Raw genomic sequence first — 119,664 nt, 5'->3', positions numbered from 1 at the left:
CTGGGGGAACAGGGTCGGGGCCCACCTGCCCTGCCCCTCTGGCCCGCACGCCTGCCGGGGACGGGGTGGGAGTGCAGGGAGTCCATTTGTCCAAGTGGCTGGGACCCCTGGGCACATTAGCCCAGTGCAGAGAGGGCCCCGGCCATGCCGGGAGCTGGGTCCGCACGTCTGGCCGGGGAGCTGGGCCTTGTTCCTAGCGGGTGCCACCCAGCATGGGCAGGGGGAACACCCCACTGCAGAGCCTGCCCCCAGCCCGGCTCAGCTTCTGGCCAGCAGGGCCCCATCATGCCCGGCAACCCCCAAGCTCTGCCTGCAGACCTGTCGGCACCCTCTGCTAAGCAGGGTTGGGCTAAGTCTGCACTTGGATGGGAGAGGTCTACAGAAACCCCGGGTGCGGAGGGGGGGGGCATGGAGGGCTCCTCCTCTCCCAGGAAGTGCTGACCCCAGTGCAACACCAGGGGGTGCTGTGATGCGGGGGGGGGTCTTTCCCATCAAACCCAGGTCCCTGTGCCCTTGTGGCCCCCCCAAGCTGCGCTAACCGGACGCTGGGGTCCTGGCTGCCCGGGATCCTTCACCAGGCTGGGCCAGCATCCAGAACAGGGACGCCCCCCCCCCCCCGTCAGCTCCAGCCTGATTTGCCTCCTCATGCTGATTGAACCCCCCCCCCCCCGGCTTTCCCCAGCCCTGCCTGCCCGGCACAGCCCAGCGCCAGCCGCACGCAGCTCGCCCGGGGGATGGGCCCTTCTCAGAACTCCTGCTGCATCGACCCACTTGAGAGACAAAGAGCCTCCCGGGCGGGGGCGGGGGCGGGGGGGCAGCTTTCCACTTAGCTCTTGCGAAGCAGCCTCATAAATAAGAGAGCAGGGAGCCCGCGGGCCTGGCCGGCGCTGCGGCTAATGGATGCGCCGCGATGCCAGCATGCAGCCCCGGGGACAGGAGGTGTCTTCGGTTTCCAGAAGAGGAGAGAGGGAGAGACTCCGGGCAGACGGGGGTAGGGGGGGGGGGCAAACCTCATTCTGGCAGCAGAACGAGTGGGTGGCTGGACAGCCCATGGGAAGTGCATGCCCCCCCCGACAGACACCCCCAGAAAGAGACTCTTCCCACCTGCTCTTCTCAGGGAGCAGGGTCTAGTGGTTAGAGCAAGGCAGGGCTGGAAGCCAGGAGTCCCGGGTTCGATCCCTGCTGGAGGTGGGAAATAGAGTCTAGTAGTTAGAGCGCATGGGGGTCGCAGAGTGACCTGGGCCTTTTAAAATGCAGCAATTCCAGCCCACCTGGGCCCTCATTAGCAGCCTGAGCTGGTCTCTAGAAAGAGCCAGAGGCGGGCTGGTGGCTGAGGCTGTGAAGGGCAGGGGGTGGACCAGCCAGGACCACAGAGCTGTGGGAGTGTAGAGCCCTGGTCTGAGCAGGACTGGACCCAGCTAGGGCAGGAGCGATGGCTGCAGATGACCAGGCTGAGATGAGGCAAGAGCCCCGGGATGTCCATGACCTACTGGAGTTGTGTGGGACCCACCTACATCTCTTACTAAGCCCGGCCTCCATGGAGGGCTCTGGCTGAGAGCCCATAATGGTGTTACTGATTTGAGGAGCTCTGAGGGGAAACTGAGGCAGGCTGCCTGCAGAGAGGCCTCTGGGCTGTGGGAGGCTGCTCCGGAGGGGCTGGTAGTCAAGCTCCTGTCCCAGGCTGTGTGATCTTGGGCAGGACATCTGGCCTCCATTATTCCCCCCCCCCCCCCGCCCCACAGATACACTGGGGATGAGGCTCCTGACCTTGGCAGCCTGACTGGAAAGGCACTTGAGTGCTGCTCCCTCCTGCTTGCAAAGGGTCCATCGTGGCAGGCTGGCCCCAGCTGGGCCTGCAGGGGAGAGGCAGAGACCTGCCTGAGGGGCTCCAGCTAGGGGGGTGGGAGCTGAAGCGCTGCTACCTAGTGTGGGTGGGACGCGAGAGCTGAGCTGTTCTCCCCTACGGGCCGCCCTGCTAGCCTGTACCAAGCCGGGCTGGGGTCAGACTCTGGGTCCTCTCGAGCCAGCTGGGCCCCTGTTTTTCTGCCATGATGTCCTAGCCCCCCCCGTCCTACCAGCCTCTCCACACTCCTGTGGGTCCTTTGCTGTTGGGGGGGGCTGGTGGCTGCAGGGTGGGGTATGGTCACCCCCACGCCCCCTGGTGGAGGAGGCCAGCTTGGCTGCGTGGCTCCATCATGCCCATGCCCTCGACGGGCTGGTCCCGGGAGCATCCCAGCAGGTTGCACCGCCTGCCCCCAGCCCCCTGCATGGGTCTGGCCCGCCTGGGGCTGGCCCCTGACCCGAGTCCGGGCTGCCAGGCGAGCTGGAATTTCAGAGCATTCAGCATTTCCGCCGGCCGTCCCCTGACACAGCACGGCCTATATATAGCCAGGGCTGGGGAGCGCTTCTTGCTGATCCTCCCAGCGGCCGGGGGGGGCCTCCTCAGAGCGCCCGGGTTCCAGTGCAAAAGCCTTGCCTGGCATGAGGCTCCTGGCATTGCTGCAGCTCCCGGTTCCAGCCCCGCCTGCTCGTGGCTTTGGTGATGCAGGAAGGGGTGTTTGTCCCCGATTGGAGTAGGGCCCTGGGACTCCTAGGTTCTTTCCCTGGCTCTGAGAGGAGAGTAGGGTCTAGTGGTTAGAGCGGAGGGTCGTCAGAGGTGAGGGCTGGAAGCCAGGACTCCTGGGTTCTCCCCTGGCTGCTCCTTTCGAGGCTGGGCTGGAGCGCGATGCTTCCGTGAGCAAGACCGAGCGCGGTTGGCCCCACAAGTACCGGCCCTGGGTGTGAGTCAGGGGCCAGGGGGGAGGGAGAATGGGAGGAAAATGCTGCCTGTGCCCCTGTTCGAAGTTGGTCTCCCCACACCGGGCTCGGCATCGGCGAAGGGCCTATGGGGGGTCTCGGCTCCCTGCTGCGTCGGGCTGGGATTCCAGATTTACACCCACGCGGCTGAGAGTGGGATCTGGCCCTGCGTCTGTCTGTGATGCGTGCCCCCTGCCGCGCAGGCAGTCCCCGCCCCACCCCAATGCAGCAGGAGCCCAGCACAGAGACCATAGGATGTGCCGGTTCCACCCTCAAAATATTTCAGAGCCCCCTGAGTTTGCAGCATGGGAGCCTGGGGGGGGGGGCTTGGTGGGGAGGGCAGGGTCCCCCTTCTCACCCCTCTGCCTAGGGACAGGTTGGGGCGTCTCCTGCAGCCGAACGGGCCTTGGAATTAGGGCATCTTGTGAGCGCGCCAGCAGTCTATGAATTATTGAGGAGCTGCCAAGCAGATTTGCAGAAACGCTTTCCCCTGGGCGCCTACAAACCCACCCCCACCCAGGCCAGCGTGGAAGCCACCAGCCTGGCGCGGGGGCGGGGCTGCAGGGAAGGGCAGCCGGGGACAGCAGTGACCGCAGCAGAGGAGAGGGGACCAACCCCCCAGCTAACCACTTCCCGCTGCCGTGCTGGCTGGGATGTGGCCAGCAGCCAGGGCTGTCCCTTCTAGCCGCGGGCGGCGAGGGATGGATACATCTGTGGCACTCCTGTGGATATCCGTGTCCCACAGCCCCAGGGTGTGGCTGTGGGGTCCTGGGGGTGCGAGATGGAGGCAGGAGTCCTGGGGCAGAGAGGGATCTGTGGAGGTGCCAGGTGGGGTGGGGATGTGTCTCACAGGAGCCAGGACCCTGGGGGTACCCAGGGCTGGTAACGGTGGCTGCTCTCACCACACTGTAGCCTCTGGATGGCTCCTGCTGGGTGGCCGAGAGAAGCCAGCATGGAAAAGGCCCCTCCCTGCCTGGCAAGTGTGGGAGTGCAGGCCCTGCCCGACATGCTGTGAACAGCCCAGCACACGGCTGCTGTGCGCCCCAGAGGCAGGTGCAGACACAAACGTGCACCTGGGGGCCTTGCACACTCGTGTATTCAGGATGCCTCCGTCTGCCTGGCTTTGCGCCTCACCTGTAGCACAAGCTCCGTGGCCAGGCCCTCGTTTCGAGCCAGCGGCCCACCAGAACCCAGGGGGCGCTCTCGGGACGGAGCAGCCTCGTGGGGCTCTGCCTGAGGGGTTAGACCGTCTGCCCCAGGACCTGGGCGTGACGCTTGAGCTCCGTCTCCGCCGACTCCATCTGAGCTCAGAATTCTCCATGCAGGAACCCTCCATACAGCCAAGAATGACCTTGAGCGGGTCCCTGCAGATCATGTAGCGCTGGGAAGAAGGATCAAGGAGTTTGAGGCACAAGTTGTGTTGCGGTTGAAGGAAAAGGCCCAGGGAGGACCTTAATTTGTACGGAGACTGTGGGGCACTCAGCTAGTTCTCTAAGGTCTCTGTACACCAGTGATCACCAACCGGTAGATCGGGATCTACTGGGAGATCTTGGAGCCTCTGACACGTGATCCTGACCGGTTTGGCCAAGAGGCTGTCAAATGTCAGCACTTCAACTGCCCCTCCACAAAAAGCTGCACATCTCCTGCCCTTTGCCTTGGAGCTACCTCCCCCATCCTTAGCAGCCTCCTGCTTGCTGTGCAGGGCAGGGAAGGGAGAGGAGGGTGCTGATGTCAAGGTGCCCCCTCTCCCACCCTGTATCCTATCTCCTGAGTGGGGGGCACAAGAGGAGTTGGAATCGAGTTTGCTGGCTGCTTTAGGGAGTGGTGCGGGACCAGGGAAGGGGTGAACCTGCCTTAGCCCCACTGCACTACTACCCAGGAGCCACCTGAGGTAAGTGGTGCCCAGTCGGACCCCACTACCCCAGTCATGAACCCCCCCTACACCCCAAGCCTCTGCCCTAGCCCCGAGCACCCCGCATCCAAACACCCACCCAGAGCCTGCACCTAGAACCCTCTCAGATATTCCAACTCCCTGCCCCAAGCTCAGCTCAGAGCCCCTCTCAAACTCCAAATCCCTTAATCCAAGACCAAAGCCTGCACCCTAACCTGCTGCCCCAGCCTGGTGAAAGTGAGGAAGGATGGAGTGAGCAGGGGCGGGGCCTTGGAGAAGGGGCACGAAGGAGGCGGGGCCAAGGTGTTTGGGTCTGAGATAGATCCTGGATTCCACTTCAATTCAAAAAGGGATCTCATGCTTAGAAAGGCTGGAGACTCTGCTGTACACAAATGCAAGAAGCCGGGGAAACAAGCAGGAAGAATTAGAAGCCCTGGCCCAACCAAAGAACTATGATGTGGCTGGACTAATGGAGACTTGGTGGGACGACTCCCATGGCTGGAGCACTGTCAGGGATGCGTGTAACTGTTCAGGAAGGACAGGCAGGCGAGAAAAGGAGGAGTTAGTTGCACTGTGTGTAGGAGAGCAGTGGGATTGCTCAGAGCTCCTGTATAAAGCAGGAGAAAAACCTCTTGAGAGTCTTTGGGTTAAGTTTAGAGGCAGGAGCAACAGGGGTGATGTGGTTGGTGTCTGCTCTAGACCAGATCAGCTGCATAAGGCAGGATCCCCTGGGATGCTAACATGAAGGGGAAAGGAATCCAGGAGGTCTGGCAGTATTTTAAACAAGCCTTATTGAAGGCACAGGAACAAACCATCCCGATGCGCAGCAAGAAGAGCAAATATGGTAGGCGACCAGCTTGGCTTACTGGGGAAATCCTTGGTGAGCTTAAACACATAAAGGGAGCTTACAAGAAGTGGAAACTTGGCCAGGTGGCCAGGGAGGAGTATAAATATGTTGCTCGAGCATGCAGGGGAGCGATCAGGAAGGCCAAAGTGCAATTGGAATTGCAGCTAGCAAAGGATGTGAAGGGGAACAAGAAAGGTTTCTACAGGCATGTTAGCAATAAGAGGGTGATCAGAGAGGGTGTGGGGCCCTTACTGGAGGAGGGAGGTAACCTAGTGACAGATGATGTGGGAAAAGCTGAAGTACTCGAGGCTTTCTTTGCCTCTGTCTTCCCAGACAAAGGTCAGCCCCCAGACTGCCTAGGGGAGGAGGTGGGCAGCTCTCAGTGGAGAAAGAACAGGTTAAGAACTATTTAGAAAAGCTGAACATACACAGAGCCTGGTGGCCAGATCTAAGGCACTCAAGGGTGCTTCGGGAGTTGGCGGATGTCATTGCAGAGCCATTGGCCATTATCTTTGAAAATTCATGGCAATCGGGAGGTCCTAGATGATTGGAAAAAGACAAATGCGGTGCCCATCTTTAAAAAAGGGAAGAAGGACAATCCGGGGAACTACAGACCAGTCAGCCTCAGTCTCTGGAAAAATCATGGAGGGGATCCCCAAGGAATCCATTTTGAAGCACTTGGAAGAGGGGGAAGTGATCAGAATTAGTCAACATGGATCCACCAAGGGCAAGTCATGCCTGACCAATCTGATTGCCTTCTGTGATGAGGTAACTGGCTCTGCGGACATGGGGAAGTCAGTGGATGTGCTATACCTTGACTCTAGCAAAGCTTTTGATATGGTCTCCTACACTGCCGGCTCGAGCCATTCTTGCGCCCTGGGCAGCGGGTGCGCAGCGCATGCACAGCTCCTCCCAGGCACACAGTGCATGTGCAGCCCCCGCCCCTCCCTGAGCGTGCGGTTCCCCTTACAGCTGTAAGCATGTGCCCCCCATAGGCTGGTGCCCCAGGCAGCTGCCCGACTAGCCGCCCCCTTAATCTGGCCCTGGTCTCTCTCAGCATTCCTGCCAGCAAGTTAAGGAAGTATGGCTTGGAGAAAGGGACTGTAAGGTAGAGAGAAAGCTGGCTAGATTGTCAAGCGCAACGGGGAATGATCAACGGCTCAATGTCTGGCTGCCAGTCAGTTTCAAGTGGAGTAACCTAAGGATCAGATCCTTTATTAATGACCTGAAGGAGGGGATGGACTGCGCCTTCAGCAAGTTCACAGATGACACTAAGCTAGGGGGAGAGGGCAGGGACAGGGTCCAGAGTGACCTAGACAGATTGGAGGTTTGGGCCAAAAGAAATCGGATGAGGTTCAACAAGGACAAGTTCAGAGTCCTGCACTTGGGACGGAAGAATCCAAAGCGTTGGTACAGGCTGGGGACTGACTCACTAAGCATCAATTGGGCAGAAAAGAACCTGGGGGTTCTAGTGGATGAGAAGCTGGATATGAGTGAACTGTGTGCCCTTGTAGCCAAGAAGGCTAATGGCATATTAGGGTGCATTAGCATGGCCAGCTGATCTAGAGAAGTGATTATTCCCCTTTATTTGGCACTGAGGAGGCCACATCTGGAGTATTGTGTCCAGTTCTGAGCCCCTCACTACAGAAAGGATGTGGGCACTTTGGAGAGAGTCCAGCGGAGGGCAACAAAAATTGTTAGGGGGCTGGAGCACATGACCTATGAGGCTGAGGGATTTGGGCTTGTTTAGACTGCAGAAGAGAAGAGTGTGGGGGGGGGGGGGTGTGATATCAGCCTTCAACTTCCAGAAGGGGGGGTCCAAAGAGGCTGGAGAGAGGCTGTTCTCAGGGGTGACAGATGACAGAACAAGGAGCAATGGTCTAAGTTACAGGGGGGAAATCTAGGTTGGATATTAGGAAAAACTATTTCACTAGGAGGGGGGAAGCACTGGGCTGGGTTCCCTAGGGAGGGGCTGGAATCTCCATCCCTAGAGGTTTTGAAGTCCCGGCTTCAAAATGGCTGGGATGATCGAGTTGGGGTTTTTCCTGCTTTGGGCAGGGGGTTGGACTCGATGACTCCTGAGGTCTCTTCCAACCCTGGGATTCCATGATTCTGTGAAAGCCACCAGGAGGGACTGAGGAAGGAAAGGAGGGGTGTGTATGTGTGTGTGCACAGCCATGCTGCCTGGCCGTGTGTCACCCACACAGGAATACACCCATGTGAGTGTGCCGGGCAGTGTTTCTTTGCTTGTCTAGAAACACGTGCAGGTAGGTGTGTGGTGGGAAGCATGTTCGTGCGGGTGTATGCATGTTTAAGTGTGAGGCTAGTAGAGTGGGCTGTAAGTGCCTGATACTTAGCTTCTGATGGCATTTGGGGGCTGACCCATCCAAGATGTGTCTTTGTTCAATCCCTGGGCGAATATGTCAGACTAGCTGGAGTTACCCAGCGTTGCTCGGGAAAGTTGATATAACTGAGGTGAGGAGCCTGAGGGGAGGAAAGGGGAAGGGAGCCACACACCTGTGTCCGGTGCCTGAGCCTGCCCTCCACTTCCTTGTCCCTCCACCGACCTTAGTGAGTGACTGTCCCCACCGCTTCCCCCGGGAAGCCACTTCTCCCCGCACTGCCAAGCTCCGTGCAGCCCTGGGGAGAGGCATCGGTCTCTCATCTCGTCCCTCCCACAGGACCTTTTCGACGCTGGTAAACCTCATTTTACGAGGCATAACGCCTTCTGTCGACAGAAGGTGTTATTGCATCTAGAGTTGTGTCTAGACTACAGGGTTTTGTCGACAAAGCAGCTTGCTTTGTCGACAGAACTGAATGTAGTCTAGATGCTCTTTGTCGACAGAAGTTTTGTCGACAGTATCTGTCGACAAAACTTCTGTCGACAAAAGCCTGTAGTTTAGACGTACCCATAGTGTCCATGTTATTAGCGCACAAACATTCTCCTTTATATATTATAGATTTGCACATGAAGGCCAGTTCCGCACCCTTTCTCTAGCTGGTTCCTGAAATTACTTTGTAAGAAGATGGCCAGTTTTCCATCCATCAGTGAGTGCCTGGGCAAGTTGAAATGTTTCTGTGTGTTACCATTTCGAATATCTGATTTGTGTCCATTAATCCTTTGTTGCAGAGACTGTCCGGTCTGGCCAATGTTACATGGCAGAGGGAGATTGCTGGCACAGATCACACTAGTGGTTAGGTCCTGTGATGATGTCGCTTGTGTCGATGTGTGGACAGAGTTGGCATGGGCAGGAGTGGCCCAAGGCCGGCTGCGGCAGCTGGCGCCCCAGGCGGAAGGCACGATCAGCGGCCCCACCTGCATGGCCGTCAATGGCCATGATGTCATCATCGGGTGCCTGGGCGCCCCGTGATGTCATCACCGGGCGCCCCAGGCCGGTGGCGCCCTAGACGACCGCCTAGTCTGCCTAGGATCACGGGCCGCCCCGGGCACGGGGGTTGATTGCAAGGGAGGGTTCCTGGGGGATTAGGATGTAGCTGTGCTGCGTGGTTGCTGGAAAGAATTTGTTTCAGGTTGGGGTTGTCTGTAGGTGAGGACTGGCCTGTCCCCCAAGGCCTGTGAGAGTGAGGGGTCATTTTCCAGGCTAGGCTGTAGATTAAGGATGCGCTGGAGGGGTTTAAGTTGGGGGCTCTGTGAGCTACGTCTACACTGGCGTGATTTTCCGGAAATGCTTTTAACGGAAAAGTTTTCCGTTAAAAGCATTTTCGGAAAAGCGCGTCTAGATTGGCAGGATGCTTTTCCGGAAAAGCATTTTTTCCGGAAAAGCGTCCGTGGCCAATCTAGACGCACTTTTCCGCAAAAAAGCCCCAATCGTCATTTTCGCGATTGGGGCTTTTTTGCGGAAAATACTACTGTGCTGTCTACACTGGCCCTTTTCTGGAACAGTTTTCCGGAAAAAGACTTTTGCCCGAACGGGAGCAGCATAGTTTTTCCGGAAAAGCGCTGATGATTTTACATTAGATCGTCAGTGCTTTTCCGGAAATTCAAGCGGGCATTGTAGACAGCTGGCAAGTTTTTCCGGAAAAGCGGCTGATTTTCCGGAATAACTTGCCAGTGTAGACACAGCCGTGGTGTTTTGTTATTTTGGTTTTTTGGGCCTATCTAGAAGAAGCAGATGCCTGGGTACCCGTCTGGCTCTGTCAATCTGTTTTTTCACTTCCACAGGTGGGTATTTAAGTTTTAGGAATGCCTGACAGAGATCCTGTAGGTGTTTGTCTCTGTTGGTGGGACTGGAGCAAATCCGGTTGTATCTTAGGGCCTGGCTGTAAACAATTGTTCAGGTGAGGATGGAAGCGAGAGGCTGTAGGTAAGTGTAACAGTCGGTAGGTTTCCGGTTTGAGGGGGTGGAAATGTGGCCGTCATTTAATTGCACTGCAGTGACAAGGAAGTGGATCTCTGGACTAGCCCAGGCTCAGGTTGATGGCGGGGTGGAAGTTGTTGAGATCCCTGTGGAATTCTCCCAGGATCATCTCTTGTTGAAGTAGCTGTCCAGGGAGTGCTATCTGGGGGCGCAGTGCACGCTGCTGGCTATCCAGTTTGGGGGGCTCCTTCCGATCCTCCTGGAGCTTGTACCCTCAGAGGGGCACCCGTAGGGCCAACCGGCCTGGCCTCAGACCCCACTGGGGCTGGCAGGCTGGCAGCATCTGGGACATGCCACCAGAGGGCGCAGGAAGCCTTGAAATCAGCTGTCAGGCCCTGCTGCTGCTGGGCCAATACAGTCCTCTCTCTGCCAGGCATGTTTCTCCTCCAGCCCCCGAGCTGTCAAGGCCCCTGGTGTAGCCTGGGCATGGATTGGCTCTGCCCAGCACTGCAACTTGGGGCCACTCCTTAGAGCCACCTTTCCCATGGGAACGGAGCCCTGCACTGCTGCTCCCAGCTGCCGGCCCAGGGGGTGGGGCCCGGCGCTGGGGAAGTCTGGGGCAGGCCGCTAATCCAGACTTGGAAACATGCCAGTCACGCGTGCACACACAGTCACGCCTATGCGTGTACGCACGCAGAGTCATGCATGCGTGCACACACATTTACACATACGCACGGCCACAATTTTCTGAGCCTGAGGCTGCAGCCTGGAGGCAGAGAGGGACGGTGCGACACGCTTCGTGCTGGGTCATGCAGTACAGGGGTGGCTTTTGGACCTATAGGGGCAGCTTCTGTGTCACCGGCTGCTTGAACCCAAAGCCCATGTGCGGTGGAGTGAGTTGTGTGATCCCCACGTCACAGTTGGGGAAACTGAGGTGCACAGCGAGTGGTAAGTGACTTGGCTAAGGCTGAACAGTGCAGCAGGGAATAGAACCCGGGGATCTGGGCTCCGGATTGCCTGCTTTGATCACTAGACCCCACGTCCCTCCCACCCATCACATCCTGGAACGTTGTTGGGTTGTTGTTTAGCCTGCGAACTTTCACCCCCCCTTCACTGGCTGCCATGGCAACTTGGTTTACAGCATAATTTGGATCAATCAAATCCCAGGCAGAGCTGGTGACAGGTCTGTTGCTAGGCGATGGGAAGCCCCATGGAGGCTAGGTACTGATAACCTAAGTGTGTGCTATTCTGGGTGCTCAGGGGCCTGGGCATGGGGGAATGTCGGGGAGGGGGTATCTGGGAGGCTCAGACTGAGGCTGACAGACTCAGTAACACCCAGCTCTGGAAGGTCTGATGCTATAGCCAGCTGAAAGGCCCAGCTACTCCCACTATAGCCTCTCCCAACAGGGGGCGCTGTGTGTGTGGGTGTGGGGGGGGCAGGGCAGGATTGCTGGCTGGGGGACACTCCCAGCTACTCGAGACCTGACCTCTCCCAGCAGGGGGCACTCTGTGCCTTAGTTTCCCTGTCTGCAATGTTGCAGCTGCCGATTTTCAGCTAGGCCTGTGTGATTCTGATCCAGACCTGGACTCTGCAGCGCGTGGGTCATTTTGGATCTGGGATTTTAGTTTGGCTCCATCTCTAGTTTTGGTGGCCGCAATGAGCGAGGTGGATTTCTGGGCACAGTGCAGCTTTGCATTTAGACCTTTCCCAACCGATTATAAAGCAAACTAGAAAGAGGGCCAAATTCAAGAAAACTGGAGTCAGCCACTGTGTGGACCCCCGTCAGGGCTGGATTTTGAGCTTAGCTGCCCCGGACTAAATGTGGAGTCACCATTCTACGACAACATGCCTTGGAGGGTTGGATGCTGGAAGGGAAGTCGGGAAGGGGGAGGGGGGGCGCTTTGCCACTGATCCTGGCTAATGCTCTTCTGTTTTGTTTTGTTGGTGACTTTTTTGCGCCTCCTCTCAGCTGCTGGACCCAGTGGCTCCATATCGCTCCCGTTTCCTTCCTGGTTCTCCAGGCTGCTGGCATCCGGCAACTGAAACCGCAGGGAAATAGTTAACAGCTGAACTACCGGATTCCTGGGTTCTCTCCCCAGCTCTGTTGCTGATTCACCGCATGACCTTGGACAAGTCACACACAGTCCCCTGCCTCAGTTTACCCCAACAGTGGGGATGGTTATCACCGCCTCTTGGTGGGGGGAGGGGAGCATAGTTAATGAGTGTTGAGAGCTTGGAGATGTGTTAGTTTATTGCTGCTCTGGAACCTGGCAATGGAAATACCGTTGTAATAATTAATCCCGGAGAGCTTTACAAAGGTAAGGAGCTGATAGCTGAGCTATGTGGAGGAATTGCCTGACCTGCCGCTGAAATGCAGCCTCCTCTGGCTGGGACACAGCAGCTGGAAGTGGTGAGGAATTCCAGGTGTGACGGGCAGAAAGGGGGCTCTGCTGGCCCGGAGCAACTGGCTGAACATGTCCAGCTTGTTCATGACTGTGGCGTACACTCAGACTTCCTAGGGCTGGGAAAGGGAACTGGTGGGTCAGGACATGGGTTCGGTTCCCTGCTGGGTCAGGCACCCCAGGGAAGCCGATTTGTTTTTCATTTTCTCGTTGGGGGTGCTGAAAGAGTTAATGGCACCCACGTGATCCCTCTGCCCTGATCCCATGCACCAGAATCTGATGCAATGGAAGTTTAGGAAGGAAGGAAGGAAGGGAAAGAAATGCACAAATAAATAAATAAATACCAAACGCTGCCCTCTCTGAGCCCAAATGGGCCAGCCCCAGGTAATCACTCCCTCTGAGTGGTGTGCATAAGAAGATTTTCAAGACATGGTCTGTGGAAAAGCCAATCTGTAAGGAGCAGGGAGTGTGGGGTGGGGGATGGCTAGCCACCAAGATGGGCTGTGCCCTAGAAAGAAGTGCCAACCCCCCAGAGCGGCACGGCACAGCACGCCGGAGTCCTCCTGGCACCCAGGAGCTGCTGGAATTCGTCAGTAATTAATCATTAAGCCTGTCTCCCCGGAGGAGCTGGGCTCTAGAGCCAGGATGCCTTGTGCAGGCCTCATTAATGTTGGGGCAGATCCGGAGTGGTGCAGGGAAGCAGAACCAGGCCAGCTTCCCTCTGGCTGGCATGCTCAGGACCAAGACCATCAATAACAGATCCAAACACGCCGGTATCAGGACAGAGAGGAGGACTCTGCCCCTGAACTAGGGAACCTGCACCCAGGCATTCCCCAAAGGCGGCCCCCAGGATCTGGGAGCAAGCTGAGCCCTTGCTCCATGGCCATTACAGGGGTGGGTTCGCTGGGGAGGGGGATTTTAAGGCTCCTCTGTTTGGGGCAGGGAGCCCATCAGTGGGTTGGATGCTGGCAATGAAAATGGGTGTTACAAGTCTTCTGCAAGGGCTGTCTCCCTCCCACTCGTGTGTGTTCCACACCCCTGGGTTGGGGTGCATGGGGGCTATTGGGTGTCTCCCACTAGTGTGTGCTTCTGGCCTGCTGGGTTGGGGTGCTTGGGGGGTTATGTATTTAATGCAGCTCCAGGAGGGCACAGGATGGAGGTCCTGTCTCCAGCAGACACCCAGCGCCTGGCTCCAGTGCAGACGGGGAGAGCTGGTTTTTCCATTGGCATCTCAGCTCCTTTGTGTGTGTGTTTGTGGGTTGCTGGCTGAGTATACAAGTTATTGTGAGTATTCATACACCTAGGTCTTGCTATGTACCTGTACAGTGTGTCTTGCCAGCTGTGGGTGTTGCTGTGTGTCCATGTGTGTGTTGCTCTGCGGACGAGTGTCCATGTGTATGTGTTGCTGTGTGGGAACATGTGTGTGTTGCAGGCTGTACGTGTGGACACGTGTGTGGGTTGTGCGCACGTGTGTGTGGAGGGAGCTGTGTGCGAGTACACACGAGTGCGTGTTGCCGGCGGGGTGTGCGCGCGCGCGCCTCCCCCCGAGAAATATTCCGCGGCCCCCGCATCCCATGGCGGCGGGGAGGGGGGGACTAAAAGGGCCCCTGCGCCTTTAAGGCGGCTTGGCTGGCGAGCCCCGCGCGGAGCGCACCGAGCGCCGGGCGAGCTTGTGGATCCGGGCTAGAGGGCGTTTACCCCGCACAGCGACCGGAGGGCCCGGCGCGGCCCGGCAGCGCCATGGAGCGAGGCTCGGGCCGCGACTAGCCGGGAGCAGCCTGCGGGGCCGGGAGGTGAGCGCCGGGCTTGGTGCCCTGCAGAATCCCCGTGCTGGGGGGGCCCTGGCGCGGCGCAGGAGCGGGTCGGGTCGGGCGGTGCAGCCCGGCGGGGGGCACCTGCAGAGCGGGGCGGGCCGGAGCGCGCCTCTCCCGGGGGCCAAAGGAATCCGCGTCCCCGGGGAAGCTCCAGGAGCCCTGCCCCGGGCCGGGGGGGGGGGGGGGAGCTGGGTATCTCCCCGGGTCTGGGGAGCTGCTTGTAGGTCGGGGTTCATGGGGGGCTCGCAGAGTCCCCGCAAAGTAGAGACCTCGCCCCCCAGCCCCCGTCTCCAGCAGGGCGGGTTTGGATTCTGCCCTTTGTCGCGGGGTGGGGAGGTGCCAACAGCTGCCCTGAGCGAAGCGGGTTCCCTACGTGGCTGGGAGCCCCCCGCTGCCTGGGGAGCCCAGGGGAGCTGCAGGTGCCCCGCGGGAGACGCAGACCCCCCTGCTGCAGGGCTGCGTGCTGCGGAAGGTGGTGGCTGTGGGCTGAGGCGTGTACCCGACATGCTGCGCTGAGTGGATGCGGAGGGTCCTGTGCCCAGGGAGTCGGGGGTCTAAGCCCCCATGGCCTGGCCAGATTCCAGCTGGAAGCTCTTTTGCTTTGCTTCCCCCCCCCTCTTCTGTGGGTTGTAGCCACTTCCTGTCCTGAGGTGTGTGGCTGCTAATCAGCTGCCACTTCTCAACCTTGGTGCTGGGGGAAGGAGCTCTGCAAGATGCTCGGAGATCCTGGGCTGGAAGGGGGTGTTGGGGGCTGCTCCCCGGGTAGGATCGTGCCTGCGTCCCCGCAGTAACGGGGCGTGCTGTCATGGCGCTGACACTGGCTCCCGGGATGTAGATAAGGGCCGTGGAGGAGGAGGAGGAGACGGAATAACTCTCCAAAGAGGCTGGAGCTAAACGGAGCACGGGCTTGGCCGCCATTCAAGACAAATAGAGTTTGAAAGCAGAAGATTATTTGAGTTTTGCTGCATATTGAATCACTCGGGCTGGGCTGGAGGAGGGGCTCTGGGGCCACATTAAAAGGCCCTGGTGGCTCTTTCAAACACAGGGTAAGTCCCTAACTGTCCTGGGACTTGTGAGCAGAAGTCCAGGGCTGGGATTGCTGGGACTCTGGGTCAAAGTTGAGAGGCGCAGGCGAGGCTCCGGGGTACCTTGCCCAGGGCTCCATGCCTGAGCTTGCTCAAGTTTTTTATTTTTTGAAAAGCAAAACCAGGGCAGCCCTGACATGGTGAGACAACCAAGCAGGATCCTCTGGGGGACTGGAGCCAGCCTTGCGGCCACTTCTCACCAGGTCCGCTCAAGCCTCCTTCCAGCCTGTTCTCAACATGCTGTGCTGGAGTGGGAGGTAGCGCTTGCTCCGTTCATTGGACGTCGTCCTTGTTCACCCTAAAGATTCCAGAGGGTTACCCGCAGGGCCCCCTCGTCTGGTGCAGAGATGCAGTTGCTTCTGGGGTGGGGCACAGGGGCTGTTTAACAGCCACACAGGACTTCAGAGTGGAAACTGAACAGATACCCTGTGTGTGAATGCTGCTGCTGCACCACATGTGTTTCATCCCCTCCACCACTTGAGGACTCCCACCACCGCCCCCCACCCAGCGCTGAGCCATGGGGATCATGGTGCTATGTTCCAGCCTGGGATGGGTGTCTGGCCAGGAGTGGGACAGTCGGGGCCAGGTGGCCTGGACAATGGTGGGGCTGTGGCTTTGCTGAGGAGAGTCTGTCAGTTTGGCTCTGCTGATGCCACTGGGGAGTTAGCTGTTTGTTGGGAAGGGGCTTGGGTGGCATGGGAAGGGGCTGCGGGTGGCCCCCTTTGTGGGTGGCTGGCGTCCTGAGCTTACCTGATGGCCTCTCCTGCATCCTCTCCTTTTAGGTGCCTGGCCCAGCCTGCCCCTGTGCCTGCCCCATGCCCAGCTGGACGTGAGGTGGGACTAGGGCACTGCCCTCCTGCTGCCTTGTTGGGTTAAATGCCGGCTCCTCTCGTCCCAGCTCAGTGCTCCTGGCACAGAGCAGCCACCCAGGTGTGTGTTCTGGCAGGTTAACGTCAGGGGATTCCCACCGGGCTGAGTTGGAATTGGGGGTGGGAGGAAGTAGGGTATGTGCAGACCCTGTCTGTGGCAGCCAAGGCTCTGCCTGGAAGGGGTCTTACTGCACCCCCGTACGCAGCTTGTCTTCTAGCAACACCCCTCCCCAGCCGGGCTGAAGCTGGGTGCCCACCCTTGCCGTATGCTTGGTATTAACATCTCCCACAGCCCTGACGCTCCCCACCCTTGCTGCCCCTTGGCACTGATACCCCTGAGCGTTCCCCATGTGCCCGGGCCTCTGGGTGCTAACGCCCCCTCTCCTTGGTGCCCACAGCATGTCGTGGTTTAGTGGCATTCTGGTGCCCAAGGTGGACGAGCGGAAGACAGCATGGGGGGAGCGGAACGGCAAGAAGGGCCAGCGCCCGCGCTCCTCGCTCTGCGGCCCGCGCTACATGAGCTGCCTGCAGGACCCCGACCTGGAGCGCGGCGCCCACCCACGGGCCGGCCTGGGGCTGCACTGCTCCTGGCAGGAGGACCACTACGGCAAGAAGGGCCCCGTGGGGGTCGCCGGCGACCTGGGACTGAAGTCGGTGGACTTGGGCTTTGAGGATGGTGAGGCCAAGGGGCTGAAGGCGGCGGTGGAGGAGGGGGCGGCCGGGCCGGGGGAGCGACTGTCGGCAGGCGAGTGCTGGCAGCGCCTCCTGCAGGTTTTCCGCTCCAAGCGCTTCCAGTCGGCCAAGCTGGAGCGGCTGTACCAGCGCTACTTTTTCCAGATGAACCAGAGCAGCCTGACCGTCCTGATGGGGGTGCTGGTGCTGGTGTGCGGCGTGATGCTGCTCTTCCACTGTGTGCCCGGCACCCCCCGCGTGCCCTACGCTGCCGCGCTGGCTGTGGCCACCGCCCTCTTCCTGGCACTCATGGTGCTGTGCAGCCGCAGCGCCTTCCCCCAGGACTCCATGTGGGTGGTGAGCTACCTGGTGCTGGCCGCGCTGGGCGGGGTGCAGGCCCTCGGCGCCCTCATGGCCTCGCCGCGCAGCGCCTCCGAGGGCATCTGGTGGAGCGTCTTCTTCATCTACATCACCTACACCCTGTTGCCTGTCCGCATGCGGGCTGCTGTGGGGGCCGGCGCCTTGCTGTCCGCGCTGCACCTCTTCATCTCCTGGCACCTCAATGCCAGCGACCCCTTCCTCTGGAAGCAGGTAGGGGGGCGGGGGCCTGCTTTGGGGCTGGGAGGTGGGGGGGGCAGGGGCCTGCTTTGGGGCTGGGAGGTAGGGGGGGCGGGGGCCTGCTTTGGGTGACTGCCCACTGTTGTCCTGCTGTAGCGATGTGGGTTTAAGGAGGGAATATGTGGGGTTGGGGGGGGCAGCTGCCCTCACGACTGGTCTGAAGGTGTCCCCAGCAGCGATGGCTCCCCACAGCAGGTTTCTGGGGGCGGGGAGTGTCTCTGGCCTGCCTGGCACCGAGCCGCCTGGCCGTACACCGGGGGCACCTGGATACAGGACAGTGGGCAGCCTGGTGTGGGGTTCAGGGGAGGGGTTAACCCAGCAAGGTCCTGCTTCCTGCCTGCCTCTTTGGGTTGCCAGCTCTGACTGAAGCTATGCCCGGATATTCCCCCCCCCCCACATGACGTAATGTCATTTTTCTTAAAGTCTCCTATGAAAATCTTAGGGATTGCTTGCAGCAGTCACCTGGAGGTTGGTGCCAGTTCTGGGAGAGTCCAGGCCAGTCCTGGAGGTTGGGGGGGGGGGGGGGAGAGGGCGCTGGCAGGACCCAGTGCTGGTTTCTCTCCTCAGTGGCCTTCCTGCTGTTTAACTGGGGGCCTGGGGCCCATCTCCCCAAGCGCCTTCAGAGATAGATGCCCAAGAGCCAATGGGTTACAGGGGCTTCCCCCCCCATAGAGCAGGGCTGAGGCATGGGTGTGAGGACAGATTTCCTTGCTGCCAGGCCCCCATGCATGGCCCTTCCCGGGGAGCCAGGGTTGTCAGGGACTGGTGCAAGCAGCTGTGTGTGTGTGTGTGGGGGGGGGGGGGGGGAGGCGTGAGGCTGGCTGTGCCAACCCCACCCCAGGGACTGCCAGGGAGGGTGATGGGGGCTGGGGGTGGGTACTGCAGTTCTCCCCCCACCCTGAGGGCTGGGCTCCTGCTCTCTGGGGGGGATGCAGCTCCCACGCTCCCATTCAGCAGGTGGTTTCCATGGCAATACACCAAGGGGCAGCTTCTGATTAGAACCGTGGGTTTCTAGAGAGTGATGCAGCTCCCCCGTTGGGGGGGGGGGAGAAGGAGGAGACTGGGGCCCCAGAGCTGAGGATAAGCAGATAGGAGCTATGCCCCCCCCCAGCCCCTGTTCCATTGCCCCATTAGCACCCCCTTGGGAGGGGTGGGGTGCTTGGTGTGGCTGGCATGACCCCTCCCCCCCCATCCAGTCCTATGCTCCACATCCCCACCTCAGTGGGCAGCAAGCTCAGGTGTGTGGGGGGCTGTCTCCCCATGCAGCATGTCCTGTGTGCAGGGGAGCTGGGAGTGTGGGGACGGGTGGACTGGGGGGGCTGTCCTCGTCTCATGGCCACCTTGCCCCTGCAAACTACCCGGTGTCTGTCTGGGGGCTCACGGTGGCTCCAGGGCATGTAATTCTGACTTCTTGGCCTCGCTGGGCTGCTCCCATCATGTGGTGGGGAGTTCTTCAGGCCTTAGCACTTCTGGAAAAAGTGGCACATGCACTTTAATTCTATGTTAATCCCTCCAGCCCTGCCTCCCGCCTCCAGTGCTTCCTCCTTGCCCCCCGGAGCCCGCCTCTTGCTGCCCCCTTCCTCTGGGCGGGGGTGAATAGGACCAACCCTTGTGTCTCCTCTCCAGGGTGGGGGAGGTACACAAAGCCTTCTATTGTGGGCTGGGGGTTTTCTCGGGGCGGGGGGTGCAAGCTGGACAAAGGCCTCCATTGTGGGGGCTGGGAGGGAGGATGGGAGTGGGGCATGGGGCCCTCTAGGGTAGAGGGGACAGGATGTTGGGGTGTGTGAGTGAGTTTCTGTCCTGGGGGAGGGGGTGACTCTAGCCCCACCCAGAGCCAACAGCCTCCCTCTGCCGGGAGGGACCACAGAGCCCAGGACCTGGCTAAAGGGGACAATGAATGCTAAAACGGGGCAGGGTGCCCAGGCGAAAGAGGCTGCAAAGCTTATGGACGCTGCTCAAGTGTCCCCCTCCGTCCTGGTGGGAGCCCCCGGAGGGGTGGGGCAGGGCATGCACCTGTGGATGTCTGAAGGCGTCTGGGGGCTCTTGGCCCCATTACAGGCTCTGGAGGGCTGGGCCAGAGGGTCACTGGACCCACTCATGGTACATGAAGGAGGCTGGGGACCCCTGTCCTGTACTTTTGGGGGGCTGGGTCTCTAAACCCCTTGAGTCCAGGCATTGGAGTGGGTGTTGCTTTTGCCAGGTGCCAGGGTCCCATCGCGCCCTCTGCCCAGACAGGGTGGCTTAAACGGGGGTTCCCTGGAGCCACCCCCCATCCCCGAAACTGACTGCTCCCCCAGCTACCCCTCAGGGCAGCTGCCATGTGCAGAGACGCTCCCCCTGCTGGAGCCCTGCCGAATAGCATGGCAGGACTTGGGTGGAGGGAGACGCGCCTCTTACGCTCGGGATCCTCCCCCACCTGAGTTGGGCAGGGATCCCAGTATTGCTCCCCCGGGCTGTGGGGGTGACAGTGAACCTGGCCCCGAGCCAAGCCCTCAGCGATGGCTGGGCAGATCAGAGCAGTGCAGGAGCAGCCCTCAAACGGGCCATTGGTGGGCCTGGCCCACGGCGTGGCTCGTGCCCCAGACCGGTGCACGTACGTGTGCAAAGAGGCGCTGGCTGGAGCCCCTTCTACAGTGCAGCCGCTGCACCATAAGCACCCCGGGAGAGGGGACGTGCATCTTCCTGCCCTCCTGGTGCTGCCCTGTTCCCAGTCCAGTGACTCCCTTCGCTGGGCCTTGGAGCTGCTGCTGTGGGCACAGGATCGGGGTGGAGCAGCAAACACTCTTGACGGTCCCTTCATCTCCCTGCTGTGCCTCAGGCGAGTGGGCCCCTCCAGTCCCAGAGCCTGGTCGGGTGGCGGTGCGGCGGGGGGTGGTGTCTGCGCTGTGAGGTTACACCTAGCAGGGGAGATGTTCCTGCTTGTCTGGAAGCCGGGCTCAGGGACCCTCCCCTTGAGGGCCTGGGCTCTGCCCGAGCCCCCACACCTGCTGCTCTGTAGCAGGAGCCTGACCCGGCTTAGGCTTGTGGCCTTAGGTTTTCTTGTCTTTGCAGTGTAGGCTGGGGGCTTTCAACCGCCCCCCCCCCCTTCATGTGTGGACTCCTAAAAGATTTTGATTGGAGGGACAGGCGCCTTTGGAAAACTTAGATGGAGCCTGTGGCCTCCGCAGGGCAGCCATCCCCCGGCTCTCCTGCCTCCGCTGGAGCGGGAGCAGCTCTCGACTGTTCCTGCAGAGCTCTGAGCGCAGGGCTGCAGGGGGTCCGTCCGCATCTTGGGGTGGGCTGGAGCTGTGCCTGCCTGTGCCCAACCCTCTCCTGCCTTGGCTGTACCCATAGGATGGTTCGGGATGGCCACCCCAGGCCCTGTGCTTTTGGGGGCCCTGCAGCAGCCACCCCAGCCATCCTATGGATGGGACCCCCTGGATTATGTAGGGCTGGGGACTTGGCATGGGGTGAGAGCAGGGATCTCCCTGGCAGTAGGCGCTGAAGCGGCCTAGCAGGCTTCTCTGCTCCACTCTCTACCGTCTCCTGACGGCTGCTCTCGGCTGCAGGGGTCACTGGCCGGCTCTTGAGTGGCCCCATGGGGGACAGATTTTGAACTGCTCTGGAGCGAGCTGTGTTCCCAGGCCCTGCTGACCGGCTGCCTGGGGACCCTGGGGGCTGTTCTCCCCCCTCCCCTTCGCTCTGTGAACCTGGCAGGACTTTCCAAACTGCAAAGTGAAACTGGGTGACGCACTCTGTCCCGGGGCCCTGTGCAGCCATGGGGGGAGCAGCTTTAAGCCAGACTGAGGGTTCTGTTGATTGTGGGGGTGGTGGGGAGAATACGAATTCCAGTGCACTGGGCAATGCCTCAATCCTTCTACCCAGTAAAACTCCCATTTGGGGCTGAGTCAGACTTCCCTGCCCCCCCCCCCCCCCCCCCCCCCGGATTGTGGCCCAAACCTCCAAGTCGAGAACTGCTGTGTGTGTGAGAGAGAGAAACGTGTGTTCCCTGCCTCCAGTGCCCTGTGTCTAGGCAAGGGGGGGCAGCTGGTGTCCTGTCACTCGGAGCTGGGGTGTGCTGGGGCCCCAGGCTGAGGGCGCCTACCCCCCCCCCCCCCCCGATTGTGTGGCTGGGCTGGGGCTGGCGCATGTGGCTGCACTCATCTGCACGGGATGCGATAGTGCTGACCCTGCACCGCCCAGCTATAAATAGACCTGGCTGGGGGCCCCAGCGGGGAGGGGTCTGCATGGCAAACGTGCAGCTCCTGCTAAATCCATCTCCGCTCCCCCCCCCCCCCCCCCCCCGCAGCTTCCTCCCACTTCCGAAGCGGCCTGGCAGGCTCTTGCTGCGAGTCCCTGCTCCCGTCCCTGCGGGAACAGTGGGTGGCTCCCGCCAGGTCTGGGGTCTCTGTGGGGCAGAGAAGGGTGGGGGATGGGGGTCCTGTACATCCCACTGGTGCCAGCTCCATGTGTGCTGGGGCGGTGCCAGCTCTGACAGGCCCAGGGCTCCTGCCCAGCAGCCCAATGGGGATTGTGGGGTACAGCCAGTTAACACCCCCCCCCCCAGAAAGAGTAGAGCTGCTGGATTGGGCCGTGCCCTGCCTGGGGGGTGGGCCGCAGGACCTATCTCAATGGTGAATTGCAGGGGTGAGCGCCTGTTTTGGGGAGGTGGGAAAAGGCAGCGGAGACCCTGCCTCAAGCCCAGGGCACTGCTGCAGGGAAGTTTGCAGCAAGGGGAAGAGGGGAGGCACTGGCTCTAATGCTCAGAATAGGGGATTGTAAGGGAGCCCTCTCCCTCATCTTGCCTCCCCGTGTGGGGCTGAACCCCAGTGCTCCAGCCCCAGATCTCTGGGGATCACCCTGAACCTGCCCCCTTTCCTTGCCAGCCTGCCCTCCACAGCTGATGGCTGGGTTCGGTGATGTCTTATGTTTGCAGGAGGTGATGGGGCCAGAGGGGGGTGGTTTGGGGGTGACAGGAATGGTTTAGGGGGCATGGGGATAGTTTGGGGATGCTGGTGGTTTGGGGGTGCTGGTGATGGGGGAGTAATTTGGGGGGCCACAGAGGAGGGTGGGAATGGAACGGGTGTTTGTCTGGGCTGGGGTGTCGGGCCTGACTCCTCCCTCAATCCCAGCTCAGCGCCAACATCCTGATCTTCCTCTGCACCAACATCGTCGGGATCTGCACCCACTACCCGGCCGAAGTATCCCAGCGCCAAGCCTTCCAGGAGACCCGCGGCTACATCCAAGCCCGGCTGCACCTACAGCGGGAAAACCGGCAGCAGGTGGGGGGCGGGGGGCTGGATCAGCGCTGTGCTGGGGGTGGGTTTGAGTAATGGGGTCGGGAAGAAGGTGGGAATGGATCGCGGGGTGTTCGTGGGGGTGAGGTTTTGCTCTGCTCAGCGCTGGGTCTGGTTCTTAGACCGCGCTGTGTGGGGTGGGGAGTCCATGTGGGGAGAGGCCAGATGGGGGCAACAGGAACGAGCCAAGGACTGGCCTGGCCCAGGAGAACTGGGGGTGGGGTGCAAACTGTCCCCCAACTCTTAGGGCCGACGGGGATCGATTGTTCTCCACTGCGCCGGAGGGGTCTGTGGTGTGGGGTGGTAGGTGTCAGTGATGGGGAGGGATTTGGGAGGCTGGGGGTGTCAGTATTGGGGAAGGTGGTGGGGGGGGCATGGAAGAGTTTGGTTTGGGAGTGTCCGGGACAGGACTGGTTTGCAGGTGGGCTGGGGACAGAGGAGGGTGGTTTGGGGGTGACTGGGATGGTTTGGGGGGCCACAGAGGAGGGTGGCTTGGGGGTGCTGGTGATGGGGGAGTGGTTTGGGGGTGCTGGTAACGGCGATGGTTTGGATACAGGAGCGCCTCCTGCTTTCGGTGCTGCCCCAGCATGTTGCCATGGAGATGAAGGAGGACATCAGCACCAAGAAGGAGGACATGATGTTCCACAAGATCTACATCCAGAAGCATGACAACGTCAGGTATGGGGGTGGGGAGCTGAGAGGAGGGGCCCCCTGGGGCTCTGGTGCAGGGCTGTGCTTGTGGGGGGGGCCTGGGGCTCTGGTGCGGGACTGTGCTGAGGGGGGCATTCCTGGGGAACTGGTAGGGAGGCTGTGCTGGGCGGGGCCCCTGGGGAACTGGTGGGGAGGCTGTGCTGGGGGGGGGGGGAAGCCTGGGGAACTGGTGGGGAGGCTGTGCTGGGGGGGGAAGCCTGGGGAACTGGTGGGGAGGCTGTGCTGGGGGGGGAAGCCTGGGGAACTGGTGGGGAGGCTGTGCTGGGGGGTGGGGAAGCCTGGGGAACTGGTGGGGAGGCTGTGCTCATGTTACAAGGGTCCTGTGCACCCATGAGAATCTCCCTGTGTAATGTCCCTTGTGGCCCAAGCCAGGGCCCGAAGGCAGGGTTGAGGGTTGGGGAGAGCGTGGGACAGCAGAGCTCTGCCTTGTGGGGGGGGAGCCCCTGGGCACAGCTGGGCAGGCAGGGAGGGACCTGCCCTGGCAGATGCTTGCCTGAGGCATTGGATGTTTGGGGGAATCCTGGAGCTGAGGAGTTGGGGGGCCCGGCTGTCTGGGGCACAGGGCAGGGGCTTGAGACGCAGGGACTCTGGGACCTGCCCGGGGCCTGGCTGGAGCGTGGGGGAGGTGCTGGGTGCAGGGTCCGACTGGCTCACTCCCCCCTCCCCTGCAGCATCCTGTTCGCAGACATCGAGGGCTTCACCAGCCTGGCGTCCCAGTGCACGGCCCAGGAACTGGTGATGACGCTCAACGAGCTGTTTGCACGCTTTGACAAGCTGGCCTCGGTGAGCACGGCTTGTCCGCCCCCACGCTGGGGGTGGTCCGTGGTCTGGGGGTGGCAGGCCTGGGAGGGGGTGGGGACTGGCTGGGCAGAGGCGGCAGGAGCTGGTGGGACATGGGTAGGCAGAGGGCTGGGAGGGTGACGTGCAGGGCGGGGGGCTGGGTGTGGATGGTGGCAGGCAGGGAGCAGGGGAGACTAACGGGGTGGAGGGGGGAGCAGGAACAGGGCTGACAGGGTGGTGGGGGGGGGGTTCTACTCGTGGGCTAGCATGCTTGGGCAGACTCCGTGTGGTCCTCTCCCTTGAGCCACCCTCCCCCTTTCCCAGGAAAACCACTGTCTGCGGATCAAGATCCTGGGAGACTGCTACTACTGTGTGTCCGGGCTGCCGGAGGCGCGTGGCGACCACGCTCACTGCTGTGTGGAGATGGGAGTCGACATGATAGAAGCCATCTCGTGAGTTATCGGGAGGGGTGGCGGGGAGGGAGACCTGGGCCCATCCAGAACGGCCGAGCGGCTTCACGTTGTCACGCCCACGTGCTTGTGCACTGCACGCAACTCCCAGCCTTGCCCGTGACACGCAGATTGTGCACACGCACGTGCGGTGTACGTTGCATGCTTGCCATAGGAGCAGTACACGCTTGCCATACTCTACAACATGCATCTTGCACCAGCTGCATTCGCTGCGGTGCACGTGCTCTGCTCAGCCCCGTGCTGCGGGTGCTGGCTATCCACTCCCATGAGCACCCCGCCACGGTGCGGCAGACCCAGGACCACGCTCACGACTAGCACACTCGGGCACCCCTCTGCCGCGCCACCGTGCGGCTCACAAGGGGCCTGCAGCACGTTTGCTGCCAGGCTCCAGTACCTGATGGCTTGCACTACCTGCCCCCGACACTTCTGTGCCTTGCCAGCCTGGCATGGGCACGACTTCCCATTGTTGTCTCCATCACCAGCAGGACCCCCCCCCATTGCTGCAGGGGCTGGGCTGACGCTCTCTGTGCTCCCCAGGCTGGTGCGCGAGGTGACGGGGGTGAACGTCAACATGCGGGTCGGCATCCACAGCGGGCGCGTGCACTGCGGGGTGCTGGGTCTGCGCAAGTGGCAGTTCGACGTCTGGTCCAACGACGTCACCTTGGCCAATCACATGGAAGCCGGAGGCAAAGCCGGGTGAGTGGGCGCTGCGGGGCGGGGGGCGCGGCTACAAAGGGTCAGGCCAGGGCATCACCTGCAGGGGGCTCTCTCCTGGGGGCGCTGTACTGGTGGGGGCTCAGCGGGGTGCCTCCCAGGCAGTCAGGGCTGGCCCCGGTGGGGCACTAGGGGGCGCTCACCTCACAGTTCCCGCCTGTATCTGTGGGCTAAGCAGCTGCCACACCCTGCCCCATCGGGTGGGGTCCCTGCCCCCGGGACTCTCACTCGGGGGGTGCAGCGGGGCGGGGGCGGGGCAGGATGCTCAGGCTCAGTGAGCTGCTCCCCCCTCCCCCCCCAGGCGCATCCACATCACGTGGGCGACGCTGCAGTATCTGAACGGGGACTACGAGGTGGAGCCGGGACATGGGGGCGAGCGCAACGCCTACCTCAAGGAGCACAACATCCAGACCTTCCTCATCGTGGGCTGCAGCCAGAAGCGGGTGAGTCTAGAGCCGGGGCTCCGAGGCGCCGGCGCTGCCCTGGCTACTGGGGCAGTTGGGACAGGGCTGACCCTCGCGGGCGCTGGGTGGAGGGACGCTCCAGCGGCTGCCCCCCCCCCCACCCTGCGCCCTCTTGTCTCTCTGCAGAAGGAGGAGAAGGCAATCCTGGCCAAGCTGCAGCGGGCCCGGGCCAACTCCACGGAGGGGCTGGTGCCGCGCTGGGTGCCTGACCGCACCTTCTCCCGCACCAAAGACTCCAAAGCCTTCCGGCAGATGGTGAGTGCGGGGTGTCTGCGCTGCTGGGGGGCTAGGGGACGGAAGGAAGAGGGTCTCAGCCCATCTGTGCCCGGCCTGCAGGTTAGGGGGAGCCTTTGAAGAGCCATGTGCTGGCTGGGGGGGGGGGGTCTCCTAGCTCTGCATCCCCAAACCAAAGTGGGGAGCACGTGGGAGTGGAATGGTGGTAGGGACAGGGTGTGTCTCTTCTCTCCCCCCCCCCCCCCATTGAACCCTCCCATACTGGTGCTCCATGCGAGCTCACCCAATCCGGCCCGTCAGCCAGTGTTTTGCACCCTCGCCCTCACTCCGGCGGGTTGTTGGGTTTTCCCAGCTCCCTGCCCACGGCCCGTCCTTGCTGTGGTTGGCTGCAATGGGATGGCTTGTTCGCATGGTTGCCATCGTGCAGTTGCTTGTCACGACAGCGGGCGCTAAGGCGTGGTTGGGCTGTGGCGTGGCCTCACGTGCCACGGCACAGCCCGCCCTGCTGGTTGCTGTGGGATGGTGTGTTGGCGTGGTGCCGGTTGCTATGGCGCAGTTCATCATCTGTCTCCATGGAATGGCTCATTGTCGCCGGGAGCGGGTTGCCATGGAGCTGGTTGCCATGGCACAGTCTCTCAGCTGTGCAGTGCCAGTTGCCATGGCCTGGCTGGACGTTGTTGCACGGCGGGTTGCTATGGTGTGGTTGCCATGCGGTGCCCCCCCTCCCAGCTCCCTTCCCGTGGTTAGAGGCCCTGAGGCTGCAGTGCCCCAGCCCAGCAGGAGATCATCAGGGTGGTTGATGGCCCAGGGCCATGGCTCTTGTGTGCCCTGCTAGGGGAAAGCACAGGGCAGGAGCTGGGAAGACAGGCTGGGTGTGGCGCGGCTGCCCCCCGGGAGAGGATGCAGCACTGCAGACCGAGGGATGGGCTGGTAGATGGAGACCCAGACCCGTGGCTCCTGACACTGGTGCTGTGCCCCTGCCTGGCTGAGTGATGTTGAGCAAGTCCCTGTGCCTCAGTTTCCCTTCCCATCCCCTGCTTGTACACAGCGCGATGCTCAGGGAGTGTTACGCTCTGCTGAGGGGCAGTGTGAACTTGGGCACAAAGGGGGGGATGGGTGAGCGGGCTCGGGGGGCGCTAGTGCCTTGGGGGGGAGGGGGCGGGCGCTGGGGAATTTCCCAGTCCTGCCAGTCTGGGAACAGGTGTTGCTCGCTCCCTGCGAGTGCCGAATGGAGCTGGGGGGTTCCCTGAGGCTGGTGATGCCCTGACTGTCCTAACGCCCTCTCTCTGTCTGCAGGGCATTGAGGATGCCAGCAAGGACAAGTAAGCGTGCCCGGCCCCGGGGGGGGGGGGCTATGTTGGGGCTGGGGCTGGGGCAGGGTGACTCCAGGCTGGGGCATGGCCCTTACTCTGTGCTGGAGGAGGTGTCCGGAGGGAGGGGGGGTCACAGCCCTGCAAACTGCGGCAAAGGGGGTGGGGCGGCAGGTCCAGGGCTCGGAGGGCAGAGGGGAGTACACGGGGGAGGGGGCGCTGTGCTCACCCCCGTCCCCCGTGGCCCCGCAGCCGCAGCGCCCAGGAGGCCATGAGCCCCGAGGACGAGGTGGACGAGTTCCTGGGCCGCGCCATCGACGCCCGCAGCATCGATCGGCTGCGCAAGGATCACGTCAAGAAATTCCTGCTGACCTTCCAGACGCCGGAGCTGGAAAAGAAGGTACCGGGGCCCTTGCCCCCCTCCTGCCCCACGGTGGGGCCTCTGCCTCCCTCTTGCCTCCAGACCCCACCTCGCCCCCTCCCGCTCATCCCCCTCCGCCTTCCCTCATAGGGCCTAGACAGATGTGCCCCCTCCCCCACAGCACAGCTGGGTCCCCCCCAGGCAGTAACCCAGCCCCCTCTCCCCACAGTACTCCAAGAAGGTGGACGATCGCTTTGGGGGTTACGTGGCCTGCACCCTGCTCGTCTTCTGTTTCATCTGCTTTATCCAGATTGTGATGTTCCCACGGTAAGCCCAACCCCCTCCCCCACCGGCCCTGTGCCCTCCCGTGGGGCTGGCAGCCCTCCCCCGCCCACCCACGGGCCCTGTGCCCTCCCTCTGCGAGCCCCATGCTCAGGCATGTGGTCCCAGTGTAGGCCTGGCTGCAGCCTCTCCACACTGCAGCCCAGGGAGCCTGCACCATGTGGGGCTCAATGGGCCGCTTTCTCCACAGCTCCCCACTGATGCTCGGCGTCTATGTCAGCATCTTCGTCATCCTGGTGAACATCCTCTTTGTCTGCGCTGTCTATTCCTGCATCAGCGTGAGTATCTGCTCGTGCGCACGCACGTGTGCGTGCCCTGCCTGAGTGTGAGTGTGAGTGAGTGTGAGTGTGAGTGTGAGTGTGAGTGTGAGTGTGAGTGTGAGTGTGCACGTGCATGAGGGGGCATCTCCATTCCGACGTCAGCGGGCAGGCTGCTCCTTGTACCCCACGAGGAGTTCCCTGGGGGTGCTGAGCCCTTGGGCAAGGCTGTCCGTTAGCATTGGTGGAGGAGGGGAGGCGCACTGCCCCTACCCTGCTAGGGCAGGGAGGGCACATGGGAAGGTGACCCCTCCCATGCCAGGCTGGGGCTGTCGTGCGAGGCCGGCACCCCTTTCTCAGCCCCTCTTTCTCCCCCACCCCAGCTCTTCCCTGTAGCCCTGCAGCGGGTCTCCCAGAAGATCGTCCAGTCCCGCACCCACAACACCTTTATTGCCGTCTTCACCATCCTCCTCGTCTTCATCTCCGCGTTCGTCAACATGGTACCGCCTGGCGGGGGAGTGGAGGGGCCCCTGGGGGGGTGCAGTATGGAGTGAGAGCTGGGGGAGGAGTGGGGGATGCAGTGCAAGCTGGGGGGGGCAGTCCAGAGTGCGGGAGGGGACTTCGCTTGGGGGACGCAGTATAAGTTTGGGGGGGGGCTGTGCAGAGGGGGAGCTGGGGGAGACCCCATGGGTGGGACATAAACAGCTTCCTGTCTGTGTTCCCAAAGCAGGGAGCAGGTAAATGGCCAAGCTGGGCCCCCCCGGCACCTTCTGAGAAGACCACCCAAGCAGCCTGTGTCTGAGCCTGGGGTGCTGCCCCCCCGAGGGGAGGAGGGCTCCTGGGGTCACAAGGTCCCTGTCACCACGTCTGGTCTTTCCACAGTTCGCCTGCAGCCACATGCCCCTGCGGGACTGTGCCGCCCGCACCCTCAATGTCACGCCCGAGGCCGTGGGGCCCTGCCAGGTCCGCGCCCTCAACTACTCACTGGGCTCTGAAGTGCCCCCTTGTGATGGGGATGCCCCGGCCTGCAACTTCCCTGAGGTGAGAGCCCACCTGAGGGTGAGGCGGCGGCGGGGAGGGAGCTGTCGGGGAGAGCTGAGCGGGGGGGCACTTTGGGGTGGGGTGCAGAGGCTGGAGAGGGTCCTAGTGGAGGGGGTGAGGGGGGAGGTTTCCCAGGGTGTGTTGACACTGCAGTGTGAGCCCAGAGTTCATGCCCAGACTCAAGCCTGACCACCCCCCCGCCCCGTTCCATCCACGCACACACGTGGTACTGACCAGGCCTTGGCCCCAGGGCCCCCTGAGGGGCAGAGCAGCTGAGCCAGGAGCTGGGTTCCAGCCCTGTGGCTTTGCAGCATAGACATGGGGCCCCTGGCTTCGTGCTCTGGGCTTTGGCCAAAAAGAATCCAATTTCCTGTCCCCTCTGAAAAGTCCCATTTTCCCCTGTGCTGGGGCAAGAGGTCACGTTTTGGGAGGGTGCTGGGGTTTCTGGAACGTGGCTGGCTGGATCACATGGGGAGGACCCTCCGCCCCCCGAAGGTTAGGGTGCCCCTCTCCTGGGCTCCTACTGCAGCCTGGTCGGAGCCCGGGCGCCCTGACGCCTCTCTGCCTCCCCCAGTATTTCAGCTACAGCATCGTGCTGAGCCTGCTGGCCTGCTCGGTCTTCCTGCACATCAGCAGCATCGGGAAGCTGGGGCTCATGCTGGCCATGGAGGGGCTGTACCTGGTGCTGGCCGAGGGGCCCGAGGCGCCGCTGTTCGACAACTATGACCTGCTGGTGGTGGCCAATGCCCTGTGAGTGCCTGAGCCGGCCCCCCAATCCTGGCTCCCCCGTGGTATTTCTCAGGGTGCCCAGAGCTGGGTGGCACCTGCCTGTGTTGAGCGGGAGACTTGCTTGTGCATCTCTGATGCCAGCATCCCCCTCCCCCCCGCCACCCAGCCAGTCCTGTGCTGTGCCCAGCAGGCTACCAGCGGCTTCTCCCAGGCAGGAACACCAGGGCAGCTGCCCCAGAGAGCAGCAGGCACCCGTCCGAATGATTCTGCGCAGGGGCGGCCCCTCGCCCCGCCCTGCAGCCTGGGATCTAACGACGGGGCCTTGTTAGGCCCCGCGGGATGCTGAGGTCGTGAGTGAGAAGGGAGGAGACCAGAGTGCAGCTCTACCGAATCTGAGCCCGGTTCCTGGCCACCGCCTGCCCGGCGGAGGTCCCGGATGGTGCTGCCAGGGGTGTGTCCCTCACCCGCTCCCCTTGCCCCCAGGGTAGGATGAGCCCGCTGTGCTGCTCCCCCGGAGAGTGGCCTCCATCGACTTGGGGGGGATCAGTGGCTCTCTGAGGCGGGAGCTAATGTGCTTGCTTCGCACGCAGAGCCAGGTGAGCAAACCGCTCTCCTCCAGCAGGAAACCCGTTTGTCCGCTCTGCCTGGACCAGGCTTCTGCCCGCCGTGGGCGCACGTGCGTGGTGCCCGGCACGGCCGTCTCACGTGGGCAGTGAGGACCGGGGTGACCCGGCTCTCGTTTCACACCTCCCGTGCTAAGGCTTTGGTGACTCAGACTGCACATCCCAGGTCAGGATAGCCTGTAGCCCGGCCATAGGTGGGGCTTATGGGTCTCATACCCCCAGCCCCAGAGGACACCCCTCAAGGATGTAGCTCTGCTGAGGATCCAGCCAGAATCCTGGGGAACTTTATTCCTGTCCCTTACTGGGCCACTGCTGTCATGCCTCCTGGGGGTGCTAGATTGTGTCGTCCCCCCTCCCCCCAAAGACATGGGGCTGTGGTGCTCATGTCCCGATCGCTTCCCCCTCCCCCTCTCCCAATTGTCTAAGCATTGACTCTTCTCTCTGCTAGGCCAGCCTTGAATGAGACCCAGTGGACTTCAGGGTGGTGAGTGGGGAAGTGGGCTTGGGGGGAGCTGGCACAAGGGGCCTTGAGGATGGGAGTGGGGTGAAGCAGCCTGGGGCAAATGAAGGGTATTATGGGGGTGGGTTTGGGGGCATTACAGTGGTGCTTGGGGCAGGTGAGGGGCCTGGAGGGGGTGAGGGTCTGGGGTCCCCCAGCCCATGGTTGCAGAGCCCTGTGTGGGTACAGCTAGGGGGCCGATCTCTGGGGGCAGCGAGTGCTCATGGATCCCCCAGGACTTGTGAGCCTCGTGCACTCTCCGCCCCCAGCTTGGAGGGTGTTTTGGGGTCCTTGGTGCCTTTCTGCAGCCTGACACCTCCTCCACACCCGTGTCCCCAGCCTGGCGGAGGAGAAGGTGGCCCTGAAGTACATGACCCCTGTGATCCTGGCCGTCTTTGCCTTGGCGCTCTATCTGCACGCCCAGCAGGTGGAGTCCACGGCCCGACTTGACTTCCTCTGGAAGCTGCAGGTAGGGAGGGGCAAGGGTGCTGGGTGGGGGGGGGCGCGTGTCTGCTCTTCCCCCATGGAAGAAGGACGTGGGGTGGGGTGCCCCTCTCGTGTGGAGGGGGAGGGGCACATGTTGTGAAAGGTGGCACAATCCTTATCGCACACTTGCAGCATCCTGCTCTTCCCACGAGGCTGCCAGGCCCTGCCCCCTGCTGCCACCCTCGCACGGGCTGGTTGGAGAACGAGAGCTGGCTGCTCCCAAATCTCCCTTGGGGCAGAGCTGGAGAGCCCTGACGAGGAGGGTTTGGGGGGCCAGTTTTGGAGGGTGGAGCCTCGCTCCTCCCCTTCCCCCCCCCCCCCAACGGGGCAGGGCTTCGTCAGCCACCCAGTAGTCTGGGGCAGCAGAGCCCAGTGTGGCTTCCTCCACTCCCCATGGGGCCAGTGTGGGGGTGGCCCTGACACCAGCGCCCCCCGCAGGCCACGGGGGAGAAGGAGGAGATGGAGGAGCTCCAGGCCTACAACCGGCGCCTGCTGCACAACATCCTGCCGAAGGACGTGGCCGCGCACTTCCTGGCGCAGGAGCGGTGCAACGACGAGCTCTACTACCAGTCGTGCGAGTGCGTGGCCGTCATGTTCGCCTCCATCAGCAACTTCTCCGAGTTCTACGTGGAGCTGGAGGCCAACAACGAGGGGGTGGAGTGTCTGCGGCTGCTCAACGAGATCATCGCCGACTTCGACGAGGTGTCGGGCCAGGGCAGCCCTCGGGCTGGGCTGGGGGCAGTGGTGGAGGGTGTGGCCGGGCAGGGGGCAGCAACTGGGGGTGGGGGTGATGGATAAGCTGGGGGCAGCAGCGATATGGGCTTTGTCACTGCACCCTGCACCACCAATGGGGCTTCCACGGGCCCAGCTCTGGGTGGGGACAGTGTTCCCTGTAAGCTGAGCACTAGGGTGGCCACCCAGGAGAAATTCAAATGCTGCCCAGCTGATTAGCAGAACACCCACAGCTGGCAGTAGGTGTTTCTACTGGTGGTGCACGTCCACACATGTCTTGGTGCACAGAACAAAATTCATTCTGCACATGAGCGAGGAAAACCTGGGGTGGGGCCCCGGAACTAGCCAAGCCCAGGAGCAGCTCATGGCGTCGGGGTGTGACAGCGTGTCAGGGCCCCCCCGATCCTGCAGCCCCTTAGCAGCAAGAACAGACTCCGCCAGCCAGTAGACGAGAGGGGCTTTATTGCTCCTCCAGGATACAGCTCAGACGTGATGTGGTTACAGGAGTCAGGGCCCGGATGCCTCAGACCCCTGGAGTTAGGGGTCCATCGCCCTCCTCAACTCTCCGCACCCAGCTTAGTCTGTTCCCTTCATGCTTTCTAGCCAGAAACCGCCTGCCCCCAGCCAGGCGTTCGCCTCCGCCTCCCTTCCTTTGTCTCCCCTTGGGAAGAGCACCGTTATCTGCTCATGCTGGGGCTAGGTGTCTGGGCCAATCCTCGTGGGTGGGTCAGTGGGAATCGCATCACAGCGCAGGGAACCCTGGTTACAGAGAAGACAGCCCCCCACTACATGTCACAGGGTCATTGCAGTAGCAGGGCCCATCCCGAGGGGTGGCCAGGGAAGGTCGTGTCTCCTGGGGCAAGGGAGCTCAGTGCAGGGCCCCTGGGGAGGGTCATGCATGGAGGGGGAGGGACACGCAGTGCTCCCTGCCAGCTCTGCTGCAGCAGCTGCCCCTTGCCCCCATCAGATCATTAGCGAGACGCAGTACCGGCAGCTGGAAAAGATCAAGACCATTGGCAGCACCTACATGGCTGCGTCAGGGCTGAACGACAGTACGTACGACCGCGAGGGCCGGACGCACATCACCGCGCTGGCCGACTACGCCATGCGCCTCATGGAGCAGATGAAGTACATCAACGAGCACTCCTTCAACAACTTCCAGATGAAGATCGGTGAGGGGGGGCTCCGACTCTCCCGGGGTGGGGAGTGGGGTTGCCGTGAGCCTCCCACCTCAAGCTGGACCACTCCTGTGGCCATGCACGAACGTAGGCGTGTCTGTGTGCGTGAGGACACGCTAGCACGCACGTGCAAAGTCATGCAGATGCACTTGCACGGCCCTGAGCGCCCAGCCCGATCTGGGATGTGGGGTCTGCTCTTCCGTGGGGAGACAGATGGGCTGGTAGAGCTCTGACCCTCCACCTCTCTCTCCCCGCAGGGCTGAATATCGGGCCGGTGGTAGCGGGTGTCATCGGGGCCCGGAAGCCTCAGTACGACATCTGGGGGAACACGGTGAACGTCTCCAGCCGCATGGACAGCACGGGGGTCCCTGACCGCATCCAGGCGAGTGCTGAGCCGCTCCTAAGCCCAGCCTGGCACCCGGCTCTCAGCCCGTGCCAGGCCATTCCGGCCAGTGGCTGCCTGGCCTCCCGGCGCTGCGAGTGCAACTGAGCTGGCAGAAAAGCGGCTTCTGGGAATGTTTCCAGGGAAGGGGGAGTTCTCCACCCTGCCTGGGGTGGGACGTTACCGGGTGGAGCCTCTGTAGGAGTAGCCAGCCAGCATGGGATGGTGCTGAACCACCCCCCACCCTCCCGCCGCCCTAGTGCTGGTGGGGGAAGGGGCAGACTGAGAGGCTGGTGCATTCTGGGTATCCCTGGTGCTGTATGAGTCACTGAGGAATTCAGCCTCCCTGGAAGGGGGCTGGGACTCTTGCCTCCATTGGCCGGGGGGGTGAGGGGTTGTCAGGACAGAACTCGGGCATTCTAGTTCCCAGTTGTGCACTGGTCTTGTTGGTCGAGGAGGGGGCAGCTGGTGAAGGAACATGAGGACTCCCTTACCCGGGGCCCTGGGGTGCTGTGAGCCCAAACCGTAGGGTCCCTACTGCCCGGGGCGTTCCCTCCCTGGCCTGCTTCAGCTGCCACGGCCCACATGGAGCTGGAGGCCTAGGTCCCACTCAGTCTGCTGGCTGCCTTGCGGGAGCTGGAGGCTAAGCTCCGAGGTGAGCTCGCCTGCTGGGAGTGTGCTCCCGCTTGGGGGAGCAGAGGGGTCTGGCTACCCCACAGGGCTAGGAGCCAAAGGGCCCGGGGTTATTGGCAAAGCAAACTCCCAGCACAGACCTTGGGGGAGCTGAAGTGCTGGGGCGTGTCTGCCTGTGCCCGGGATGGGACCCCGCTCTCACCATCTGCTTTCTCTTCCCCGTCCCCAGGTGACGACAGACCTGTATCAGGTGCTGGCGGCCAAGGGCTACCAGCTGGAGTGCCGTGGGGTCGTCAAGGTCAAGGGCAAAGGGGAGATGACCACCTACTTTCTGAACGCCGGCCCGCCCCGCAGTTAGCGCCAGCCGCAACCTTCGGCGTGAAGGACCCAGCCTGCCAGAGGGCCAGGCTGAGCGGAGCCTTTGGGAACCACCCAGGCCTGGACGTCAGCCCGGCCGCGGGCCCACTGAATTAGCGGGATCTCGTTAAGCGGCTCCAAATGGCGACACCAAGCTGAAGAGGGGAAGCGCTGCTGCCCCGGCCAACGGAGGGCTCTTTGCCACCAGGCCTGCGTTGGGAGGAGGGGCGACTGCATGCCCCGTGGGCGATGAAGAAATATTTTTACAGCGAACTTTCTATTTATTTATTGACTGCGGGAGCCAGCATGCTGGGGGGTGCCCAGGCTGCCCCATTGTGGGGCTGGCAGAGCACGGGCCCTCCCTTTCCCTGTCGAGTGACTATGAACTTGGGCAACACCCACCCGCCCCGTCCACAATCGACCAAAGAGGACGGTAGCAGGAGGCGCCTGTACGCTGGCCGGGGGGTCCCACTGCTGTGTAATGCTTGTCTGCAGGGCCAGGAGCTCCCTTGGGGGTGATTCTCCTTGGTGCTGGGTGCAGACTGGTTGGGGGGGAGGGGATTTGAAAAGGACTGGTATTGAAGGGTATGGGCCCCCCCTCCTTGCAGTGAGCCCCTGCTGGTTGGAAAGGCCGAGGCAGGGGCCAGGTCTCATGCAACCCACTGTGTCTCCATGGTAACCTCCCCCCAGGTCACACTGTGATGTGGGGGAGGGCCTGGATGGTTCTCATTTGCCAAAACTGCCCCCTGTTGCTGGGGGGGGCAACTGTCCCCTGGGGAAAGGGGGGGGGGGATGTCGGTGTATTGCCGGGGAGGGGCAGGGAGTCACTTCTGGGATGCTGGTGCATGAGTCCAAAGAGGATGGGGGAGGTGAATATGGGCCAGTGGGGTTGTGGCAGGGCTCGCTGGCAGCTGAGCTCCCCTGCCTTGGGCAGCCCCACCCTGCTATGCCCAGCAAGGCCCAGGGAGGGGCACGTGTCGGTGGGGCCTTCTCCCTGCCTTCTGTCAGCCTGTGCGGTGTGGGGGAGGTGACTCAGCCAGCTTGGGGACTGGGTGTCCCTTCTCCTGTGGGCCCCCCCCCCCCCACATTACTGCCTCCTCCAGGGGCCAAGCTACCCATGTGCCAAATTCCCAAGTGCCACGCAGCCTTGGCTGGCTCCGGTTCAGTTCCCCAGCTGCCAGGGCTTGGCCCCAGGCCCCCTAAGCTCCAGTATTGTTCCTCTGCCCCATCCGTTCCCTGCCCGTAGAGCCCAGTATTGAAAGGGGGCGCAGCGCCCACCCCCCAAGCATGGGGGGAGGGGTTGTCACAGCTGCGGCTGGGAAAACCTTGACTTAGCCTGACCTGCCTTTATCCAAACAACCCTGCCCCAGGGTGCTGGTCTCTTGCATGCTTGGTACGTGCCCCTGTGGAGGGGCAGTTGACCCCCACTCCCTTATGTAAGGAACCTCCCCCCACCTCTGGGACTCCAGACCCAGGTGGGGGAGGGGTGGGTGTGTCTTCCCCAGCTAAGACTTGAAAATAGAATGCGTGGCTGAGAAATGAACTGGCCCTGGTACTGCTGGGTCCCCACTTGCCCCATGAGGCTGCCTGCTGCCCCAGCTGGGTGTGGGGAGACTTCCTGCCCAGTGACTGCAGGACGAGCCCTGTCACGGGATGTTCCCTTCCCCCACCCCAGAGCCTGATCAGCTCCGGACCCGCAGTGGGGTGCCTGGGACATGGAGGGGGGGGTGTCAGGTCCTAGGCTGGGGCGGGTTAAGTCTACGCAGCCCCCCCCTTTCGCCCCCATGCTCATCCGTCTGTGGAAACCTCTGGAGCAAACCCCTGGCTGGGCCCAAGGCTGTAGCCCTTGGCATGGGAGTGAGCCCAGGATTATGAATCAGCAAGGAAGATTAGGAACTACAGCCCTCCCCCCCCCCCAGATTAGCCTGCTCCCAGGGGCACAAGAACAGCTACTCTGAGCTGCTGCAGCCCCCTCAGGGACAGCTGATCAGTCCTGGTCATATCCCCCCCCCCAGAAAGGGGTGTTTCACTGCACCCTTTGCAGCAAGGCAGACCCCTGGCCCCTTTCCACTGGCTCTGGAGCGGGTCCACTTGGGCCCCCAGAGGCTTTGAGCCCAGCTTGTTATGCCATCGGTCTGGCTCCCCCTGGCTTGAAGGCCACGTTCTCTGCTGTTGGGCTGGGAGTGGCAGGATTCCTCCAACCCAGGGCAGGAACCACCTGCCTCCCTCGGGGCCGGGGCTGTTTTAAATGCAAAAAACGTGATTTCTGGGTTTGGTTTTTTTAGCAGTTTTGGGGTGTTTTTTATTTCCGTGATTGTGTCTGGGGAGTTTTAATCCGACGGCGGAGCCAGATGAGCTGCTCCAGGCCCAAAGCCAAGGGGTCTCCGCTCCTCCCTGAGCTGCCCTTGCTGGGGGGGGGGGGGGGGCAGCAGCTCTGGACCGAAGCCCCCACTCCCTGAGGAGGGAGGCGCCGTTGCAGTGTTGGGGGCAGCCGGGGGGGGGGGGGGCGTGGCACTTCTTTGGAAATGCAAATTAAAGGTACTTTTTTTCTTGTGTGTACATATAAATTATATATAAAACTCACTTTCTATAATAACGGCTGAGTCCTGTCTGTGTCCTGTCCCCAGGGCTGCTGCCGCGCTGCTTGTGGGTTCCCCAGGCCTGGCCGGGCGGGTAGCTGCCACAGAGCCTCTGAATTCCCTCCCTGTGCATTGAGGGCCTGGTTGGTGGGTGGGGAACTGGGCTGATTGCACAGGTCCAGCATGGCTGGGCTCCCTGAGCCAGGGCCGCCCCTGTTGCAGGGCTGGGGTGCAGGGCACGGGGGTGTCTCTGAGCCGGGGTTTCCAGGTGTGTTGGGCACTGACTGCTCAGGAACCAAGGCCCAGGGCAGCCAGAAAGAGGCAACGGCTGTTGGTGTTTGAGTGCTCTTGCCCCAGGACTCGGGTATGTGAGTGCGCATGTAGAGGGGGCTGGGCCAGGCCTGTGGGTAGGGATAGCGGCTCTGTCTGCTGTGTTCCCCTGCCAGAACCTTGCTGGATGGGGTCCCCTTCTTCCCCACCGGCACCTCTTAGCACCTGCTGCGCCGAGCAGGCCTGGGAGGGGCATATGTCTGGGGTCCCCAAGAGGCAGGTTTGTTTGTGGTGGAACAGGGTTGCTGAGGACAAGGAGCGCGGGACAGCAAGGCGGGGGGCAGAACTGCTCCTGCTTTGGGGCCCAGTGTTAATTGCTGCAGAAGATGCTGGGACTCAGCCCCTGGCCTGGAGCCGAGCAGCAGGTGTGAAGGGGAAGCACCCGCTCCCACCTCTTCAGCGACAGAGCGCCCCGGGGTGACGCTCAGTGGGGCTGAACTGGTCGCCTCTGACCCGTTCCCCCGGGGGAGCGTGGGCGCCCAGAGGGCTGCTGGTGCCAGCCTGACTGGCAGTGGCAGAACCCGGAAGAGGTGTGGGGATCAGCTGAAAAGCTCGGGGCACTGCTCCCCCCCGGTGGCCATGCCCAGTGTGCCTGGCCGTCCCCCACACTTGGACATTCCTGCATCCCATCCCTGCCCGAGCCGCCTGCACACTCCCCTGCCCTCCCTGCACGTGCACATGCTAGGGGAGGGGAAGTCGCTCTGTGCAAGGGAGCCTGGTGAGGCCTTGGGGACGGGGTGGGGAGAGAGCCCCAGAGCGCCTCTGCCTATCCTAGCCCGTACAGCTTCGCAGCCTGGTCCCCAGGCTCCTGCTACCCAGGCCCCATCTGCTGAGCCCCTCCCTGGTCCTGTGGGGCCTGCTCTCTTCCATCCTCCCCGGGGGGGGGGGTGTCTGTGGGCCAGGCAGGGGCTTGTTCTGGGTGGTTTGGTTTGTGTCCATACTGCTGTGTGCAGTAAAGAACAGGCCAGGCACAGGGAGGGGTGGGACGGTCCCTAGTTCTTGGGAAGTTTATCCCTGTCTGGGACCAGCCAAGGGTGCGTGCTGGCTCCCACCCAGCCGGGGCTGGCCATGTGGTGGGCAGCTCCCTCGTGCCCGGGAAGCAGGGCGCTCTCCCACAGCTGGCACACGGGGCTGAGACGCCTGGGGGACCCAGTGCAGACGTTCTCCAAACTGGGGTCAGCACGAGGAATAGAACTCAGGCACTTTGCCCTTCTTGGCCAAGGTGGGGGCAAACTCCACAAGCGCTGGAAGAAAACGGTTTGGCCCTGGGGCCTGGGTTCCTTGGCAGGGCTTGTTCTTGGTGCCTTCCTAAGGTTCAACCCACCAGCCCCACTGCCTCCCCCAGCATGGTCCTTCTACCCCTCGCCCAGGCAGAAGGAGCAGACCCAGCACCTGGCTCCCCCCTCCCTGAAATCACCAGCCTGGGCTCAGTTGCTCGATTGTTTTATTGCCCTGGAGCCCACCAGGCCCCAGCGCTGGGGCTTCTCCGTGGCTGGGAAAGGCCGGACGTGCCCAGCAGCGGGGCCCACCAGGATGCTCAGAACAGGCTGAAATGGGGGTTGCTCAGGCCCATGCTGTCCACAAACCTAGGGCATGGAAAGGTGCCGTCAGATGCCTACCCCTGGCCCAGCTAGAGCCCAGGCCTGAGGAGGCAGCTCGGGCTGTGCGGGATGGATGTGCCCCAGTGCTGTGGGCAGCGTGGAAGGCCTCAGGGCAGGGACGGGGGTCCCCTCTGTGGGCGTGCCCAGCGCCTTGCTCCAGTGCCTGCTTCGAGGTCCTTATGGTCAGGCAGGGGCCGCAGCATCAGGGCCTTTGGTGAGCGCGGCTGGGCTCCAAGGGTCATTGTGGCCAGAAGCTACCCCAGCCAGGGCAGTCCCTCTGCCCTGGGGAGAAACCTGCCCCCATCCAAACTCTGGTCCTGCGAAGTGGGGGGAAGGGCTGCCCAGCCCCACCTCTCAGCTGGCAACTGCTGATGCAGGGCCCCCCGCCCTGACGGGCTGAGCCTGGGCTCCATTTCCAGAGCCCCTGGAGCTCTGCAGCACCAGCCCCCCCAGGGAGCCACTGCTGGGACTGTGGCTGGAAAAGGCTCTGAGAGAGCCAGCTCCCACCCCAATCAGCCCTCAAAGCCACTCTGCCGCTTTAAGGGCTGGGGGGGGGGGGTCATGTGATCCCTGCCCCTGCGGAGAACCTGCAGCCTTGGCCATGCTCTGCCAGTGGAGCTGGGACCCAGCATGGCCTCCCCGGGGCGGATGGAGCGACGCCGCCAGCCTGCAGCAGGCCAGTCAATTTGGGTCCCTCTGTGTGGCACACAAGAGCAGGGAGGGAGCCCCCGGCTAAGAGGACCTGAGTGGGGTAGTGCCCGGAGCCGCCCCGTGTCCTCCAGCCCATGCGCCCCATGCCAGCCTCAAACCTGGCGGGCTCTGAGCCTGTTCCCTGTGCTGGCAGATCAAGCCTGCAGTGGAGCTGCTGGTGCCCTGCTGCCCCCCAGTGGCCATGGGCTGGGCCAGGTGATGCCTGGCATGATAAAGTGGGCAGGGGGCTGCGCCAAGACCGGCTGCTGCCTGTGGGTACCGCCTGAGAGTGTTGCCTAGCAGCTGGGGCTCCACCACCTTGCCTAGGCGTTGGCACCAAGGGGGTGCGAGGTGCCGCCGTCATGTTCTACGCCTGCTTTGCACGGGGGCGAGGGGCAGTGCCAGGGAGACTCAAACCCACCTGCTGCTCCGCTGCTCTGGGGGAGTCTGCAAAGTGGGCGAGCATCTGAGCTGGCAGGTGACCTCTGGGGGTGGGTGCTGTGTTGCTAACCTAGTGGGAACAGGGTCAGACACTCTGGGAAGTCGGGGCCCCCTCCCCTTCCCCGAGTGTTGACACTGTGATGGGGCACCCTCCCCTTTGCCGCTGACAGCACAATCTCACCTGGTCATGGGGCTCCTTATCAAGGGAACCCTCTGCACTGTCATCCAGGGGGTGGCCTCCTCTGCTCGAACTGCAGGATCCCTGGGCAACCACCAGCCGCTATCTTGTGCACAGGTCATAGGGACCCTGAACACTTGGTTGGGAGCTGGAAGCAGACGGGGGGGAGGGAACTGTTAGAGAGGGCATCCAACTTGATGGGGTTGCTGTTGCTTGCTGGCAAAGGCAGCTGGTGCACCCGCCCGCAGGCGCTGGGGACCAAAACCTCTTTGCCAGGCATCTTTCACAGTGCTTTGCAAAGGCAAATGAACCATGTCTCTCGCTGGTGTGGTAGCCTGGGAGTAGTATCATGCTCCCCATGCTACCAGCGTGGCAGGGCCTTGCCCAAGGTCACACCGGGAGGCTGGGGCAGAGACTGGCCTAGAACCCAGGCGTGTTGACTCCGTGTTCCCCCTCTTGTGAGAATTACACTGTTCACTCACTTCTCTGGAGCCAACGGTGCGTCACAGCCTCTCGATAGCGGTCGTGGCTGCCCTGGTGCACCGTGCCATCCAAGCGCCCAGGGCCGATGGGGGGGAGCGATGGGTGAAATAATCCCCCTCTGAGTGGCTTCGGCCCTGAGGAGAAGGACAAGAAGGAAACTTAAAATGAACCCAGGAGACGGCCCCAGCAGGGCGGCTGGGGGCCTGGCATGGTAAGAACATAAGAACAGCCGGACTGGGTCAGACCAAAGGTCCGTCTAGCCCAGTATCCTGTCTGCCGACAGTGGCCAGCACCAGGTGCCCCAGAGAGGGTGGGCCGAAGACAATGATCAAGTGATTTGTCTCCTGCCATCTCTCTCCAGCCTCTGACAAACAGAGGCCAAGGACACCATTTTATCCCCTGGCTAATAGCCTTTTATGGACCTAACCTCCATGAAATTATCTAGCTTCTCTTTAAACTCTATTATAGTCCTAGCCTTCACAGCCTCCTCTGGCAAGGAGTTCCACAGGTTGACTACACGCTGTGTGAAGAAGAACTTTCTTTTATTAGTTTTAAACCTGCTACCCATTAATTTCATTTGGTGTCCTCTAGTTCTTCTATTTAGGGAACTAATAAATAACTTTTCTTTATTGGCCCTCTCCACACCACTCATGATTTTATATACCTTTATCATATCCCCCCTCAGTCTCCTCTTTTCTAAACTGAAAAATCCCAGTCTCTTTAAACTCTCCTCATATGGGACCCGTTCCAAACACCTAATCATTTTAGTTGCCCTTTTCTGAACCATTTCCAAGGCCATGGTGAGTTTTGAGGTAGAAACCCGGTCCTCCGAGAACTTGTTTCACACCTGGGCTGCTGACCGGTGCTCGTCAGTGGCTGAAATTCAGTCTCTGCTGCCCAGGGGGGTTTGAATCTGACCCTTCTGCAGGCTCAAGTAGCCAGCTACAAACAGTGACTCCTGCAGAGACACCTGTCCAATCCTCATCTGGCAGGATGGTGCTTGGAACATGAGGCCAGAGGTAACTTAAGGAGGCTGGAAGAGACCCTCTGACCTCCACCCATGAGCCTCGGATGCAGAGAGACTGGGAGGTAGCGGGACTGCTGGAATGCTACAGTGATTTGGGTTAGTGGGGCTCCGCTCCAGGTTTAAACCACTACCACCCTGGGGCGACTGGCAAAGGGCTTTTATTAACTAACACATGCCTGTCCCCTTCCACTCCACTGGGCTGTCCCACCAGGAGACTGGGGGAGGGTCAGAGTTTTTTAACATCACCCAAGGAAAAGCCTTGTAATTGTTGCCCTACGAAGAGCCCCAGTCTGCTCTCCAGGGTGCTTGGCCCACCAACCAGCGACAAGTCGGGTCTGTTTCTAATGCACCCATCACCATAGCATCTGGGCTCTCTTCTTACCTGCTGCATCAGGTGTTTTTAATGCCAGCTTTTTCTCCCGAAAGGGCTCCTGGTACCCCAGGTAGGTTAATCCAAAGAAAGCCATTTCCTACGCTGCCTGCGTCCGCCCGGGTCAGTCGAGGAAGGCGCTTTCTGGCTCCCTCCAGCCCCTGGTGCTTTGCCGTGAAGCAACTGTTGATTCCGTTGCCATAGAGATGCCCCAGCAGCCTGGTTGGTGACTCTCCTCCCACCCAGTTGGAATGTGGGTTTGTGAGGCTGTAATGGGAGGTGGTCACGACGACAGCTTGTCTTCTGGCTTGGGTTTGTGTTGTATTAAATCTGGGGTACCTGAGACCAAACTTCAGCAAAAGGAGGAGGGTTGGACCCTCAAAAACCCTCTCCACTCCAGCTCAGGGAGCTCTGCTCACCTGCTGTTCGTATAACGGGAAAATCCTGGCACCTCGATCATATCAGCACTCCAGGCACCTACCCACACATTGCTTTTAATCCAGTGCAGATAGGTAGGGACTAGGAGTCATTCCAATCGGTCTGCTCTCTGGGGGCTCCAAGTAAAATAAGGAAAAGTTATTTACTTGTTCCTATAACACAAGAACCAAATGAAATTACTAGTAGCAGGTTTAAAATAGAAGGAAGTATTTCTTCACACAATGCACAGCCCACCTGTGGAACTCCTTGCCGGAGGATGTTGTGAAGACCAGGACTTTAACAGGGTTCAAAAGAGAACTAGATACATTGATGGAGGACAAGCCCATCAATGTTATTAGCCAGTATGGGCAGGGATGGCGTCCCTAGACTCTGTTTGTCAGAAACTGGGAATGAGTGACAGAGGATGGTCGCTTCATGATTCCCTGTTCTGTTCATTCCCTGTGGGGCACTTGGCATTGGTCACTGTTGGAAGACAGGATACTGGGCTGGATGGACCTTTGTTCTGACCCAGTCTGGCTGATCTCACGTTCAAGTAAATAAACTGGTGTCCGTTCAGTTCTTTGAAAATGCTGTCTCATGAGATTCTCAAGGACCTTGTAGCAGACGGAGTTCTCTAGGCTGTGTGGATGTCAGCAGGGTCACTTTGTCCTTCATCCTGCACAGGACAGATTATCTCTACGGGGTGGGTCAGTCAGCAACACTGAAGATCTTTAGCAATAAGAGTCTGGAGTCCTTGGTCACAAATTAATTCCCTCTCTGGAGCTGCCAGCCTGCTCCAGGGGAGTCTATTTTGATGTTGTGGGGGTGCTGGGTGGGTGTAGGCCAAAGTGTCTGGCATCCTGCTATCTGAGGAATTGCTCAGGCACTTGCAGATGTTTGGTGTCTAGAAAGGACTCCAGCAGACAGATTACCTCATTTCTATATGCATACAGTACACAGTACAGTGGGGGCCCTGCCCCCCTCCTCGAGTTTTGGGGGCACAACCAGCATGCAAACATTTAGTAGGAAGAATTCAACTTTCCCAGCGGTCTTCCTTGTCCTCTGTTATTTTGTGTTGGCCATCTGTTGTAAACCAACCCAGATAACATAGGAATGCCCTGGCTGAGCAGGGAAACATCCTCTTTCCAACAGGGGCCAGTTCTGGAGGCAGAAGGGCAAGAAACTCTGAAGTGAGCAGTTGTAGAAAAACCTTCCCCTAAGAAGAAAGTGCTCTACTTCCCCATCACCGAGTGGAGGTTTCATCCCCATCATTGGGGCATTTCTGTCCCTTGTAAAATGCAAATTTTACTCTTGTGGCTCTCATTGGCCCTATAAATGGGTGCTCCTTTTAGCTCAATCTCCTAAGCCAGGCATGTCCAAAGTCCGGCCCGCGGGCCAGTTGCGGCCCGTGTTCCGGTTTAATACGGCCCCACAGGTAATTTGGCAATATCTATCTTTTATGGCCCCCAACGAATCCATATGTATTGAGATGAATACATTGTAAAATCTCAGTTAATGTCAGTTGGTCTAAATCAGTTATAAATATATTTGGACACAACATGTATTCTTGGCGTTATGTTCCTGTTCATATTTTTTTAACTTAAAAGTTGACAGACAACCTTTATTACCAATAATATGTAATGTACTTTACAATGTTCCTGACATATATTTCAGCTTCCTGGATTTTTGTATCTGGCCTTCAGATATGAAAGGCAGAGTGATTTAACACCTGTTTAGATTTGTCATCCACGTGACAAAATGAAAAGTATGCCGTTTGCAATAAACTTTGCATAAAATAGTTAATTTGCGTTTAATTTTAATGGTTCAAAGAATGTCAGGCAAAATGGTCAGCCCTCACGCATGTTCACTTCATCAAATCTGGCCCTCTTTGAAAAAAGTTTGGACACCCCTGTCCTAAGCTTTTGCCCCCAGTTATATACTGTAGCAGTGAGCTACGCTATTTGTGCTTTGTAGAATGCAATGTCTCATCAGACTTAAATGCCCTTGGTTGTCACCTTTCCCCTGCAATAAGAGCCGGCGCCATGCCCAAGTTCCTTCTCCAATGTTTACTTTAAAAATCTCAGTCACATATGTCTCTTCTTTTTTCACTTTCTTTCACTTCACTTTCTTCACTAAGTCCCAGTCCTTTTAATCTGTGAATCATCCTCATTGCATCTCTCTGAATCTCTGACTCACGTCCCAGCCGAGGGACCCCAGGAGTAGGGTGCTACATTCTTTTCAGCCCCGTTCCTTAGGACCCCTCTTTTCCTGTTTGCTTCTCTGAGCACTGCCATGCGCTGAGGAGGGGCAGCTCTGCCCTGAGGGCAGAACCAGCCAATTATACATGAGCAGGGGGTGGAGACTGGGCTCAGGGCTGGTGGGAGGCTGGGCTAAAAATGGTTGTGTTGGCATGGGGTGGTCTGGAGTCACAGGTGCAGGGGGCTGAGGGCTCAGGTACAGTCGGGGGGGGGTACCAGGTGGGGTCATGGGGGTGGGGGTCACAGGGTTGGGGTGTCAGCTGGGGTCATGGGGGGTGGGATGCCAGGTGGAGTAATGGGGGTGGGGGTTACGGGGTTGGGGTGTCAGCTGAGGTCATGGGGGGGTGGGATGCCAGGTGGGGTCATGGGGGTCACAGGGTTGTGTTGGCATGGGGTGGTCTGGAGTCACAGGTGCTGGGGTCATGGGGGGTGGGATGCCAGGTGGGGTCGTGGGGGTGGGGTCACAGGGTTGGGGTGTCAGCTGGGGTCATGGGGGGGTGGGATGCCAGGTGGGGTCATGGGAGTGGGGGTCACGGGGTTGGGGTGTCAGCTGGGGTCATGGGGGGTGGGATGCCAGGTGGGGTCATGGGGGTGGGGGTCACAGGGTTGTGTTGGCATGGGGTGGTCTGGAGTCACAGGTGCTGGGGTCATGGGGGGGTGGGATGCCAGGTGGGGTCGTGGGGGTGGGGTCACAGGGTTGGGGTGTCAGCTGGGGTCATGGGGGGGTGGGATGCCAGGTGGGGTCATGGGAGTGGGGGTCACGGGGTTGGGGTGTCAGCTGGGGTCATGGGGGGTGGGATGCCAGGTGGAGTCATGGGGGGGTTGGGGTGTCAGCTGAGGTCATGGGGGTGGGATGCCAGGTGGAGTCATGGGGGTGGGGGTCACGGGGTTGGGGTGTCAGCTGAGGTCATGGGGGGGTGGGATGCCAGGTGGGGTCATGGGGGTGGGGGTCACAGGGTTGGAGTGTCAGCTGGGGTCATGGGGGGGTGGGATGACAGGTGGGGTTATGGGGGTGGGGTCACAGGGTTGGGGTGTCAGCTGGGGTCATGGGGGGTGGGATGCCAGGTGGGGTCACGGGGGTTGGGGTGTCAGCTGAGGTCATGGGGGGGGGTGGGATGCCAGGTGGGGTCATGGGGGTGGGGGTCACAGGGTTGGAGTGTCAGCTGGGGTCATGGGGGGGTGGGATGCCAGGTGGGGTTATGGGGGTGGGGTCACAGGGTTGGGGTGTCAGCTGGGGTCTTGGGGGGGTGGGATGCCAGGTGGGGTTATGGGGGTGGGGTCACAGGGTTGGAGTGTCAGCTGGGGTCTTGGGGGGGTGGGATGCCAGGTGGGGTTATGGGGGTGGGGTCACAGGGTTGGAGTGTCAGCTGGGGTCATGGGGGGGTGGGATGCCAGGTGGGGTCATGGGAGTGGGGGTCACGGGGTTGGGGTGTCAGCTGGGGTCATGGGGGGGTGGGATGCCAGGTGGGGTCATGGGAGTGGGGGTCACGGGGTTGGGGTGTCAGCTGGGGTCATGGGGGGTGGGATGCCAGGTGGGGTCATGGGGGGTGGGGTCACTGAGGGCTGGGGGGGCCATGGGAGTGGGATGAAGGGCAGGGTCACTGGGGGGGCTGGGTCAGGTTGGCTAGAAGACAACACCACTCCCCACCCAGCGACCCGCCTCCCCAGGGTCCTGCTTCCGCGCATGCCCACTTCTGTTCCCTAGGCGCCCCCCCCAGGTCTCACGCATGCGCAGTGCAGTCCCACTCAGCGGCCTAGCCGCAACCTGCGCACAAGCTGGACTCGGCTCGTACTCCTGAACGTGGGACGCGCCGGCCGCATGCGCAATGCGGCCCCTGCTTGCCCCGCCGCCCGCTCGCGCCGCGGGGCGCATGCGCGCGCGAGACGTCGTGCGTGCGTGCGTGCGCGCGCGCGCGCGCCCGGTGGGGGGGGCGTGCGCGCGCCCCGCGGATCGCCATGGAGGCCTCAGTGAGCGGAGGGGCCGGCGGCGGCGGCGGCGCGGGGAAGCGCTGGTACTTCAGCCGCGAGCAGCTGGAGCGCAGCCCCTCCCGGCGCGCCGGGCTCGACCCGGACAAGGAGCTCTCGTACCGGCAGCAGGCGGCCAACCTGCTGCAGGACATGGGCCAGCGCCTCAACGTGTATCCGCGCCGGGTAGGCCGCGCAGCCTGGGGCTCGAGTAGCGGGCCCGGGGCAGCGGAAACGCGCCCCCTCCCGCCGCCTGCCGGGCGGCCCCTCCCCCAGCCGGGCCGCCCGCGGCTCAGTGACCCCTCCCCTCCCCACCGCGCCTCCCGCGGGACGCCTGGCATCGGCGGGGGGGCCGGCGAGTGCGCTGCGCGCGCGGGCCGCTCTCCCGGGGGGGGGGGGGTGCTGCCGCCGCCGCCAGCTGCACTTGCGTTCCCGGGGCGGTGGAACCGTAGCAGGGACCGCCCGGCTCTGCCCCTCGCTGCACGTGCCCCTGGCTTCACCTGCGCGTCCCTTCAGTAGCCCCCGTAGAGAACAAAAACCTCCGCGGATGGAAACCAGCCCCCACCTCTGCGGGGGGGGGGGGCATCTGTAAAGAAAGCGTCTCCGGGGCCACACGCAGATCCCCGTTGCGCTGCACGTTGCCCACCGCTGCCTGCCACCAGCGCCTTGCCCGCCAAAGTGCTCCGCTCCCCAGAAAGAGGGGGACGGACGTGCAGAATTTCAAGACTGATTTTTCTTAACTCCACGCCGTCAGCTCTCAGCTGACCATCAATACAGCTATCGTGTATGTGCACCGGTTCTACATGGTTCAGTCCTTCACCCAGTTTCACCGCAACGTAAGTATTGGTTGGGCAGTTGCCTTTTGTCTGAAAACCGGGGACAGCCTCCTGTGACAGCTGTTCGTTATCAACATTTCCCTGCCCCTAAATTGGGCAAGCTGTGGCTCAGGCACAACGGGGGGAGTGAAGAGATCTGGGTTCTCTTTGCTGTGTGACCTTAAGAGCATCTTTTCTTTGTACTTCCATTTACGTATCTCTAAAATAGAAGTAATACTGGACTACCTCCTGGGAGGGGAGATTGTGAGCTTGGACTGATTAGGTACTTTGATATCTTTGGGCAAAAGATGTAATGTAATTGCCAGTAATTATGACTTTGTCACAGCTGGCATTCTTTGGATCCTTAAAAGATTTTTCTTGTTCTATGAATGTTTCTTTAGTTAGTTTTAGAAGTTGACTTCCTGCACTTTTACTGACTTTAAAACAAAACACAGTGTTTTCCTACTACAGGCATTTAAAAGGGAATACTTTTCTTGTAGCTCCTAAAATCCATATTTACACCATAGATTTGACGCCTGGAGGAAATCAGTAAATACAACTGTTTCATAGCTCTAAGGTTGCTCAGAGAGGTTCATAGCAGCAGAGCCTGTCTGGACACTGACACTACAGGCGTGTGAATATTTGAAGCAGGAGACAATTTTTATGTTTTTTTCCCTCCCCTCCCCCTCCCCCCAATGAAGTCTGTGGCACCAGCAGCTCTGTTCTTGGCAGCCAAGGTGGAGGAACAGCCTCGTAAGCTGGAGCATGTAATCAAGGTAGCACACGCATGCCTGCATCCTCTGGACACCCCTCCAGACACTAGGAGCGAGGTAAGTGGTCAGACTCCAGCAGAATGATTTCCATGCTTGAGAGAGAGGAATGAGAACATACTCACAGAGTACTGCATCCTGACATGTAGAATCCTGGTAATAGAAATAACTTGTGGGAAAGCGTCTCATCAGGCTTCTAAAGAGTAGATGACTTGTCTCATCTGCTCTATGGTCTCTCATGTTTCCCTCTATTACATGGATGTCAACAAAAGAATCCGATGTGCCATGTAGTCGTGTCTGCATTAGAGGCTTCTGGGCAGGGAGTGAACATGTCTGTCAGGGTTAAATAGCACTTGTAACAAAGCAGAAAATAGTGTGTATGGTTCATTCCTGTCTAATGATGAGATTGTTAAAAATATTTCCATTTCCCCATCTCTCATGACAGCCCTTCATAACTGGAACTGAGTGTCCAACCCTGCTGAAAGGGAGAAGCTTTATCCAGGAGCCAAAGCTTGTAGAAAATGATGAAAAGGTTAAATTTTAACCTACGCTTCTCACATTGACATGTCCCTTCATGTGTAAAACTCTTATGGAGAGACAAAGACTAAAGCACGTAGTTCCAGCCACAGCAACCCATGTGAAATGAACACTAGCAAAGGAGTGTACCCATCCAGCACTTGGCTTTCTCTCTTTTGGGGGGGGAATCTGTGCCAGTTCCCTCTAGTACTGAGTGGGATAAAGATTCCCCCTTGATTTTTTTTTATTAATTTATTTTTGTGGCCTCCCTGAGAGAGAGTTAGAAATGTGCAGGCTTTATACAGAGTGGCTCATCGTGAGTAACCTGCCTGTCCTCTCAACCCCAGGCTTACCTGCAGCAAGCCCAAGACCTGGTCATTCTAGAGAGCATTATACTGCAGACCCTGGGTAAGTTTCTCAAAGCGGACGGGCTTCCACTCGAATCCCAGACCCAGGAGCGCTCTGCAGAGCGGAAAGTCTAACTCCACAGTCTTCTTCACAGCTGGAGGGCAGATGCACAGCTGGCCAATGGGAGAGCAAGAGTTCAGGCAACAAACTATTTTTTCACACCACTAGTTCATGCTTTGGTTCGAATACATGTGTTTTCAGGTTTCACTTTAATTTGAGTTGTTAGCTTAAAAATATGCAGTTTGGCTTGTTTCTATCCCCAACAGGTTTTGTTCTGCTTGGATGTCAGTAACTCTGGTTACAAGTGTTATAGACTGTAACATCGTGGTACTCTAATCACCTGGTTGGAATGGGTGACGCTCTGCTCTGGTGTAGTGAAAGGAGTCTAGAATCAATGTCCATGTTTTGATCAGGTTGCCTGCTGCTTTGATGGGCTATTTTAGCATTTGTTTTTGGGGTATTTTTTAATTTGTATCGCTGTATCTAAAAATTTGGCCTTTCCTATGGCTCTACTAGACACCTGAGTGGTAGAGGCTTCTGTTTACAGTAGTCATGATTAAGAAAAAGCCAAGAAAATCTTCTGTTAGTTTAAAAAAAATCAGTCCTTCCTGATTAATTCAAACGCTTCTCTCTAGACTTTAGCCTGGATGGTAGTGAATAACACTTCACATCTTTAAAATATGACACAGCTTCACTACTAACTGACCTGTGAAGTGGGTGAACATCCCTATCTTGGAGTGAGGGCCAGAGATGTTGAGTGGCTTGCCCACAACTACACAGCAAGGTAGCTCTGGAGTCAGCATCTGAACTGTAGAATTTCTGGCTCCTTGTCTTGTGCTCAGTCCTCCCAGTTGCGTCTTCTAGAATCCTAGTTCTGCCATGGATGTATGCTGGTGAGAGAAATAAACAGACACAAGGGCATGCTCAGCACACAGGCTGTCCTATTAAAAATTTACAAAACTAAATGGTAAACTGAAGCAAGAATTAATTTCATCTCGCATTCATACTGCAGGCTCCCTCGAATGGAAGACACCTGCTTCCTTATGAACTTTGGGAGACACATTCCTTTGATCAGATGCCAGTTTTCTTCCTTACAGCTGCTTCAAGAGACTTTGTGCTATTTAAGACCCCTAATAGGTGTTTTGTTTCCAGTGAAGTTTCTTCAGCAATAAGTTATTTCTCTGCTTGGAAACCAGTGACCTTCCAGTTTTGTGACTGGACAGCTTGATCCTTCTGCTTTATTCCGGATTGCCCCTGACTAGAAAGGGCAAGCTTTTAGTGCAGTCGGGAAGCTGACTTGCTTCCCCAGGAGCAGGAGGCATGTGCGATATGTAAAACCATGAGGAAGGTGATTCTGTTGCCTAATGGCCTTGTGTCTCTGCCATTCTTTCAGGGTTTGAGATCACTATTGATCACCCCCATACACATGTGGTGAAGTGCACACAGCTTGTGCGAGGTAAGAGACCTAAAGTATGCTGTTGTGTGCTTGCCCCCTTACATCACAAAGGTGGCTGTATTTCAGTGCTAGATGAGGTGGTTCCTCTAGAGAGTTCAGAGTTTAAATAACTTGGGCTGTTTTGGTTGAAATAAGCATTAAGTGGTAGCATTAATTTATAGCTGTCGCTGAATTACTTGAACTTTCCACAGTGTGTGTTTCATGGTGGGATATCTAGCTTCAAAGTAAAGAGGCTACAGTGGCAAATGGCTGAAATGAGTGAGGGAACAGATGTGATTTTGAATTGCTGTAAAGCACAAACAGTGTTTGTGTTAATTTACAGAAGTTGCTGCATTTTTCAGTAGCTGTGGGGCAGAACTGAAACAAATCAAACTAGGAATGTAAAATTTTAATTAATTGGCTAATCAAATAGTCAATGCAATTTGCATCCACTATTCGATTAGTCGACAGGGCACCTCTGCCTTTGAAGTGTAGCAACAGCTCCAGGGCTGTTGCTACATTTCAAAGGCAAAAGCGCTGTGGGAAGCACGGGGCCAGTGGGGGGGACAAGTAGCCCAGGGCCAGCTGGGAGTGGGCTGCATGTGGTACTGCTGCTTTGAAGCACCCCCTCCTCCTCTCGCCCTCCCCCTTGCTGCCTCTTTCTGATAGAGGGGTGGAGGAGTGACTAGTCAACTAACCTGTCAACCATCCCATAAGCATTTGCTTATCGGATAGTCAATTAGTCGTTCACATCCCTAAATGAAACCAAATGGATCTTTCATGTCCAGTTCTATTCTTGCTGTGGCCACTCCCTGGGGAAGCCTGCACTTTTAGCATGTACTTCTACCCTGAGAGTCCCTGCTGAATGGTTCAAGCTAACTCTTGGGTTTTTTTCCTTTCCCTTTACAGCCAGCAAGGATTTGGCACAAACTTCCTACTTCATGGCGACCAACAGGTTGTTATTTTGAATTGATTCCTATGTTTCTAGCAATGGGTTTTATCTGGGGGAGATGCCATGTGAACTCTTTGGAGGATTATTATCTAGTGACTTCGGGGTGTTGCTCAGTGCTGTACCACAAGGGAAATGGTCCCTGTCCCGTGGAGCACTCTACAGTGGATGAGTGGACAGCTCCTTGCCAGTGCAGACTTCTGTTTGGAGAGTTAGAAATGGATTTTAAAGAGTATTTGAAGGAAATGGCTATATAGGTGCTTGTTTGCATTACTGTAGTGCCTGGAACCCCTCATGCTAGGTGCAGTCCAAACAGAACATAATGATGCCTCCTACCCCAGAGAGCCATATGCTGGCTAAGGCAAGACAGCAGGTGGATACAGATGGGGAACTGCAAGGCAGCAATGAAAAAGGTGGCAGCGTGTCAGACAGTGGTCTAATACTAGATATTATTTCTAAAGATACGGACTTAGAAAAGAACCAAGACAGTTTGGCTTCTTTCTCAAGATTGGAGGTGACTTGAGATTTTCAGATAAGGGTGGAAGAATGACTGTTCACACCAGTACCAATAAGAGGCCCAGATTGGAAGCTCTTTTATAAAAAGAGTAGAATATGGAAAGTCTTGCAATGTTACTCCATGCAAACACATGGAATCAGAGGTTCTGTGAAAAGCTGTGTAACTTCAGCTGTGTGTACATGAGACACCTGGGTTTCCTTCTGGAGGAGATGTTGGTGAAAAGCAAGGTAATGTGGTGAAAAATGTAAAAGGCAAATACATGCCCTTTTGGTATGTGGCTTTCTGCATCAGAAAGGATTGGTTCAGCAGGTGGTCTCGGGATTAAGTTTGGTATGTTTGGAAGTCTTGCCAGCATAACTGTGTTGATTGGGAGGCTATGTCACCTCTAAGTGACATAGCTTTGCTGGTGTAGCTTATTTGGGGAATTATATAAGCTGCATCTCTATTAGAGAGACTTGTTGGCATGGCTATGCCAGTAGACAGTTTCTAGTATAGATAAGGCCTCAGTTGGAAGCTGCTTCCATTTCCTACTCTGCCACTGATTGTGTGTTATTTTTAATCCTTGTGTTACAGACACATGCGCTCAACCTGCACTCTATCTTAACGTAGCTTTTTGTCTGGGAACTTTTTAAAATTGCATGTTTCATACACGATCTTAGTGAACAAGAAACACAAAGGAAGTGCTACATTGTGGAAGTGCTAATGATTTGAGGATATGTACTATCAACCCTAAATTCTTTAACATATTAATTCTTCAGGGGAGGTTCACTGGTACACCAGTGGCTAAAGTAAACGGATTACAGTGGCTTTACATCACCAGAGCAGCACATAGCAACCGTACTGTATTGGCAAATCTGCCTCTTAATTTGCAATTGACTTAATGGTTTAGATCGGGGTGGCCAACCTAAACCTGAGAAGGAGCCAGAATTTACCAATGCACATTGCCAAAGAGCAACAGTTATATGTCACCAGCCCTGATCATCTCCCCACCACCACTCTCAGCACATCCCACCCACTGGCAGCCCCACTGCTCAGTGCCGCCTCCTCCTTTTCCTCCTGCCCACTATGATCAGCTCTTCCTCAGTGGGAGACACTGGAGGGGGGGAAGCAAGGGTGCGACAGGCTCAGTGGAGAGAGTAGGAAGAGGCAGGATCCTAGGGGGCAAAGGTGTAGGGGGACAGCTCCTAGGACAGAGCTGGGGGTTGAACAGGGAGCACCCTCCGGCCCAGTGGAAAATTGGCGCCTGTAGCTCCAGCCCTGGATTTGGTACCTATGCAAGGAGCCGCATAATAACTTCTGAAGCCACAGGTTGGCCACCCCTGGTTTAGATGCTTGTCTTTAGTGAAACCAGTTTCTGTGAAAGGAGATGGGTGTGAATTGCAGATCCCTGTCCATGACTCCCAATGTCTGTGCTTTACTAGTTCCCTAATCACTGTTTCCTTGATGCACAAAGCAACAATGAAAGTTGAGCCAAATAAAGTTGAGACCTATGGAGACTCTTGACATGAAACCAGGCTCCCTTATAGACCACAGGGGCATCAACCAGTAGATTTATTGCATGGCAACTGGCTGTAGCGATTGGCCAAGTTACCTGTCACAATCACCTCATTTAAGTTCCTGAACCTTTTTGGGGACTATACAATAACCCTACAGCAATTGTGAATGGTTTAGCTTACTGTACATGATACTTGTACAAAGTAGGCTATGCTCCAGATCTGTGGTGTCCCAACATGCTAGCCACATGTGGCTGTTTCGCCAGCTGAGTGTGGCTAGTTCGCTATGGTTGGGCTGGTTGGACACTGTGGGACTCATTTACTTGCAAGTAAAACAGGCTTGGAAAGTCCATTCTGGAAAGATCATTCAGAACAAAGGCCAGCAAATACTAAGCTGCCTAAAGGACTCAGTTTTTAATATACTTGAACGCCTAGATTAATGTAATTGCACATTCTCAGGAGCCTAATCTTGTGTTGTAAGAGTAGATGCTGTAAATTTGGGGCAAATATTTCATATAAAGCTGAGGCCAAATCCCTGTGAAATGGAGGGCAGCCGTAACTGTGAAGTCATCACTGGTACCTCCATAATAGAATATCCTGCAAAGTGGATTTGAGGTTTTTCTTAACCAGTCCTCCCTTAAGTAGCCTGTTTGCGCCACTTAGAAGGGGCTGCTGGGTGTCTCTTTGAGTTGGCAGTAGGGACATTAAGTAGCGAGTAGTTAGTTAATTGAGTAGTTTATGAAATTTCCATTGACTACTCCATTAGTTGATGGGGGGGGAGGGGAGTGTGCTCGCTACCCCTGCTGTGGGTCTGCAGTTTAAATGTAGTAGGATCTGCGTGAGAAGCAGCCTGGCTCCTACTACATTTAAACTGCAGAGCTGCAGCAGGGTTAGCTCCCAGGGGTGGTGCAAGCAGGGACTGAGTAGTACTGGCCTGCACTGGCTCTAGGACCACTGCGCCTCTGCCTTCTTAAATGTAGAGTAAGCCGCCTGGCTCTTACTGCATTCAAAAGTCAGAGTCGCAGCAGGGGGACCCAGAGCGAGCTGGGACTGCTTCAGTCCTGGCTCGCGCCGGCTCTGGGACCACTGCACCTCTGCTTTTTAAATGTAGCAAGAGCTAGGCGGCTCTTGCTACATTTCAAAGGCAGAGATACCTTGATCCCAGGCCAGTGTGAGCCAGGACTGAAGCAATCCCAGCTTGCTCTGGGTCTCCCACTGTGCCTCTACCTCCCCCTGGTGGATATGGTGCTAGGGGGAACCAAAGCCAGCTCCTCCCAACACCGGCTCCTGCTCCCTTCCCCCCCTTGTTGCCTCTGATACAGAGGCAGCAAGGTGGGGGGGAGCCAATAGTCGAGTAGTGACTCAACTACCCTATAAGCCTAGGCTAATTGGGTAGTCGACTAGTTGCTGACATTCCTAGTTGGCAGCTTTTAATCCCCCAGCTCCATTGACATTTGGAAGCTGTGTGGTTTGAAGAAGCCAAGGTTTGAGAGGGGGAGGCAGGAGTGGAGATTTCTAGGCTTTATTGTTGGAACTATTGGTTTTGGGGGGGTCTCACGATGGTGCGTATGTCATTACTTTGCGTACGTTACATTGACTTCACAGGAGTTTGGCTCAGCTTGGGAACCGGCATTTTTCCGCCATGTAAAGAATTTGCTTTTGCAGAAGGAGTGGAGCTATCTCAGTCTCTCCTCAGGTTGAACAGAGCCCGCTTCTTAAGAACCCAGCTGCCCACTGCTTCTTTTGGGTTCTGCTGTTGGACCTCCGGGGCTTCCGCAGAAGCTCTGCATGCTTGAACTTCTTTTCCCCGGCAGTGGGCTCCAGAGCCCAAAGCTGGCAGGTGCTTGTGGAGAAGCTGGCAGTGGATTGGTTTGAGCAGCACAGGGAAGTAACAAGTGACTTGGCAGTGCATAGAGATGCCTTGACAACAAGTGATGTGTTGGGGGAAGAATTGCCCTTTTCGCTTCAGGAGTGTTCCCACCACACCCACCTCTTCCGCAGTGTCTGTTCAGCGGGGGATTGTGTGTGCTGAGGTTCAGGCTTGGGAGTTCATGGCTTTCTGTTTCTTTCTCCCTGCTGGTGACGTCAGCCTGCACCTGACCACCTTCAGCCTGCAGTACACCCCTCCCGTTGTGGCCTGCGTCTGTATCCACCTGGCTTGTAAGTGGTCCAACTGGGAGATCCCAGTCTCCACGGACGGGAAGCACTGGTGGGAATACGTTGATGGCACTGTAACTCTGGAGCTCTTAGACGGTAAGTTTTGGAGCAAGGTCCCCCCCAAAAAGGCACTCTTATTATCTTGGCATCTGTTCGTGAGTCTGCCATTCCGACACTGCCACTGACCAGTTCATGGACGTCAAGGGCTTCTGATCTTGCTAAGGTTTTCAGTGTGGCAGCTTGTGGTGCAGTAGACAGTAGAAGTCCTGAAGTGGGATGAGTTTAAATAGTCAGTGCTGCTAGCTCACCAGACTTCCCTTCCTGAAATAGCTCCATCTCATCATGAATAGCTCCACCCGTCAACAAGCAATGGGCCGCTGTCTTGTGGTTGCTCTACAGCCTCCTTCTGACCTGCTTGTCTGTGTTCTGTGTCCCCTTTGCAGAGCTGACTCATGAATTCCTGCAGATTCTTGAGAAGACTCCCAACCGGCTCAAACGCATCCGCAACTGGCGGGTAAGATGGTCCTGTTGGGCGGTTGTCCACTGCTTGTCTGTGGGAGTGTTGTCTCAGGGGAGGGGCATGTCAGTAGTAAGGTTTAACAACCATGTATTTCTATTTGCATTAGTCTTAATAAACCCCTGGATGAGCTTTTCTCTTTAGCCTATCTTGACATACTCCTCCATAGGGAATGGGTTTAATATCCTGCCCATTGCTTAGCGAATGAGGTGGACTAGGAGGCCCCTTTCTGGGGCCTTTTAAGTTATACTTGAAACCTGTATGTGCTAGACACAGCCACATGGGAGATGTCCTGCCCAACACTAGAGGAGTGAACTCTCACAAGTCCTAACACACAGCCAAGTGCTAGTTGACCCTTGCCCCTCATCCTGTGTCAGCCTGTGGTTTGCTGCTGTCTGCATTTGTAAATGTGTGGTCTCCCTCCTGGGGCAGCAATGTGTTCCGTAAACTATTTTCTTCCCCGGTTGGGGATGATGAAGCAGGAGAGGCGTACAGCTGGTTGCAGGACCATCTAGAGCCATAGCCCCACTCAGAGGGAAGCTGTGTGACCACAAACACCCCAGTTTTGCTGCTAAATCTGCACCGCAGCAGTTGCTCTCTTTCTCCCTGATTGGATAACTGAGGTACAATGTCCTTTCTTGTGGCTTTATTTCAGGCCTCCCAAGCAGCCAAGAAATCCAAAGCGGACGATCAAGGAGATGAGGAGTGCCTCTCAGAGCAAACTATTCTCAGCATGATCTCCAGGAACAATTCTGACATGAACATCGCAGGCTTAATGAGTATGTCAACTTCCTCTACTGCAGGAGCCGGGCCTCCCCTCTCATCTGCGGAGGACTCTCCTAGTGATCTGAGCAGTACTGATATGTTGCCGTCAGAGCACTGGTTGTCCCACCATCCTCCACACAAGCTGGAGGCTGGCCAGGTTCATAGGACTAACGAAAGCTCAGCAGCCACTGATCATCCTCTGCAGCAGGATGGCGCGACTTACCAGAAGCAGAGCAAGAGCGCACCCTCTGCAAAGGTGTCGTTGAAGGAATACCGCGCCAAGCACGCTGAAGAGCTGGCCGCGCAGAAGAGGCAGCTGGAGAACATGGAGGCCAATGTGCGGTCTCAGTATGCCTATGCCGCACAGAATCTCCTGGTCCAGCAGCAGAGGGAGAGGGAAGTCCAGCAGGAAAACAACCCTTCCCCAGTCATCCTGAAGATCCCCACCGGCAGCTCTGAAAGCACAGAGCGGCCTCCTTCGGAAAAGGGCGACAAGGCCTCTGCTCTGAAGCTGAGGATCCCTGCGGCAGGCGGGGGAGGGGACAGACCACTCTCCTCCAAACCAGAGGAGATCAAAATGCGTATCAAGGTGCCGACTGCCTCGGATCGACACAGCTCCTCAGACGAGAGCAGCGGGAAGAGCCGGGAGCACAAGGAGAAACACAAGGCTCACTTGTCCAACCACCACCATCACAATCATCACTCACACAAACACTTGCATGTGCAGCCTGCAGCTGGGGCCAGTGGTGCTGGGGGCAAGCGACTAGGAGACTCTAAACACAGCAGCCAGCAGAGCACTTTGGCCCATAAAAGCTTCAGCTTGTCTGGGGCCTCTCGGAAGAGGCCTCTCCTGGAAGAGGCGTCAGCTGCTACACATGAGCACCAGCCAAAAATCAGTAAAAGCTCCAAAGTGGCTGGCATGCAGTTCTCCTTCGCCCACCTCCCCGGGTCAGCCCAGCTTCCTGGGCACAGCTTGGATGCAGGCGGCCTCCCATTCCCCCAGGCCAGCAAAGCCAGGGGGACCCATGGGAAATCGGACAAAGGCCCCACAGGGGCCAATGGGCACAACACAAACCAGGCCATTGACTACCAGGATACAGTCAACATGCTTCACTCGCTGCTGAGTGCCCAGGGCATGCAACCCACCCAGCCCCCAGCTTTCGACTTCGCCCACTCGTATGGCGAGTACTTGAATCCAAGGGCCCCTGGGAGCTCCAGAGCGGCCAACACGGACAAGCCCCGACCGCCTCCACTGCCCTCAGAACCCCCTCCCCCACTCCCTCCCTTGCCCAAGTAAAGTCCTTTTTACTACTGAGTTTGTATAGACATGCCTGGAATCTGGGCCGCCCCTGCAAGGGAGGGGCAGGGTGGTCTGACCCCACTGCCTCAAAACTATTTTATTATTATAATTTTATTATTTTTATTATTGGTCTTAGAGTGCGGAGTCCTCCAAGCTGTGAAAGGGTCAGAAATGTCCTTCCGCTTCCTTGGTCCCCGCCATCAGAATGCCATTGGGCTGCAGGGGCCTGTCCCCTGTTGGAATGGAGCCCGGGCGGGGCGGGGCTGCCTAAAACGTGTCACAGGATCTCTTAAAGACGTTTTTAAAATAATTTAAACAGTAAGTTATATCTGTTCATAGTATTTTGTTCACTTTAATTTTGGGAAGCTGGCAGGTGGTGTAAAGTGCCCTAGGGCTGCTGCAGGGCCTGGGGGAGGGGGCTCGTGTGAAGTGCTTGCACGGCTTGGCCTCAGCTCATCTGAGCTCAGAGCGTGGCTGATGGTGTAGAGAAGGTGGACAGGAGCTGGCCTGTACACAGAGGGCAGTGAATGGAGGCAGCATGGGCTGGTGGTGGTGGAGCAAGGGACTCCCAGCTTGGGCATTACCTGGGCTGAGTCGCTTCAGTTTCCTCCTTTGTGAAATGAAGTTAGTGTTGACCTCCCTCTTCCCCCTTGCAAAGGGCTTTGTCTGCTCACTGGTACTGCCCCTCTGTCACGCAGGAGGCAAGGGCAGTTCCCTACCAGTTTGTGCTGGTTCCATTGTAAAGTCCCCACTGCTTGTGACAGACTGGGTTTGCCACATGCCAGTAACGAAGGGATTACAGAGTCAGAGTGACTGGAGTCTGGCTGGCTCCTGGCTGCTACAGGAAGGGGCTGCCGAAATGCAGATGGCATTGCCATCAGGAACTCTGCTCCAGTCTCCTGGTGGGGGAGAAGCCTGTCAGCGGAGGTGAGGTTGGGGAGGGGGAAAGGTGCTGTGCCCAGGAGGGCGGTGAAACAATTGTGACAGGGTGTGCTTCAAAGTGTATTTAAATCACATTATGGAATGAGATTCTTCATATTTGTTATTACAAAGAAAAAAAAACTACAAAAAAGTGAGTTTTGAAATAGTCCTTTCTAGGGGGCTGGGTTCGAATGTCAAAGGACCAGTCAGGCCAGTGTGTGACTTGAAGTTTCACTGCAGAAGGGATTGGGACTCCCAGTTGGACTGACATTGCCATGGCTGTTGGGAATCTCTGGGGCCAGAGTCACTGTCTGCATTTCTGGCAGGAGTACATCTGCTCGGTTGCCTACAGAGACAAGCAGTCAAGTACTTGGAGCTGGCTTGACTTCTGGGGGCTGTGTTTGGAACAGGAGCTTCCTTCTCCCCCAGAGGTGGCAGTGGCCAGAAAGGTGTCTAGTCCTTTCTGCCTAATGCAGAATCCTCTTTGCATTTGCTCAGGCTCTTTGAATCTGACCATTTAACATCCCCTCCCACCCCACACCTGCTAGCTAACACTAGTTCTGATGCAGCGTATGCAGGCCAAAGATGCAGCGCAGGCATCCCTTGGAATCTGAGGGGGGCAACTGGAGACGGTTTGCAGTCGGGGGTTTTAATGGCATCCACTCAAAATGCACAAGTGGCCTGCAAAGCTTGGTCTGGATTTGTTCTTACTCGGGTGTAAATCTGGGGGGACTTGCAGAAGTCAGTCCAGGCTGAGCCGTTCTACCCAGAGGAGAGTCAGACTCAGTGCAGGTGGCTGTTGCAGATCAGTCGAGAGAGGGTCTTTAGGATCAGCCCGCCTGTGGCTCCATTCTCCATGCGGCGAGGAGTTGTTTGAGGGTACTCCTGAAGAGAAGCTTGCCAGTTGTTCTCTCCCTGAACTTGGACCCATAGCTGCTGTGGAAGCAGCGGAGCCCTAGCTAGTTTTGGGCTTTTTTTATTGTATTTACTAATCTTTCAGAGAATCTGGAGTCTCTGTTGTGGCTCAGGTTATAATTTCCCAAACTCCCAGTAAACTATCTCTACTGGTGTTCGGGAAACCCTCTCTTCTGCACTGAACTCTGCCTGTCTTTTTAATGTTCTCTTTTAACCGGGAGCTGCACTGTCCCTGGCCAGGGAGTCTCCGTCTGTGTGGAGTTCTCAGCCAGTACCAGCCTCATCTGGCTTTGGGTGCAAAACTTTTATTCCCTCTTTACCTATGTAACACTGAGACTCTCAGCAGGGGTTTGGCCGTTGCTTGACCTGCACCTTTTGTGGCACATTCACTATCTTTAATCAAGCCATTAATGAGGTTGCTTCTTTTACATCACAGACACTTTGTAGCTCTGCCCTTTTTGCTATTAATGATTTTTTTTAGCAGGTGAGCAGTTTACTGCTTCAAATGTAGCCGCCTCAGGGGTTGGATGGAGAAGACCCTTCATAGGGTTCAACATGCAGGGGTTTCTCTGGGAGTGGGGGGCGGGGTGTGTCTTGCTGTTGTCTGGAATAAAATCTATTTTAATGGCTACATTTCTAGCACTTCCAACTGCCACTTTCCCGCTGGGATTGATGCTCTGCTGTCTTAGCCCTCGGCCATAAACAAGTGAATTTCATGGCCAAGCTGCAGGAATTGTATTCCCATCTAGACTCTACATGAAAAGGCCAGTCTTTCAAAAGTGCCCAGCACCGGACTTGAGATCGCTCATGAAGCTAGAATTTGGAGGGTTGTGTAAAACATCCAGCTGTATTAAATGAAGGGGAAAACCCAACAGTACTTAAATGTATCACCTTCACCACATGAGCTTGCAAATCCTGCATAGTTCATGGTCTGAGAGGCCTGGCTTTGCAGGTGTTTGTGCTGTATGGTGGATCCTGTTTAAAGAAAGGGGCCTGGGTTAGGATGTGGAGCACAGAAATTCTGGAGAAACATCTGTTCTCTAGGTTTCCTTTGCTTTTGATTTAAAAAAAAAAAGTTCATAAGACAGTACAAAAAGGTAAATGACTAAAAGGGGTTTCCTTTTTAAGATACAGTAAGAGTTCAGCTTAAATCACGGAGAAACTTTCTTCTGGCATTCCTGCCCAAAATGGATCTTGCATCCCAGATGGAAAAAGAGCACAATGCACGGAGAAATCATTAGTGTTTCAGGCACTCTTAAATGCATGAATTCAGTGTCTGTTGTACCATCTAAAATTGCCTCTAGGTTTTATCCAGGTGTCTTAATGTGTTCATGTAAGAGAGCAGAGAATCTGACTTCTGATGTACTATGGGCTCAACTTACCCATTCTTCCTATCGCAGGCATCAGTGGATCAGGAAATGGAAACTGGAGGCCCTGACTTAAACCCCTTTGACATTCTGTGGTGACTCCGGTATAAGCTGACTTTCCTTCTGGCAGTGGAAAGAATGGCATGGGTGTAAGTCACTGGCTGTTGGAGGTGGGGTGGGGGCTGCTCTACTTGCAAGTTGCTTTTCCTGCAGTACCCTTTTCTGTGTAAGTTACCTGGCTTCCTCACCACTGAATGCTATATCTGCAAAGGAGGATACTCCATCATACTCACTCGGTGTGAACTGTAAAATGCTGCTGAAGTTGGCAGACGGGTGTTCCGATCTTATCTTCCAAATCCGACTGGAAAGTGGGGGTAAAAGACAGGGTGTGTGAAACCTCTGCAGTGAGGGAAGGCAGCAGTCCTGCCTGAATTTTCCACCCCACAGATAATCTCTGGCAGTGGTGAAGCTGCTCACTCTCTGGTCAGACACACCAAAAACATTTTGAGTGTGAAGATAGCAACCCTGCCCCTAGTAGCACTCCATGCGTTTTCCTCTCTGAGCACCTGTGGTCTAAAATTCTTTCATCCTTTGGGGAAGAAAGGGTGACTGGCAGGGGTGAGGGAGGAAGGGTAATTTAATACTATTCTGAACTGTTTATAAATATTTAAACTGTGGACACTTTTAAAAAAGAGAAGTTTGCTACAATTCCATGGTAAACTCATTTCCTTCAAGATACGGCTGTCTGGGAAGGGCACAACTGGCCTGAGTCTTCAGAGCCAACCACCTTTGGTCTGTGAAAGGGATGCTTGACAGCATTCAAAGCTACTGGTGCTTCACAACACCTTTGTACTAGAGGTTCTTGGGGTGGGTGGGTGATACAACTGTGCTGTTGCTAAGCTTTCTTTCTACAATTACCTAAAACGCAGATTGGAGTCCAATGTCACTTTCTTTTTTTAAACCCACATCAAGCCAAAGAGCAAAGTCAATGTGTGTTCTGATCTCACACTCAGGGTCTGCCTTATGGTTGCAAACTGACCGATTTTTTTTTTCTCCCCCTGCCCCCCTTTCCACCGCCGCTGTTGCCCTTGTCCTGATACCTACTGCATTCTCTGCCCTCTTTCCATCCCACCCCAATACAAAATGTGATGACTTTCAGCAAGAGCGTCTTGTGCACAAACAAGCAGGAAACTGGTTAACCAATTTGGCATCAGGTGTTTGGGATCTTGCTGTCAAGTATGTTCTCTGTATTTATCCACATCAATAAAAGTTAAAGGCAAAGGAGTCAAAGAATTCATCTGCTTCTTGGTTTTGTTTTTTTAAACTGGTAATTGCTATAATTCTGAAGGAAAAGTAGGCTGGCCATGAGGTTAAGGCATGGATTTAAAAAGAGAGACATAGTTTCTTTTCCTGAGTCTGCCCTATACTTTGTGGCCATTTCTTAGTTTCCCATAGAGAAAGGGGATTGGAGTGTCAGCCTCTTGTTAAAACACCTGGAGAAAAAAATGGTGTGTAACTACAAGAGGAGTACCCCCTAGCTGATTTCATCTGTTTGTGTGTGTAGAAAAATAGGAAGGGCTCTTACATGCCATTGAAAAGTAATTGCAAAAGTGTGTTCTTACTCTCTTGTGTATAATTCACTATTCAGCCTTCATTGCAATGAAGGCTGGATACCCAGTCATGAAAAGGAATTCCAGTGTGATGAGGTTCACATTGAATTTATAGTTGAGGACCATGATGGCCAATGTATTAGCCACTAGCCGTGTGTGGCTGTTTGGCCGGCTGAGTGTGGCTTGTTTGCTGAAGTGGCTACTGCTTCAGAACTGGTTGAACACAATGTGTCTAGGAGGAATAGCTCAAACCCTAGTTTGTACATTAAACAGCTGGAATTTTCTTCCCTTCCAATGTCTCTGATGATGGTTCCAGACAGGGCTATTTTGTCCAACTAGGCATGGCTCCCATAGCCAGGGTTGCCTAGTTTGGCTAAGGCTGTGAAGTCACTGTTCTCTTGATAGCCTTTTAGCACCTCTGAAAGGATGGGCTGGTCTTAATCCCCAAAGTTAACCTGTCCGGGTTTGACTCACTCCCCCCACCGTAGTTCTGAGAACTAGCTGCGGCCATGGTACTGGTTCTTGGGGGTCCAAGTTCTTCAGAGTCAAGTAGAGGCTGGCAACTTTTTTAAAGTGGGTGGTGGTGAGAAGAAGGAAGAGAAGCCCAGCAATAGGCTGCTGGGGCCCTGTCCATAGGGGCTGCTGCTGTGACACAGGAGCGGTTGACTCTAGTAGAGGAAAGGAGAACCACCACTTATTTGTGCACTTGGACCTGCTGTCTGAAGCCACACTGCATAGAATCACAGGCTGGCCTCCTGCTTGGGCCTGATGAACTCAATCAGCAAGCAGGCACGGGGAACGTCTGTCTAATGAGAAGGGGTGGCTGAGCCTCAACCCCACTGCCCTGAGTAAGGGAAGGGACTGTTTAGCTAGACGTTACTCCCTTTGCCTGGAAGGGTCCCTTTGGGTCAGGAGCAAACCGAAGTGCAGAAGGGATAGGGAAGCCATAGAGCTGTGGTGTCCAACAGGAAAGCCACTAGCCACATGTGGCTATTTGGCCGGTGGAGTGTGGCTAGTTTGCTATAGCAGTAGCCATTATGGAACTGGTTGGACATCATGGCCATCGGCCAGAGCTGGGGGAAGGGGAGCGTTACTGCAAGAGCAACTGGGAAGCAGCATAGCAGCTAAACTTGCTCTATGATGGTCCATCTAGCCAGCATCCTGTCTTCTGACTGGACAGTGTTCATTCCAGAGGGAATAAACTGGTCACCCATTCCTAGCTTCTGACAAACAGAAACTAGGGACACCACCCCTGCTCGTCTTGGCTAATAGCCATGGACCTAACCTCCACTTTTTTTTTGGGGGGGGGGGGGCCTTCACAGCATCCTCAGGCAAGGAGTTTCACAGGCTGACTGTGTTGTGTGAAGTGCTTCCTTTGGCTTGTGTTAAACCTGCTACCGGTTTGTCCTTCCAGCCCTGAGTTTAGGCTAGGCAGATCACTGTGGGCAGCAGCAGAACTGAGGCCTAGAGACAGACAGACATGCACCCAGAGCCAGGAACTGGATCTGACTTGGCCAAGTCCAGCCTCATTTTCTCTTCCTCTTCAAGAATTACTGTGGCTGTGTCTAGACTGGCCAGTTTTTCTGGAAAATCAGCCGCTTTTCCGGAAAACCTTGCTAGCTGTCTACACTGGCTGCTTGAATTTCCGCAAAAGCACTGACTTCCTACTGTAAGAAATCAGTGCTTCTTGTGGAAATACTATTCTGCTCCCGTTCAGGCAAAAGTCCCTTTTGCTCAAAGCTTTTGCACAAAAAGCTCACACAGCTCAGATTTGTAGACAGTGTAGACAGCTCAGATTTGTTTTCCGCAAAAAAGCCCCGATCGTGAAAATGGTGATCGGGGCTTTTTTGCGGAAAAGCGTGTCTAGATGGCACGGACGCTTTTCCGCAAAAAGGGCTTTTGCGGAAAAGCGTCCGTGCCAATCTAGATGCTCTGTTCCGAAAATGCTTTAACGGAAAAGTTTTCCGTTAAAAGCATTTCCGGAAAATCATGCCGCTCTAGACGCAGCCTGTGTGTTTAGTGAATGAAAGAGCTCTGGATGCCCAGCTTGGGGACACCACATGCCCCAGGCAGGGGGGGCTGGGCTGTTTCATCACCAGTGTGCCTATGGGTGCTTTTGGGGAGGGGCAATGCCGCAGGATTCCTCTGCTTCAAAATGCACCCCAACCTATAGCCCCATCCCTTCCCCCGCCAGCCCAGCCTCTCCACCTCCATAGCCATCCCCTCCCCACTCCTGACCTGCCCAGCTCTGCCTCCCTCTTCCTTCCCCTCCATAGCCATCCCCTCCTGGTCAGCCCAGCCCCATCTTCTGCCCTTTGCTTCCTGCCCTACTTCCCCACCACCATCCCCTCCCCTTCCTGCCCCCCCAGCCCAGCCTCTCCTGCCCCGCCCTCCCAACAGTAGTCCTACCCCATGGTCCATACCCCCTCCTCTCTCTCCCCCTGCATTACCCACACCCTCCAGCCCTTCCCCCACTCCTCCCCCTCCCCTCCAGCCCTTCCCCCACTCCTCAGAAGCCTGCTCTCCCCGCCCCCCCTCCCGTCCCTGCAGGGGGCTGGCCTCGGCTCCCGGACTGATGGGTCTCTCCTCCAATGGCCGCGACGGGGCGGCCTCCTTCCCGTTCCTGGATTGGTGGCGAGTCTGGCCAATGGTGCGGCGGGGGCGGGCGCCAGCCGGTCTAGGCGCGGGCGAGGTAAGATGGCGGCGGTGTTTCCTTGCTAGGCCGATGGCGCGGCCCCCCCCCCAGGCAAAATGGCGGCGCTGAGGGGGGGGGAACCTGCGGGGAGTTAGGGGGACCAGCCCGTAGGAGGCAGGGGGCAGAGCCTGGGGGCGGCCTGTGTTCGGGACCGCCTGTGGGGGTGGGGGGAGTCAGAAGCAGCTGGGGGTCTGTGGGGGGGGGGGGGAGGGGAGCCTGTGGGGGGGGAGGGGAGAGCGGCTTGGGGGTCAGCCTGTGGGGGGGGAGGGGAGAGCGGCTTGGGGGTCAGCCTGTGGGGGGGGGAGGGGGGGGGAGGGGAGGGGAGAGCGGCTTGGGGGTCAGCCTGTGGGGGGGGGGGAGGGGAGGGGAGAGCGGCTTGGGGGTCAGCCTGTGGGGGGGGGGGGGAGGGGAGGGGAGAGCGGCTTGGGGGTCAGCCTGTGGGGGGGGGAGGGGGGGGGAGGGGAGGGGAGGGGAGAGCGGCTTGGGGGTCAGCCTGTGGGGGGGGGAGGGGAGGGGAGAGCGGCTTGGGGGTCAGCCTGTGGGGGGGGGGGGGAGGGGGGGGGAGGGGAGGGGAGAGCGGCTTGGGGGTCAGCCTGTGGGGGGGGGAGGGGAGGGGAGAGCGGCTTGGGGGTCAGCCTGTGGGGGGGGGAGGGGAGGGGAGAGCGGCTTGGGGGTCAGCCTGTGGGGGAAGCCCATGAGGGGGGCTGGGGAAAGTTGGGGGGGGAACCATCCTGTGAGGTCTGCGGTCCAGGGAAGCAGCTGGGGGGGGTCTGCCTCCCCCAGGGCATGTTTCAGATTCACATTCCCAAGTGGGGTTGGAAGCTCTTCAGGGCAGGGACACAGCACAGAGCCCGTGACTCTGGCTGGGGCCTCCCCTTCCTTTCCCGACACCTGTCAGGGCCTTAGGGTGTGGGTGGGATTGTGGCCCCTGAGCCCACGGCAGAATGTGGTGGGTGAGTCTTGGCAAAGGGGTGTCCTAGTTCTCTGTGGCAGGGGTGGGATGCAGGTGACTCTCACCCTGGAAGGGGCTATCTGGAGAACAGACCCTCCCCTTCCATGTTTTTCCTCCTTGCTGAGGAGACAGTCATGGCACAAAAAATGTGCCTGGGTCTGAATGGCAAAGAGTCTGAGTTGGGCCTCTCCCCATCCTCTTCTGTTTTGGGACCTCCACTGCCAGACAGCACAATGTGAATGCAGGGGACGGAAGTGGCAAAGTGACCAGAGATGCCATGAAGCTCCCACCTCCCAATGAAGAGCAGAATAAACCAAGACTGTAGGAAGGATTCCCTCGTCCTATTCTGTCTTGTAGTACTGAGGTGTCTTATTTTGTGCCAGGACACTGTCTGTATAGCACAGGGATTTATACCAACACTTTGACAAATTATTTGGTCCCTTTGATGATGATAACAGAGGCTGATCAGTTGTACTAGCTTGTGGGGTTTGCTCTAGATATAACAATTATCTGTACGTGTCTGTTGCATGTGTAGGCATGAACAGAATCCGGATCCACGTCTTGCCATCAAGTCGGGGGCGTGTTACCCCTGTGCCAAGGCCCCAGGAACCCTTGCCTTGTGCCTTCACACACCGTCAGTGTTCCCAGCCTCGGCTGGAAGGGCAAGAATTCTGCATTAAGCACATCCTAGAAGACCGGAATGCTCCCTTCAAACAGTGCAGCTATGTCTCAACTAAGAATGGGAAGAGGTGTCCAAATGCTGCTCCCAAAACTGAGAAGAAGGACGGGTAGGTGCTGGTAGAATTAAAGTGGCTTGGCAGGAATATCTTGTCATGCGAAGTATCAATCCCATGGCTAAGGCACAATACAAGGAGCCAGGAGTTTTAGTTTTAGTCCTAGTTAGGCTGCTTTCTCATTGTGGGACCTTGAACAAGTCAGTCTGTCTTTAGCCATCTGCAAAGTGGGAGTAATTATCTGATAGAGGAATTAAAAGTTCATTAATGCTTATAAAGTGCTTTGAGATCCTTGGGTGAAAGGGGCTGGAGAATTGTGTAATGTTTGTTTCCTGGTGCTGGCATCACTGCAGATTTTTATCTTCAACAGTCATAGTGTCAGTTTGGAAATAAGTACGCCCTCTGAGATCACAAATATTTGAATCCCCGGAATTTTGAGTGGAGTCCTTGTGAGGTAAAGATGTTCAGCCCTATGCACGTGGGTCATTAAAAATCCTAGTATCAGTTTTTTGTAAGAGGGAGGGCTTGACCTCGTCCCCTCATCTTACTGCTAGGCCATGTGGCTGCCACCTTCATGGCAGAGGTAACTGCATTTCAGTGGTTGTGCGTGTGGTTTGTCAATCATATATTCTTTAATATATTAGGAACTATACAAATGACTGTCAGAGTTGCTTGAATTTATCATTGTGTTGAAGGAAAGAAGTGGAGATGACTCCTTTTCTAAGCCAAGTGCCAGTGAATACTTTTCACTATATTGCTGTGTTTGCCTTGCTGATTGGAAGCTATGAATTCTGCGAGCCATACAACGTTTTGTTTTGTCCCCGCAGGGTATCATTCTGTGCTGAACATACCCGCAGAAATGTGCTGGCACATCAAGCCCAGCTGAAGAAATCCAGCCCTGGACCTATGGGCGAGACTCTTCTTTGCCAACTTAGCACTTATGCAAAGACGGAGCCGGGCTCCCAGACAGCAGAAAGCAGCCGCAGTGAAGCTAGTCGAATCCTAGGTAAGAGTTTCGAATGAAACAGATGAGAATAAATGAATTTGGGGGAAGCTGCGCTCTCTGGGGCTAAAATACAAGAGGAACCAATAACACAGTCACCCAATTAAGAGGAAAAGGAACAATCCCAAGGGATCTGTGGTAAAAAACCATTGTGTCTTAAGATAGACTGTGCTTACTGGTCTCATCACTGGACCCTAAGTCAGGATCTCCTGGTGTTACCCTAGTTAAGCTACGCCTTTCTGGGCTTAGGTTTTCCCCTCCTGTAAAACATGGGACAATGCATCCAAATGAATTTGTGAAATTTAATTAGTAAACATCTGTTCAAGTGCTCCTCTTACTATCCTATCTGAAGAATACCCTTACTACTTCAGCTTGCAGGTTCTGTGCCCTATACAGTGGCTCTCAACCGTTCCAGAGTACCATATCCCTTGCAGGAGTCCGATTTGTTTTGTGTACCCCCAGGCTTCACCTCATTTAAACTTACTTGCTTACAAAATCAGACACTATTACTGAAATAACGCTATTACTGAAAAATTGCTTGCTTTTTCATTTTTACCCTGTAATTATAAAATAAATTGGAATATAAATATTGTACTTACATTTCAGAGTATGGTATAAAGAGTAGTATAAGCAAGTCATTATCAATATGAAATTTTAGTTTGTACTGACTAGTGTTGTAATAGTGTATCATAGAATACTAGGACTGGAAGGGACCTCGTGAGGTCGAGTCCAGTCCCCTGCCCTAATGGCAGGACCAAATACTGTCTAGACCATCCCTGATAGACATTTATCTAACCTACTCTTAAATATCTCCAGAGATGGGGATTCCATAACCTCCCTGGGCAATTTATTCCAGTGTTTGACCACCCTGACAGATAGGAACTTTTTTCTAATGTCCAACCTAAACCTCCCTTGCTGCAGTTTAAGCCCATTGCTTCTTGTTCTATCCTTAGAGGCCAAGATGAACAAGTTTTCTCCCTCCTCCTTATGACACCCTTTTAGATATCTGAAAACTGCTATCATGTCCCCCCTCAATCTTCTCTTTTCTAAACTAAACAAACCCAATTCCTTCAGCCTTCCCTCTTAGGTCATGTTCTCTAGATCTTTAATCGTTCTCGTTGCTCTTCTCTGGACCCTCTCCAATTTTTCCACATCTTTCTTGAAATGCGGTGCCCAGAACTGGACACAATACTCCAATTGAGGCCTAACCCCAGCGCAGAGTAGAATGGAAGAATGACTTCTCGTGTCTTGCTCACAACACACCTGTTAATACATCCCAGAAACATGTTTGCTTTCTTTGCAACAGCATCACACTGCTGACTCATATTTAACTTGTGGTCCACTATAACCCCTAGATCCCTTTCTGCCGTACTCCTTCCCAGACCGTCGCTTCCTATTCTGTATGTGTGAAACTGATTGTTCCTTCCTAAGTGGAGCACTTTGCACTTGTCTTTATTAAACTTCATCCTATTTATCTCAGACCATTTCTCCAATTTGTCCAGGTCATTTTGAATTATGACCCTATCCTCCAGATTAATCGCAATCCCTCCCAGTTTGGTATCATCTGCAAACTTAATAAGCGTACTTTCTATACCAATATCTAAATTGTTGATGAAGATATTGAACAGAGCCGGTCCCAAAACAGACCCCTGCGGAACCCCACTTGTTATGCCTTTCCAGCAGGATTGTGAACCATTAATAACTACTCTCTGAGTATGGTTATCCAGCCAGTTATGCACCCACCTTATAGTAGCCCCATCTAAGTTGTATTTACCTAGTTTATTGATAAGAGTATCATGCAAGACCGTATCAAACGCCTTACTAAAGTCTAGGTATATCACATCCACAGCTTCTCCCTTATCCACAAGACTCGTTATCATATCAAAGAAAGCTATCAGATTGGTTTGACATGATTTGTTCTTTACAAATCCATGCTGGCTGTTCCCTATCACCTTGCCACCTTCCAAGTGTTTACAGATGATTTCCTTAATTACTTGCTCCGTTATCTTCCCTGGCACAGAAGTTAAACTAACTGGTCTCTAGTTTCCTGGGTTCTTATTTCCCTTTTTATAGATGGGCACTATATTTGCCCTTTTCCAGTCCTCTGGAATCTCTCCTGTCTCCCATGATTTTCCAAAGATGATAACTAGAGGCTCAGATACCTCTTCTATCAGATCCTTGAGTATTCTAGGATGCATTTCATCAGGCCCTGGTGACTTGCAGGCATCTAACTTTTCTAGGTGATTTTTAACTTGTTCTTTTTTTATTTTACCTTCTAAAATTACCCCCTTTTGACTAGCATTCACTATGTTAGGCATTCCTGCAGACTTCTCGGTAAAGACCGAAACAAAGAAGTCATTGAGCATCTCTGCCATTTCCAAGTTTCCTGTTGCTGTTTCTTCCTCTTCACTGACCAGTGGGCCTACCCTCTCCTTGGTCTACCTATTGCTTCTAATGTATTTATAAAACGTCTTCTTGTTTCCCTTTATTCCTGTAACTAGTTTGAGCTCATTCTGTGCCTTTGCCTTTGTAATCTTGCCCCTGCATTCCTGTGCTGTTTGTCTATATTCATCCTTTGTAATTTGTCCTACTTTCAGTTTTTTATATCGATTAACCGATAAGCAAAAGCTTATAGGTTAATGCTATAGACTACACACATTCTCCTCCTCCCCCCTCAGCTCCAGTAAGTTTTTTAGCAGGCTGGCCAGCAGTCCAGCTCAGTTCTGGCTTGAGCTGGGTCCAGGACCTCCACTCGCTGTGGCTCTGCATTTAAAGTGTATTAAGAGCCAGTTGGGCAGGCAGCCTGGTTCAGTTCTGGTTCATGCCAGTCAGGAGCTCAGCCCCATCCCTGGACAGGGGCTGCTACTACCCTGTGCTGCTGCCTCTGTATCAGAGGCAGCAGCATGGGGCGACAGGCAGCCGGTCCACGAGGAGCGCTGATTTAAAATTGACTCCCCTTGTGGAATAGCTCCCACCTGGCACCCCACGCTGCTGCTTCTGATACACTAGCTTCCAGCCCCACCCCCGGGGACTATAGAATAGTCGACTAACCAATAAGAATTCATGAGGTTAATCGACTAGTCCGTTAACCGATATTTAACATCCCTAGTACTGACTTTGCTAGTGCTTTTTATGTAGCCTGTTGTGAAACCAGGCAAATATCTGGATGAGTTGATTTACATCCTGAAGGACCTTTGCATATCCCTGATGAAGACCTCTGCCCTAATAAATGGACACAACTAGCTGCAGGAGATGCAGTTTCTGTCCTGCAGGGACAGTTTAGCAGGGAGCGGGCGGACAGTTTTTGGTTTTCGTGGTAGCGGAGATAGGAGCTCTGTATTTTGACAGTTCAGATTAACTGGAGACTTTCCCATGCAAACTCTGGAGCTTAACCAGGCTGTTTTCTGTTTGGGAATTGGGATGTCTATGATGTGACCTGTTTGTCTCTTGAAGAGTTTGGTGGTCTCCCCCTCTGCTGCCCGACTGTTGGTTGTGCTGTGCTTGAGTAACAGCTTTCTGGAAGTGGGGCTGATGGCCTGTTCGTAATGGGCTTCTTTCCTTTTAGATGAGGACAGCTGGAGCGATGGAGAACAAGAACCTGTGACAGTGGATCAAACGTGGCGAGGGGACCCTGATAGCGAAGCTGAAAGCATTGACAGCGATCAGGAGGATCCTCTGAAGTAAGACCCATGGGGAATGCTTGTTAGTTGTATAGGATGGGGAGCTTGCTGCCTCATTTAGGATCCTTAAGAGACAGTTCTAGGAAGAGAAACAGCATCTTCAATAATGTTACAGCTAAACATTGCAAATGGTGTTTCTCGTCAGTGACCCCACGTGCTGATCTCCAAATAGGGTCAGGAATAAAATTCCTTCTGTGAGGTGTAGTTGAAAAGAAGCTGTTATTTCACAAAAAAGGCATCTAGTTTTAGCCTTTCTCAGAGAGTGGGTGCAGGGCTAGGTGGGTCCTTAATGGTCTGTTGTCCTCTGACCTTCTTTGAAGTCTGTGAAGTCAATGCCATGCTCAGTATTCTGGAGGATGCAGAATAAAATCCTGCATTGCTCCAGTGTGACCAGATCAATCTTGCATATCTCTAGAATGTAACCACCTCCGCTCCCTGTCTGTAGATTCCTACGCACTGGGTTAGCTTGTAGATCTCACTTGGTTAGATCGCTTCACTATCGCAGGTGTGCTACTCTAGGCTACCTCTTGTGCTATTTCAAGGCTATTGGCAAGTGTTCTTAAAGCTCATGTTTTACAGACACGCTGGTGTGTACACAGCTGAGGAGGTTGCCTTGATCATGCGTGAGAAGCTGATCCGTTTGCAGTCATTGTACATAGACCAATTCAAACGACTCCAGCACCTCCTGAAAGAGAAGAAACGTCGATACTTGCACAGCCGCAAAGGAGAGCATGAAGCCATAGGCAAGTACTGGTCCAGAAAACTATAAGTCTGTATTCCTCTGGCCACAGGACACGGCACATGTATAATCCATACACTGGCCTTTATTTCTTATGGGTGATTTCAGTTCTTCAGTGTATTAGTGTTGTCTGGTGGGCCTAGTGCTTGAAGATTGGTCTCATGGTGGGCATGAAAGTTGTCTGATTTCCTTGCTCTTTAACATTTGCAGTACTGTGAGGAGACAAGCCTGCAGAACCTGAACTCAGAGAGAAATTATTTTCTGTATGGGATTTCCTGGTTTGTTTTTTAATAAAATGTTAGGGTGTGCAAGTCTTTGTCTATACGAGAAAAGAATTGCTGGCTGTATTGGCAAGTCTTCCTGGCTGTATTGGCAAGTCTTCCTCATGTATATGCAGTTTGTACAATAATGGTTTGATAGGCAAAATAAGCTATGCCAGTCAAAGATCTTCATGCTGGTATAACTGTTTACACTGCGGTTTAGGCCAGAATAGAAATGTTGCCAAAAATCATGCCCCAAATTTACATGCTGTATTGCAAAAGCTTCTCTTGTAGATTTGGCCTTGGTGTGGGGACTGAGGACTGGCAGAATGGCCTCCATCAGCAGAGAAAGCTTTAACCAATGCTGCAGCTTCCTCCGTCCGTGTTAGAAAGCCTTTCCTATGAATCCGGGGGAACCTCAATCCTTAGATGCTCCAAGCACAGGAAAAAAGGGGAGTGAGCATTAGTTAAAGCTTTCTCCATTGGGAAGATGATGTGTTAAATGTATGAGACAATTATTTCCTTGACTAGCGCCAGTCTCATTCCATCTTTATCCTCTGCTCTTTACGTTCCAGGCAGAAGGCACGCTCCAGTGCACGCACCCCTAAGTCCATGCCATGGCCTTATCTTTTCCTGGCAGACTTCTTCCAAACTTTGTTCAATTTCCCATGTATACACGGTCATACTTGTATAAAACACGTACAAAATTCATATGGATAAAATTTTCATGCTTATCATTTACAAAAAGAAAATGGGAGAAGCAGAGGTGGCCATGGGGCATCCCAAGGTCTGCAGGAGAGGCACTTGCCTTCTGCTAACTTCCTGAGGTCTAGAAGATGATCTTGGGAGGCGGGTGTTTGCTTATAGTGCAGCTAGTGAAATGTTGCATCATGTAGCAAGATGTGCTGTAGAACCACATGAAGAATACATTCAGTCTCATATATTTGAGAGAGTTTGTCTGTTCAAGAATTGCTCCTAAATGGTCAGAGCTAAGACCACAACATTTAATATACAGCTTCCTCTTATCATAGCTTAAAGCGAGGCAAGGGCTTGGTTATGCCAGGAAAATGGGATGTGCCCAGAATGGGATGGATTGTTCCTCTCTCTTGTCATACAGAGAAAGAGACAGAATCACCAGGCAGGTGAAAGGGGCTGACTGAGGGCATTCCCCCCTCCCTCCCCATCCAGGACTGACCTAGCCCCGAACCTCCCACCCCCAGGTACCCTTTAAGGAGTGCCGGGGGCTGAAGCTTCCCCCCTCCCCCCACCCCTGTTCGTACAGGGACATTGCTGGCTATTCCCCTTTATCAGAGAGTGAAAGGAAGATGCAGAGTTTTCTGCATTCCTCACTCTGGCTGGGGAGCGCAGGGGGCAGGTGAACATGGACCTATTCAGCCTGGGGACATGCACCGCTTCCCCGGCTGTGCCCCCTGGAGCTGCAGAGCCCGTGGAGAGGCACTTCTCGCTTGGCCTCAAGCTGCTGCAGTGAGAGAGGGCTGGGGTAGTCCTCTCTCCCTGGGGAAGCCTGCATACTGAATCCCTCAGCCCCCATCCTGAAGCAATGATTTAAATGAATTGACTTGAGCAACGCTGGATGAATCTTCTAGTATTTTATAAAACATTTTATAAACCGATAACTTGATGGGAAAAGTCCCAGACAAACATTCAGGTAAATGCAAAGTTATGAACACTAACATCACAACATTTGCACATAAATAAACTTTTAAAATAGCTCATGGAGTCAACTTTGGAATAATCTATAAAACAAGTCAAATTGTAATTCTAATTGTGGGAATTCCTATGCTAGAGTCCGAATACCAGTTTGACCCATCGGCAGTTTCCAGAAGGGAGGAGTCCTTTAAAAATGCTTACAGACTGCCTGATGTACCTAGAGATTCCTTCTGTGCTCCTTGCAATAATAGGACGAGCTTACTGGAGGCTGCACTGTGCTGGTCAGATATTACCTACAGGCTTATTTCCTGCCCTAACTGCAGAACTAACCACCACCTGAATGTGGAGCTGTTCAGTACCACCCTAAGCAAGGAGTCAGCAGTTGAAGGCCCTCCATGGCCAGCGAAATGGTCTGGCTCCCTGCATAGGAAATGGATCCCCAGTCTCATTCAGTAGTGAACGACGGAGTCCTTGCTACACAGAGGAGTGTTTAAGCTGATGCTGCTGTGGTTTGGGCAATGTTGTTTCAGGCCAGTTACCTTCTCTCTGTGTCTCCCAGGGAGCAGCCTTCTGACAGGCCCAGAGGGGCTTCTGGCCAAGGAGCGTGAGAACCTGAAGCGACTGAAGTGTCTCCGGCGTTATCGGCAGCGCTACGGCGTGGAGGCTCTCCTGCACCGCCAGCTGAAGGAGCGTCGGATGTTGGCAACCGAGGGTGCGGCCCAACAGGTACTTCGTGCTGTTGACACAAGCAGGGAATTAAATCTCAGGCCTGTGTGAGTTTCAGATTCACTTAGCTCCCAGGTTTCCTCTCCCTCCCCTTCTCGTGGGGATCATTCCAGCAAGTTCCATGTGTTTCCAGTCCTACCAGATTTTCCATTGTAAAGCCCTGTCTCTAGGGATGTGTACGTCAGCCATAAATACTTACTCCTGGCAGATGCTTGCTTGACATATGGTACTTCAGCCATTGAGTGTGGAGTTCTGTGGAGCTGCTTCTATTAAAAGGACAGAAGCAGTTATTATGTAGGCCCAACATGCCAATCTGGAGAATGTTTCCTTTTAAAGAAAGGGGTGGAGAGCAAGAGACTAATAGGAGTAGAGATACGTTTTCATCATTTGTCATTCAATGGAAATTCTTTTTTTGGTGGAGCAGGGAGAGTTAAGCATTGGGCACCCAAATGTTGCCACCTTGTGTTGTGCAGAAGAAACCAAAATTGAAATTTGACTGAAGCAGTTGTTTCTGTACCACTGTTTGAGAGAGAGCCTGCCACCTAAATGTTAGCATGAAATTAGAGGAAAAGAATGGGACTGATTTTAAACTTCTTTGGGCCTTTCCATAATGACACCTCTCTCCCCCCAAAAAAAGCAATCTGAGAAGGGCATGCTGGTTTCCAACTCTCAGGTTGAGAATCTGCTGTAAGGCAAGAAATTTCAGTACATGCTTAGAAATTGCCAGCTGCCTCCGCATTTGAATTCTTTCTGACAACCATGTCAACACAAAGCTTATATCCTGCTCTGCTAGCTGAGTGTATAAGTCCCATCAAGTGGCAGGTCTCTCTTCAGTCAGCAGCGGGGTGGTCCTTCTGCGTGGCTCTAACCTGTTCTCTTGGGCTTCTTCGCAGGCACACACTACTCGTTCCAGCCAGCGGTGCTTGGCCTTTGTCGATGACATTCGATGTTCCAGTCAGTCTCTCCCGATGACCAGACACTGCCTCACGCGTATCCTTTTATCCTCCCAGCTGTAGAGACTCTACTCCAGCAGCATGATGGATACCGGGGTGACTGCTGTTTTGATCCTTGTTTCTGTTGGCCCTGAATGAAGGCCATTGGCTTGCTGTAGCTATTGGTTTCAAGCAGGAGCCCAAAGAAATGCCTTCCTGTGGTCTGTTGGCTGTTCTAGTGTCTCTAAAGGGAACAGCCAATTCAGTGAGAAGCAACAAGCGAAGTATAGGTTACAAGGCAGCTACAGGCTAACTTCCATCTGTGTTACACTAAGATGGAAGTAACTTGCTCTTAAATGCATATAATGTAATCCTTGAAGAATCCGGGCTGTAGATCAGGGGTGGGGAATTGCAGGCCTGGGGGCTGGATGAAGGCTGGATCTAGCCCCTGAGACTTAAGCCCTCCCCCACCCAGCGTTGAGGAGCCCATGCTGGTGCCCCAGCACACAAAATCTACCAGGCTGGGGCCCCTTAGGCTCTGGTGTGCAAGGGGAGTGTGTTTCTCCTCAGTCGGGCCACAGAGAGGGATTTTTCCCCGCTTCTCACTTGTGTGTGTCCCCTGACTGATTTTTCTGTGGGTCAGTGGCTCCCAACCCAGTAAAGTTCCCCACCCCTGCTGTAGATACTGATAAACATCTAGATCAAGGAAGTATTGGGTGGAGCCTTTTGTGATTTAAGAATAAAGCTTAGTGCCACTAGGAATTGTCACAGGTCCCTAGATCTGCCCTATTTTATTTAGAGTCACTGAAGGGTACTACAGGACGTCCCTGCTGTAAGTCGCCCCGGTATATGTCCATTCTGCTCTGAAGTTGTTGACACTTGTAGGAATTGATGCATTATAAGTCCTCCCGTTCTCTGCTCTTAAGTCGCGCATCCCCCCCCCCCCCCCCCACACACACACACACGCAGTTTGTGCAAATTGAAGTCAGCCACAGAAAAAAATTCCCTGCTTTAAGTTGTTTCACTGCAAGTCCAAATTTTCTGGAATGTATCTTGGACTTTCAGCGAGGATGGCTTGTATTTATTTAGGTGCACTTCTGCACTGAACAGAGAGTCTCATACTGTCTCCATGGCATGTTTGTCAGTGATGTCAGAGCAAGTGTGCTTGGCTTGCAGAAAATAGTGGGCCAGCCCCCCGATTCTCACTGGATTCTTTCCAGCTCCTACATCCCCATAGTAATAAGCCATGTTCTGCCTCCAGTTACACACATCCAGCCCCTGTTGTCTGTAAGGGTTCACACTAGAGGTGGAATTTGGTGCTGCATTCAGACCTCAGTTTTAACAGTTGTTGATGTGATTCAAAGTAAATTCCATCTTCCTCTCCCAGAGTCAAGTTGTCTGAGTAAAGCTGGCAGCAGAGGAAATTATGAAGTTTAGTAACAAAACAAAGTCAGCAGACCTGAGTCCGAAAGCACACAGGGAACAGATGTGGGGCAGGAAATGGCCATTGTTTCTGCACAGTCCCTGTGCATGTAAAATAAAACTGGGTTAAATACCCTTAAATGGCTTAACCCAGGAGACATTTGCAGCTGGCTTGTTTAGCATAGTGCAGGCAATGAATGGATTGTATAAAACATGTCTTCTCTTATGTCTGATTCATGTCTCTTTACTGACACACATAAGATTTTACTTTGGCCAGACCTGCTGAGCTGATAGTTGTAGGAGAACCATCTGTAATCTATTCTGTTCCGTGCATTGTTGCTAGACTCCTCAGCTCTGTTTGATTTTCAGGAAACTAGATTGTTGGTGATACATGAAACAGACAGAACCCAGCTGGATTCTTCTGTTCCAGGTGTCATTGGTGAGTTTGATAAATCATGTTCTGACCTCTAAACTAAACACTTGAGCTGGAGTCACTGGGAGAGATGAAAATCTGGAGCCCTGCCCTGCTTTTTATACGGAGCCTATTTTCTGACAGTGTCCACCCTTGAGCATCTGATAAACCTAGACTCTTCTGGTGTAGGCTCAGTGCATATTCTCTTAGTTTGAATTACTAGCTTTTAAAATCTGTCCCAGAATCTTATTGGTGTATTAAGAGATTTCTTGGGGGGGGGGGGATTTTAAAAACAAAAATGAGTTAAAAGCTGTTTTGGTTCCTTTGCCTGCGTTGGAGTTCCCTGCTGGTTTGTGCTTTTACAATCACTCTGTTTTTAATATTTTTCTTGCAGTTGTTGCCTTGCATAAGAAGGGAAGTTATGCAAGTAACTCTGCACAAAGATCTAGTAACTAGTTATTTTTGTGTGCCTTTACTTTTTGTGGATGAGTCTGATTTGAGACACCTTAACTGAGCCTGATTTCTCCAAGCATGCTGAGCACCCAGTCTCTGAAAAAACAGTTAAGTGCCTAAGTCACTAGTCATTTGGGTTGGAGCACTGTCATTTGCAAAGTGAACAAATAGGGGGAAACTTTGCAAATTTTTCAGGTACAGTAATCTCAGGAGTTCTTTGTAACGGTAATTGGCCACAAGTTACTCATGAAATTTAAATTTGGCAGGAATGCTTTAAGTGGTCTTGAAACAGGAAATCAGTCTGTCGTCTTCAGCAGGGGATTGTTCTTCTTGTTTCGATAGTGAGCAAGTGGCAGTCTCCAGTGACTGTCTGCTGCTGGATAGCCTTAGAATTGGGCTGCATTGGAGCTCTGTTCTGTTTTGATGAAAAGCAGTAAATCCCATTTACGTTATTGTCAGGAATAATTTTTCCTCTGGGCACTTTTAGGTACAAAAGGGATGAAAATTCAGAACTAAATTCCTAGATTTGGAAAAAGCTGTGTGCGCATCGGTATAAATATTGAGTTCTGTTGCATATTAAATGTTAGAAGATTGTGCAGATACTTACAATTTATCTGCAGTCACACACTATATTGCTTTTCTAACATTGTCCATCTGAGGATTTGGGTGGAAGTGCTTTACAAGCACTTAGCTAAGCCTCACAGCCTCCTCTTCTTCCCACAAAGGCTACCAATGATATCCCCATTTTACAGCTGGGCCATGCACACTTGGACATGCTCACAGAGCAGTTCAGCACTAGATCCCTGGTCTCTTGAGTCTATGCTTTGGCTTCTGCTTTGTGTCCCAGGACGGACACCTTTTGGTAGCTGGTTTCTCTGCCAGACTCTGTATGTTCCCCTTGACTGCATCTTCTCAGATATTTGTCAGGATGCCAACCAGACTTTGTTTAAGCTGTGCCCAGGGTTAGAGGAAGTGCCCTGCAACAAGCCGGTTCCTGTAAGCCTTTCTGAGAATCCCTGCTGTCCGCTCCATCTCCAACTGCCGCCTCCCATGTATGTACCTGAGCAGGTGCTGGCTGTTCCTGAGGAGCTGGGCGCTGCCTCTACGGATCTGTACTTGAGCACTGCTGAGCTCCAGCCCACAGAGAGCTTACCCCTGGAGTTCAGCGACGTAAGTTGGAGCAGCCGTGTGGTATGCTGTAGTGCGGTGTGCAGGCGTGATCTCCAGCACTGCCAGTGAATAGAGAGGAGCATAGCTGTCACTGTGTATGCTAAAGGCATGGTAAAATCTCAGGAGGTGCGGGGGGTTAAGGAGATATAAAGCTACAGATCCCATTGCCTTTGCAAAGCACGTTACCAGATGTCACTGAAAAGCCGTGGTCTGCATGACATTGGAGTGTCTGGGTAGCTAAGGCAGACCCCTTACCCTTAGAACAAGAACCCTGGGCAGGATCTCTAGTTTTGAGGGGATTCCTGAAAGGTTGGGACTCTCACCATAGTACCTAGTGTTGTGTTACCTCTGGTGGTGCTGCTCATGGGAGATGCAACAAGCAGGCACAGTGGTGTGAGCTGTGGCTAGAGATTAAGCATCACCCACCACTTGCCTAGGGTGATAAGGTAGCAAATATGAAAAATCGGGCCCAGAGGGGTACAATAGGCACCTATCTATGACAAAGCCCCCAGTATTGGGATAGTCCTGATAATATTGGGACATCTGGTCAACTTGCCCGTTGCTGGTATCTCTGTCGAGTCCTTGGTTTTGTTTCTAATCATTGAAGAAAATGCCATCCTATGTGAGGAGTGAGAATTCAGAGGGTTTGGGAAATGTTTGTTTTGGTAGGTTTTAACCCGATTGCTCCTTTGGAACTGGTGGTCTATTTAAAGCTGTACTTAGGGGCTTTTTTTAAAAGCGGCTTTTTGTGTCCATCCCATAAAAGGACACACAAGGATTTTAATCCGTGGATTACAGACATGTCCTGCATGTGGGTTAAGCTGCTATCTTGAAAAATCATAATGAAATGTATTTAAAGAAAAATATTGCAGGTGCACTATCTTCTGAATGAGAAGCAGCCATGCTTTCTAAATTAGATATTGCCAAACTCCTGCACTCGTTATCCCGAAGCAGACTTTTAGAATCACTTAAAAATAGCCAAACAGGAATGCTGAGAGTGCCTTTTTAACCCTAGGGCCCCTAGAAGCCATTGCATTCACATAGGAGACAGTGCCACTGATCCAGCAACCTGAAAGCCCCAGTACTGAAGCTGCTCCTTAGGAATCTAGATCAACTGTGGAGATGCTTTTTCACAGACTTGTGTGGGCCTTGGGTCAGGGCATCCATTTTCTTTGCCCCGGGGTTTAAATGTTCGCATGGTGGAAATGGCCTGCTGCTGTGTGTTTGTGGGAGGAATTTTCTCAGATCAGAAATGTGCTGGAGCTGGAGACGTGTCTGTTCTCATGGCCTGTGCAGGACATGAATGGTTGGTCAGACAGGAATTTGGGAGCTGTGTGAGCTGGGCATGACTACTGACTGGAAAGGAGCGGACAGGTTTGGCGTGTGTGACTTCTCCAGGCTGTTGGGTCTGTCTTGCTAGAGGTGCAAGTGATCCAGGACCTGGCGTTCCTCTGGCTGGAATTCCTTCTGCCATAGGGATCCATGAGGGAATCTCTCCATGCTCTTGCTTGAGGATTCAGAGCTTTGTCAGCATCTAGAGCCCCTCTGCGTTTTATCTAGCGTAAGGCAGACATTTCACCCTCCAAAGCCAAAGCAAATACCCTCCCTGAACAGCCTCTGACCAATCTCGTCTTCTCACGGCAACATTATCGGCAGCACATCCAGCAGACAGAGCAGCAGTGTATCTGCGAGCAGGGCAGGGTGGAGGAACAAAACAGAGGCGGCTGTGGCAAGGCTTTGCAATAGTGCCTGTCCAAGCACCCAGACAGGGCTCTGCTGGAATGTGCTAATTTGGGTGGGGCCCACCAGGCTCCTGAGAGATTGAAATGAGATCCTCTCTCATTTCCTACAATAACCTACTGCCCCCGCACGTTATTTGTGTGTGTTCGCCCTTTCCTGGTCATCCAGTTTCCAGGGCGATGGTAGGTCATGCAGAGCTACAGATCTCAGGGTCCTCAGACTTGTCTTCAGTGGAAGTTCAGCATTGCCACCCCGACTGAAAAGCTGCTAGGGCAAGGCAGATTTCTGTCCTGGCTCCAGCAGGCCGCACCCAACATACCAAACTCTTGGTTATCAGATAAGTGTGAAGCCCCAGACAGGCTGGTTTCTTTTTGCACTGGTGTGGTTTGAGAGAAGAGAGAAACTGATCTGATGGTGAGTCTGGATTTCCTGGTGTTCCAGTGCTTAGGACAGGGCTGAATTGTGTTGGTATGGGGCATTGAGGGGGAAGCTTACCCTACCACTGTCTTTGCTGCCCTGTGGTCACAGGATTTGGTCTTCATAGCCAACAGTCCTCACCTTCCACCCCTAAAGGCCCCTAATAATGTGGCCAATTTGGGAGGAAGATCTGGAGGAGCTGGAATGGGGTTGTCCCTGCATCCCCTGCCCCCCATGTGAAACTGGTTTCTAGCAGCCTGATGGACTTAGGAACTGCTTCAGATAGTATCAGGGGTTGCCTGATCTCTGCCAGCAAAGCTGCTCCCTTTGGATTCTCCAAGGACTTTCAGACTTGCTGATCCCCTACAGTGGCGTTCTGGGTGCCCAGCCCTTGCAAAATCAGGCCCATGGTCTTTGCTCTATGATATAAATGGGTAATATAGAGAGGGGGCCCAAATCTCGACTCTGTAGTCCACTGAGCCCCTTGAAGCCTGCTGGTGGATGTTTTCTCTTGCAGGATTTAGACGTGGTGGGAGATGGCATGCAGTGTCCCCCTTCCCCTCTGCTCTTTGACGCCTCCAGGGCCCTGGAAAATCAGTCCATCAAAGATGTTGCTGAGGCTGCTGTAAACATACTGGCCCATGAAGAACCTCCTCAGCCAGGCATCCCGCCCCAGGTGACCCAGCCGGACAGAGGGAGCTCTTCTGGCCATGCCATCATGGCAACCGCAGGGTCTCATGCAGAGCCACCTTCCCAGGTACAGAACTGAGGGAATGTGCCTGGGGCTTCCAGCCAGGAAGCCGTAGCCGTAAAGCTCCTGATCTGGGCAGTGTTTCATCTCCAGAGCTCCGTAGTGAGTTAGATCAAGGCACCCAGCAGGTTTCTCCCCTTTTACAAGCTGCTGGGGCAGCTCTCCTGTGCAGTTGCTCCATGCTGTTGCTCTCTTGTGGAAAGCCTTGGCCTCACGCAGCCCAGCCATACTCTGCCCTTGTGTGGATGATTGCCTGTTTCCAGCCATTAGCTGATTGCTTGCAAGGTCAGGAAGGAACATTTTCTCTGCATGCCTCCCGGCACAGCAAGCCAGTATGCTATTTGTGTGTGTGTTGCGGGGGGGGGGGGGGAGACAGGATACATCTCTGTGAGGCATTGGGGTGTGGTCTACACTGGAGGCCTGGAACCAGGCCAGTGGCCTGAGCTGCAGGAAGTCCTGTTCTCATGTAGTGATTCCAAAGGCACATTTACTCCATTTCTATCCTGTCTCATTTCTACCCTGCTCCTAGGCCTCTCAACCCACCTTCCCCCTGTGGCACCTGGCTCAGACACCTAGCTTATCCAGGCAATTGCTATGGGGTTGGCCTTTTCTCTAGAGGTGGCCCCAGCCTTTTTCCCTTCCCTCAGATTACTGAGGAGGGCTGGATGCTGCTGTTTCAACAGCTAAAAGGACTCTCTGGAGGGTGGTAACTTTCCCCTTCTTTCAGAAGCTGAGAAGGCTGCTCCCAGCTTTTCCCAGCCTGGAGAGCCAGGGCCTACTCTTGGGATTTCCACTGGCAGTTCTGACGGGCACCAGCAGCAGGCTCTGAATCAAGGCCATTGGCTTGCAGTAGCCATTGGTTTCAAGCAGGAGCCCAGAGGAATACCTTCCCATGGTCTGTTGGCCGTTCCAGAGTCTCTTGAAGGGAACGGCCAATTCACTTGGAAGTAACAGTCTGCAAAGGAGGTCCCCCTCAGGCATGGGGCGGAGGTACAGGATTGGAATGGCTCTGGAGGTCCCATCCTACTCTGGCCCACAGCTGTTCTGGGTGCCGTATCTCACGGCTTCTCTACTGAATGTTGCTCACACATGTGGGAAATCCTGCTTGGAACCGGGAGCCAGGCCCTGGAATTGTGATTGTATTTTCTGTCTTTAACAGAGTCACCTGCAGACTGGGGTGGGCAGGCCTGGACCAGAGGAAGACAGGAAGCTAGCAAAAACTACAGCCTCTGCCCGGCCCCATGGAACACTGGCAGCAGCCAATGGGAATCCAGAACCAGCCTCCATCAGCTGATAAGATCTTGGATTGGGAACCGATACTTCTGAAATCTTTTTCTTGATTGCAGTCTTGACTGCCCTCAGATGGACCTGAGTGTGAAATACATGTGGTTGTTAGAATGTGGTAACGCGACACTTCACTGCACTTCTAACGTTGGTTCCCCTTTCCACTAGAGAATTGCCACCAGAGCAGTGGAACCGGGGAAGGGTGAAATGTCTGGCCAGAAGCTCATATGACAGGTTCCAGTTGGTTGCTCTCCTGTCAGACCCTCCCCCTCTCATTCAGTTCTGGTTCCTTTCGGCCAAGCCTGCCAAAAGCACAGCTCATTAGTGAGAGTGTCATTCCCAGTCAGGGGAGAAGAGACATAGAAGGGGCTCGCTGGCTCGTAGGATATGCGCTCGGCGAAGTTGTGATGTATCCATGGAGAGGGGTAAACGTGTCCCACTGAAAGAGATTTTCCAGGTAGAGACTGAACGTTCTGTGTAGTCAGCCTGTCAGGGATGCATGTGCTAGGCAGAGGGTTGGCTTGTTCACGCTGTAGCACCATGTACTAAAGCAAGAGGCTGTTCTAAATGTATCCAATTCTGGTGTGCAATGGCTGGCATTCCTCTGGCATTGTAAGCCTGAAATTCCACTCCTGAGCCTTGTGTTAGCTGATGTACCAGCCCCGTGGGGTGCTGAGCGTGTGTCAAACCATGTATAAATGTGCTGTACACATTTTCCAGTTTGTAACAGAACAGGAGAAATTCCCACCTCCGCCTTAAAAAAAAAAAAAAAAAAGCAACAAAAAATCCAGATAATAAAGAAATCAGAAGAAAATAATTGTCCGTGGTCCAGGGGGTTTGTCATCTCCTGCCTCTGCTGCCACCCAGTGCACTGAGATCCTCTTGTTCGAGGAGAGAGGTACTCTCACTTGTAACGCTGTCTGGAATTAGAGGCCTTGTTGAAATGTGGCTGGTGAGGAAGTTGATCCTTTGAGCATTAAGGAAAAGCACAACTCCCCTGCGCTCGGAGGCTGTGTATGTACGCCGGAGCATGAAGTCTTAAGAGCAGATGTGCCTGCAATCCAGGGCAGCTACCACTAGTCTAGGAGCCTGCTCCTTGGTTACATTCCGTGTGCATAAAAAATCTTGGGGGGTGGGGAATGAAGCACCCTCTGCCTGGAGAAGTTGCAGCTTTACCAGGGGTTTTCTTGGCCCCTGTGTAACTTGAGAGCGGCCAAACGAGAGAGACTGCAAGGGCATGTCATCCTGTGTCAGGACCGTGGGATGGGGGCCTCTGGGGAGAATGTGGAATGAAAACCATGTGGCCACAAACCTCCTGAGTCTTGCCATGTCCAGCAAAAATACATGTTCATGTTTCACTCCCTTATTTTCGGTCCCTCCTGCAAGGTTAAACTCCAAAACATTCGCTGCTGCTATGTGGTTTGGTGAAAGCGGCGCCTGCGTAGCCCAGCTGCAGGGCAGGGGCTGCCAGTCTTTCCCATTACAAATCGACTATTTTTAGGGCTTCATAGCTCTGCACACAAGGCCTTGGCCTGGGAGCCAGGGCTGGAGTTTTCTGTGGTGTTTAACCACACAAGCAACTCTTCAGTTAGAGGAATGATAAGGTTCAGCCTCTTCCAGGATTTGATTTGTATTTATTGAATTGCTGCTTCTAGCAGTCCCAAAGCCCGGTGGCAGGCCGTCCCGTTCTGCTAACCATGCTTGACTGGGTTTTACAGCTTAGTATCTACGCTTGCCCGTTCCTGCAAACAGCCCAGCCATAGTGCAGCCCGGGTCCTGCCACTGGTGTCAAAGCCCCCAGTGATGTGAGAGAAAGCGGAAGTGAGCCCTGTGCAAAAGGACAAGGATGCTGCATGCAACCCAGACTCAGGCCTGCATCTTGCAAGCCTCTGGGGCAGGGCCTGCTTGGTGATGCATGCTCCACCCCTCGTTTCGGTGGGAGCAGTCCTGGCTCTGTCCGATCAGAAGGCTGGGGCTGGCTTGTTGCCCTGGTGGCGACGTGCAAAGGGAGCTTGACTTTCCCGAGGTTCAGGCATTTAAGCTTTGCCTCTCTTTTGGGGTTTTTCTTTTCCTCCTCTCTCCCTTCCCCTGCTGTGCTCACCCTGTGCCCAGTACTGAGCACAGATCTGGCAGCCCCCATCTGTTGTAATCACTCTGTGGATGTTGTTTTCTAACCTTTCCCAATGCTTGGGGGTAGGGATGTAAAATCCCAGTTAATCACTCTCTTTAACCAGTTAACTGATGCAACGGTGGGCAGAGCAGGAGTTGCTGGGGCAGAGCTAGTCCAGCTAGCCTGAAGCATCTGTAGCCCCACCCCTGCAGCAGATCCCCCCCCAGGGGAAGCAGGGAGCTGCTCCAGCCTGCTGGGTAACCGTAACCTGGAAGCATTCACCCAGTAAAGATGCTTACTGGTTAACCATTCACATTCCGATGGGGAGGCAGGGGGAATCCATTTGCTTACTGTTGACATGATACTGTTCCTGGCCTTGCAAACGGACAAGGTACTTTGCTCCATGGGCCTGCCACAGCATTTCACTGGACCCCCCAGGAGTGGTGTGTTGGGAGGGAAGGTGCCTGAGGGTAGGATGTACAGAGGCGGGGAGTGGGGGCTGCTGGCCTGACACAATCCTACAGGGTGCCCAGCAACCCTTTGTGCTTTATGTCCCTGAGAGGGCACCAGCCGCATGATGTTTATAGGCAGCTGCTGAATCTAGGTGACTCGGTTTCCCTGCGCAGGGAGCAAAGGAAGGATTTGACCTGTGGCTCAGAGCTGGGGCTGGCACCCAGGGGTCCTGATTCCTGCTCTGCACCCAGCCCAGTTCCACAGCTGTCCCTGCCCCTCATCAGCCAGGAGCTGTTAGAGAGAGCATGGAGTCCAGCAGGAGCGGGGCATGGTTGGTGGAGCAGGCTGTGGAAGGGAGGTGACTGAGCTGCCTGGGGAGGAAGCAGGGCAAGTGGTGGTCCTGGGTGTGTGGGATGAAGTGCCTGCCTGGCATGTCTCACTCCTGGTGGAGGCTCCAGCCACCCTGTTGCGTGAGCTTTGCAGCCAGGGGTTCAGTCTCCCAGCACCATGTGAACAAGGGGAGGCTGTTTCGGGACCTTCCACCTTGATTTCAGAGAGCTCTGTGTATGCAAAGGCCTGACGGTCCAGGGTCTCCCAGCATTGAAATGCAGCCACCTCTGGGACGGAATGTGGCAGCTGTTCAACAGCACGAGGCCACGAGGGAAGGGAAACAGCATGTGGGTGAAGGGGGAGCCAGAATGTCGCTGCCCAAATGAGACTTGGGCTGGTTCCTGGAGCTAGCTCCTCCAACAGCCCCATTGGGTTGCGACTGTAGGGCAGACTCATGGCACCTTCTCCATCCCAGAGTCATGGGGCCGGGGCTGGTCTTGGGCATGCTGGACCTGCCCCGCTCCCTCCAACAGCAACCACTGCTCAGCACTGCCCCACTCCTGGGCTGCCTCAGCTTGTGGAATGGGCACCTCTCTTCCCTAGAGGGCAGAATGCCAGCCCTGAACCACAGGGCCTGCTGCAGCCCAGGCCTCTCTGCCTGAGGCCTTCCCCCCCTCTGGCTTCCAGTAAAACAGGCTTTCTTGCGGGGACAGAGGGTTGCAGATTTTGGGCTGCGCTATGTGGTGCGGGCACCTCTGTGCCAGCTCACTGGCGGGGACAAGCCAGCTGTAGGAAATCTGTCAACACCCGGGCACGGGGGCTCCCAGAGCCCGGTGGTGGGGAAGGAGAGCTGGCAGAGCAGGGAGGATTACAGGAATGGCTGTGTGGGGTACCTGCCAGGATCCTGGCCTGCTCTTCCTGCTGTACCTGGCAAAGGGGAGACCTGAGACAGAGGCGTTGTCCAGGGGCGCCCCAGCCGGTTTCCTTTGCTGGGCTTTGTGCGCCTGGCTCCGCTCGTGGGGCTGAGAGGGGCACAGATATCACAGAGCCACATTAAGCAGCCGGGTTTGGTTGGGGCATGGTGGAGGCAGGGGAGCCATTAAGAGCTGGTCTCCTTTCCAAGCACCACAGGCCCATGGCCAGTGGGCAGGGAACATGCAGAAATGTCTGATCCGTGGGGGCGGGGGAGAGGAGCCCCAGGCAGCAGCAGGCTGGTGCCCCTGGCTGGAATCACGCAGGGTGGCAGAGGGAGACGCAGTGGAGTGATGGAGCCGTGGGGGTGGGCACGGTCCTGCTGCGCTTTGGTCTCCAAGCTAGCACGGTTGGGGGCCTTGGTGAACAGCCACCTCTGGGGCCGAGTGTCCCCAAAGCCTCCTCTGCCCCACGGCTGGGCGCTGGCTGCAGGGCGTCCTGCGGGCCCCCCTCCCCAGGGGATCGGGGCGCTGAGCAAATCCCTGGCCCCAGAGCGCAGCCGCTGAATTGCCCCCCCCCCCCCCCCCCCCCCCCCCCGCGGTCCCCTGTCACCCCTTTGGGGTCTTGCCCGGGGAGGGGGCAGCCGCCCCCTTCGAGCGTCCTGCCCCGGGATTCGAACCAGCCCAGCCCGGGCTCCCAAATGGGAAACATCTGGCGGGGAGCGCGGCTGGACCCGGCGCCGATTGGCTGCGGCGGGTCAGGCTGTGGGAGAAGGGGGGTTGCCAGCCCCCCCCCCCAGCTGTGACATCACTTCGCCTTCCACCCGGAGTGGCCTCCGCAGCGTCTCCGGAGCGCGGCCCAGGGCCCGGCCGGGCGCCCCCTGCGCTGCCGCTGGGTGAGTCCTGCAGCGAGCTCGGGGCGGCTGCGGCGTCAATCCGGAGTCGCTCCGGGCAGCCGCGCTGCGCGCTGAAGTCTCCAGCGAAGTTATCGGGATGCGGGAAAGGGGGGGGGGGCGGTTAAAACAACTTTATGCTGCGCCTGCGTGTTACGAGCTGGGGCGGAAGCTCTGCCCCCCCCCCCCCCCGGCTCGGACCGAGCCTCGGGGATCGGGGCCGGCGCCACCGCCCCTTTGCGCAGCCCGCAGCCGAAGTGGCCCAGGGGGTTCGCGCAGGGGGCCGTCGCGCGTCCCCGGGTCCTGCAGAGAGAAGGAATTCCCCGTGGGTCGGAGTCCCAAGCTGCGTGCAGGGTCCGGGTGTGGGGTGAGCATGCCAGCCCGGGCTGGGGCAGGGGGCTCTGTCTTACCTGGGCCTGGCCTCTGGAGCATGTGCTCTGTGCAGTGGCTGGCAGCCGCCTGGGTCAGTCCAGCCGCCCTGTGAGTGCCAGGGACCAAGGCCACCCGCACGGTGCAGGGATGGGCCCATAAAACACCCCTAGAGTGACCCGCTCCCCTGCCAGCCACCCCACCATGTTAGAGGGGAGGACGGGGTGGCCAGAGGGTGTGGCCTGGGAGCCGGAGTCAGGAGTCTTGGGATTATTCCTGCCTCTGTCACTGGGTGACCTTGGCAGATCCTGGCCTGGCTCTCTGCCTCAGTTTCCCCGTCTGTAAAACTGGGATGATACTGACCCGCCTGACGGGGCTGAGTCTGTCTAAGAAATAATTTGCGGGCCTAGGGGTAGGCAGAGCGTTATTGTTAAGCTGTTGTCCCACCCACCTTTGATTGACTTGTACTTGTGGCTCCTCGCACCGGCTCTGAATTCAGTCATCGCCAGTTGGTGCCACCTGTCCAGACCCGAGCTAATAGGTTACCCTCTTGCCTGCCTTTCGCCGGCTCCCTCAAACCTCTCCTGCCCTTGAAGACTTTGGCCAGTGTTTTTGCAACTGGGATATTCCCCTTTGGTGCTTTGGACCCTGAGATGCTCCGGCTCCTGCCTTCAGCAGGCATTGTGGATGACTCAATGTCCCCAGCCCCTGGATGATCCGCATGCACTGATCCCATCCCACCTGGGCATCGCCTCCCTCTCCTTGCCCAGCAGAGGTGACCCTACTGCCCAGAAACCTGCCAGGTCTTTGTAGCACTTTGTTACCACCAAGCGCATTTCAGCAAGTTCAGCTGCTCCGAACAGCCCCTGCCAGGGTCCAAGGAGCTGTGTGCCTGAGCCCCGGCAGCCCCCGTCTTCCACCTTTGCCTAATGGGTGCGCCACGCCCCAGGCGGCAGAGTTAAAGGAACCGGCCGGTTTCCTTGTACCATCCCTTGACTTGTCACTGAGACGCTGGCTTGGGATGTGGGCGCCATGGCAACCTCTGGTCCTGCCCTGTTTGGAAAGAGCTGCCCCCTGCGTTTAAAATCTCCCTGTCGTGGGGCCGGCCAGTGTTTTCACTGAGCTGCTGAATGAGTCTCGCACGGGGGGGGCCCGGCTGCGCACCAGTGTGGCCTTTCTGCGGGGTCCGGAAGCTGTGCCCTGGCCTGCTGCAAGCTCCTGGCAAGGGAGGGCGAAGCTGGCGCCAGGCGCTCACATGGCACGAGGCTGGACAAGCCCAAAGCACTGGGAGAAGGACTCCCCCCAGCTCTGGGAGGCCGGGGCCCGGGGAAGCCTTTCAGTGGCTCAGAGCCGTGCATGGATCATTCCCGGGCATGCTGGAAACGTCAGGGGCAAAGCTCATCTTGGCTACTCTGAATCCAGGCCTGGGGAGGGCTGATGGGAAGGGAGGGGTTGCGCTGCCCTAGCTGTGGTAATGGGGGGCAGGCTGCCAGCCTGGCTACCTCCCGGCGGGCGAATGGTCAGTGACGGGCCCCTGGGGAGAAGGCCAGAAGCCGGCTGAGGTGCCATGTTGCGTGTTGGTTCTCGGAGCCGCGTGGCTCGTGGCGGGTTGGGTTTGGGTCTCCGGCCACGGCAGCGTGGCCCCGGTGCTGGACTGCACTGCTCAGCCCCAGGCCTTGTCCTGTCCCACACAGGGATCCGTCCAACAGCCTGACTGCTGCCACGCCGGGGCTGAGTCAACCCGCCAGAGCCCTGAGCAGCATCGGCCACCGTGTTGGGTGGCTCCGATTCCCCATGTCTCACTGAGGCCGGGCGCGGGTCTGCCTGGGCTGGGGGTGCCGGTGCGGCTCTGTAGCTGCGCGTGGGGATGGTTTCTGTGTCCTCCTGTCTACTCCCCCCTCCGGCCCCCTTAGCTCTCGGAGCGCGGCTCTGGGGCAAATGTGGCCACGTCTGCTCCCAGCTCAGCTGGAGGGGGCTGGCTCCGTGCGCCGCTGCGGCTGCAGGTTAGCACCCCCGCCCCTCGTCCTGCCCCGATGAGGCCTCGCTGCCTGCTTTGTGGGGAGGGAAGAGGGTGTTTGTGGGGCTCGGCTGTTGCTCCCACCATGGGCCTCGCAGGTCTCTGTCCATTAGCAGGGCTCTGTCCCCCGGCTGTTTCCTGCCAGCTCCTCAGACAAGCCGCAGCAGCCCGGAGGGCTTATTGCACTGGGAGCCGAGTGGAGGGCGGCTGTGTGCTGTGGGGTCCTCCCCCAGGCGTGGGGAGCAGGGAGACAGGCCTCCCCTACCTCGCTGCCTGGCGCATGCGGGGATCCCCAGTCCCAGCACTGCCTGGAGGGTCTCTGGCTCCCCCGCTCTGCTCCCCAGGTGATGCCTGGTGACACAGAACGCTCCCCGGGCACTGAGACAGGTGGATGTGCAGGGAGCAGCCCAGGGCCGGAGCAGCAATGCGCCTGCGCCAGGCCAGCCGCCATGAGGGTGGGGGAGGTTGAGTCTCGTGCTTCCTGGTCTCAGCGGGTTACTTGGAGAGGTCGGTGGGGGGCCCTAGCCTGGGCGCTGGGCAGCTCTGCAACGTGTGGCATCTGGCTGCTGCCAGGACCTGGCCGCTAGCCCCACTGATCCGCCGGGGCAAAGCCGAATGTGCCAGCCCAGGGCCCAGTAGGCTGTAGTCTGTCTGTAGGGCAGCCTGGGGCCCTCAGGATGGGGTCTGCCAGAACGGGCCCCAGGCCAGCGCTGCCGGGGCCCCTGCACTCCAAGCCTGGTGCCAGGACCCCCATGCTCTGAGCCAACAACAGAGCCAGGCAGCTGGCAGGTCCCCTGGGAGGCCTGGTCAAACGTGGGTCCAGCTCCTGGAGCCCCTGGAGCTGGTCTCATCTGTGAGCTGTGTCCGCTTGTTGGAATAGACCCGGGGGGGGGGGGGGGGGCTCTAGCATGTCAAAGTGAAAGCAGATGGGGGGAGGGGCTGGCAGCCAGCACAGGTTGATGCCCCTCTAGGACGCTTGCCGGGAGTGTCCCGTGCTGGGGGTCCCCGTTCCAGAGGGGCCGTGCTGCGTGGGTCTGAGTTCAGAGAAGGGCCCCGGGAAGGAAGGCGGAATTCGAAACCTGCCTGCCGGTGCCGGCGAGCGCTGCCAGGATCCGCCTGGGGAACAAACCCTTAATCAGCGGCTCGTCGGTCCAGCCGCGGGCGGCCCAGCACGCGCCAGGCACACCAGGGAGGGTCGGTGGCTCCTCCGTCACCGCAGGGATTGTGCTGGGGCAGCCGGGTGAATGGCGGCTCCTTTCTGGCCTTGGGAGGCAGGGAGCCTGGGGGAGCGTAGCTTCCTAGCCAGGGGAAGTGCGGGCTTGGGAGGCAGCCGCATGGCTCCCTGGGGCCGGGCCTGTGGCACAGATGGGGAAGCTGAGGCTCAGCAGCACGATAGGAGCTCGGGGCCGAGTGCCGAGTCAGCGACAGAACCAGAAATGGAACCCAGGAGTCCTGGCTCCCAGACCTGCTCTAACCACTAGACTCCGATCCCAGCAATGACTGCATTGGGGGTGCCGCAGTGCAGTTGCATAGCCCTAGAGAAGCCCCGATCTGCCTAAATCTGCCCCAGTGATGCCCAGGTCTCTGCCCCATGGGCGCTCCCTGCCTCCACATGCTAAGCTGGGGGCAGCCTGGGCTCTGATCCCTCCTCACTAATCCCTCTGGGGGCTGGGAAGGTTCCCGAAGACACCCCGGCCCTGCTGTCACTCACCCAGCTGAGCGGCCCCACTCCAGGCAGGCAGCTGGGGCTGGAAGCTGCTCCCCCTCACGGCCCCCCTTCTGCTCCAGCTGTGCGAACGGCGCCTTCTCCCTGAGCTCCGGGGATTTACCCCAAGTGACCTGGAGCGGAGCAGGGTCCCCACGCGGGGGCTCAGTCAGACTCTCCGCGGGGCACCCAGGGCCATGCCGGCTGCAGCAGCAGGTCCCAGCATGCACCGCCCCATCCTGAGCTGAGTGGGTTCCAGGCTGTGTGGGTCACGCCGAGCATTGCATGCTGGGAAGGGTGGTCTCTGCACGAGCAATCTCCCTTGTAAACGGCAGGGCAGCTGCATCCTTCGGCCCCCGGACCCTGCCCTGCTGTATACCTGGTGGGGGCTGCCCAGCGGAGAAGTGGCTTTGTGCCCCAATCATCCACACAGGGAGACTGAGGCACAGAGAGGGGGCGTGACGCGGCCGAGGTCGCACGCAGAATGGGCGGGCGGGTCAGGAACAGAACCCAGGAGTCCTGGTTGCTGGTGCCCATCCTGGCCCCAGCACTGTGCTGCTATGGAAACGGGGTGGCTAAAAGCACCATGGCAGGGAGGGGTGGGTACCGGTCCGCTGGCAAACCGCCCCTTTGCCTGGGCACCTCTGGGCCGCTGTGGGCAGTGGGATACGTCCCAGTTCTGGCAGAACAAAATCCCTCTGGAGGAGACCCCTGGAGCCCGCGCCTCAAAGCCGCTTTGTGGGGACCTGAACCAGCTGCAGGTCCAGCCCCGGCCAAGCCTGGGGCTCCCCCTTCCCCCACTCCGGGTGGCTTCCTCTGGAGCGCCCGGCAGGCCCGTTGGCTGCATCGTGGTGCAATGACTCGGACATTGGCAGCTGGGCTGCTCCTCCAGCCCCGGCCCTCTGCCTTTCCAGGTTTGCTGCCCACGGGGGTGCAGCGTACCCTGGCGAGGGGCACGGCACTGGGAGAGCCCCCTCCCTGTGCTGGGATGGAGCCCCAGGCGGGAGGTTGATGGAGCAGCCAGCTCCCAGCTGCAGCGCCCCCAGCTTGGGCGTGTGTCCGAGCTGCAGCGAGCCAGCTATAAATAACCCTCCGTCTTCCCAGCGAGGGCTCCTGGGCTATTTTCGCAGCTCTTGTTGTGTCTGGTCCCGGCTCGGCGCTGAGCTTAGGGAGTGTGGCAGGGTTTGCTGTGGGTTTCTCTCACATCCTGGCGCGGCCTCCCGCAGTTTGAGCTCCGCGTCCATCTCCTCTCCCAGACGCCAGGGGGCATGGAATTGAGAAACCTCCCCCAGAGCTGTCCTGCCCTCTGCATATCCGGGACGGGATGGGATGCATCCGACCTAGGGCACTTCCTCTGGGTGGCCCCAGCATTCTGCCACTTCCTCACTCCATGGAGGCGGTCAGTCGAGGTCCTGGCTGCTCGGTGCCGATCCCCCAGCCCTCGTGGGGTGGTAAGAGAAGTCCTTGTGTCTTTCTCAGATTCCCTCTTCCCCAGTTCAGTTTGCTTCACAATCAGCTGCATGGGTTTTCTTCACCCCACCGCCCTGATCTCTCGCAGCTCCCTGGGAAACAGCTGCTGCGCCCTAGCCCAGAGGTGGCTGCATTTCACTGGTGGGGGATACAATCCCTCCATGTCATTTCTGTACTGAGCCCTGATCTCCAGGGGGTGCTGAGCCTCTGCAGCTCCCCGTACCTCCACGCAGGTGTCCGGCGTGAGGAGGAGAGCTCGCGTCCTGGGTCACGGGTCTGCCTGGGAGCGAATGGCATGGTGGCGGAAATATCTGTGCGTGTGCATGAGACTCTATCCCGGGAAGGTGCGAGATCTGTAGCATCGCTACAGGAGTTGTGCATGAACAGAATTCCCATGTGTAAAACCTCTGCAACTGTGCAAACATCCTGTGTCGTGGGACGGGACGGAACTGACCCGGGCTTCCCCACTGCGGGTGGATGTATGTTGGGCCTTGGGTGACTGTTGCTATAGGGGGAGGCAGGATGGTCTAAGCCTCAGGGACCGGACAGGACATCTGTGTTCTGCTGACTTAAATCGGGACAAGTCGCTGCTCCTGGCCCAGTCTAGATGGAAATGAAGCGGCTCCCACGTTTACTGACAGACCTTGGAACAGGACCAGCTGTCCTGACACCGGGTCCCCCAGTGCCAAGGCAGATCGGCGTCCTACTCTGCCGCATGGGGCGTCAGATGCATGGGGCGGGTATTTGGGCTGAGCCGGTGCACTAGGAATAGGGGCTATTGGGCTGCAGGGCCCCCCCTTGTCTCTGCTTTGTGATGCATGGAGCTGCCCACAACTGAGGTCTGTTGCCGACAGAGCAGCCTGTGATTGGTCCCTGGGGATTTGCCAGGTTTCCCTGCCTGGGGCGGGTGTCCATCCCGTCCTGTGGGCCACCTGACAGGCACAGGAGGAAGCTGCGGGTCACAGGCCAAGCAATGTTGGCACCTGGCAGGAATCAGGCCAGATTGTGGCTCTTTCTCCTCCCCCTGCAGGAGCCTGGCCTGCTGTGGGGGAAGGGGGGAGAAATAGCCTCATTTGAAAGTGGTGACGCAGACCTCGCAATAAGATATCTTGGCATTGGAAAAGGTTAGAAAAGGGCAACAAAAAAGTGTAGGGGTTTGGAACGGCTGCCATGTGAAGAGAGATTAAAAAGACAGGGACTTTTCATCTTCGAAAAGAGGAGACTAAGGGGGGATATCGTAGGGGTCTACAAAATCGTGACAGGATGGGGAAAGCAAATAAGGAAAAGTTATTTACTTGTTCCCGTCACGTAAGAACCAGAGGTCACCAAATGAAATTAGTAGCTGGCAGGTTTAAAACAAACAAAAGGAAGTTATTCATCACGCAGCGCACAGCCAACCTGTGGAACTCCTTGCCAGAGGATGTTGTGAAGATGAGGACTTTAATGGAGTTCAAAAATGAACTAGATAAATTCAAGGAGGTTAGGTCCATCAATACTTATTAGCCAGGGTGGTCCTGCCCCCAATGCTGGGGGCTGCTCCAGCCCAGCCCACCGCCAGCCTCCACTCCCTGCACTGCAGCTCCCCTTCCGGTACCTACCTGACAGGTCACGTGCTTTTCCAGTGATGGACCAATACGGGAGGGCCCCGGGTTCCCTGCCTCCTGCCCGGCCATTCACAGCAGTGCAAATAGCGAGTGACACTTGCAAAACGCAGCACGAGGGCAAACTGGACCCAGGTCTGTTTGCTTGGGCCTTCTGGTGACTGCTCTGCTTGAGGGATGCTGTCGTCTTCAGACCCCGCTGCTAAGAGCAGCCCGTGTCATTTCCCTGCTTTTCCAGCGCCTCCCAACCGAGAGCCTCAGCAGGGCAGGGGAAATCCAGGACGGCCCAGACGGGTGGGTGTCATGCTGCAGAAGAGACGAGGAGACAGGCCGGTGAGCCAAAGCCGGCGTCTGTCGCTCCTCGTGCCGTGCAGGCCGGGACCGGGTGGGCATGAGAGAAGATGCTGACGCACTGTCCCGAAAGCTGGGGTCTGAGTCAGATCCTGTCCTCGCCGCCGTCTCCAGGGAGGCTGCTGCCCGACCTGTAGCTTGGATGCTTCTCTCCTTGCCCTTTAGTGGCATGACTGAGCCTTTCCCGTCCTCTTGTCTCGGGAGGTCGCCTCCCGCTTTCGTTCTTGCTGACACGCCCCTTTGTGCTCTGCTCAGGCTCCTCGGGAAAGGTCATAAATCCACCACCTTGGCCTCCTGTCTCTGGCCCGGCGGCTGCCATCGGCTGCCGGCTGGCCGGGGAGCGAGTCGCACGGGGATGGCCGACACGGGACATCTCCAGCCGCAGGATTGTAAAGTCGGGTGCAGGGTCTGGGGAGCACACGGGGCCCCCTGGCTCCGGCCAAGTGCTGCGAGCTGCACGGGGACGTGGCCTGACACGTCGGGACCCACGTCCAGCAGGTGGCCAAGGGAGGCACCACTATTTGAAACCCAAGGGGGGTGGGCAGGCATCACCCCACCCACTTCTAAAGGCCCCTCCCCCAGACTTGTGGGAGGGACAACTGGACCCAGGGTTCAATTGATTCTGGGGGACAAATAATGAAAATCCGGGTCAAAGGTTTAAAACGAGGGTACTGGAGGGGGACACCGAGCAGAGAACCTCACCCGGTGCCCACTGCCCCCCGAAGCTGTCTAGGGAGCCAGTGATGCCGCCCAGAGGAGCAGAAGTGGGCCCCACGGTCGCAGAGCACCCCCCCCTCCAGCATCCTCCTCCTGCTGCTACAGGAGGCAGCTGCCGCCAGGGCCAGGAGGAGGCGGACGTGGCCTCGCGACATTGTGGGGCCACGGATGGGGTGGGCGTAAATGAACAGGGGAGGGAGACGTGCAGCCAGCACCTCGGCAAGGTTTGGGTGGAGTTGGAAAAGGGGCTACAACCTGGTGATCCTAGGTAGGCGTGTGCCAGGTTTTCCCTCACGCTGCAGAAGGGGCCGGCATACTGCCCCAGGTACACACCCGTGCTCATGGCTCCGTGGGAGGGCCACCAATTTGCATCCCCCTGGGATTAAGCTGGAGTACGTACCGGCCCACTGCAGTTCTAAAGGCTCCTCCCCCACACTTGTGGGAGGGACAGCCCCTTGACGGGTCTTAGATAGTCCCACCATTTCATACATTGAGATACACCTATTTCATAAAACTGGAAGGGACCTTGAGCACTCAAGTCCAGTCCCCTGCCCTCACGGCAGGATCAAGTGCCATCCCTGCCAAGTGCCATCCCTGTCAGATTTGCCCCAATGCTAAAAGTGGCTCCCTCAGGCATTGAACTCACAACCCAGAGTTTAGCAGAGCAATGCTTAAACCACTGAGCTACTCCTGCCCCTGTTTGGTGTTGGGGTGGGACACAAAGGTGAAGAAATGCAACATATAGCCCACGGGCCTGTGCAGATGGGCTCAGTTTGAAAACACACGAAAACACACGAAAACACGTGAAAACATGCAACATATAGCCCACGCGCCTGTGCAGATGGGCTCAGTTTGAAAACACGCGAAAACACGTGAAAACACGCAACATATAGCCCACGCGCCTGTGCAGATGGGCTCAGTTTGCAAATCCTGCAGCCGGCTGGGGGTCCAAGGATGAGGAGGCGGGGGTGGGGGGCATGGAACGGGGCCAGGACAGAGGGCCAGAGGGCTTGTGGGGAGGGAGCGGGGTGTACTCTCTCGCAGGGCTCGCTGCAGGAAATCCAGGGCGGGCTGTGACAAAGCCGCCTTCACCTCCTGTAGCACGTGCAGCGGGATCCAGGGGGTGGAGAGCCCCATGCGCTGAGCGAGCGCCCGGGGGTCCCCCCAGTCCCCCCTGTCGTAGTCAGGAGGTCTCCAACATTGGTGATTTCTGCTAGGATCAGCCTCTGGCGCCCCAAGGGAGACTCTGCCACCTCCACGCACAAGGCTGGATCCCGAGGGGGGCACCAGACCGTGTCCTGTGATGGGCAGCAAACCCGTCACGACGCAGAACCGCCCCGAGGCGCCGACTGCTCCTCTCTCTCCCCGGGACTTGTCCGGCGCTCGGCGACAGGGCAGGCCGGAGCTGCAGGTCCCTGGCACACGCTTGGCTGGCACTTGGCAGCACCCCGGGCGCGATGCCAGGGAGGTAGATCCTGCTGCTGTCTCGTTTCTGGAGCAGTGCACGTTTGACCGGCCAAGCTCGGCGTATCCAGCCCCAGGCTGGCGCCCGGTGGCAGCTCTGCTCTGGGCCGTCAGGACACGCCTGGGGTGCTCTTCCCGCAGTGTCCGGGCAGCAGCTCCTTGCCGAAAAGGCCTGGGCATGTGGGTTTGCCCCGTAGGCGCCAGGGCTAGCAGCGGGGCCCTGGGGCCGCATGCTGGGCACAGCCAGGGCACTTTGGCCGGTGAGGGAGGGCAGGTGGTGGCTGGGGGGAATGGTGTTGGTCTGCGGCAGAGAGCTGCTTAATTCTGTCCTTCAGCCGGGTCACTGCTCCCAGCTCTGCCTCCTCCCCAGCCCCCTGGCCCTAAGGGCGGAACAGCTGCTCTGTCTCCTCCTTCCATTGTCCCATCAGCTTCAGCTCCTGCTGGGCCTGGGGGCTGCGCTGGCCTGGCTCAGCCCCCTCGGGCAGGGGTCTAGGGCTCAGAGTGGGGGCTTAGCCCCGGCAGGACATGAGGCTCCTCCGAGGGTCCTGATCTGGGCACCTACAGTCACTCGGCCTGGGGAAACATCGGCCTCCTTTGGGCCTGGCTTGGAAGCACCCCTAGAGCGATGCCGGGAAGGGGGCGGCAGGGGCGGGGGGATCCTCCAACTCCCAGTCAGAGCATTTGGTCCTGGGGGCAGTTTGTGAGGGGTCCCCACAACGGATGATCCAGGAGGGAAGTCCCTGTGCCATGATCCTAAGGAGCTGGGGGGGGGGGCGGTACATTGGAGGTCCCCCCCCCCCCCGTGCTGGAGGCAGGACCTGGTTTGGGGGACTCAGATTCCTGAGGGCTCAAGGGGGCTCTTCAGGGGGAGCTTGTTTGGGAAGCTCTTCCCACCCATGGCCCTAGTTTGGGGGGTCCCCTCCTCCCATGTCGGGGGGGTCTCCCATCCCCATACTTGCAAGGATCTCAGTTTGGGGGGTCCCCTCCTCCCATGTTGGGGGGTCTCCCATCCCCATACTTGCAAGGATCTCAGTTTGGGGGGTCCCCTCCTCCCATGTTGGGGGGTTTCCCATCCCCATACTTGCAAGGATCTCAGTTTGGGGGGTCCCCTCCTCCCATGTCGGGGGGGTCTCCCATCCCCATACTTGCAAGGATCTCAGTTTGGGGGGTCCCCTCCTCCCATGTTGGGGGGGTCTCCCATCCCCATGCTTGCAAGGATCTCAGTTTGGGGGGTCCCCTCCTCCCATGTTGGGGGGGTCTCCCATCCCCATGCTTGCAAGGATCTCAGTTTGGGGGGTCCCCTCCTCCCATGTTGGGGGGGTCTCCCATCCCCATGCTTGCAAGGATCTCAGTTTGGAGGGTCCCCTCCTCCCATGTTGGGGGTCTCCCATCCCCATACTTGCAAGGATCTCAGTTTGGGGGGTCCCCTCCTCCCATGTCGGGGGGGTCTCCCATCCCCATACTTGCAAGGATCTCAGTTTGGGGGGTCCCCTCCTCCCATGTTGGGGGTCTCCCATCCCCATACTTGCAAGGATCTCAGTTTGGAGGGTCCCCTCCTCCCATGTTGGGGGTCTCCCATCCCCATGCTTGCAAGGGTCTCAGTTTGGGGGGTCCCCTCCTCCCATGTTGGGGGTCTCCCATCCCCATGCTTGCAAGGATCTCAGTTTGGGGGGTCCCCTCCTCCCATGTTGGGGGTCTCCCATCCCCATGCTTGCAAGGGTCTCAGTTTGGGGGGTCCCCTCCTCCCATGCTGGGGTCCGAGTGTGGGCTCCCCATGACTAGGGATCCTGATCAGAGACCCTTCTCCTCCCATCCCCATTCTTCTGGGGGGCCCAAATTTGAGGGGTCCCCTCCTCCCATGACCCAGTGTGGAATCCCCTGTACTCCCCCCCCCGCTGTGCTCGGGGTGGGCTCCCCCATGCCCGAGGATCCTGATCGGGGTCCCCCTCCCCCTATGCCAGGGGGTCCCCCATACTCATGAGGTCCCAGTTTGGGGATCCTCCTCCTCCCATGACCCGGTGTGGGATCCCCTACCCCCCCCCCCCCCGCCGTGCTCGGGGGTCGCGGCGAGGGCCCCCCATGCCCGGGGATCCCGATCGGGGGTCCCTCTCCCCCCAGGCTCGGGGGTCCCGGGCCGGGTCCCCGGCCCAGGCTCCTCCCCGGTAGCGGCGGGGAGGCGGAGCCGCAGGCCCGAGGGAGCCGCCGAGGCTGGAGCGGCAGCAGCGCCGCCTCTTCCCCCAACAATAGCGGAGCCGCGGCCGGAGCCGGGCCGGGCTGGGAACCGCCGCAGCGGAAGCCGCCGGGGCCGCAGCCGGAGGAGGATGCTGGGGACCCGGCTCCGCCGCGCTGGGGGGCCCCGCCCGGAGCAGCGGCCGCCCGGGGCCGCCCCACAGCCCGGCCCGGCCTGGGTGCGTGGGGGGGTGGCGGGCCGGGGCGCGTGGGTCGGGGTGGGGGGAGATGGGGTGACTGGGGGGGGCGGATTTCGGGGTGTGTGTCTTGGGATGAAGTTGGAGGGGTTCGGGGGGCCACCGGGGTTTGTGAGGTCAGATTTTCGGGGGGATGTTGGATTGAAGTTTGGAGGTGATGGGGTGTGTGGTGGACTGGGGTGGGGGTGCTGGGTGTGTGTTGGGCTGAGGTTTGGGGGGGGGGCTGGTGCTGGGTGTGTGTTGGGCTGAGGTTTGGGGGGGTTGTGTATTGCACTGAGGTTTGGGGGTGCTGGGTGTGTGTTGGGCTGAGGTTTGGGGGGTTGTGTATTGCACTGAGGTTTGGGGGTGCTGGGTGTGTGTTGGGCTGAGGTTTGGGGGGTTCTGTGTATTGCACTGAGGTTTGGGGGTGCTAGGTTTGTACTGGGCTGAGGTTTGGAGGGTTCTGTGTATTGCACTGAGGTTTGGGGGTGCTGGGCGTGTGTTGGGCTGAGGTTTGGGGAGTTCTGTGTATTGCACTGAGGTTTGGGGGTGCTGGGAGGGTGGGTTGAGGTTGGGGGGTTCTGTGTATTGCACTGAGGCTTGGGGGTGCTGGGTGTGTGTTGGGCTGAGGTTTGGGGGGTTCTGTGTATTGCACTGAGGTTTGGGGGTGCTGGGTGTGTGTTGGGCTGAGGTTTGGGGGGTTCTGTGTATTGCACTGAGGTTTGGGGGTGCTGGGAGGGTGGGTTGAGGTTGGGGGGTTCTGTGTATTGCACTGAGGTTTGGGGGTGCTGGGTGTGTGTTGGGCTGAGGTTTGGGGGGTTCTGTGTATTGCACTGAGGTTTGGGGGTGCTGGGTGTGTGTTGGGCTGAGGTTTGGGGGGTTCTGTGTATTGCACTGAGGTTTGGGGGTGCTGGGAGGGTGGGCTGAGGTTTGGGGAGTTCTGTGTATTGCACTGAGGTTTGGGGGTGCTGGGTGTGTGTTGGGCTGAGGTTTGGGGAGTTCTGTGTATTGCACTGAGGTTTGGGGGTGCTGGGTGTGTGTTGGGCTGAGGTTTGGGGGGTTCTGTGTATTGCACTGAGGTTTGGGGGTGCTGGGCGTGTGTTGGGCTGAGGTTTGGGGGGTTCTGTGTATTGCACTGAGGTTTGGGGGTGCTGGGCATGTGTTGGGCTGAGTTTTGGTGGTTGTTGTGGGGGTCACAGATGTGCGGGCCAAGTTTTGGGGGTGTTGGAGTGAGGTTTTGGGTGTCCGGGTTTTGGTGCCCTCTGCTGTAAACTTGTGTTTATGTGTTGGACCCTGCTGAGGCCAGGTGCTGGGGTTGGGGGCTGCTGGCTTTGGGAGCTTTGTTAGTGTCCCAGAGAGGGGGTGCCATGCTGGCGGTGGGCTGGGGTAACTCAGAGGCTGGATCTCACCCTCTCCAAGCAGCAGTTCTGCCCCTCATGGGGTCCCTTGCCCCATTCCCTGGCTGTCCCCCCAGGGTTCTGGAGTCATAGCAGGATCCAGTCTCTGTTCCGGGCCCCCTTTGCTTTCACTCCAAGATGCTGGTGTGAGGCTGGAGCCATCGGTGCCACCAGGCAGCTTCCTGCCTGCTCTGGGATTGGTGGGGGACACAGCCCTCGGCCCCGGGAGGCTCTGACTTGGCTGGGCCGAGAGCCTGCAGGGCAAACCGGCACCGATGCCGAGCAGTGTCCCTGTAAGCTGAGTGCTCTGGACCACCCCAGTGACTAGCAGAACGCCCCCGTGGTTAAATGGGTGGTGCGCATCCACACCTGCCTCGGTGCACATAACAAAATTTATTCCATACGGGGTGAAAAAAAAATAGCAGGAACGCTGCTGCTGAGATGCGTCTGTGCAGTGTCCACTGGCGCCAGTGCTAGGAAGCGGGGCTGGGTGCAATTCAGCTCCAGGGCCTTTTGGAGAGGTGGGGCGGGGAGCACTCGGGCTGTCCCTCTGAGAGCTAGCCCTGCTCTGGGCCTTTCCTTTGAGACCCTCCAGCCCCCGAGTCTCACAGCCTCCTGGAAACAGGCTGTTGTGGGAGGCAGGCGGCAGTTCTTAGACCCACTGCGCGTTGGGGAGACTGAGGCACAGGAGAGGGTGGTGCTTGGGGAGGCACTGCCCCTGGCTGGGTGCAGAGAGGATGGGTGGGACGGCAAGGGGAAGGTACCTTCTGCTGGCTGCTCTTGGAGGAGCATTTGGGCCCCAGCTCAGGGCAGCGTCTGGGGCTGGTGACAGTCGGCAGAAGGGTGAGGTCCGGCTGGGGCAGTGTCTGGGGCGTCACCCCCCGGCACCTCGACTCCATTTAGCTCAGGTGCTTTGGGCCCGGAGCACCCAGGCTAGGCAGCCTCTCGGGCAGCGCTGCGGGGCTGCAGCCGGCTCGGGCGTGGAGCCGGCCTTGGCTGATGCCTGGCTCCAGCCCCGTCAAGGTCCAACCAGATCCACAAGGACGTTCGTTTGTCAGAGTCTCTCCCCTTGCAGCCTGCCTGGGCTGGTGCTCTCAGCCGCCTCGGGGTTCGGACTCTGGGTGCCGGGGGGAGGGGTTCCCAGAGCACCCCCCCACTCCAGGCTCTTTGGACTGGGGACTTCTGCAGGGGGGGCCAGTCTCATCACTGGGTTTACCCCCCTGCAGGCGAACGGGCAGAGGTGACGAGGGAAGGCTGGAAGGTGCTGCCTGGTCTGGGGTCAGGCCCCCAGAGCGAGGTAAGGAAAGGGAGAGATCACCCCCATTCTTCGTATGACTGTGTGTGTGTGCACGCATCCTTTGCACGCCTGCGTGTGCACCCTTTGCATGTAAATACCTGCTTGTGTGCACACGTGTGTGTACTCACCTTCACGTGCACATGTATGTAGGCGCTTTCTGATCACGTGTGTCTTCACCTTCCTTTGCACGTGCAGGTGTGTGTATGCCCCCTCTTTTGCACACCCTTGTGTGTGTACATCCTCCTTTGTACATACATGTGTGTGTGCACCCTCCTTTGCAAGCCCATGTGTGTCCTCACCCCCTTTTGTGCATGCAGGGTTGTTCAGGCCCCTTCCTTTGCACGTGTATGTAAAACACTCTGCTAGCATGTACGTGTACTCCCTCTTTTGCATGCACACGTTTACATGCTCTTGCACACGTGTGTGCATTCCTTCCTTTGCACATGTACGTGTGTACACCCTCCTTTGCACATGCATGTGTGTCCATGCCCACCCTGGCATTCATTTGCCCTCCTCTGGAGTGATCCCCCCCAGGCTCTGGCCCTCCTGCAGCCCAAGCTCCCTTCTGCCCTGGGGGCACATGCTTTGTTCCAGGGGGAGGGCTGCTGGGGGCTGGGCTGGGCTGGCCGTGGGGAGAGCCTGGCGCAGGAGCTGCACAAAGGGGGCCCATCCTTGGTGCGGGGGGGGAGGAGCCGGCAGGGGGCGCACCGCTGGGGCTCACTGGCCCCCGGCTTTGTGTTGCAGGGCTCCATGTCGGGAGACATGAAGCCAGAAGAGGGCGGCAGCGAGCCAGGAACCAGCCAGGAGCTGCTGCAGAGACTGCGGGAGCTGGAGGTGCGGCGCCCCGGGGCTGTCTGGGGCCGGCTGGCGCGATCCTGGGCGTGGGGGGGTCGCTGCCCCAGGAGCTGCCTGGCACGTGGGAGTCGCATGGGGAGGGGGCCCCGGGCACCGTGCTGGTGAGCTCGGAGCCGTGCGGCTCCCTCCTGCGGCTCTGAGTCTTCTTCCCCGGGCTGCTCGGGGGTTTGTTCCAAGGGCAGCGCCCGCCAGCGGGACTCGCACCCGGCATCCCAGAGCCCCGCAGCCGGGGGGCTGGGGTAGAGGGGCCAGGGCCTTGCCCATAGTCCTACCTCGTAGCCCCTCCTGCTCTACCCACCAGACCCCACTGCCCCCCAGAGCCAGGGAGAGACCCCCGGGTGCTGGCTCCCAGCCCCACCCCCTCTACCCACCAGATCCCACTGCCCCCCAGAGCCAGGGGGAGACCCCCGGGTGCTGGCTCCCAGCCCCACCCCCTCTACCTACCAGACCCCACTGCCGCCCAGAGCCAGGGGGAGACCCCCGGGTGCTGGCTCCCAGCCCCACCCCCTCTACCCACCAGACCTCACTGCGCCCCAGAGCCAGGGGGAGACCCCCAGGTGCTGGCTCCCAGTCCCACCCCCTCTACCCACCAGACCTCACTGTGCCCCAGAGCCAGGGGGAGACCCCCGGGTGCTGGCTCCCAGCCCCACCCCCTCTACCCACCAGACCCCACTGCCCCCCAGAGCCAGGGGGAGACCCCCGGGTGCTGGCTCCCAACCCCACCCCCTCTACCCACCAGACCTCACTGCCCCCCAGAGCCAGGGGGAGACCCCCGGCGGCCTGGCTGTCGGGGCAGAGTGACTGGGCCTCTGACCTGTTCTGCTCCTTCCTTTTCGGTCCCAGGCGGAGAACTCGGCCCTGGCTCAGGCCAATGAGAACCAGAGGGAGACCTACGAGCGCTGCCTGGACGAGGTAACAGGCCCTGCCCTGCCGCCCAGACCAGAGCCTCGCCGGGCTGAGCCTGGGGGGCAGGGTGCTGGTGGCTGGCTCTGCCCCCCCGTCCTCTCCCACCCCTCATGTGTCCTCCTTGTTCTCCAGGTTGCCAACCACGTGGTGCAGGCTCTGCTCAACCAGAAGGTGAGTGGGTACCGGAGCCTCTCTGCCCACCTGCGCCTCCTCCTGCAGGGACCTGCCCAGGGTGGGGGCTGGGGGCTGGGCAGAGGGCCCTGGGGTGCTGTAGAGCAACGCCGCGCTAAGGATAGAACCCAGGCGTCCTGCCCCTCCCCCCACCCATAACCACTGCACAGCACTCCCCTGCCCCTGGTGGGAGCAGAGCCCCGGAGCCTGCACTTGGGGTGCAGGGAAGCAGCCTACTTGGTACTGGCGGCCTCTGTGCCCAGCTGCCAGGGCTGTAGCGGGTGGCGACAGGCCAGGCCGGGCCTGCGGGTGGGGACTGGGGATATAGGAGCTGCCCTGGATCGGTGAGCCAGCCCCGCCTGCCGCATCGCATGACGGATCCTCAGCATGCCCTTGGCTTGGGAGCCAGCCCTGTCCCCAAGGGGCTGTGACCTGGGGCCAGCATGGTGGGGGCCACGTGGGCGGAGGGAGGTGGCTCTGGGGACACTAGCAGACCCCCACCCAGCTGTGTGGACGGGGAGGGGAGCCCAGTGCCTGGCGGTGAGAGCAGGGCCAAGCACCCCCCACCGGCCGGGGGCCCTGGCGCAGACCCTCTGCTCTGCCCCGGGGCCGCAGGACCTGCGCCAGGAGTGCATCAAGCTGAAGAAGAGGGTCTTTGACCTGGAGCGGCAGAACCAGAGCCTGAGCGACCTCTTCCAGCAGAAGCTGCAGCTGGCGACCGGCTCGCTGCCCCAGGTACGGCCCCGGCTACAGGCTACTGCCCCGCCCAGCTCCCCGGTACGGCCTGAGCCTCCCATCCCCCCAGCCACCGGGTACGGCCCCATCCCGGCCAAGGCCTGGCTACCGGCTACTGCCCCGCCCAGCTCCCCGGTACGGCCTGAGCGCCGCATCCAGCCCCTGGCCACCGGGTACCTTCCAGGTCACTAGGGGCAGCTTCAGCCCCCCCAGGCTCCCTCCCACCCGGTAAAGGCCTGAGTTTCCCTGTCCCTCCCCAGCCACCTGGTACCAGCTCAGCTGCCCGCCCCCCCCAGCTCTCTGCTACTGCCTCAGCCCCCCAGGCTCCCTGCCCTCCCCCTGCAGCGTCTCTGGGCCTCACCGCCTTGCTTTCATTCCCAGCTGGCGCTGCACCCGGTGCCCTCGCTCTGCAGCCCCCCAGCCAGTCTCCAGCTGGGCTCGGTGGAGAAGCTGGCCCCCCCGCTGCCCCTGGGATGCTGCGCCCTGCCGAGGGAGGTATGTCCCTCCCCCCACCCCCAGCCCCAGCTCCCTGCCCAGCCAGGCTCCCAGCTGGAGGGGACGGGCACGCAGAGCATAGACCAAGGTGGGGGCGCCAGGCCCGAGCAGACCGACACAGATCAGTGGGGAGCTGTGGGGCTGGCCCTGATGGAGTGGGGTGGCAGGGCAGTGGGCTCCGGCCTGAGCAGGGGGAATGGGACCCTTGCAGGTGTGGGGCTGCCCCAGAGCCAGAGTCCCCTCCCCCCCACAGCCCAGCCTGCCGCAGGGCGAGCTGGCCCCCGGCCCTGGCATGGCGCCGAGATCAAAAGGGACCCTCCACCCCCAGCAGCCGGGCTCCCACTCGGCTCCCCATGTCTGGGACGGAGCGGGGGGGCAGCCACGTGGCCAGCAGCGAACGCCACGGAGCAGTGAGCTGCAGCCGGGCTGGGGGTCCGGGTTCTCGGGGCCTTGGCGCAGGGGCGTCTCATGGCTCCTCCTGCCCCTCTCCCCAGGCGGGCAGCCCTGGCTCCCAGCCCATGGAGGCGCTGTCGCCCTTCTTCAAGAAGAAAGCCCAGATCCTGGAAGTGCTGCGGAAGCTGGAGGAGACGGACCCCCTGCTGTGCCCCCCGCCCTGGAGAGAGCCCGGCTACTCCCCCACCAAGGCCGGCTCCCGCCATTGCCAGCCGGTCCCAGGGAGCCAGCCAGAGTCGCCCCTGAATGGGGAGGGCCCCCCGGCCGATTCCCTGGCCGCCACACGCCAGCGCTGGCCGCCCTGCCTGCTGCTAGCGCAGACGGGCCTGGAGGAGGCGCTGAAGTGGAAGGGCGAGGAGGAGGAGGGCCAGGGGGGCGGCCTGGAAGCCGAGGGGGGGCGGCCCCAGCTGCTGCCCCCGCTGTGCTGCCAGCAGAAGGGCGAGGGCAGCTCCTCCTCCTCCTCCGACGAGCTGGGGGAGCCGGGCCCCCTGGAGAAGGGGCCCCCGGGCGAGGCCCTGCGGAGCGCCCTGGACCTGGGCTTGCTGCTGGAGGACACGGAGTGCTACCTGCAGCACTTCCGGAAGGAGGGCTGCCCGCTCAACGGGGAGCCGGCGGCCGCCTACCGGCTGGAGGGCCCCCTGGAGGCGCTGGGCCCCCCCGCGGGGGTGCTGAGCTGCGACATGCTCACTGGCCTCTCTGCCATGGGCAGGTACCAGCCCGTCAAGCCGGCATCAGGCCTGGCCCAGGCTAGCGCGGACAAGCCAGCTTTTGGCACTGCCCCGGGGGAGCAGGACCTGGGGCCCTTCCCCGACGCGGCCCTGGAGCGCCAGGCCTACCTCAGCGTCTGCCTCGCCGGAGACGAGCCCCCCGAGAAGAGCGCCAAGGGCAAGCCCAAGCTGCAGCCGGGCCCCACGTCCCCGGGCGGGGGGGCACTTCCCCTGCCCTCCCCCTCCAAGATGCTCCGGCTCCTGAGGATCCCCACGCCCGGGGAGAAGCCTCAGGGCCCCAACCCCTTGCGCCTGAGCCCCCAGCTCACCCGCAGCTCCAAGATCCCCTGCCGCAGCAACAACTACGAGGTGTGCCCCTCGCCCGGGCTCAGCCGCAGGGCCTCCCCTGAAGGGCCCGTGGGGCCTGCCTGCCCCCTGACTCCTGGGGCAGGCGGCCAGGCCTCCCCCAAGGCCGGCAGGCCCCTGGCCCCTGGGACGGCCGAGGGGGCCGTGCGCTCCCCGGAGCCCTTCGGCCACCGCTCCCTGAAGGCGCACGACTACGAGAACGTCTCGGAGCTGTCGGTGGGTGGCCTGGCCTCCCCGCCGGAGCTGCCCAAATGCTCCCGCTCCACCCCCGGGCGAGGTGCCCCCCCCTGCCCGCCTGAGCTGTGCCCCTACGCCCCGGCCAAGGAGCGGGGGACGGAGTCCCCGCCGCCCGCCCGCAGGACTGCCGGGGACTCCGCTGGGCCCAGGAGGCTGGGGAGCGGCACCGGGAAGAAGCAGCCGGAGCCGGGACACCTGCCGTTTAAGGAGCGGCTCTCGGCGCTGGGGAAGCTGAAGAGGGCGGAGGCCGGGGAGCGGAAGGAGGCGCCGGGGCTGGAGAAGAACAGCTGCCCCGCGAAGCCCCGAGCCCCGGGCCGGCCCTGCGAGGAGGCGCTGGAGGCCCGGGCGCACCCCCGGCCCGGTGCAGGCGGCAGCCTCAAGCACCAGGAGCAGTGCCGCGGCGGGGAGGCCGCCGGGCGCTGCTACTCCTCTGGCTCGGTGGGCTCCCGGCTGGAGGCTGAGGCCTGCTCCGCCAAGCACTACGCCGCCAAAGCCCGCCAGCCGGGGACCCCCCTGGGCACCAGGAACCCCCCCAAAGCCCCTCCGGTGCCCCCAGCCAAGAGCAACAAGAGCCCCCACGGGAGCCCCACCAAGCTGCCCTCCAAGTCGCCCACCAAGGCAGCGGCCAAACCCGGGGCTGCCCGCCCGCCTGCTGAAGAGCCCAAGGCCGGCAGCCCCAAGCGGCCGCCCACACCGCCCCCCGGCGCCGGCCGCAAGGCGCCCGACAGCGCCAAGGCCCCGGCCCTGCACTCGGCCATCGAGGAGAAGGTGATGAAGGGCATTGAGGAGAACATGCTGCGCCTGCAGGGCCAGGACAAGGGGCCGGCGGGCGAGGGGAAGCCGAAGAACTCGAGCGGCATCGCCAGCTGGTTCGGGCTGCGCAAGAGCAAACTGCCCGCCCTGAGCCGGCGGCCCGAGGCGCTCAAGGCCAAGGAAGAGCGGAAGGAGCGGGGCCCGGGCCCCCCGCTGCCCCGCAGGGAGGGGAAGGCGGCCGCCTGCAAGCTGGAGGCGGAGAGCCTCAACATCTCCAGGCTGATGGAGAAGGCGGAGGACCTGCGCAAGGCGCTGGAGGAGGAGAAGGCCTATCTCAACGGGCTGGCGCTGGAGAAGGGCCGGCCCCACGCCTGCGGCGTCCTCGTGGAGCAGACGCAGAGCGAGCTGCAGGTCATGTACCAGGAGGTGACGGCCGAAAACTTCATGCAGCAGCTTCTGAACAGGTACCGGGCGGGGGAGAGAAGCCGGCAGAGCTCGGGGCGGAAGCAGAAATGGGTCAGCAGTGTGGGGAGCCAGGGCCCCTGGGCGCTCGCCCTGGCGCTGGGAGGGGACTGGGGCCTAGTCAAGAGTGAGGAAAGGGGGGCCAGGACTCCTGGCTCCAGTCCCCAGCCTTGGCAGAGACTCCCGGGGCCTTCTCTGGGCCTCAGTTTCACCCTCTGCGAATGGGAATTTTGCCTCCCAAGCTCTGGCATGCTCGGAGGGGGGGAGGGAGGGGCTTGCATTCCGGGGCAGCCATCCTGAGCTCAGACCAGGGCAGGCTGGGCCCAGCCCAGAGGCAGGGGAGGGGGTCCCCTTGCTGCCTGACCTGGGGGCAGGGCTGTGGGGGTCCAACTGTGTGTGCTGGAGGCCCTGTGGTGGCTCATGCCCCCTCCCTGCAGGGTGGATGGGAAGGAAGCCTACGAGAACAGGCTGGAGCAGAAGAGGGAGCTCCGGGATTTCCAGAGGGTCTCTCAGGACGCCAAAGACCCCAGGCTCTTCCGGCCGCCCCGGAACGGCATCGTCGGCCACCTGCGGAGCTGCGAGGAGACCCCTGAGCAGGTGGGGGCACCCCTGGCTGGGCTGCATGCCCCACGAGGGTGGGGGGGGCAGCCCCGGGCCCCGTGTTTATCCGCCTCTCTCCTTTCCTTTGAAGAGCCCAGATGCGAAGCTCCGGGAGGAGATCCCCTCGGATGAGAGCCTGGCCGAGTCCGTGAGCTCCCAGCACTTCACAGGTGACACCCCCCGGCCCCGCCCCCCGCGGAGGCTGCCCCGAGTGGCCGCGGTTCCACTCTCTATCTAAGCCCGTGTGGCACAGACCCTGGGTCAGGCCAGGCTAGTTATCGGCAGAGTGCCTGAGTGCATGGTTTGGGAGGCAGAGCGTGGTGATTGGGATTTTGGAGGGTGGCTGGGGCTAGGGGTGATGGAGGTCTGGAGGCAGGAGAGGCAGGGAGGGGGAGGTCTGAGGGTAGGAGGGTCTGTGGCAGTCTGGAGGCAGGAGGGGCGTGGCAGTGGAGGGTGGGCGGGGCTATGGCAGTGTCAGTCTGGAGGCAGGAGGGGCGTGGCAGTAGAGGGTGGGCGGGGCTATGGCAGTGTCAGTCTGGAGGCAGGAGGGGCGTGGCAGTAGAGGGTGGGCGGGGCTATGGCAGTGTCAGTCTGGAGGTAGGAGGAGGGGCGTGGCAGTAGAGGGTGGGCGGGGCTATGGCAGTGTCAGTCTGGAGGCAGGAGGGGCGTGGCAGTAGAGGGTGGGCGGGGCTATGGCAATGTCAGTCTGGAGGTAGGAGGAGGGGCGTGGCAGTGAAGAGTGGGCGGGGCTATGGCAGTGTCAGTCTGGAGGCAGGAGGGGCGTGGCAGTGGAAGGTGGGCGGGGCTATGGCAGTGTCAGTCTGGAGGCAGGAGGGGAGTGGCAATGGAAGGTGGGCGGGGCTATGGCAGTGGAAGGTGGGCGGGGCTATGGCAGTGTCAGTCTGGAGGTAGGAGGGGCATGGCAGTGAAGGGTGGGACTCAGCCTGGGATGCCCCGTGGGGAGGGGCTCCAGAAGTCTGTCTGGCCTAGCCCCGCCCACTAACGCTGCCCTGGCCTTGTCGCTCGCAGCCTGCGGCTCCCTGACCCGGACCCTGGACAGCGGCATCGGCACCTTTCCGCCCCCAGACTACTGCAGTGGGGCTCCCAGTAAAAACCTCCCCAAGCCGAGACCCAGCCTGGACCCGCTGCCCAGCGTCGCCCTGGGGCAGCCCCCTGGTGCCACCCGAGTCCCCCGCAAGGCCCGGACGCTGGAGAGGGAGGTGCCCAGCGCAGAGGACGTCTTGGCGCCTGGGAAGCACCAAAGCATGCCCGCCTTCCACGGAGTGCCGGCCGGTGCCGAGCCGCCCCCGAGCCTCCGCGGCCGCATGGGCTGCCCTGAAGGGTTGTACCCGGGTGAGTCGCGGGTGTGGGGGGGCTTACGCTGGGCCCAGCGAGCTGGGGGCTTGTGCGCACACCTGAGCGTGGGGCGTTACGGTTTTACACCAATGCGTAGATCCCTGCTGGTCCCACCCCGATGGGATTCTCCGGCCCAACTCCCGGCTGCTCCCCTGGCAACCTGCTCCCGCCGAACCCTGGGGCTCGGGCCTCTGGCATGGGGAGGGATCGGGAACCGCCTGTGGGAAATGGATCCTTCCCTGGAGGATGCCAGGAGACCCCCCCTCCCCGAGAAGGTGGGGAGCATCTGCCAGCCTGGCCATGGCACAGAGCTGTCCCCCAGCTGGCCTCCCTGCCCGTGTGCCTCTCAGACCACCTGGGCCGTGCTGGGCCCTTTCCCCCTCTACCAGAGGGTGTAGCCCCCCTCCCCCCCACCCTGTGCTGACCTGCCCACCAGGACGGGGGGGGACTCGAGCAGGCCAGGCCCGGAGCTCTCCGCTAACGCCCCACCCCCTCTCTCCCGGCGCCAGAGCCCTGCGTGGAGACCGGCCGAGCGCGGCGAGCGGGGCAGAGCAAGAACTGGACCTTCCCCAACTCCAAAGCTTGCGGCGGCACCGCTGACTCCTTCCTGTGCACGGCCCGGGACCTCGCGGGGCTGCACGGGCTGGGCGGGGTAAGGAGCTCACTGGAGGCGGGGGGGAACTGCCAGTGTTGCCAAGGGCCGGTCTGGGTGGGCCCCGTGGCCCTGCCCGCTGGAATCCCAGCCCCCGCCAGGGATGCGCCGGTAGCGTCAGGGCAGGGGGGCTGGCTGCTCTCAGGGCCCTTTGCTGGGGCAGGGAGGTGGGAGGTGCAGGGGGGAGGCAGGAGGGGCTGTTTGGCAGATGTGGGCACAGCTGGATTCAGTTAGTAGCGTGAAGGGAGAGCCCAGCCCCCGCGCTGGCACAGAGCAGCCCTGGGCCCTCGTTTGACTGGGCAACGAGGGGGAAGCACCCGCACCAGCCAGGTCCCTCAGCCAGCCCTGTGCCCGCCTGCATTGGCTCTCTGCAGAGCCCCCCTCCGCCCCCCTGCACGGCCGCCCCCATTCCCAGCTCCCTCGGGGCTGTGGACCTGGCGCGGGAGCGGCCCTGCTGCGGGCTGTGTGGGAGGGCGGGGGGCAGGCTGGTGGGGTGCCCCGTGTGACCTGGCTAATGCAAGGGGTGCCCAGCTGAGCGCCTGTTGCGCTCTGGCCTTTTTCTGTTACGCTGTCACTGGAGGCCGGGGGCCCCACTCGCATGCAGTTGCCTCTGGGGAGGAGGCAGCGGCACCTCACAGGAACGGGGCTGGGGCCTGGCTAAGAATTCTTGGGCATGGGGCCCTGGCACCATGGCTCAGCCTGCATGTGCAGTGAGCTGCAAGGCCGTCTGGCGCCCAGCCTGGATTAACCCCCATGCGCACGGGGCCCCTCTTGAGGAAAACCCCCCAAATGGAAGGGCCCTGCAGCACCACGACGACCAGCCCGCCCCCCCCCAATCACCCCATCACGCCTGCAGCGTGTGAGCGCCGAGCCTACGGAACAGGGCGGCTGGGGCCAAGAGCAGCTGTCAGAGAGGGGCCAGGAACATTGGTGCTGTGGCCAGTGGGGCAGAGATGTCGGGGGCTGCAGGAAGCCAGGGCTGCTGGGATGTGAGCTTTAGGGTTTGGGGGTGTTTGGGGGTCTGGGTATTGTGGGGCAGACTGAGAGGGGATATTTGGGGGGTCTGTGTCAGCAGTGGGATGGGAGGGGGATCTAGGGTCGGTGGGGGGGGTACTTGGCTGTCCAGTTTATGGAAGTCAAGGTTCCCTCCTTCTGTAGTGCCCAGCCCCCGAAATCTCCAATCCCAGCCTCTCTCTGAGGGATGCCGGGGCCCCCCCAGCCTCCTGGGTTCTGCTCCCCATCCCTGAGCGATGTCTGCCCAGGGCTCACAGATCCTCCCCCCCCCCCCCAGCTCACACATCTTGGACCCATGTCCCACGGATTCCCACTCACGCTCCTGTCTGTTCCCGCAGGGCTCCGTGTGCAGCACCGCGGAGCGGAAGAGAGCCTCCTCGGATGTGCCCCACCTGCTGCCCCCCTCCTCCCTGGCGTTCGTCGGCAGCAGGACGCCCAGTGCCTCGGACGTGGGCGAGGAAGGCAGCACAGACCTGAAGTCCAGGGACACAGGGCAGGGCCAGCCGGGCCTGGAGAACTCGGAGTCGCTCAGTGACTCGCTGTATGACAGCCTGTCCTCCTGCGGGAGCCAGGGCTGACGGGGCCCGATCTCAGGGTGCCCCCGGGGCCCCCTTTGCAGCCCGGAGATCTGGTGCTGGGGGCTTCCCCCGACCCCTCAGGAGCCAGGCGCTCGCGCTGGGACCAGTCAGCCCATTGCTGGCGCTGGGGGCCACAGAATCCTGCTGGGTCCTTCTCCCCCTGACAGAGGAGCCGCGGCCGGGGGTCAGCACTGGACTCCTTCCTGAGTGGGACTGAGCAGCCACCTCGCCCTGGACACGGCCCCCCCCCATGTTAGGTGCCGGGAGGGGCGAGGCGACAACCAAATCTGCCGGGCCTGGCGCTTTCCTGGGGCCAGTTCGATTCCTGCTGCTTGCTCCAGGCTCACCCCCCCCCCCAACCTCCGTCCCCCGGAGGCTGGTGCGGGCACCTGGTGCTGCAGGGCCTGTGCGCGGTCGGATCAGCCCAGGCCCGTGCCCAGGAGCCAGGCTCCTGCACAGGTCAGGAGGGGATTCCCTGTGGCATCGGGTGGGTACGTGGGCATTGCGAGCCCAGACTGTACCAGGGCCCCCTCTCAGGCCGTCTCCACCAGGGCCGCTGAGGAAGGTGCATGACGCCTGCTGTGGGCGGTTCTGCCGTGAGGTGCCGGGCGGGTAGGGAGGGGGGCTAGGGCCTGACCCGTCTGTACAGCAGGGGGTGCTTTGCCCTGCTCAGGTAACTGGCTGGTTTGTGGTTCTTGGCTGCATTGAATCCCTTGGGCCTGCCTACTTGGCTCTCCACCTCAACTTCTGGTGGCAGGGAGTTCCACAGGCTGGGGATGGGGGAGGGGGAGGTTTGCCTTCCTCTCGTGCACCAGCTCTGGGTGAGTGCCGCTGAGTGGAGGGAGTCAATGCTGTAGGAGCCCTGAGCCCCCTGCTGCCCTGCCCCCCAGTGCACAGGGGCAGAGGGGCTGGAGTTCAGGGGTTTCTAGGCTGCGGACCAGTTCCCCTCTCTCCTGTGTCCCTTCTGGGCCAGGGTGGGGCTTAGGGGGCACCGTGCAGCGCCTCCCTCTGCGCTCTGAGCCCTGCCCCGCCTGCTCCTCTCTCCCCACTGGTGCTGTGGGGTCAGCTCCCAGGAGCTGACCCCAGCTGGGTCCTGGAGCTGCCATGGGGCCAGGCTGGCTGCTCCCACCCTTGCTGCCTGCCCTGGCTGGCTCCCGCTGATGGTGCTATTGCCTTGTACAGATCCTCTCCCGCCCGCCCTTTCTCGCCTTCCACTTGGGTTTTCTATTCAAGGATGCTGCCCTCCCACTTGGTTTTATTTATATAAGTTATTGTGAACCCAGCTGTTTATTGTCTGCCTTGGTCTCCCTTCCAATTGCCAATAAAAGGTTAAGAGCTGGGCTGGCTTAATGAGCAGTTTCCCATCCCCGCCCTGCCTACCCACCTGCAGCTGGGGAGCCTGCAGCCATCCCTGGCAGTGATCGGTCCCTGGGGCAGGGCCCCCAAGCCACTGCAGATGCCTGTGGAAATGGGCTCAGGGTGCCCCCTCCCCCACACGCCCCTGAGCAGCTGAAGCACAGGGCATGGGGGGGCAGGGTCCCGCAGCACGGCATGAAGGAGACCGCAGAGCTGCTGGGGCCGGTTTGGCACCAGTGCAGGGACCTGGGGGGCGTGATGGACTCATGCAGCGTGAATCGGATGAGATCCCCCCCCCCCCCCCCCGGGCTGGTCCCTTTCTCTTCTGAGCTGCAGGTAGGAACCACAGATGCTGACTGGCCAGTGGGGCTCCCCCCACCCCGTGCAGGCCAGGCTGGAAAGGGGGGTTGGGCCCCTCTTCCGGGGAGCCCTCTCCCTGTCACGCACTCTGAAGAGCTGGTGCTGCTCTAGCAAGTGGTGCAGGGGCGAGAAACCCCGACCAGAGCGACTCTGTCACCATCCCAGCATGTGCCCAGCTGAACGAACGGCCCGGCAGCTGTACCAGGCACTGCGCGCCCGCGCTGACATGCAGCCGCCTCCGGGGGGGCATGCAGCAGCCCAGTTGCCTCGGGGAGGGGGGGGAAGCAGCAGCCCTAGCCGCTTCTGGGGGGGGGGCATGGAGCAGCCCTAGCTGCCTCCGGGGGGAGCATGCAGCAGCCCGTTGGCAGAGGAGTTGGGCTGGAGGCCGGCCAAGCTGCAGTGGTTGTTGGGGGCTGCCAGGCAAAGCTGGAGCGCAGTGAGGGGGAAGGATGGAGTGGGTGTCAGCAGGGGTGAGGGGCAGGGCTGGCACGTTTGGGGGTGGCTGAGGGAGGGTTTCCAAAGCACCAGTGGTTTACCCCAAGGCAATGGGGCTCCAAGGGGGGTGATTATAATCAGCTGCTTTCCATGGTCTCCTGGTGACCAGCCCGGAGCTGGCCAGGGCCCTTTCTGCTCCCAGGCATCACCAGCTGGGTCCAGGCCAGCCACCTACCCCGGCTCTCAGGATGAGGCCCAGCTGCAGCCTCGCAAGGCCAGGCCCCGGGGGGGCTCAGCACCCAGCCTCTGCAGGGTGGGTAGGGGCTGAGGAGCATGTGTGGGGCAGAGGGGGCGGATCCCTGGGATTGAGGGGCAGAGTTGGAGGGCAGGCGTTCTGGCTGTGATGGGGTGCGGCGCAGAGGCGGGGGCTGGGGGAGGCTGTCCATCTAGTGCCTGTGTGCTCCACGGTCGGGTGTGGCCTGAAACTCCTGTGCCCAGAGCCTGGTGGGGCAGGTGTATCAGCTCCTCTGTGGCTGAGCAGGTGTGTGTGTGGGGGGGGGGGGGGGCTGAAGGTGGAAGAGCCACTTTGTGCCTTTCCCTGTGCCCCAACAGGCTGTTGCTCCTCTTGGTGATGGGGTGTATATGCATGGCCCAGGCCCCCCCCCCCCCGTGCTGGGGCTGAGCAGCCTTTGCCTGCGTGTCCCCTAAGCTGTCCCATCCGTGCTCGGCCCCCACAGGCTGTGGGTGTCCAAGGCTGCGGGGGAGCAAGGTGAGGTGTGTGCTGCAGGAAGCAGCTGTTAGCTCGGGGGCTGTGTTGGGAGGGATGGACAGATGAAGGGACAGCGCTCCCCCTGCTGACTCCCCCTCCCTGAGGGGAGAGACTCGGCCAGCCCCCGGGCACAAGCAGGGGCCCCAGGGAGCTCTGGGGAGTTGGGGCGGGGGATTCGCCGCCACGTTGTCCAGTGTGTGCAGAAAGGCAGCCGAGGGACGGGCTTGCACCCAGCCACGACCAGCCCGAGCGCCACCCCCAGCCAAGCCAGCCTGCAGCAGCAGCAGGCCTGGCTCGGGCAGGCATCAGTAGGTGGGTGAGCGCTGCCCGCGGGCGGCCGGGCTAAGCCCAGGGCCCTGGGTGGACGGAGGATGCCACAGAAGGGGCTGAGAGCAGGAGCAGGGACTCAGCCCACCCCAGGGTGTGCACTGGGGCTTCACCCAGAGCCTTGGCCCAGGGTGCTGCTGGCTGGTCACAGGGGCCTCCATCAACCAGGCCCGGACAAAGAGTTTGCTGGGCCCAAGGCAGCCTGCTGACAGCTGCTGTGCCGTGCCCTCGGGCGGCTCCTAGCCAGGGCAGCGAGTGAGCAGCCAGGGAGGTGGGGGACAGGCAGCGCGGGGCCCTGCATGGGCCCAAAGCAACCACCTTGCTCGCCGATACACCTAAGGCAGGGCCTGCAATCAACCCATGGAGCTGCACAAGGGGGGGCGGCTTGGTTGGGTGGGGAGCAGGGTCAGTAACACCCCCAGTGGGGTATTAATTTACTCCCCAGTCCCCTGCGAGAGGGGGAAGGGCCAGGACTGGTTGCTGTGTTCCTGCCTTGGGGCGGAAGCCCCCCCCCTTACTCCAGCAGGAGTCACCCCACGCCAGCCCCTAAAGTGAGGTCCGGAGAGTAGGTGATGCCCTTGTGGCGCGCACACGTGTGAGATCTGCCCCCCCACCTCCTGTGGGCGCGCTGCCCTGTGGGGGCCAGGCTGTAGAGAGAGGGCTGTTGGGGAGGAGGAGATGCCCGGGCTGGGGGGGGGGGGCTGTGAGGGGCCGGCCCCTGCTGGGCTCAATGCACAGGACCCAGAGTGTGATGGGGGGAGCTCAGCTGAGCTGCAGCCCTGGGGGGAGGGGGATTCCCAGGAGGAGGTGGCTGGAGAAGGGAGGGGGTGCGTACCACATTGCGGGGGAGGGCGGGGCTCACCCTGTGCTAGGGGATGTCTGTGGGGTCTCAGGCTGGGGGGCACTAATTACTCTGGCACATACTGACAGCTTGCCCCCCCCCGAGAAGGTGCTGCCCCCCCCCCACAAGCCCCCACACTGGGGCTGCTGGGTGCGGGGCAGTGGCTGGAATGGGGCAGGCAAGGGAAGTGGCCCCTTCCCCTTCTGTGGCTCCAGGTAGGCACCAGCAGCGCCCCCTTGTGGCCAGCGCGGGTCAGCGCCGCTGGTTGCAGGGCAGTTGCATCACTCCCCTCACAGGGCCCCTCCCCTGGGCAGGTGGGGGGTGTTTTCTGACCCCCCCACAGACTGTGCTGGGCCCATTCCACAGGCACCACCCCATTTCCTCGCTGGAGGAGGTTTCACAGGGCACACTCTGAAGAGCCCCCCCATGTGGAGGGGCCCCCCAAAGGCGGGGCAGCAGGGGGGGGGTTGTGTCCAGCATTCCAGGCTGCCCCCCACCACTGGCAGTGTGGCCAGGCTGCAGTCCCTGCTGGGGGCCATACTTACCATCCCCCTCTCTCCCTGCAGTAGGGCCCCCTTTTCCCAGGGGTGAGACCCAGCCCCACTGATCCTCTGCCCCCAGCCAGCAGCCAGTGTTACCTGCTCCCGTGGCAGACAGGGTGTGTGTGTCTGGGGCAAGGTGCTCACAGCCAGCAAGGGCATTTTCTGGCCTCCCTTCTCCTTGGTGTGGGGGTGTTTGCTAGGTGCCCTCTCAGCTGTGATGCCACTTGCGTGGAGGAGGTGCAAGCTGCCCCATAAGGCAAGTGCAGGGAACAGCCAGGCCCATGTGGGCAAGGGCATCCCAGACCCCTGCCTCACTGGAGGAAGAAGGGAAACCAGACCCCAATACCATTCCCCTCCCTCCAAATCCTGGCTGTGCTGCAATCTCGCATCCAGCCTGGGGCCCCTCCCTGAGTCTGGCTGCAAGCCACCTCCAGGGTTAATCCATGGTCTAAAATGCCTTGTGGGGCAAAGGGCTA

The 119,664-nt window shown here is 58.4% G+C and overlaps 5 protein-coding genes and 2 non-coding genes across 19 annotated transcripts; 6 read left to right on the top strand and 1 right to left on the bottom strand.

The window, feature by feature from the left end:
* Positions 1 to 12,160: 12,160 nt before the first annotated feature.
* Positions 12,161 to 35,679, top strand: ADCY6 (adenylate cyclase 6). 5 transcript variants are annotated; one of them, XM_075902008.2, is made up of 24 exons: positions 13,640 to 14,049; positions 14,906 to 15,116; positions 15,938 to 16,085; positions 16,423 to 17,287; positions 22,426 to 22,575; positions 23,147 to 23,268; positions 23,973 to 24,084; positions 24,406 to 24,533; positions 25,089 to 25,247; positions 25,567 to 25,708; positions 25,856 to 25,984; positions 27,260 to 27,285; positions 27,526 to 27,673; positions 27,864 to 27,961; positions 28,167 to 28,254; positions 28,617 to 28,733; positions 29,116 to 29,274; positions 29,849 to 30,024; positions 31,075 to 31,110; positions 31,465 to 31,594; positions 32,050 to 32,313; positions 33,311 to 33,515; positions 33,779 to 33,903; positions 34,766 to 35,679. In XM_075902008.2, exons 4-24 carry the CDS (start codon positions 16,424 to 16,426, stop codon positions 34,892 to 34,894), a joined length of 3,507 nt encoding a protein of 1,168 aa, XP_075758123.1. In that variant the 5' UTR covers positions 13,640 to 14,049; positions 14,906 to 15,116; positions 15,938 to 16,085; position 16,423; the 3' UTR covers positions 34,895 to 35,679. The 5 variants fall into 5 exon arrangements, with proteins under 5 accessions (XP_075758125.1, XP_075758127.1, XP_075758126.1 ...); XM_075902010.2 differs by lacking the exons at positions 13,640 to 14,049; positions 14,906 to 15,116 and adding an exon at positions 12,161 to 12,264; XM_075902012.2 differs by lacking the exon at positions 15,938 to 16,085 and having other exon boundaries at positions 13,639 to 14,049.
* Positions 35,680 to 39,229: 3,550 nt separating this feature from the next.
* Positions 39,230 to 42,807, bottom strand: SPMIP11 (sperm microtubule inner protein 11). Of its 2 annotated transcripts, XM_075902018.2 has the most exons (5): positions 42,605 to 42,807; positions 41,195 to 41,329; positions 40,716 to 40,860; positions 40,515 to 40,604; positions 39,230 to 39,388 (listed from the first exon to the last, which is right to left on the bottom strand). In XM_075902018.2, exons 1-5 carry the CDS (start codon positions 42,687 to 42,689, stop codon positions 39,340 to 39,342), a joined length of 504 nt encoding a protein of 167 aa, XP_075758133.2. In that variant the 5' UTR covers positions 42,690 to 42,807; the 3' UTR covers positions 39,230 to 39,339. The 2 variants fall into 2 exon arrangements, with proteins under 2 accessions (XP_075758133.2, XP_025044543.2); XM_025188758.3 differs by lacking the exon at positions 40,515 to 40,604 and having other exon boundaries at positions 42,605 to 42,793.
* Positions 42,808 to 47,179: 4,372 nt separating this feature from the next.
* CCNT1 (cyclin T1) lies at positions 47,180 to 63,393 on the top strand. 4 transcript variants are annotated; one of them, XM_075902013.2, is made up of 10 exons: positions 47,180 to 47,405; positions 47,987 to 48,068; positions 48,749 to 48,877; positions 49,263 to 49,349; positions 49,681 to 49,741; positions 51,135 to 51,197; positions 52,086 to 52,131; positions 56,225 to 56,388; positions 56,736 to 56,806; positions 57,465 to 63,393. In XM_075902013.2, the coding sequence occupies exons 1-10, from the start codon at positions 47,224 to 47,226 to the stop codon at positions 58,869 to 58,871; spliced, it is 2,292 nt and encodes a 763-aa protein (XP_075758128.2). In that variant the 5' UTR covers positions 47,180 to 47,223; the 3' UTR covers positions 58,872 to 63,393. The 4 variants fall into 4 exon arrangements, with proteins under 4 accessions (XP_075758128.2, XP_075758129.2, XP_014433072.3 ...); XM_075902014.2 differs by lacking the exon at positions 49,263 to 49,349; XM_014577586.4 differs by lacking the exons at positions 47,180 to 47,405; positions 47,987 to 48,068; positions 49,263 to 49,349; positions 49,681 to 49,741 and having other exon boundaries at positions 48,746 to 48,877.
* A 2,835-nt stretch (positions 63,394 to 66,228) lies between these two features.
* KANSL2 (KAT8 regulatory NSL complex subunit 2) lies at positions 66,229 to 85,545 on the top strand. 4 transcript variants are annotated; one of them, XM_089774877.1, is made up of 10 exons: positions 66,229 to 66,379; positions 67,870 to 68,122; positions 68,896 to 69,074; positions 72,637 to 72,751; positions 73,331 to 73,494; positions 75,981 to 76,147; positions 77,041 to 77,137; positions 80,283 to 80,536; positions 83,211 to 83,450; positions 84,604 to 85,545. In XM_089774877.1, exons 2-10 carry the CDS (start codon positions 67,872 to 67,874, stop codon positions 84,736 to 84,738), a joined length of 1,602 nt encoding a protein of 533 aa, XP_089631003.1. In that variant the 5' UTR covers positions 66,229 to 66,379; positions 67,870 to 67,871; the 3' UTR covers positions 84,739 to 85,545. The 4 variants fall into 4 exon arrangements, with proteins under 4 accessions (XP_089631003.1, XP_075758131.1, XP_089631005.1 ...); XM_075902016.2 differs by having other exon boundaries at positions 73,331 to 73,498; positions 75,985 to 76,147; XM_089774879.1 differs by lacking the exon at positions 83,211 to 83,450.
* On the top strand, positions 77,225 to 77,360 carry LOC112547139 (small nucleolar RNA SNORA2/SNORA34 family). Its single transcript, XR_003090886.1, has one exon. It is a non-coding gene; the product is annotated as a small nucleolar RNA SNORA2/SNORA34 family (small nucleolar RNA).
* On the top strand, positions 84,264 to 84,400 carry LOC112547140 (small nucleolar RNA SNORA2/SNORA34 family). Its single transcript, XR_003090887.2, has one exon. It is a non-coding gene; the product is annotated as a small nucleolar RNA SNORA2/SNORA34 family (small nucleolar RNA).
* Positions 85,546 to 89,308: 3,763 nt separating the features above from the next.
* Positions 89,309 to 115,719, top strand: NCKAP5L (NCK associated protein 5 like). 2 transcript variants are annotated; one of them, XM_075902005.2, is made up of 13 exons: positions 89,309 to 89,428; positions 104,148 to 104,218; positions 104,963 to 105,052; positions 105,917 to 105,985; positions 106,112 to 106,150; positions 106,766 to 106,885; positions 107,267 to 107,380; positions 107,875 to 110,360; positions 110,796 to 110,955; positions 111,050 to 111,128; positions 111,988 to 112,311; positions 112,824 to 112,966; positions 114,319 to 115,719. In XM_075902005.2, exons 3-13 carry the CDS (start codon positions 104,969 to 104,971, stop codon positions 114,556 to 114,558), a joined length of 3,858 nt encoding a protein of 1,285 aa, XP_075758120.2. In that variant the 5' UTR covers positions 89,309 to 89,428; positions 104,148 to 104,218; positions 104,963 to 104,968; the 3' UTR covers positions 114,559 to 115,719. The 2 variants fall into 2 exon arrangements, with proteins under 2 accessions (XP_075758120.2, XP_089631002.1); XM_089774876.1 differs by lacking the exon at positions 89,309 to 89,428 and adding an exon at positions 101,324 to 101,527.
* The last annotated feature ends 3,945 nt before the right edge of the window (positions 115,720 to 119,664 follow it).

The sequence above is a fragment of the Pelodiscus sinensis genome, chromosome 31, assembly GCF_052426305.1.
Source record: "Pelodiscus sinensis isolate ZL-2025 chromosome 31, ASM5242630v1, whole genome shotgun sequence".
Taxonomy (NCBI): domain Eukaryota; kingdom Metazoa; phylum Chordata; order Testudines; family Trionychidae; genus Pelodiscus; species Pelodiscus sinensis.
The sequence above is the reverse complement of the archived record's forward strand: the minus strand, read 5'-3'. Positions and strand labels throughout refer to the sequence as shown.

Excerpts from the sequence above, each read along its gene's own strand:
- CCNT1 (XM_075902013.2), top strand. The coding sequence starts at position 47,224 with ATGGAGGCCTCAGTGAGCGGAGGGGCCGGCGGCGGCGGCGGCGCGGGG. Across the intron at positions 49,742-51,134 it reads CATTATACTGCAGACCCTGG|GGTTTGAGATCACTATTGAT; the intron begins GTAAGTTTCTCA and ends CCATTCTTTCAG. Across the intron at positions 56,389-56,735 it reads AACTCTGGAGCTCTTAGACG|AGCTGACTCATGAATTCCTG; the intron begins GTAAGTTTTGGA and ends TCCCCTTTGCAG.
- NCKAP5L (XM_075902005.2), top strand. The coding sequence starts at position 104,969 with ATGTCGGGAGACATGAAGCCAGAAGAGGGCGGCAGCGAGCCAGGAACC. Across the intron at positions 105,053-105,916 it reads AGAGACTGCGGGAGCTGGAG|GCGGAGAACTCGGCCCTGGC; the intron begins GTGCGGCGCCCC and ends TTTCGGTCCCAG. Across the intron at positions 111,129-111,987 it reads GAGCTCCCAGCACTTCACAG|CCTGCGGCTCCCTGACCCGG; the intron begins GTGACACCCCCC and ends TGTCGCTCGCAG.
- SPMIP11 (XM_075902018.2), bottom strand. The coding sequence starts at position 42,689 with ATGGCTTTCTTTGGATTAACCTACCTGGGGTACCAGGAGCCCTTTCGG. Across the intron at positions 40,861-41,194 it reads GCACCGTTGGCTCCAGAGAA|CTCCCAACCAAGTGTTCAGG; the intron begins GTGAGTGAACAG and ends GTCTGCTTCCAG. Across the intron at positions 40,605-40,715 it reads ATAAGGAGCCCCATGACCAG|GTTAGCAACACAGCACCCAC; the intron begins GTGAGATTGTGC and ends TGTTCCCACTAG.
- KANSL2 (XM_089774877.1), top strand. The coding sequence starts at position 67,872 with ATGAACAGAATCCGGATCCACGTCTTGCCATCAAGTCGGGGGCGTGTT. Across the intron at positions 69,075-72,636 it reads TGAAGCTAGTCGAATCCTAG|ATGAGGACAGCTGGAGCGAT; the intron begins GTAAGAGTTTCG and ends CTTTCCTTTTAG. Across the intron at positions 80,537-83,210 it reads TACCCCTGGAGTTCAGCGAC|GATTTAGACGTGGTGGGAGA; the intron begins GTAAGTTGGAGC and ends TTTCTCTTGCAG.
- ADCY6 (XM_075902010.2), top strand. The coding sequence starts at position 16,424 with ATGTCGTGGTTTAGTGGCATTCTGGTGCCCAAGGTGGACGAGCGGAAG. Across the intron at positions 28,255-28,616 it reads CTGTCTATTCCTGCATCAGC|CTCTTCCCTGTAGCCCTGCA; the intron begins GTGAGTATCTGC and ends CCCCCACCCCAG. Across the intron at positions 28,734-29,115 it reads TCTCCGCGTTCGTCAACATG|TTCGCCTGCAGCCACATGCC; the intron begins GTACCGCCTGGC and ends GTCTTTCCACAG.